Source organism: Mytilus californianus, unplaced genomic scaffold (assembly GCF_021869535.1).
Source record: "Mytilus californianus isolate M0D057914Y unplaced genomic scaffold, xbMytCali1.0.p SCAF_4, whole genome shotgun sequence".
Lineage (NCBI taxonomy): Eukaryota > Metazoa > Mollusca > Bivalvia > Mytilida > Mytilidae > Mytilus > Mytilus californianus.
Genome location: NW_026262690.1, coordinates 52,352,649 through 52,496,827, shown reverse-complemented (window position 1 = coordinate 52,496,827; position 144,179 = coordinate 52,352,649). Strand labels below are relative to the sequence as shown.

The 144,179-nt window shown below is 33.3% G+C and overlaps 5 protein-coding genes and 3 long non-coding RNA genes across 8 annotated transcripts; 4 read left to right on the top strand and 4 right to left on the bottom strand.

The window, feature by feature from the left end:
• Window positions 1–5,321: 5,321 nt before the first annotated feature.
• On the bottom strand, window positions 5,322–8,455 carry LOC127738230 (zinc finger protein ZIC 4-like). Its single transcript, XM_052249405.1, has 2 exons — window positions 7,356–8,455; window positions 5,322–6,118 (listed from the first exon to the last, which is right to left on the bottom strand). The coding sequence occupies exons 1-2, from the start codon at window positions 8,218–8,220 to the stop codon at window positions 5,592–5,594; spliced, it is 1,392 nt and encodes a 463-aa protein (XP_052105365.1). The 5' UTR covers window positions 8,221–8,455; the 3' UTR covers window positions 5,322–5,591.
• Window positions 8,456–55,579: 47,124 nt separating this feature from the next.
• On the bottom strand, window positions 55,580–59,264 carry LOC127738232 (LITAF domain-containing protein-like). The gene is made up of 3 exons (XM_052249407.1): window positions 58,992–59,264; window positions 58,278–58,470; window positions 55,580–56,403 (listed from the first exon to the last, which is right to left on the bottom strand). The coding sequence occupies exons 1-3, from the start codon at window positions 59,083–59,085 to the stop codon at window positions 56,295–56,297; spliced, it is 396 nt and encodes a 131-aa protein (XP_052105367.1). The 5' UTR covers window positions 59,086–59,264; the 3' UTR covers window positions 55,580–56,294.
• An 8,768-nt stretch (window positions 59,265–68,032) lies between these two features.
• Window positions 68,033–81,400, top strand: LOC127738231 (LITAF domain-containing protein-like). Its single transcript, XM_052249406.1, has 3 exons — window positions 68,033–68,178; window positions 70,607–70,856; window positions 80,738–81,400. The coding sequence occupies exons 1-3, from the start codon at window positions 68,130–68,132 to the stop codon at window positions 80,844–80,846; spliced, it is 408 nt and encodes a 135-aa protein (XP_052105366.1). The 5' UTR covers window positions 68,033–68,129; the 3' UTR covers window positions 80,847–81,400.
• Window positions 81,401–85,627: 4,227 nt separating this feature from the next.
• On the top strand, window positions 85,628–90,238 carry LOC127738224 (LITAF domain-containing protein-like). Its single transcript, XM_052249401.1, has 3 exons — window positions 85,628–85,773; window positions 86,743–86,986; window positions 90,043–90,238. The coding sequence occupies exons 1-3, from the start codon at window positions 85,704–85,706 to the stop codon at window positions 90,152–90,154; spliced, it is 426 nt and encodes a 141-aa protein (XP_052105361.1). The 5' UTR covers window positions 85,628–85,703; the 3' UTR covers window positions 90,155–90,238.
• Window positions 90,239–93,177: 2,939 nt separating this feature from the next.
• Window positions 93,178–101,623, bottom strand: LOC127738225 (uncharacterized). The gene is made up of 3 exons (XR_007999964.1): window positions 101,495–101,623; window positions 96,831–97,110; window positions 93,178–93,318 (listed from the first exon to the last, which is right to left on the bottom strand). It is a non-coding gene; the product is annotated as an uncharacterized LOC127738225 (long non-coding RNA).
• Window positions 101,624–115,966: 14,343 nt separating this feature from the next.
• LOC127738226 (uncharacterized) lies at window positions 115,967–118,735 on the bottom strand. Its single transcript, XR_007999965.1, has 2 exons — window positions 118,597–118,735; window positions 115,967–116,395 (listed from the first exon to the last, which is right to left on the bottom strand). It is a non-coding gene; the product is annotated as an uncharacterized LOC127738226 (long non-coding RNA).
• Window positions 116,288–119,053, top strand: LOC127738227 (uncharacterized). The gene is made up of 2 exons (XR_007999966.1): window positions 116,288–116,378; window positions 117,829–119,053. It is a non-coding gene; the product is annotated as an uncharacterized LOC127738227 (long non-coding RNA).
• Window positions 119,054–123,137: 4,084 nt separating this feature from the next.
• On the top strand, window positions 123,138–125,176 carry LOC127738223 (uncharacterized). The gene has a single exon (XM_052249400.1). The coding sequence runs from the start codon at window positions 123,253–123,255 to the stop codon at window positions 124,924–124,926; it is 1,674 nt and encodes a 557-aa protein (XP_052105360.1). The 5' UTR covers window positions 123,138–123,252; the 3' UTR covers window positions 124,927–125,176.
• Window positions 125,177–144,179: the final 19,003 nt, after the last annotated feature.

Below are 144,179 nucleotides of genomic sequence, written 5' to 3'. Positions count from 1 at the left end.
GTTACGCGAAGGTAAATTCATACACTAAATATATATAAGAAATCACTAAAAACGTTCCCTTCCTGTCACATGTTGTTTTAATACCAGCTACTGAAGTGTTGAAAAGTAATACTTTGTATTTTCAATTGTTATTAAACCACATTTTACCGTGCTTGGGAAGAAAGGGAAAAATAGGAAGAAATCAAGAGAAATAACTTTAACACAGAAAGTCCAGACTTGTATTTGTTCAGAAATTTGATCTGTCAAATGTAAAATATTATCATAGTGTTCGGTGTATAATCTGTATATCTTTAATTGATCCCGACTATCCATATTTGCAAAACATTGACCTTATTATTGTATAAGCTGTTGTGTTATATATCATGTTTCCCGAAATTTTAGTTTAAAGTTTCAATGTCCGTACAGTATACGGAGAGGTGGGGGTATGTAAACTTGTGTCGTTGCTTTTGTCTTATTTGTGTATTGACTTTCTATTTTTGATTTCCTGTTACTTTGTATTTATGTAATAAGAATTCGCGGATAACAAAGCTGTTTTTGTGAAGATTATGTATATTTTAGCGTCATAACCTGTCAAAAGATAGCAACATGTACGAACTATGTAAATATCATGATTCTACTCTTGCGTAATGACATCATAATCCTATATCAAAACTTTCGTCACTTTGTGAAGTGGCATCACTGAAAATTTAGAGCCAGACAGATATAAATGTTGCATTTAACAATATTTCTTTCAATGTTGTGTGTGCCTTTTCGCCTGCCATGACTGTGGTGTTTATAAATCGAATGTTGAATGAGCATGTTTCGTTTTACTCACATTTCGTCAAAAGTACAAAGTGTTGTTTTCTGACTTTTACTAGTATGATTTTTAAAGTTATTTATTCTTTCAATTCTTGTCATCTTCTTATGTTCATTGAAATAAAATACAATAAAACCACACAACTGCACATTTTAACAAAATATTCTCGTTCAATAAAGTTGTTTACAAAATTTCAGTGAATGTAGTTGATTATGTCTTCTTAAAGCGACAAATAATTTAACCTCATTATAATCCTACCCGCTCCACGGGAATCCACACGGACCATTATCTCCTAACAATATAGGGCTGGACACAAAACTTTAAATATTGTTATGTAATAGATTTTTCAATGGAACTAAAGCAAACTCGCTATTATTGGCAGACCAATTATAACTACTGAAAGTCGAAAAACAGTTCATTTTAGGAACATTCCCATAACAATATAAAGAAAGGATTAAAAGATTTTCGCTGGGTCTCTATTTTGTTTGTGAAAAGACAGCCCAGCGGGTATGCGAGTCTGAATAAACTCTACAATTTTGGCTGAGTTTAAAGTTTTTTGTACGTCTCTCTAGGGGTCATTTTGAGATTGATAGTTAGTAACACTATCAAAAAACTATCTCAAGAAAGTTTTATCAGGTTTAATTGTATTTAATTTTGATGAAAATATCTCTTTATAACGAAGTTGTCACTTTTTATATTAATTCAAATTAATTCGTTATGCTTTATAGACTTACCACATGGAGTGCATATAGATATCATGTCACTTTTTGGAAATGAAATAAAGAGAATGTATTGATAATTTCTGATAGATGCAACAGGTGATATAAAAAAAGTCTAATATAAACCGAGTCAAGGGGAAATAACTGCCACTATAGAGACCGAATTAATTATTGGAGTTTTAATTAATAATATATTTATTTCTTTTACAGCAAAATGTTTTGGTTGATCCTTTTGATTATGTGTTTCTTTACTATTATGCTATAATTGTTCGATTTATTTTATAAGATCGACTAAACTCCAATTTCCGATCTAAATTAAATCAATAGTGAGCGAGGTATAAGCTTCATGATTGTCACCCATCATGCCAATAGTCCTTCCATATTACGACCGATCGGATCCAATGACCCGTGATGGGTGAGTGCCCTTGCGACAACTCCTTGAGATGCTCATACGCGGCCTGCTCCGGCCCTATCAAACAAACCCTCGTTTTCCAGTGATAGTCCAAATTTCTCACACTTCCTTCCGGTCGACCTTCCTTGCAAAGACTACCTATTGTACTGGTTGTTAATTTTTTTTTATTAACATTTAAAAAAGTTCGTCTAAAGTTCGTTAGTTCCTGGTATAAAAAGGTAGACAACTACAGTTAAAATATACCTGTCAATTCTTTATCTATGATAGCTAAATTTGTCGGAATTTCTATATATATTGAGTTAGCAATGGACAATGAGATATTGTCTCGGTAATATTTTTCTACGGGCTCATCCGTCTTTGTGACAATGATCATTGAATGGTTTGATTTATAGTTTATAAATTGAGAAATAATGGATAATACGGCACCTCCTACAATTTAATCATTTTTAATACCGTTTTGTTCCAATGTTTAACAAGTGTGAGAAGTAAAATGTCTCTGCATGACACATGGGGTATTGTTCATTGATATACCATTTTACCCATTTTTAAAAGTAGACATCAACGTATTATTATAATGTTAGTTTCGAATAATTGTTCAATGAGTAGTTATGTTGACAGAATGTCTAAAAAAATTAGAGGGGAGGTTTTTCAAAAATATGTCTATTTAGTTTTTGTGATGGATGTATTCAAAAATGTAAATTGATACATAAAAGGTAATATTGGAATTGAGCTCAAATCCTTAACTTTAACGGAAATTTGTTCGCAATGTCAATATTATACTCGGCTTCTCAAGATTTTTCAATACCTCAAGGATCTGTTTAAAAGTTTAAACACATACAAAATAAAAAGAGATATAATATATGTTTTAAAAGTACTTGTATTTTAAATTGTATAATAATTCTAAGTCAACATTTTCTTGATAAAAGTGTCAGCTAATTAAAGTAAATTTTCTATCGATTAAAACAGCTTTCATTGTATTGAAAGACTTTTAAAATGAAACAAAATTTTATGCATTATTCCGTTTTAGTCATCTTAAATACACACACTCTCAGAGATGATGACATCTTATAATGGTGTTTTGAGTATGCCATTCTTAAATTGGCTTTATGATAACTGTTTGACGACTTCTCCTAGGCACACTGATATATATTATACATCTTTTAGTGCAAAAACAGTTAGGACTACCTCCTTAAACGAAATAAGAGAATGTGGTGATTTTTTGTTTTAGTCATCAGGGTTACATTATTGGCTTTTTTGGTGTAAATTTTGGCTCTTAATTGTTTAATGTGAGCATACTGCTTCAGATATAGGTCACCGAACGGCCTACTACAATGAGTAAGACCAAAAACACATTTTTTTCTAGCATTTTTGACCGGAATTAAAATAGATTATACACGATCAACAATAAAGGTGTGTGAATTGAAGGTATGAATGGATATATATTATTTTTAACCCTTATAGCTTGCTGTGCGGTATGGGTTTTGCTCATTGTTGAATGCCGTACAATGATCTATATAGTTGCCAACTTCTATGTCAGTTGGTCTCTTGTAGAGTGTTGTCTCATTGGCAATCATATCACATCTTCTTATTTCTAGAATAATTAGGATACCGTTTATTTATATCTATGTCAATAAAGGTCAGGTAAGAACAGTCGAACAAAGAAGTGAATCGGACATCATTTAGATTCAAATGACCTCCAAAAGGTGTCAAACCAGGTGCGTCGACAGGATATAAGGCATATATTATTGTACCTACAAATCCAATACTATCAACGGTTTTATATTGGTAGTGCAGAGTACCATTGAAATTAACCAATGAGCTAGGAATAAACATAAGAATATGTGGTACGATTGCCAATGAAACAACTATCCACCAAAGTTCAAATGAAGTGGATGTAAGAAATTATAGGCAACCGTAAGGCCTTCAACAATGAGAAAAACCCATACCGTATAGTCGGCTATACAAGGCCCCGACATGAAAAATATGAAAGAATTCAATTGAGAAAACAGCCTAATTTATAACAAAACAATTTACAACAAAATCAAATATGACAGACATGAACAAACGACAACAACTCAACTACAGGCGCCTGACTTAGGACAGACACATATAGAATGCGACGGGGTTTTAGTGACTCATATACCAAATTAAATTTTCTCGAAGTCAGCACGGATGAACAATTATGGACCTATCTTCAGAGGTGTTATTTCACTTAATTGTTAGTTGATCGTTTTGTGTATGTATTGGTTGTCTCCCAGCAAACTGCAGTTGAACATCAATGGAAAGATTCGGGTGGTTGTAGAGAATATTTTCTTTGTACCTTCTATTGTATCAAATCTTTTTAACAGAACTCGAGTACCAATTGCATACAACAAAACTAGTATACGTATACATGACACCAGTCTTTGGAAGGACCAGCAGTGGGTATACTGGAGAACAAAAGTGTGGAAAGCCACAGACACAAAGCTTTTGAGAGAATAAAAAACGAAAAAGAAAGACCTGAACAGAACCGACAAAACCGTCCATGGTCAACATTAAGAGTGAGACAAATAACATGGGACATACAGAATGCTACTCATAAAGGTATCTGTTTGCAGGAATGTGTTGCATTTGTCGTATTGAGGAATGGTGTATGCTTATCTTTGTGTTTATATTGTATAAATTCCTTTGCAGTTTGAATTTTGTTAAATCACAATATGATTGGTTTTTCGCCAAATCTATTAGGAATATTATACTCAAAATTTATCATTAAATCGGAGGAGAATAATTGTATACCTGATTATCCTATTATTTAGGATAAGTTCAATTTGAAAATGTGGGTAAATCATAACCAAGAAGGTATCGTGGTAGAAGTTATATACACTTAAAAAATACTATTTGCAATGTATTTGTAATAAATGCAATACAAATTATTTTTCTTAGAAAATGCCACCCAAGGGAAGCTATAACGGCATTTGATAAAAAAGGGGTCATTTATGTACATTGAACGTCTTAATAGTTTTATCCCAAATACTTATGTGCTTATGATAATCACCTGCTATTACGGGCTTAGGTTGCGGGTCATAAAGGGAAAAAAACACCCAAAAAAATCAGCAGAATATACTGAAAATTCAATCGATTTTTTTGGCATTTGACTAATTAAATGTACAATATTTCAAAACATCAAGAGAACCAGAATATAACACTTGTATTCTTGGCCCTTGTTAGCATGAATTTGAAATGAATAAGTTAGAAATAATCGAACTTTACAAACCATACCAAACATTATTGAAAAAAGTTGTAAATGTTACCATGAATTTGGAAGAAAAACCAAAATATTTTTTTTCAATTCAAATATAAGATCAAGAACAATTATGAATCTTAGACAACTCATATAAACATAAATAATATAATATAAACATTTATAAATTATTTTATTTTCTTCATACGTCAAATTATTGCACAAAATTGAGGTATATTAACCGTCATATACATCTTTAGCGTTCATTATATTATTTACACGGTGCCGTATTAGCACTAATGTTTTTAAAGTAAACACACTAATGAGATTCAATCGGAAATATCGTAAATATCACATTAACAATCTTCAATAACATTATTAACAAAACAGTCATACACATGTATGTTCAAATAAAAATGCACTATATCATTTGATATCGGTTGATCAAGAGAACTGAAGCAGCGGCTGTTGATGCATGGCAAGACTACAAAAACTGTTCATAGGCAAATGTTCACTAGATTGAGACACGTTGGTGTTCTGACATACGTACCATTCGTTTAATTGCGACAAACTAGATTGCGGAAGTGTGGGCGTTGGATGAACCGGAAGTGCTGGACTAGTAGCAGAAGACATAGGTTGCTGGTCGTGGTGTTGACTTTCGGAATCACTGCTGCAAGGTGATGATGATAATGGCTGCATAGACTTTAGGGAATTTGGACTATGGGTAGAGTCACTGTTTTCACTATTTTCATCGTTAGTAGAGAATTCGTTGTCGGGAATAGGTGAAATATTACCGTGAATCTTCATGTGTTTTCTTAGTGAGCTAGGATGGGTGTATGTCTTCTCACAACCTCGAACGCGACAGCAGTATGGTTTATCGCTAGTGTGAACATGCGAGTGCTTCTTTCTATCCGAACTATTAGCAAATCTTCTGTCACATCCTGGAAACTCGCATGGAAATGGTTTCTCGCCTGAAAAAATAAATTAGGAGCAAATGAAGATTTCATTTTACTTTTGGAAACAAAGTCCTTATATGCATGCGTCCATTTTAGCTATATTGTTTATATGGTTATCAGATGTACACTCAGGTGTTAAGTAGATTTTACATTCTTAACACGATATGAAATATTAACATGGCAAATGACGGAATACCCGGGTACAAGTTTAAACATTTGTAAAAAGCTGTCACTAAAATTGGATGAAAAACTAGTACCGTCTGTGGTTAAGATTCATTTATTTTTATTTTTTGTACAGCAACAATATATTGCACTAGTGCAAGTAAAGCTTCAACTCAGTGACGTAGTCGGTGACAAAAATGTGTTTTGAACAGTTTTTCAAGCTTTGCTATTCAAAAGTTGTTATTACATTAGTGAATATTATTCTTCGCAGAAAATATGTTACACTCGCAAGCTAGTGCGAAATATAAATATACTCATTACAGTATTCACAAATCTTCATCCTATAACCCGATATTATTATTATCAAAACTATTTCATTTTTTTATTTTATAAAGTTTTAGAGTCGCTGTCACATTGACGTATAACCAATATTTTTTTGTTTATTCCCAACTAGTCGACGAAATCTTTTTGACTTGTTCTCTGATAAGAATGTGCTTTACCAGATTATTTACATAAGATTTTCTTTGAAGACTGTTCGTGTGTCCTGTAGACGGTAATAAATGTCCAACAAAACTATTTCCCATATAAATTACTGAGGGAACTAAGCATCTTAACAGAGTTTTAAAAACTAAATGACTTTTGCAACTTGTTGATACAGTTAAGAATTTCTGTTTTGCTAATTATGATATTTAGTTCCTGGTATCGGTGACTTTTATTACAGGAAAAATGTATAAATTGTTGAACCAGCGTGAGAAAAAAATTAATGATTTTTTCACTATTTTTCCAGCTAAAAAACTTTCTAAAAATTCATAACAAAGAGACGGTCAAATATTAAAATTTATATTATCCTTAATAATGTCTTAATTTAAATCATCCGTTTAACACCTATGAAAAATAAAATGTTAAATGTAAAAAATGCAGTTAGTTATGTTCATTTTTCTTTAGCCCGGTTTATTTAATTGTAAATATATTTTTCCAGTTTAAAAAATATATTTTGAAATTTTCCAATTGTGAATTGCAAAATTATAAATAAAAAAAAAAATAGATATTCCATTAAATAAAAATATATAAAAAATCAAATGAAACCTACCTGTATGTGTTCTCTTGTGGATTTTTAAGTTTTCAGATCTGGCGAAGACTTTGCCACAGCCTGGAAATGGACATGGAAATGGCTTTTCACCAGTATGGACTCGGATGTGGTTTACCAACTTGTACTTTGCCTTAAATGGTTTTCCTTCTCTAGCACATTCATGCCAGTAACAAGCATGGTCACTCTGCTCTGGACCTCCAACATGGTCAACAGTTATATGCGTTACAATCTCGTGCATGGTGTTGAACACCTTGTTGCATGGCTTCTTGGGCTCCTGTTGATCACTTTCGATCCATAAACATGTGTGTTCCTGTTTAATCTGGGGTCTCATATAACGAAAGAAAGCACCGGGACTGTGAGACGCAATGTTCATTGGATTCATAGCGTTCATATGCCCCATACCAAAGTGTTGCGAATGTCCAAATGGCTCAGGTCTCGCTAGCTGATTAAATTGATCGGCTCTAGAATAAATGTCTGATGCAAATCTCATCTGGTCATTGTAATGTCCTGAATAATGTGATGGCTCATGATAGCTAGGAAACAAAACTCGATTTGTGCTGTCTGGATATGCGAAGCCGCCGCTGGACGGATATATTGCAGAATGTGTTGTACTGGTATCAGGAAAACTTAAGTCTGGACGACGGAACAGCAAGTCTCTTGATGTGTAATTACTGGCAACATGATGTGACATTGGTACACCATATCCATTCGGTGGTGAGCTGTACGGTGAATTGGCTTGGCTGTGGATACTGCTTTCGATCACTGGATCTGACGGACTCAGCTTTAAGGCGCCGGGTGGTAGGTGTGGATTGTGCGAGGTATCCACGTACGGGCTGATCATTTCGTTGCTTCCTCGGTTAATCATACGGAGATTAAAATCCTTTCGATTTCACAAATCGCAGTGGAGGTTATATTGTTGACTAATAAAGTCCTCAAAAGTTTATGTTTCGCTTCTTCTCACACTGTTGATTGCAGAAAAGCAGCTGCGCTGTGAATCTCTCCGAGAAGTTTTCGAGATAAAAACTCAGTCGGATCCCAATAGCAGGCCTGGAATTCTTAATTGTAAAAAAATAACAGTTAAATGTAAGATACTCCTATGATCGTTTTCAAACTTAGTCATATGATGATGGTTTCATGTGGATAACAGTGGTATTTATTGATCCTTATTCAGATTAAGTTGTGAAAAAGGCGGGGCTTAATTATTGAGTTATTTGATTGGACAAAAAGTAAATACGCTATGTTTAATCAAACTCCTCCCACTTTTTGACACTTTATTGCTGATTATTATTAACATCTGTTTTTCATCACGTCAAAATTCATGAAAAAAATTAACAACAAAAAATAATGAATTTATGCAAAAACTTCATTTCAATTTCAGCCTTATACTATTTTCTGATATTTTTTTTCTAATAATTCTAAATTTTGCATTTTTTATAATAAAATTTATCGTAAATGTTTTTTTTATTATTACATTTAAAATTAATTTTATGCCTAATGTGTTTTTTAAAACATTATTTGTAACTAAGGTAAAAAAATATATACCGCTGTTGTCTGTATAGTTGCAACCACCATCGTTCATATCTGTTGTTATCGTGTGATAATTATGTATATTGCGTTGTTAGCTCTGGTTGTTACGCATGCATATGATTTTTGTGTCTTTTAAAAAAGTGTCTCTTGATAAAGTATTATTTTATCTTATGATTGGTAATTTTTCTTTATTTATTTTCCTCATTATTTTATTTAATTTACAATATTTTGTAAAAGATCTTTATAAATGTGTTTGGATATAATTTAAAATTATTCATATTTTTTTCTTTGCGATACATATGAAATTCACTCTCTGGTGCTACAAATTAAATGAATACATCCTCAAAATCACTAATTAAGTAAAAACTGGTTGCAATAGACTCATTTTTCCTTAGAATAAGACATTTCCTATATATAGACATATTAACACTAGAGTCTTCTTCCAAGCAATATGCTTCTATAATGAATTGATGTATGTATGTCGTGACGCAGTCGTAAACAGACAAAACATTACAAAGTTGAAAGGACAAAAACACAAAACTGTTTAGTTTGCAATATATAAGAGAAAATTCTTGAAATTTTTTTTTATACGATACATTTATTTCACAGTTTAGGACTTAGTTTAGGATATTTTTCTTCAGATGCATCAGATTTTAATCATACAAAGAACTTTTATTTTAACACCATGAACCCAGTCAACTTTCAGTTTCCTTATAAAACAAATATTTTATCATATAGTTTGATAATAAATTGGACTAAAAGAGTGTTAAATATATTACAGATCATGAAAAACACATTTTTTTTTTAAATTGTTTGTTTATCAAAGATAAAATTTATATCTCAAAATTAAATTGGACATTTTGTCCAAAGACCCCCTAAATATGATTCAGTTACAAGTAAAAAAAAATCCTTAGGGTGCATGATGAGCTTAATTGCAAAGAGACATTATCAAGGAGTCTGCATGAAATACTAAGAAGAGTTTGCATCAAAGACATCAATGAATTAATTTGTATCAGAGACATATAATATTATATGTCTCTGTTTGTATATAATAGACTATACATCGCTTTACTTTCGATAGAATGTAGTTTTGGTTTAAATAATTATTCTTTTCATTTTTGCCCAAATCTTTATTTCAAAGTGTCAGTTGTGACCGATCTTAAATCATGCATATGTAGGTTACATGTTAAATAAAACCAACATACATATAATTTTGATACAAATTTAACATGCATATAAGGATGTGTGAAAATGCCATTTTTAAAACTGACTGATTTTTTTTTTGTAAAATGGAATTAGTGTGTAATAAATTCAGGTGAAATTGGCCCTACCACTAATAATAAGTACATGTAAAATTTTCATATTTACTCTCTATATTTCAATTTTAGAGACTGATCCAAAATACTTGTGCAATAGTTTTCAACTTTGGTCAATTCCAGCTGGTTTTGAAAACAACATTATTGTAATATGTGTTCATCATAGGCATTTGCTAAACTTTTCATTAGTTGATTTATTTTCCTTAACTGGCTAATGGCAATAAAAGTTCAATCTATAAAGGAGAAAAACATATCCATTCATCTGGTTATATGGTAGCTTTCATTAAAATATTGACACATTTTTAAAAAATGCTTATATTTTGGTCTGGGAAAACAAGATTTATCTACTAGTTGAAATTGGCTTGTACTTGCTGTCAGTAACTGCCCGTAGTCTTAGGTCGGTTCGTGGTGGTTTTTTTTTCTTTTTGTAAGTGTATTTTGTATGATTCGTGTCGATGTGAAGAATCATGATTTTTTAACTATTGTTATGTTGTGCTATTACACCACTGTCCCAGGTTAAGGGAGGGTTGAGGGCTCACGAAATGTTTATCTGGTATGGAGGATTATTGTCTCCTTGGCGATCATACCTCCTTATTTTTATATTGTATATATATTAATATGATTTTCTCTTCGCACTTGCTTAACATTTCGCCATGCCTTTTACAGCTTTCTATAGGTTTTGTCCATTTATGGAAGACTGTTTAAATTAATGTCCTCTTTATAGTTGTTTACATCGTCGTCCTTTTGTTTCTTGAGGATAGGTGTCTCGCTGGCAATCATACGGAATTTCCTTATTTCTTTATCGTTTGGTTTAACACAGTTTTTGTTGTTTTGTTGTTTTGTTTTGTGTTTTTATTTTGTTTTCTTGAACAGTGTACATAATTTCGGATCGTTTAATGATGTTTTCACGTAGAATTTGCTTGTTTCTTGCAAAATTTATTAAGAAATTGCATTAGTCATGCACATGATTTAAAGAAGTTCATATTTTTCATATTTGTTAAAGAACTGAAAAGTTTGTATTCCTTTTATTACATTCCCATGTCAAATATTGTAACATAAAGATATACAGGAAGTGATTTTAGGGTGTGAGTCTGTGCTTCGTAAAACTATACCCCTAATCAGTGTCATTCCAACTACACAACATGTTCGTGTGCCAAAACTCTATCCTGTCTAAATATTATTTTGATCATAATCAGATTTTCATGACAATAATCATCAACAAATATTAACTTTGCATTAAACCTAACTGTTGTTTTATCAATTCGAGTGTTAAGAGAAAGATTAATAACTGCGATAATCCACGAAAATCTTGTCTTTATCCTTCTTACCATTCCCACTTCGTTAATGTTTTACTGTGTCATAACGGTTTAAGCACATCTTGCTGTCATTTTTTCGCGTGAAAAGTAAAAGCGGATTAAACAAGGATTGTCGGACCGTTATGAACTGATATCTTTCACATTGAATACCGATCAGCTCGTTAGTGTATCTGTCAGATCTGTGATCAAATCTTATCTGTCAAGTTACATAGATTAGTGTTATAAAAACAACCAATATTAATGACCAATCATAGAAATAAACAAACAATCTATTCATGAATATAACACCTAAAAATTTAAGTCCTCGTGATCTTCATGTATCTGTATTTAATACATAAATAAATGCCAAACTTTTCTGGAAATATTTTTTTTATAAATAAAAAGATGAAAAAAAAACAACAACAAACTTTTTTTTTCAAAAATAACTGTTTACTTTCCAAAGAAGCGAATGCAGTATTTTTCAAAATTAATTGCATGATTGTGCATTTTTCTAAGAAGCGAATGCAGTAATTTTTCAAACGTAATTGTACGTTTTCCTAAGAAGCGAAGGCATATATTTTAACACATACTCAAAAATGTTTACTTTTCATATTGAAAGCATGAATATTATTGTTCCTCATCAGACTGGGTGTAACTTATTGCTTATTATTTAATGTCTTTATATCCCATTATATGTATTGTTCTACAATGAGTACATTAAAAGACCACAATTCAAAGACATAAATGAAATGATAAAGAGATGAGGTGCACAAATATATGTTTATTTCTGTTGGTTCCGTTTTTGTTAACGTGTTATTGTTGTTTAAACATATTATTGTTTGCAAAACTGTACCATTTTCTTTTCTGAGTAATTGCCAATCTTACCACATCATCCTATGTTCATATCAATTAACGTGTGCTGGCTGCATAAGAAATTAATGAAACATTGCAATGATATGAACTGTAAGTCAGGGGTGGAATATTTCTTTTCAGCATTACGAGTTCGTTTTTAATGGTACCGTAATATCACGAATAATTACGAAATCGAAATATATTATAGTAACAGTAATTTTATTCTTTATTGTGACAGTTAAGGAAAGTTCATTAACAATCAATAAAGGGTTAACAACAAAATGGATCCTAGAATGAACTATAGCAGTCTCTTTAGTTTTCTCCGCTATATCTGGGAATCAATCATGACCAGGCAAATCGTTACCTGTTGGTACTTTTTCAATTTATTTTAGCAAGTTTTCCAACAAAACTCATTTTTATGAATGAACATAGTCATTAATTTTTTTGAATTTAGAGTCGGATTTTGTCAAAATCTATTTAATTCATATTTTTTTTTATCTTCTGTTTATTTTTTCTTTGGACTTGATGAATGCCAAAAAGCTCTCTAATTAAACAGAAGTTATATGGATTCGAGCATACGCGTGCCTTTTGGAATACACGAGTCTTTGAAAGTTTTATTACCCATCCATCGATGTCGCGGGAAATTTAAAATCCGATTAAATTTTGACATATATACCAATGTTTTGCCACTGACACCGGATGTTGATTCAGTTGTAATTTACTTTTCTGATTATTAAAGAAATACATGGATGAAAAATGCTACTGAATTTGTATTCTTTATATAGACAAATTAACATATAAATCCGATAACAACTATATATCTTAAAGTGCTTGGTGTCAATATAGCATATAAAATGCGACGATACATATTTCATCGTAAGCCCCCGCGGTGAATGTGTATCGTATAGGAAAGTTTAAGGACATATGTTTCTTTATAGGTAGTAATATGTCTTTTTCTCATATTATTAAAGTAATAAAAATCTAAAATGCTAGAATGTGCTAACTGAACAAAGAACTAAAAATCGCTCACATCATTGGCTTTTTCTTTTTCCAAATTAACGGCTCCCAAAAATATTTATTTTTGTTATTTTTGTGTTTAACTTTTTGGACTTTCTTTTTTCTTTTTTAATTTTTATTCTACCATTCATTTATTAAAGCCGCAAGTCAAATCAAAGACTTAAAAAATGGTACTTCGCAAGATCTGGTTTGCGCTAACCCAGTTTTAATTAGCGTGGGGCGTTTGTCTTCCTGCGGACAGCGTTCCAGTGTACTAGCACTATAAAGTCCTCAATATAAGTAGGCTAGCACAAAGCAGTCAAAATTATACATACATCCTTTGGTTTTTTTATTTATTTTATTTTTCTTTTATTTATTTATCTTTTTTTTTTGTACATACAAAACCTTTTACTAATTATTTTTGCAAAATTCACATACACATACACATATTTAGGCCTATTTCGATTCATACAAAATATTTGGCAACTAAATTCACATACACAATTTGGCAAAACAAATTTATCTGCTGTTTACTTGGCTGCTGGTGTACCAGGACAACGTTGCTGCCGGTCACTGCCGTTTGATTTGCCTAGCTTTCCTCCTATTCCTACTTTTGGTGGCTCCGTTTTTTTTTTTTTTAAATTCTCATTTTTATGTTCTTTTATTTTATTTAAGTTCTACTTCATTCATTTACTCATCAAATTATTTATTTTTTAATTATTCTAAACTTCAATTTTTTTCTATATTTATCACTCAAATTATTCAATTACCCTATGGTAAAAACAAATTATTTAAATGCCCAAAAAGGCGCAAGCCAGGGCCGACCGTGCGAGGGCTGTATAGCCAGTCAAGGTCGTTAAAAACTCCCATCATCATCATCTTAAACGCAAATATAACTACATAAAAGCAGCGACTAATATATGTCTGAAAGGTATATAGTTAAAATAGATATAAGAAGATGTGGTATGAGTGCCAATGAGACAACTCTCCATCCAAGTCAAAATTTATAAAAGTAAACCATTATAGGTCACAGTACGGTCTTCAACACGGAGCCTTGGCTCACACCGAACAGTAAGCTATAAAGGGCCATATAAAGCTATAAAAAAGTATGACAACTGCAGGTCGACCTCTAGATATATATATTTTTTTATTTATTTTTGTGTGTTAATGATTAAGGTCTATAGGTATATATATATATATAGTATATCGCACATTTCTTTGTCTTCATTTTTTAAAGTAAATAACCGTCAGATTCTAAAAAGATGATTTCACTAGTATCGGGTATTGAATAAAACTATCCTAACCGTAAAGTATATCGTCAAAAGTCAGTCGACAGACTACATAACAATGCTTTACATTATTTGAAGTAATGGTGTTAATTACGTAAATCCGTCTTTAATTTATTGCAAGGGAGTTTTTATTCCTACTTGTAGAAGGACACATAATTGCTAATTAAAACACGCATGACTGTAGCAGCATGTAGTAGGGTTTATGACTAGCTTCTGAAGTCCCGACGATAGCGGTTTTTACCTGGGTGTTAATTAAAAATTCATAAAATTATTGCCTCTTGTAAACTGCCACACCGTTTCGGTCAAACCAACAATTAACACTTCTTTCCTACAATGTGTAAGTGTAATTTATGTAATCATGCATAATTATAATAAAAAATATATAACCTCTTGGAGTTAAGGCGTGACAAATATTAGAACAAGATGTGTTACATAAAAAAACTTTACAGTAGTGAAAGAATTATAAGCAGAGACACAGGTTAAAGCAAAAAACAAAACAAAAAACAAAAAAAAAACAAAAAAAAATAAAAACAACTAAATAGTTTTTTGTTCGTCCTCTCACGATGGTATCACCAGCCTAGTAACCAGGGGCCATGTCAATGAAAGTATCCTATAGGATATTTCCTAAGATATGTCTTAGGACATTATTTAGGATGGTCTTAGGACGTGTCTGAGACATGTCTTAGGAAACAAAGCTATATTAGGACAATCCTAACTATGATGGTCCGACGACCATCCTAACACATTTATTTAATTATTAAAAATATGTAGGGAATGAAATGAAATTTATTTTAATGTATTTCAGTATATATGTAAAGGGCGGGAGGAAGCATCTATTATGAAAAAATAACGCAAAAATAAAGTTTTAACGTAATACTAATAGATACACGATTAAATACTATTAAAAATGATAAATAAATTTCATACAACAATTAAACCAACTTATCACAAAACTTTGTTAGAGGCTATTATCGTGCTGCAATTTAAGCTATATAAACTAGTTTTTTCCAGTCGATTTCATTACATGTATTGAATCAGCCTTTAGTAAGAAAAGAAGGCCAATTTTTTTCTGAAACCGAAATTCAAATGTTTTCCAAATTGCAATTAAAGTTATACCACTTGGACCGGTGCAAACAATGTTGCTAATATTGATAGCATTTTTAAGCTTCAAAAACTGGCAGCAAGAATTATTTTAAATGAGCGTAATAATATGACTTCGTCAAACATATTTTTTGGATAGCTGCGAGGGATACATAATTTTAAGAAGACATGGGATAGTATATACACAAAGATAATTTTTCTCAAATACTGACTGAAGGCCATATTTGTTGATTTTATTTCGAGTTAGGACATCTTAACTTTTAGGACTATCTTAAGACCATCCTAAGACACCTATGTATATATCCTAACTTTAGGACCAAATTTAAGATATAGCTTAACTTATGAGACTTTCGTTAACCTGACTTAGGACTAAGACGTGTCCTAAGACCATCCTAAGACACGTCCTAGTCCTGAGACAGCTTCGTTGACACGGCCCCAGTACTTCGATACTAGGGTGGTGTTCTCGAAAGTATCCTAAGATTCGTCCTAAGTCATAGATAAGACCAATTTTAGGATGTACTTAGGATCATCTTAGGACACTCTTAAGTTGTGTCTCGAAGCTATCTCAGACGCATCTTATGTTAGGACGTCCTAAACATATGCTATGTGCGAAATGTTAAATAGTTAAAGTAATTGTTTGATAACACATTTATTAAAGACGAAACCAATCAATAAAATTGTTTACGAAATTTTAAAATTACATGTATTTAATTAAATGCATGATTTCAAATGTAATTATAAAATAATATCAAAAAGGATTGTGATTTAAACTGGAAAACAATTTGTTTTGAAATGAAAATATTGAATTCGTAGTGTCATCGTATCGTAAAACACGAAGTTCAAAGTTTAAAATCATGCACAAATTCTTTAAACGAGTTAATAACCGATGGTGCGTTTCATTTCATGTTCATCTTCACGTAAAAAAATGAGAAAAAAGCATGCACAAAGTTAGGATGAAGATATGATGATCTTAAGACACCTAATTAGGTGTCCTAAAGTTAGGACGAAAAATGTGATATATCCTAAGTTAAGAGAGCTTCGAGAACACGACTTAGGACAAAGACTTGTCAAAAGATGGTCTTAGGACACGTCTTAATCCTAAGATAGCTTCGAGAACACCACCCCTGGCATCATATGGATATTTCATTATCAAAATTTGCTGTTACAAAATTTGGAAAATGATTTGAAATTATAGAAAATATATCTCCCTCATGCAAAGCCCGGCTTTGACCCTACCTTTTGTCCTGTTCGCATATATGAATTATAAGCTCTTCATTTTTTAACAATTAAGTTTTGAATTTTCAAATATTTTGACCTCGAGCATCACTGAAGAGACATTTATTGGTGTATCTATATATATATAGTGCAGAAAAAATGGTACCGTAATGTTACATCTAACAATTCTCCGAATTTATAAACGAACCACAAACCCTGCTTTTATTTTATCTATTAAATCTTGATTTGACTAAAAAAAAACATGATATGCAATGCACTTTGTAATTCACATTTGATACAGAAATAACACCCGAAGAAAATCATATATATATATGAATCATATAAATAATTACTCTAAATATCAGCACAACAATGTTAAATTTGCATATTTGCGGAAGCAAATTTTTGTTTTTCCATTGATGGGATTCGAACTCATGCTAATGGGATATCGTGACAACACCGCCTGCACTGTGTCCAGCGCTCTAGACCACTCGGCCTCCTAGACTGAACTATAAAGCGTTCGGTGGCCTAGTGTTACCTTTCCTCGTCGGTAGAATCTTTAGTTGTAACACAGTACATTATATATTAGGCATGAAGATGGAATTGATTGCAGATTAGCTAAATTATATATATCTTGACATTTTATATATATATAGTTGATAAAATTCCTATACTTCCGCCCAAATCAAGAACCATAATCCAGTAGTTTCCCTTTCAGTTCTCCGACCAAAATCATCAAGCACATCGCTCGAAAAACAGGACATATAGACGCAAACAGGACAAAAAGTAGGACCAAAGATGTATATAATTTTGTTAAAGGTAATATTAAATACTTCAAAAACGTAAAAAAATACCGCACACAAGAACAGAGTATAACAATCATTAACGACAGATTCATCCGAATAAACCAGATATATATACTAAAAAAGTAGAACAACCCATTACACAAGGTCCAGAAAGCATGACCTGACACATGCACAAAATGTGATCGAACTAAATCTGTTTTACGTGAGCACAATCCTCCGCCTTTGCCTATATAGAGTCTAGACCATATGTTGTAAAATTAAAACACACAAAAAAGCTTGCACAGTGCTACCAATTACAACACAACCGCTTAGTCGTACAAAGAAATGAATAAAACGGTACATAATTTGAAAAGCAGGGTCAAAATATGCTCGCTACTATAGAAGCAAGCTAGGTTGCTACAGCTGCTGTTCCATAAAAAAAGGGATATAGTGAATTAGTTCATGACACACAATCTCTACACTCACTGCAAGTTTACGATGGTCTCTAGCACCGGTTTAGTGGATTTCTTTGCTATAAATGCCAAAAACGCTTTACACTTGTGCATTGAAGAACAAGGATATCTATATAAATTTTGAAAATAGAATGAATAAATCTATAAATCTATAAAGACAAAACTGAATAAAAATTATATAAATTCAGAACGTGCAACCAAACTTATTTTTATTTATATATCTTGGCAATGCTAATAAAGACTGCTTTACATTTGTCTTAGATAGGGCCGAGCTTAGTTTAGTCGTCGCACTAACTAGAGTAATGTTATACAGGTTGTGATTGTAAAATACTTTTTAACAGCAAGCTTCTTTTTAAATTGGGTATATTGCAAATATATATAAGTAACTCATTAAGTGTATACATTAATCGCCAGAACTGCATGAGCATGTATAGTGAAACGATTTTATAATTATATAATTATAAGGATGGTTCTTACCACAGTAACAGCTTATAAATAAAGGTGATAACGAAATTAGATGTTTCCTGAAGATTTCTGGTCCACATGCAGTAATTAACATGATTTATATCTGTATACATAATTTCTTTCTTTGACTAAACATGGAGGTATAATAGAAAACAACTGAATTAGATTATAACAAAAATGCATTCTTTATTCTAATGCACATGAGATCACTTGTAATTGAACTCTTGTCCACTTCGGCCCAGCACCTAAATATTACATAATCACAAGAAGTTTAATCTGGAGAAGACATTACTATGTTGTAAAACTTGTGTCTCATTCATTTGTCTAGTTTCTGAATAATAAAATATGTTTAAACTAATATGTTTAATGTTTTCCGAAATGATTATTCCCCATTTTGTATTTTGCATTGGTATTAATCTATCATTCGTCAGGATGATTTTTAAGACAAATTTAACGTTGTTTTATGTTTAGGAAAAGGTTTGGGTTATGACGCAACAAAGGGTCTGTTTACTAGCTTGACTTAGGCCGCACGTGCATTCTGTTAACTAATGGTAGTTAACCTTTCCCTTTTATCGAAAGATCAAAGATTAATACCCTACTTTTTAAAATTAGCAATAGACCACTGTCAATTTTTTATCATGTATATGTCACCAAAATCCCTGCGAAGATATGATCATCACTTGACATGAAAGTTCATTTCCAGACACATACAGAAATATAGAACACCCATTATTAGGTCGAACCAGATTTAACTAAACAGGCTTGGTGTATGTGGCCTAGTTTTCGAAGGTCTTTAGGGAATTATTGAACACTAACAAACATGCATGTGTAACTCCACCACCTTCTTCAAGTCAGTATTCCAAGAGCTTGTTTTTCAGTGGTTGTCGTTTGTTGTCGTCTGTCATATTTTTTTGCACGATTATTGTTTTGAGCACAAATCATGAATGCGCTTGGTTTTTTTATTTTGAATTGTTTCACATTTTTTCATGCCGTGGTTTTTAATAACTTTCTATACGGTATGGGTTTTTGCTCATTGTTCTGAATGAGTATAGTATCTGTAAAATAATGAAACATTTTATTGTGCGCTGAATCCGGAGTGTCAGTTACTTTCATTATCGAGTACAAAAAAAATCTAGTGCATCTTTTATACAAATATGGAGAAGTTAACTGTTTTATTACAAAAAAAAAATGTACGAGTGAATATGAGTAAAAGAATAAATCCTACATTTTATAGATGCCAAACTACAGACTCTTTTGGATGAAGTGGAAATGCATATATTTTTACATTTTATAAACTTTCCTAAGTTGCAACCACTATATATATTGCTAAAAGAGGGCTTAAGATACAAACGAAGCATCATCAAATATATTCTAAAGTTAGGACTATCACAAGACCATCAAAAGACACCTAAAATGGTGTCCAAAGGCAATTCCAAGGATATATGCTAATTTGCGACATGTTTGATAAACCTACATATATGTCATAAGACGGTCTCAGGACATTTCCTAGTCTTGAAGCTGCTTCGATAAACAGGCGACTAGTTTTCAAAAGCATCATTAGACATGTCCTATATATTTATATGAGATGCACGAGATTATATTTATAAATATCAACTCAATGTGTCTCGGGAGAGGGAATAAGAAAGTGAGATCTTGGAACGTTCTTTAACCCTATGATACTAAGTATACATCACTACAGATATATAGATAAATGAAACTTATGTTTTACAGATATGTATTTGACCCTGCCAGATTCTTTATATATCTGTTCCAAACAAGGAGACTGAAGTCCAGTGGTTTCCGTTACTTGCCGTTTGCCATAATTTATTTCGTTAAATGTTTTTTTGTTTTGATTTATAAAAACAGGCCGTCACTTTTCTCTTTTGAATTGGTTCACATTTTGTTATTAGTATCTCAGTGCCATTTATTATATATATTCATCCCAAATCTCTTTATTTTAATATACTGGCTATTATGTTGAATAAATTTAAATTCTAGCATACTAAAACAATTCAATTTAGAAATTAAAAAAAAGAAACCTATATGGACAATGACACGACATTATAATGAATACCAAATAATAAAGATTTAGATATCTGTTTGAAATTCAACTCCTGCTGATGGACACTCCTGACATAAATTTGAATACATTTCCATATATTAATATACTCTTAAGGAAATAGAACGTCTTGCTATGTTGGATCTTGATTGATTTTATCGAAGAAGATAATACAATTCATAAGGTCCGTTGATATTTTTATGCCATATTCTATATCTTTATTGTAAGATGAAAGAGCAAAATCAGCAGCAAACTGAATATTAATTTCTTCTTATCAACAGATTTACCGTATTACATGTCATAAGGAATAGAACTGGACTTGTGCATGAATTTCATTACTGAACTATTGAATTTAATAATGTATGGTCATTAACTTACATATTGATTCAAAACATGTTTCTTTCTAATTTTGTTTAAGTCGTTCTCCACTATAGAAGCTCCGTCACATTTTTTTAAGCTGGCCAGCTATATGTTTCAATCTATCTACCCTTTAGTCAACTTTTTCACATTTCGAATGATATGATATTAATTAAATAATAAAAAACCTCTCTGATTTAAATGTGTATAAACTCTGAAGTAAATAATCTAAGGCAGTGCATGATATCTCCCGATGTTCTCGTTACTCCTGTTAAATTCGTTAATAAATATATTGTATTCTGCATGCATTTGTTGTCTCTTTCAAATATTTTCAAGAAAAAACAGTAAAAAATCATAGTTTTACCTAGACAAACTTGGAGTCCAATGACTGAAAAAAATATTTCACGGACTATCTTTATGAATCTTTTTAATTGAGTCATTCCAAATATTTTTGTTGTTGTTAAAAAGTGCATGCACTGTATGTATGTTGCATAAAATGACCTTTTAAAAAAGGTATATATAAAGGACAATACCGAGATAGGTAAAGGAGTTTATGGCTATCAAGTTCGTTATAGATCGGGAGACATGCTACATGCATAGATCAATATCAGTATATGAACTGCATTCCTATTCTAAAATTATTATTCATACCTTCGTTGTTGATTTTCGCCATTTCGTACGAATATTTTCACTTTGTCATTTCACAGTTACGATTTTATTTTTGTGTTCGTCAAGTTGTGAAATGACATGATTTTTTAACAGATTATTACAGGGCAGATAAATGAAGTACAATATATAGTACATCATCCAATGACAGACAAAAAAAAAGCCTTTTCGATTTTAACAATTTTCTTATTTTTTTCAATCAGGAGTAATATTTCCTCTCAAAATCGATATTTTGTAACATTTGTAATTTCTCAGTGCCTTAAATGCCGACCGGCATGAAGAGGATAGGTGAGGTGAGGTGTAATTTCTCAAAACGAGTTCGGCTACTCATTTCAGATTCCTTTTTGTGCTGTAGATTCCAGTGTGTTTACATGTAATTGATTTTTTTAAGATTTCATGCAAGTAACAATAACTTGTTTGATCATTGACATAAAATAAATAAAAAGGTTAATAAAAGGAGTTTTCCAGTTGGATTTAGACCCGGTCATATTTGACAACTGTGTCTTCGTTGTTTTCTGGTTGTCTTTCCGAGTATTTCAAAACCCGTGACTGTCCCAAGTCAAATTCGTCACTGTTTGTCTAATGCCATACATGATTTGTTTTTTGGCGGTTATTTGAAGTTGATGACACATCTTTGCATGATATCTTCTGTTTGACTTTATTCACATCGTTTATAGACTCTGGGCGATTTAGAACTTGACACGTTGCATAGACGTCTCTTTCTATTACCGAGGACTAAATGTTCAAGATGTCATTTGGTTTACTTTTGTCGTTGGGTTGTTGTCTTGTTGCTGTATATCCTAAGTCTCCTTTTATCCACAATTAATGCTGAAATTCATGTCTTCGTTGTATAGTGATATCCAGACACGTTGGTATATTTTTAGTCAAGTATACCAATTAAAAAATCGCCTAACGATAAGCATACGAGACTTCTCTGTTGTGACATCTCTGAAAATAATACTACTAGTACTAATTTTGACAATCTATGCTAAATTGGAACAAGTTTCAATGTGAATTTTTAGGTATAAGTAAAGTTTTTAAGCATAGTGTCTAAGCACTTTTTAATTCGCGGTAGGGGACATTGACAACCAAAAGAGTGTGAAAATCATACAAATGTAATCTTTTTATTCCTTTTAATGTGTGATAAGATAGCTATCGCTTCTCCATAAATGTGTAACACGTGGAGCTACAGCTTAAAAAGTTGGAATTTTATGACAATCGAGAATAATTTTTCATACGTTATTTATCTAAAGTCAATCTTCTGTGTAAACAAAGAACAAACTGGTATCCCGTCTCCGTGACTAAAACCTAGTGAAGAGTATTTGTTAAAATTCTTACGAATTAAAACTACCATCTTGGTTAAATAAACAACAGAGGAATTGCAAACATATTATGAGAGGTTCAATTGTTTTTTTTTCCCAGGCAGACTCATTACGCTTAATTATCTTATTTATTTGATTTTTTAAATATTTTTATTATTTTTATATTTTTTTTTAAACATTTGTCTTATTATTGAATTAAACTTGAGGTAGAGAGATCACCGTTACGGGTACTAACTAACAAGCTGACCATTGTTCTGAATTCAAATTAACGCAAAAAGCGAGATAACTCCGGTTTTCAACATAAAGTTTTTATCAAAATTTTCGAATCCTTTCGAAAATTCAGTTAGTTAGACTAGAGTATACCCATGGGTTAAGGAAAATACTTTGACATAGTAATGTTTACATTTATGGGACAAGTGCTGCCATCAAGGTATATGCAACATCATAGAAACAACCAAATATAATATCTCAGAAAGTATACTAATGGAAAAAACGAACTGTGCATGTTTAATAAGTGACAATATTTAAGGCCTCAGTTGTCAAAATCACATAACCAATCACTCAATATCTTATTTTTTAGTCTAATTCATTCTGATGGTGTAAAGAAAGCAATAGGGTCGCAAAAAAGCTCATAAATTGAATAAAGGACATGTTCACCATAGGCGTTGATACATGTCTGGCATCGGCGCCTCGTTGAATACCATTAAAAAATATGAAATACTTTATAAATTTTATGCGTCCTACGCGCTTTTCTGGATTTTCCGTCATTTGGAACACTCAAAGCCAAATATTTGAAAGACTATAATGTATAAGTACTGAAACACGTTAAGAGCTATATCATCAAAAGGGACATAAAAGTGTTGAAGAATGCCTGTGATAAATTGTTCCGAATGTATGTCAATACCTTGAGATGATGTAAGCGGCTTTCCAATTCACCTCAGACGTGCTCAATAAGTGACAGGCCAGACGAAACTACAAGCCATGGTAACACCTTTGCTGTGTGAGAAAGTAACGAACAACACGTGCAACGTGTGACATAGCATTGTCTTGTTGAAGAGTGATTACATCGCGATGACCGTGAGGGCATTCCGATGTATTGCTATCGCCTAGATTTCCATTACGTAACTTTCGTTTTGGGTTTGTAACCGATCTATAAACATGATAAATACGCGGACATTAAGGAGTGCAAAAGTAACATTCCTTATCGTTTGTTATAAATACATCTCTTCAAAGAATACTGATAAAAATATTTTTGTTTAGAACATAAATTAATAATATGAAAATGTTTTGTCGTTAGATATATATGTATAAGTAAAAAATCATTGATAATATCAGAAGTCCATTACTAGACTAGTAATGGACTTCTTATAATATCTATGCACACGTACCGAAAAATTGTGTTAACGCATGCGGAAGAATATCTCAAGAACGTTTTGCGGCAATCCCCGCAAGGACCGGTAACTCTGCATGGAATATTGGTTTTGCGGGAAAATATGAATGCCCACTCATATCCAATCTTTTAGAAAAATCGAATTTTTACAGAAGAGTGTCCACCATGCACTTGCACTGCACTTTTATTAGAATAGTAGAATAGAATGATGTACAAATGGATGAAAATTATATATACATGTAACTGTTCATGTATATATAATTTAATATATAACAACAAACCACTGATTTGTATCACTACAATATGATAGTTATTACGGTGAGGTTGAATTTCCTGTCATTTATTCATCATCGACGCACAAACTTGTCTCAGAAAAAAATATATCTCTGTACATTAACCTCAGTTTCAGGTATAGAGATGTGATTTTTTTCTGATACAAGTGCTTTTGACCATCCACAAGAACTTGCAGTCATCCGATGTTCAGTACTTCAGTACTTTGACTTAATCTTGTTGTTGTCAGATGAATGAGATGATATGTTTCTGTATGATTTCGTCTCTATACTGTTCCATTAAGAATATCATTCATACAAAGGATGTTCGACTGCGTGCAGTGATGATTCTGCACAACAATGTCTCCACCGAATGCCCGACCTCGGACAACACAAGCGTCCATGTAACGTTATTTTTCATGGCAGTCAAATCTTGAATGACGGCACTGATATCCAAGTGAAACCGAGATTCGTCTGTAAACATAATTCATTCTTAATCTCGGATGCTGTCTACAACACGCCAACCTCGCAGTACGATGTCGTGGAAGCAGTATTTAACGCCTTGCTGGACATCTCGGTCGTTCTGTGCACACTTAATCTGTTGTAAGCTGTTAGGAAACTAACTAATCGCCAATAAACAGGGATGCTTCTGACTTGAAGTTCTAAACATTTTTAAAAATGGGGAAGTCGAATATGTTTATTATTTCGACGTGACGTCACAAGTATGCACCTGTGTATTACCAGATCGTTGATATTATATCCATTCACATGTATGTTGTGTTTCGATGAAAACGAAAATGTCTTTCAACAAAGTTTTGGACCAACTTAGCTTGCAACATCCCTATTGCACCAAGGCATTCATTTTCTTTCGACCGGGGCATTTTACTGTCAATAATTAAATGGAAGCTAAAGTGCTTTCTAGATCTTTTAATGTTTAAAAAACCTTCAATAGTCCATTAAACGTAGGAGGTCCCTAAACAGAATAGACGAAATTGGGACGCTTGCAGACTGCATGGTGATCTCGTGCATGCATTTGACGTTGGAACGACTCGATTTCTTAAAAACCAAAACGACAACATTTGAAAACCAATTAAAGTCTAAGATGCTTGTTAGTTTTTTAAATAGAGCATAGTTTTTTCTCTTATTTTCTTCTCAATAATTAATGTGACTTGGATCAGGTGTTTGTTTTTCCACATGTACTACAGGTCGGCAGATAGGAGGGTTTCTTATCGTCGAGTTGTAAGTTGCGAGTTAAGAAAGTCGAGTTGCAAGCAGTTACGAAAGTCGAGTTGCGAGTTACGAATGTCGAGTTGCTTGTTACGAAGGTCGAGTTGCGAGTTACGAATGTCGAGTTGCGAGTTACGAAGGTCGAGTTTCGAGTTTCGAATGTCGAGTTGCGAGTTACGAATGTCGAGTTGCGAGTTACGAAAGTCGAGTTGCGAGTTACGAATGTCGAGTTGCGAGTTACGAATGACGAGTTGCGAGTTACGAATGTCGAGTTGCGAGTTACGAAAGTCGAGTTGCGAGTTACGAATGTCGAGTTGCGAGTTTCGAAGTCCGAGTTGCGAGTTACAAAATAATTATGTTTCTCTAATTTCTTAAGAATTATATATATAAACGGTCGTGTCGTCTGATTTTTGAAACAAAACATACATGTACCCGAACTTTGTTATACACTGCATGAGGAAGGGTCCCGGTATTTTTATTGCAGGATTTGAAAGAGTTATGTGATACTTATTTATAAGAGTCTATATGTTGCAAAGTCAGGCACGCTTAAATTTCTTTCATGAGAGCGACATTGTTCATTTTCTAAAATAAATCAGGATATACTGTTAGATATAAGACAAAATGTATACCGTACTGAACAAATCATGCATAAGAATAAATCATGTAGACCAATGAAATATACTTGCAAATTATCGACATCTCAAAGAATATGTCACTGTGTTAGCCCTAAAGTAAATACTTATCAAAGGTACCAGGCTTGCATTTTTCGGCGCCTGTCTCAAGTCAGGAGCCTCTGGCCTTTGTTAGTCTTGTATCATTTTTAATTTTAGTTTCTTGTGTATAATTTGGAGTTTAGTATGACGTCCATAATCACTGAACTAGTATACATATTTGTTTAGGGGCCAGCTGAAGGACGCCTCCGGGTGCGGGAGTTTCTCGTTGCATTGAAGACCCATTGCTGGCCTTCGGCTGTTGTCTGCTCTATGGTCGGGTTGTTGTCTCTTTGACACATTCCCCATTTCCATTCTCAATTTTATTATAATATTTTCTACGCAGGAGCGCGTTTCGTCTATACAAGACCCATCAGTGACATTTGAATAAAGGATATTCATTAGCATACCAAGTGCTAACCCTTCGTCTTTCGCTAAGGTTTAGGGTGATACAGGCACAATTGCACATTCAACTTAGGAAAATATCTCACGAATTAGTCAGAAATGTGATATGCTATGTACTTTATGTGATAAATTAAATAATTTTTTTGAACTTTATTAACTTTATGATTCAACCCCAAGCAGAGAGTGCACATATAAACCAAATAGTTAATAATCGAGTTGTTCAATGTATACATATATCTGCATACTACAATGCAAAAATAAGCATGTTACAGATGTCTTTCTATGGCATTATGGTAACTTCCTGGCATAGGAGATCATAATATGATTTTTTTTTTAATTTGGAAAGACGTTATTTTACAATAAGCTATACCGCTGTTACAAAAAATAAAGGAACAGTTTTAAGGAATGTTTTTGCGTGTGTTTTTACGGTATGAGCACGGAAGCCTTGTCTGTCACAAGTTTACTTTTTTAACTGCATGCAGCCTTGATACAAATGTTGTAGTTTCATATATCAGCTGGATATTGTACATGTTTCTAAACAAATGTGCTTCCTCTTCATTTTATCATCATGCATAGCCTGTTATGAGAGCACCTGAATTTTTTTTTACCCGGGTAAGTATGGCATCAAGTTGTACTTTCAGGCATCTGCCATCCATATTTTGGAGAGGCGTAGGGTTTGTTTTTTAGAATTGTTTGATTCTGAATTCCTTGAGAAAAAACATTTAATTGAAGACATATAAAATTGCATATAACATATACACAGCGATACATGGAAAATCATTATAAAAACTAGATACGGACAAGAAATAAAATATCCTATAGGCGATAATAATGGTGGGTTTTGCTAAGATTGGTTCATGGACACGATTATTTATAAAATTTTATACACACAATTCAAACTTTATGTAATCAATTTCCCATCTACTGCACAATGAGTTTCGTGTCAAAAAAAATTAAAAAGAGTTATATTTGTCAGCATGTTATTCCTAAATTAACTTGATTGATGTATGATTAACCCATTTTTTAGAAAGAAGTTGCATATTCCAAAACTGCGTCTTTTGTCTCTTTTACAAAAGTATCGTTGACAGCTACATCTATAGAATAAAGAAAAGAAACAGGGCATGTGTCAAAGAGACAAAAACCCAACAAAAATATACAAGTCAACCCAAGGCCATCAATGGGTCTTCAACACAGCGAGAAATCCCACACCCAGAGGCAGCCCCGAGCAGGCCCCGAAACACAATGTACACTAGATCAAGAAAATGGACGCCATTCTATGCTCCGAAACATATAGATGAACCAAAATTAAAAAAATATACAAGACCAACAAAGGTTCCTGACTTAGGACAGACGCAAAAATGCGGCAGGGTTAAACAGGTTTAATGAGCGCTCAACCTTCCCCCTTCACCTCTAGCCAATGTAGACATATATAACTTATACGTCCACAATTTTGAGTGTCACTGCCAAAGAATAAATTTTGGGGTCCCTAATAAATATTGCCTCAGCAGCTGCCCCAAAAGAGCCCACTCTTAACGAAATCTGCAAAAGGGGTCTTTAACATATATGTACCATAGTTTAGTTGCTATCTCCCTTTACGTTTAATATGACGGTGCTAGCTATGAAATTTAATAAGAATTAAACTACAAGCCATCTGCTGTATTTTAAAAGGCTATCTGTTTCTTCTTGCGTAGTGATTATGTAAGCAATCCATTCATTTTTTACACGAGACTCAGAAGAAGTCAAAACAACAAAAAGAATCAACAATACTGTATACAATTCTATAAGCAATCATCATTCAAAAATGTTAAAGAGGTACACCAAAAAAATAAAATAGTTTTCCCCATTTTCATGCTACTCGACTTTCGTAACTCGCAGCTCGACCTTCGTAACTCGCAACTCAACATTTGTAACTTGCAACTCGACATTAGTAACTCGCAACTCGCAACTCGCAACTCGACCTTCGTAACTCGCAACTCGACTTTCTTAACTCGCAACTCGACAACAAGTGAATCTGCCGTAGGCATACTCGACTTGATGCTAGTTTCCTAGGGATTCCCATTTCCGATTAGCTTTTTAACTTAATTGGTTCGTTATCTTCCATATACTTTCACTATAGATCTAGTTCTTAATAAAACAACACACTGATTTGACGTTCAAATTTCGACCGGGCGTGACTGCATGTTTGTACATACCGCAATCATAAACAGACAACCCTATTCAGTATATGGGCTTTACATCCGAATGAGACTAATCCGGTTGACCATTTTTAAATAACCCAATCATTCGGAAAAAAGATGCAGTCATTCCTTTTTAATTTTCTTAGATTTTTTGTTATGGTTTAACCCAATTTTTATGATACTAGTAACATAAACGGTACAAATTTGACTGCACCAGTTGCTCATTTCGACAATACATTCCTTATAACTATCCTGAACCAGTCTACCTATTCTTAGTATTACATTCGTTGATGATACAATTATTTTAAAGGGGTAGGCTAATAATATTTGGGCCCAAAATTGTTGTTAAATTTACTTATGTAAAATAAAATAAAAACAAATTTCACATAAAACAACAGTTCGTTACTGTATGTGTTTACCAAATGACCAAACTACTGTGGGCCGAAATCATTAAACTAGAAACACAACTTTAAAATAGAATGCATTTCATAATAGCGTGGACATTGACACATGGTAATTAAATGTTATAATAATAATAATAATAATATCTTTATTTAGAGAGAGTAACTCATTTGGATTGCACCAATTTTCAATAAGGCTCTCTTAATACAATAATAATTACATTAAAAATAAACAATACAAATTCAATAATAATGATAAATAAAGATGTAATACAATTTAGATACAATAAACAATTATGATATGGCATTACAGTACAAATATCATGGTAATGTTAAAAGTACATAGATTTGTAGTTATGTTTTTAATTCTAATCGGGTTGTTGTCTCTTTGACACATTCCCCATTTCCATTCTCAATTTTAATACTGTGTTTGATTTTTTAATTGAATTAGGAAGAGCATTCCATACTTTTGGTCCATTGAACGAGAAACTAGACTTATACAACTCTGTATTTGGTTTTGGAATTATAAAATTATCTGAATTTTTGTATTTTTGATTTGCAGATGCAGATAAAATAAGACTGGACATATATTCTGGAGCTAAGCCATGTTTTGCCTTATACATTAGTAATGATTTATGATAATATATTCTTTGTGTAATCGGCACAATGTTACATTCGTGAAATAATTCGCTTGAAGGTTTGGTATAATCATGTTCGTCTAAAATTATTCTTGCTGTCCTCTTTTGTAGTTTTAGTAAACTATCTAATAGAAAGTTATTACAGTTTCCCCATATTGAACAAGAATAATCTAAGTGAGGTAAAACGTAAGTGTATAGAACATTTGCCTAGCTTTGTGATTTAAATATTTCTTTATCCTTTTTAGTAAAGCTAAAGAAGAGTTACCCTTTTTATGATATAATCAATATGAGAAGACCAAGATAGAGATGCATCCATAGCCAGAAATTAGTGGTACTTTTGCTAATTAATATTCATAATATGTAAATGAGAATTGTACCACGTGATAATAGTTTGAACTTGACTGGCTTGATATCATTAAAATCTTTAAAACATGGATATTATAAGTTGCCCGTCACAGAGTCCTTGTTTATAATCACTCTGATATTTCCGTAAATTGTCAGGCGGTCAAAATCAAAACAATGAACGCGAATTTAGTAAATTTTTTGTGTTTTCGCGAGTTTATTCTTCTTGAAATAGGGGCATTTTAACTTTACGTAGGAACCTAGAGTTCAACGACTACACATACAAGGTTTGGACTTGCTTATTCTTTGGACATTCAAGTTTCAAGTTTCATCCCCGCTACCTGTTTTTGTAATGACCTTGTTAGCCAATTTTCAACACGAAGTTTGCAAATTTGACGTTTCAGCCATTTTAGCCTGTATTTTATACTGCAATGTTAAAAGCCTCTCGCTTCGATTTTTAAAATAGCTCAGGAACCTTGATTTTTGCAACGACAGTCATTATGTTTCGTTTAAATGGTGTATATTGTTGTGTATATTTATTTTCTGTCCACGCAACCTGTCTATCACTTTAATTAAAGTTAAAACAGACATTTTTTTTCAAAATTCCCTATCATTTCAATATAATTTCCGTGACCCGTATCCGATTTCTTTAGTATAATATTCAAATAAGCAAAGTGGCGTTGATTTCTGGATATGCAACAAAAATACCTAGAACCTTTTCACATGTACTTTCTTTAATTTGTTGTCCATTTATAGCAAGATTGATGTTTTTATTTGATGTAACTGAAAGCTTCTGTTTAGAGCCAATACATATAGCCTTCGTTTTAGATACATTTACAGCCATTTTATTGTCATCAAACCAGCGAAAAATATCTTGTAAAACCGTATTAAGTTTATGACTGATACAACTTTTGTTTTGTCCAATGACTGATATGGTGCTATCATAAGCAAATAAATCGGTGTTATGATTAGGATAAGACAAAGGAAGATCGTTTATAAAAATTAAAAACAACACAGGTCCTAAAACGGATCCTTGAGGTACAACCGTTTTTTGTTTTTGTACGTCTGAAAATGTATTTGCATCACTGGCTGTCGACAACAAAGACTTCGCGCAATTACAGTATGTCAGGGGCCTCTCAATGGGGATATATAGAGAATATCATATGGCTTTTTCAATATCACATCCGTATCAACCCGAGACACCAATATAATCCCAAGAGCTCTGCTCGAGGGATTATATTGGTTGAGGGTTGATACGGTGTGTGATATTTAAAAATCCATATCATATACACTTTATTAAACATATACTTCACGTAGATGTTTTTTTTATGTGACATGACGTCATACTGATAAGGAGGTTTTAAATGACGTCATAGAGATTATAGGTTTGACATGACGTCATACAGATTAGGGGGTTGATAAAGCCTTTGCAACAGTAACTGCAATCGATGCCATGACGTCATACAGATTAAAGGTGTGATAAAGCCTTTGCAACCGTGCTGATATCGATATCATCACGGGTGGATGATACAGCACGCTTGCCAATGATTGTATTACACATACAATTTATCTGTATTTACTTCTAAGTATATCATAAACATAATTACTATCTTTACACATGTCCATTCATAAAATAAAAGTTTTTGCATGAAAGTTTATAGGAATTTGTTTTGAATATATTCATATACTCACAACAAAAAGTTTCTTTTGACATAATGAGTATTTTCAGAGGTGATATCACCAAGTAATCGAGAAAAAAAACCGTTATGTTTTTTCTTGCACAAACGTTCTATTGCTCCTTAACAAAAATAAGAAAACATTTATTCGTACGAGTTGATGTAGAGAAACCTACGTTCAACTTTCATACTAGGATTGTTTTTGTTGGTAATAAGAACCCCTGACCGTCATTTTAGTCCTCTGGGCTGCCTTATTTTTTGCACGGAACAAATTTGAATTCCCATCGAAGACTCCAGCGACCAGATTTTCGTGAACATTTAAATATCATTCTAACAAAAAATAACTTGTGAAAACACCAAGAAGCATATGAATCCAGTCTTGTGTGTAAAATTTACGTTGATTGGAGTCAGAGTAGCTTTTGTGGAAACATTGGTATTTATTTTAGATTTTGTTATACCTGAACATGTATAACAAAAGTTACGGGATCTATATTCTTTTACTACAAATTAAGCAGGTAATTTCAATGAATTTGGTCATACTCAACTATTTTATTATTTGAGGACGCATATTTGAGACAATTCTGCATAAAAGTTTATTTGCAATTTTATTCATGCAGATTTCAAAAGCCTCTTGCATAGCCACCTCTCCCTTATTTTAACTGAATCAGGAATGGCCGCCCCATTACAATTTGAAATTGTTTGTACTCACTTCTTTTTCGGTTTCTGTGTTTCAATATTTATCAATGAATTCAATGATACGTTCACAATGATCTGCTTTGGAATAACAAATCATGTGCACAAGACTAAACTGGTGAACTGTAGCACGAGATAATGTACAGGTTATTATGTTTTTTTTTTTTATCTTTATACAGGCTATTATGTCAACATAACAGTAACAGTGTAGTAATAACCTTTAAACTGGGTGCACTCGTTTAATTATTCTAGTATAAAAGGTATTGTAAACATATTTAATTCGTGGATAGATACTGAAACACAAATTAAAAAAAAATAAGTACAATTCTAAATTAAATCGCTGTGATCCGTCCATTCGTTTTTTTTTAAATCAACAAAGCAGCTGCATTTAACAGGTTGAACACATTTCCTTATACGGACATGTATTATTTGACATCGTTATGCCCCCGTCAATTCATGTATTAGTGTTTGTTTACAAATAAAGCATATTTTTTTTTATTTTGGCGATTGACCAATCCACTGAGTCATGGACTACTTGTCTATAACTCACTTATTGCCAGAAAAGAATTTTTCTATTTTTTTTTCTCTCAATTCAATCCTGGTATCTATGATGAGTTTATTTACTTGGTGATATCACCTCTAAATATACTCATTCTTTTAAAAGAAACTTTTTGCTGTGAGTATATAAATATATTCAATAGAAATTCCTATAAACTTTCATGCAAAAGAAAATGTTTTATCAATGGACATTTGTAGAATAGTAATCATGTATATCCCAATTGAGAGGCCCCTGATATACTGTAATTGAGCGAAGTCTTTGTTGTCGACAGCCAATGACCGACACGATATCATTTAGATATCGGGTGTCCGTATCCTCGCTGTTATGAAATTCATTCTATAAATGTATTTAGTCGAGGATTATGCCAGACAATGAACAAAACATGAAAAAGAGACGTATATACTCTTTCCGAATGGGTTTAGACTGAATTCGTTGATACAAATCTGAATTCCTAAACTTAATGGGTCTATAGACACTCTAGCTTCATCTATTTTCAAAGACTCGAACGTTGCTAAGCACATGTCCTACCTCCATTACACATATGTTGGTCTCCGCACACAAAGCTCCGAAAAGTATGGTATATTATGTAATTGCATTTCATAAACTGCTGAATAACGGAATTAGGTATTGACAATTCACTGGGAAACCTAACATAACACTCCAACGACAATTACCAAAGAGGAAATCCTGAACAATATTTATATAAAATAAGGAGATGTGGTCTGATTGCCAAAGAGACAATTCTCCACAAAAGTTAAATTCAAATGCCTTACCTTAAAGTCAGCTATAAAAGGCCATTATATGACAAAATATGAAACAATTTAAACGTAAAAAAAAAACAACGGCCGGATTTATGACAAAACAATAAACGAAAAATAATTATGATAAACATCTACCAACAACAACCACTGATTTATAGGCTCCTGATTTGGGACGCCAAGGCATATTTAGAATTGAATGAAAACATTTGACTACTCTCACTCAATAATTCAAAGTCTGGTGACTATGTTGACTCTTCCATGGAACTAGACTAAAGGATACCTCAGATAAGTACTTCATATCTTGACTTACAACAGAGAGGATTTCAGCTTTCCATTTCTATATTATAGCAGATGATTCACACAGCTATAGAGTATATATCTCACAGTTAATATGATTTCTACAGAATGCATTTTCTATCATCATTTTAAAGAAAATTCGTGTTTACAAAATCAAGGTGATACTAGTATCGAATTTGTTCAATGCGAGTAAAAATCTACGATACGACTTTCCGGAGGTATAAGTAACAAACTGAAATTAGCAATCAGTAAACTTGTTAATCATATTGTAGCTATATGTACAACATATATTTGTTGTCCTATCAAAAGATCATTTAAAAATTCTAAATGTCGTAATATTGACTTAAAAAGTGTCTTTCATGCATGAAAAATTGAATACAATTAAATATGCTATTACCTTTTTATCCCTTTAAAACCTATTTGTCAGTAGAAGTATTTAAAGACGTATATATTACTAGAAACAATATGAATGATTCAAAATCGACCGAGGTTCCACCATCATTTACATACAATGATCTAAACACAGGCGCAGCACAAGGACCACCACCAGGTAAGGGCATTTGTTTTATCATCTATTTTGTTAATTGATATTTTTGATTTGTATTTATTCGTCAAAAAGGTCCTGTTGCCATTAAAATTTGATATAAACATTTGTAGAACATTTAACATCGTCATTGTCACGGCACTTCATACTGTATCTTGACTATAATCAGTACAGGGGAAAACATTACACATCATATGTAATTTATTTGTATAAATGTCCGATCTATCATGCGACAAAATGACCATGATAGGGTCAATTATTGATTTTGAATTTTAATCTATATACATAATCATAGGTTTGAACGTCGTTTTCAATTTAGACTTGTTTATATTTTTTCGTTTGGGCTTGTATTATATTTTCCTTCGGGTTTATATGATCCGTTCATCCTATTTCGACTCTTTAAAATTCAAGAGTCTATTCTAAATTGAGGTAAATTTTATGGCCTTCCAAATACTGTTTCGATCCCTAACATCACTGAAGAGACATTAATTGTCGAAATCCGGATATGGTGTACTAATTTTTGCACCTTTTGTTTGCGGTATACCATCTTTTCCGCAAGTTTATTGTTTTCTGTTTGGTATTTGATATTAATTTTTAAAGATCCATTTTGTTACATCTTGTGATCCGTTTATTTGGCAATCGCCAATGGCAGTCAGCAGGGTTTAAGAACATCAGTTGTTTGACCTGTTAGTCAAATGCGTTTTGTTAAAATATACTTTTTCACTTTTTTGGTCTTTTGGTAAATGTTGTTTGTGCTGTATTTAGACCCCTCTACCAAGAAATTTGTTTTGCATGCACTGGTATAAAAATTGCGGTTTTTATCCAATGCAATCATAGGTTTGAACGTTGTTTTCAATTTAGACTTTTACGTGTTCTACTTTTTGGTTTGTTCAGTTCACATTATTTACTATGTCAAATTTTATGGCAAACATAAACCATTTTTTAAAATATTTAATTAAATTCATGTGATGCCTTCTTTACAAAGGAAGAGGTATAATATTTGACCCCTAATATATAGAAAAAGAGATACGAGATAGGACCAACTTCACCTGTATTCATTTCACAATAGGGTCATTTACAAAAGTCTCTGAATCTTTAATAAAATCCACAATATCACATATTCGTGTACTTTGAGTTTCTGAACAGCATTATGCCGGTTTTCGCGAACAGTTGACAAAACAAATGACGTCTGAGGGAAGGAAAACATTTGATTTTTAGAAGGGGGGCTGCAGAAGAAATTTTAAATAAAAAGATGGAACCAAAATTTTGTGAAATAAAATTCTCAGATGACTCAAACCCTCCCTCGTCTTTTCCAAAGTGGTAGGTTGAATATACCAAAGCAGCTGATCCTGAATTAAGGCGGCAGTAGTTTACTAATGTTTAATTCTCGTAAACGATCATGAAGAATAATATCTCAAAGTGTTGATAAACAAAACCGAATAACAAAATAAACAAATTATATGACAAATAAAGTTTAGATAGATTGTTCCATACAGCACAAGATAATCTTCTGTTTTAATCTATACAAGCACAATAAGGGGTTTGCAGTCGGTATAAGTATCACCTCTCTTTTTTATGTTTCTTACGAGGCACAAACTGTTCCCAGGCAGAAATGGTTCTCAATGAATCAGTACACCATATCGAGAGGATCACGTGCAAGGACCAAAATAAAAAATAGTTTTCATAGAATGTTGGACTGTTCATTTTGGTTTTGGTTTTTATGTTTTCTTGAGTTATTGTCAGAGTCATAGTTTGTTTCCAAGGTCAGATCTGACTAGATATATTGTCAGAGTCATAGTTTGTTTCCAAGGTCAGATCTGACTAGATATATTGTCAGAGTCATAGTTTGTTTCCATGGTCAGATCTGACTAGATATATTGTCAGAGTCATAGTTTGTTTCCAAGGTCAGATCTGATTAGATATTTAAAAAGTTTTTTTACAGTCTAATCCAGTGGTTGTCGTCTGTTGCTGTATACTGTGGATTCATTTTTATTCGTGGTATACCAATTTTCGTGGGTTTCGTGGGTCACAGCGAACCACGAATTTAAGAATTCAACGAAGAATAATCCCGAGAAATGTGTATGGAGTCGGATGTTTATTTCCAGTTATGTTATGCAGTTCTAGTATAGTGTTGACTAACGATAAACATTGTAACATAACACGTGTTTTTCTTGAAAGAAGATACAAGTATTTTGATTAAATCAATAATAAATATATCGAATATCAGTGACAATTTACTATTTAAAATTGATTTAAACTGTTCATGGAAAATAAATGCAAGTTGTTAATTACCGTGTCATAGTTTGGTTTACTGGTGATTAAAAATCAATAGGATTAACGGTGCGGGTATATTGCCCGTAGGTAATATTATTTATGACAGGAACATTTATTTTCACACCTTTTACTTAAACTTATATATTATATCGTGATTAGGGAAATGAGCTTTCGATCATAGAGTTTTGAATGCCTTATAAAATTCCGACAAGAATTTATAAATTGTAAAACAAACAAATAATTAGTTGTCTCTGTCCATTATTGTAATAGAAGTTTTCAATGAACACTTTAACCTAGAATGACCAAGCGAGGATTTTGACAATTCAAAACCTTTTCAATGAATTCTTTCTTTTTTGTTTGTTTTATTATTGATCAAACCAAGGAGGGTATATGATCTCCTAAATTAAAAAGAAATCCACGAATTACGTATCGGATTTTATTTTTTTTTGTTATCAGCGATCCACGAATTTACGTATACCACGAAACGTCTTTTTTTCTCTATCCACGAAAATTGATACCCACGAAAATAAATGAATCCACAGTATCATATTTGTATTTCGTTCATTGTTTTTTTTTTTACATAAATCAGGCCGTTAGTTGTCTCGTTGGAATTGTTTTACATTTGTCATTTCGGTGCCTTTTATAGATGACTATTCGATATGGGTTTTGCTCATTGTCGAAGGCCGTACGGTGACCTATAGTTGTTAACTTCTATGTCATTTGGTCTCTGGTGGAGAGTTGTCTCATTGGCAATTATACCACATCTTCTTATTTTTATATTTATAGGAAATATTAATGAGCAGTTTTTTTTAATTTCGGTGCTAATTCGAAACGCTTAGTCCTTTAACACTACCAATTGCCCATAATGTTTTCCAAGTTGCAGATGATTAGAATTCATCTCTTCACACTGATCAACTAGTGGAAAGTTTATCCCATTGCTAGTAAATTAAGGTAGTTTGAAGCAAGTCCAGTGTTGAAAATATGCTTACCAATGTCCTGGAATGTAGTGTGGCTGATTACAAGGTGTTCAATCCACTTTACCTTCTTCAGACAACAGAAAGTCAATCACTAGAGTTGGATGGTAAGACTAGTTTGTATACACCGCACTTGCTTCAACTTGACAATTTGTCAATAGCAATGGGCTAAAGAGTAAATGGTCATTTACCACATAGCTTTTGGTACTATTGAATTTCAGCAACGGGCTTACCTAAAAAATAAGTTGCTTGCATCAAAATCTTACAATAAGAAATATTATAGCAAACTTCTTTTTGTTGCAAGTGATGCTGTTGCACATATCTAAACATTAATGACATGATCTCAAATTTAGGTACTTTTGGCAAGTGTTTTTACTATCTAATATTTCAGAATTTAAGGCACAAAGATAAATATGTAAGAGGAAATTAAAAACTACCGATTCTTATTTCTGAAAGATTAATGTCATCTGAATGTCTGAGGGACTAAATCTAAATGAGGTATAATACTTTTTTAGTACAAAAATAAGGCCTATCATGTTTTCTTTAATTGGGTACGGGGTGTTAAATTCCTAATTGTTTTCTTACATTCCTTGCAAGTCTTGATGTTGTTGCATGGATACTACTCTTGTTTCAGCATATAACACAGCCACCCAGTCAACAGTTATCATACAGAGTCAGCCAAATGTTTTATATCAGACCCTAATCTTCGGCGAGAGTCCAGTTCGAATGAAATGTACATCTTGTGGAACCGATATCTTGACCAATACTCACTATGATATTGGAACATTTGCCTGGGTTGTCTGCATTTTCCTAGTATTTGTTGGGTATGTAACTAAGATATTTTAGTTATTGTCTTAGCTTTAAATTTTTTTTTTTTCAATCTAATTCTATTTTTTCTAAAGCGATCCGTAGCAAAAGTGTTAATGTATCACTATACACACTCGTTATAAATAATTAGAGTGGTATGATTGTCAATGAGAAAACTACCAAACAGAGTTCAAATGAAGCAGAAAGTAGAGGTTACCTTACGACCATACGTATATTTAGCTAAAAAAAAGGCACCGAAATGACAAAATGTGAAATAATTCAAAGGAATAAAAAAAAAAAAAAAAACAAAAGCAACAGCCTGATTTATTTCATAAGACGTAAGTTTTTTACCGAATCATAATGATTCGTAATGACCAGACCAACTTATATGCCAAAACGAACAATAATAAACAGTTTTCCTTTGTATATGTCATAGCAAAGATTTGAATACCACAAGTGACGGCCAAATGTAGTAGGAAATTATTTTGTTATCCCTGCTTATTTATCAATATCCTCTGGGTAAAGACCAGGGGACATGTCAATGAAGGTATCCTAGGATATGTCAGAAGATATGTCTTAGGACATTATTTAGGATGGTCTTAGGGCGTCCTAACTACGATTGTCCTACGACCATCCTAACACATTTATTTAATTAATAAAAACATGTAGAGAATTAAATGAAATATATTTTAATGTATTTCAGTATATATGTAAAGGGCGGGAGGTTGCATCTTTTATGAAGAAAAACAATTTAACGCAAAATAAAGTTTTAACGCAATACTGATAGATACATTATCATATACTATCAAAAATGATAAATAAGTTTCATCAACAACTAAATTAAACTGACAAAAAACTTTGTTAGAGGCTATTATCGTGCTTCAATTTAAGCTATATACACTAGTTTTGTTCTGAGGTCCACTCAATGTTATTACATGTATTGTTGAATCAGTTTATGTAAGAAAAGTCCAAATTTTTCTGAAACCGAAATTTAAATGTTTTCCACATTTCAATCATTATTGTACCGTTTGGGAAGGTGCAAAACATGTTGTTAATATTGATAGAATTTTTAAGCTTAAAAAAAGGGCAGCAAGAATTATTGAAATGAGCGTAATAATATGACATCGTCAAACAGACTTTTTGGAGAGCTGCGATGGATGCCCATTTCAGATGATTTTGATGATGATATAGAATATAATTTAAGTTCTTAAAGTACTTCACCAAATGACTCCTGAATATCTAAATGTATTTAGATATGTGCATCAGGTTAGTTCTAGGATAACCAGACAAAAAGTACGTGTAATATGCTTATTGTTCCAAAAACTAAAACTAAATACTATAAACGCTCTTTGTTGATATCTTGAAATATTTATGGATCAAATTGGTCTACAAATTTAAAATAATGTAACCCAATTGAATCTTTAAAAAACATATATTGAAGACTAATAATATTAGTATAATAGTTTAATATTTGAATTAGTATTAGTATTTATATTATTGAATTTAGGTTATATTTGTTATTTTTATATTATTTTTCGACTTTAGACATCGTAACTTTTAGGACTATCATAAGACACCAATGTATGTAACCCAACTTTTGGACCCAATTTAGGACATATCTTATCTAAGGAGAATTTTGTTAATCTGACTTAAGACTAAGACGTGTCCGAAGATCACCCAAAGACACGTCCTAGTCCTACGACAGCTTCGTTGACACGACCCCTAAAGACAACGAACATAAGATGTTTGCACTTATCACAACCGGAATAAAGATTTAAACAAAACGACTGTAGACAAATGATAAATAAAGGTGCCATTCTAACGTGAGGATTTTTGTTACGTTTGTTCAAATCAATATTTAATTTGTTTCTGAACCCTTCTGAACGATGTACTGTTCTATAAGTATACATCAGTATAAGTCTTGTTAAATAAAATATTGTTTCAAAAAGTGCGGCGGAAGATACCAAAGTGATAGTCAAACTCAAAAGCCGAAAACGAACTGACAATGTCATAGCAAAAAAAAAAACAACGAAAAACCAAAAGACAAACAACAGTCTACAAAACACAACATAAAAATCTGATGACTGAGAAACACGAACCCCACTAAAAACTTTGGGTGATCGCAGAATTTCCGAAAGGGAAACCAGATCCTGCTCAACATGTGATACCCACCGTGTTGCTCATGTAAGTACAAACCCTGTGAAATATAGTTCGATAGGTCACCTTCGAGGAAAAGAGGATGGGATGGTGGTAACAATAATTGGAACATATAAGTCGTCATCTGTGAAACAGGTATTCCAATACCGTCAACCAACTCCTGATTGCGTCCGTAAAACTTTTCGAAGGAACGACATCTGAATAAAGGAACAAGTCGACAAAAAGAGGAGCACAGTTGGTTCCCATGGGAATGCCGATTAGTTGCTCCAAACGTAACAAATATGCTGTTAATCAAGAAATTAAGCATCATGATAATGTCAGTTTTAGATATTTGTTTGTTTAAATCCGAGAGGTGTTTCACAAAGTACAACTTGTCCCTTCCTAAAACATGATATTTGTATATATGTTGGCCCTTCTTATTTTATGAAACAAAGCAGTACTAAGCAGTAGCAATTTTTATTCAATTTGTCTTTTAGTTTGGAATGGGGATTTAAAAATGTAAAGGGTAGAAAAATCCAATGTTTCAATACTATTGATACTATTGCAAGAGGAAAGAGACTTAAGATTGTATATACTCTGACAGATCTTTGGCATTTTCTAGTATCCACATCTGATTCAAACCGCCCATAAAGTAGGTAGTTTCACAGTTACTTTGATTGCGGATAATTTTGATATTGATAATTTAGAAAAGGAAAATCAAATTCTTCATCTCTGTTTGAAATTCCAAAGGAAATATTGAACAGATCTATGATTATTCAGGATATCCTCTTTTGGAAGTGTGGTTGTGGAATATGATGAATTTCCAAGTGAGTTTGTCAATGCCTAATTTTGTTATCAAGCAGTTTATGTAACACACAAAACCGATGTTGTTTGGGGCTTTATCTGCGGGGACAACAACATATTTGTCGACTGAAACCATCAGTATTTTGAAGTTGTGTTTCCAGGTAATGGATATAGGCTTGCGATATTTCGGGCCTTTGGATAACATATTTCACAGAGATCTGTTATTGACAATGTTCAGGTCACCAGTTATAATGTTCTAACGTGTTACTTCTTTCTGTTGCAGTTTGTCGCTGTTCTGCTGCTTGATTCCGTTTTGCCTTAATTCTTGTAAAGATGTTGTACATACATGTCCTAATTGTCGAGTAACAGTAGGACGGTATAACAGGATACAGTGAACTTTCAGACATTCAGCCAATTTAAGCTTAGCCACTTCCACAGCTTAGGTCAAGACCACATTGAAACAACACAGAGCCGGCTTATGAAGTTGAATTTCAATGTTTTATTTATTTAAATTAACTATGATTTAGATATATTTGTTTGGCTTGTGCATTTAAATATAAATATATACTAGCACTGTCGTGTTGAATTTGATATTGACCATGTTTTTTTTTTTACTTGAATCCTAAACTGTTCAACGAACCCAAAGGTAATATCTCAGTCTGAGGGTCAATCAAAACAGTTGTTGCCCAAGCACAAAAACTATTTAGTTTACCTTTTGTTTCAAAAACCAACAACTGTCTGGTACATTATAAGCCAACCATATTTTAACAACGTGGAGGTCAACAGTTCGATAGAGGCACAACGGTCAACAATAACATTCTATTAATCAATAAGTTGCAAGACCGATTTAACGAATACTTTAATTTAGAAAATTATACTACCGTATGGTTATCAATGGTAATTATGGCAAACAAATTAAATTATATATTAAATGTTCATATCTTGACATACTTTTTAAATGCAATAGTAATTTTATACATACACAAAAAATGTATTCAAACCAAGGTAGAAAAGTATTATTTTGATTATGAAGTAAATTGTGATTTAACGATGAAACTACGTTATCTCTTTTTGACAAATATGTAGCAAGGGACATCACAAAGCTGAAAATGTTGATTGATTGATTGTTGGTTGATTAACGTCCAGTGTCAAATATTTCATGCATGTTTAGGACGAGAACAAATATTAATAATAAACACAATAGGTGGGTCCTGTAATAGAGTTCGTTCGGAATGAAGTCGAGGGAAATTTGGACTGCCACTGGAAAATTAGGGTAAATTGGAAAGGAACAGACCACCTACGGATCTCTCAAAGAAGCAGAAAGCGTGGCACTCTCTCTACGCGAAACATCGAATTTAACGTCCATATTCTGACCAGACGTGACTGCGTACTTTTATATCCCGCACAGCCAAACGGACATCCCACTTTGACAATGGTTTTTGCCGGTCGGAAGAAGATCAATGTAACAATATTTCTTTTCTCCAGTCAACACTTAAAACTTTTTTTAAAACGTATAAAACGTATATTAAAAGTTAAACTTTTTTAAAACGTATAAAACGTATATTAAAAGTTAAACATCTACGGTTAATTACATGGTATATCGTGAGTTTGGTAAGATACTCTTTGTAATATTAATATGCTTAATAAATATTGGTGTACAGTATTAACTCAGATAACTGTATTTTATATTCTTGCTACCAAGAAATGCTAGGATGGTCATTTTTTAAACCTAAAATACTGGGCATGTGCAATAAGAAACTCATTTTTTTGTTATTGTTGTCAAGGTTACACTAAAATGTTACTAATATTGATTTGTTTTTGGAAGAAATTGAAAATAAAATGAAAGTTAAGATTTGTGAGTGAATTGAATGACTTTTTTAAATGCGGTCCCAAAGTGTATATATGTTACAGTAAATAAGTAAAATTAGGAATTACATGTAATTCCTGTTGCACTTAGTTGATATTTGTAAGACTTGAAGTAATTCCCGAAACTGCCCAGTAGTTACCAGTAATTAATAATTTTGAAATGAATTTTTACACCTATTTACTAACTGTTCTTATATATCTTTATTCTAATAAACCTTTGTCAATACAATGGTATACATTAGTTACATGTAATAAATAGCACAGATATAAATTAAAAGAAAACATAATATGTACACTATTTACAAATCTAAATTGAATTTAGCCAGGAGAACACACACATTTATTAGTATGCCTTGTAAATGTACATAGGGTTTTTAAATATGATTTTTTTTGTCATATTCATAACTTCCCCTAAATCTAATGATATTTGGATAATCTAGTATATACATTTTATCAATTACCTTTTTTATCTTTCTATATCCATAAATTTACATTTCATTACATAATGAAATTCATCTCCAAGATTTTTTAAGTCGCATTGTTCTCATATTCTTTTATCTCTCTGAATTTATTTCCATCTACCACTTTCTATTGGTAATATATGGTTAGTTAGTCTAAGTTGACAGAGGGTGTAGATATCACGGGGTTCCAAAACATCTAAATACTTCTCGAATCCCAAAAATTAGATGGAGAAGTTTACAAAATTTAAAATGAACTTTTTCTAGTATTTTATTATTTCCAAATCCCCAAATCTAATTGACAACTTATTGATAAACCATGTTTCCTTCCTTTTTGATAACTTAATACATGGTTTGAAATGAGCTATTTTTAGGCAAATAAATTCCAAGATAATTAACCTCATTTGCAATTTCCAAGTCAGAGTTGCCAAAATTAAATATAACATAAACAGGTTGTCTACCACTACAAAAAAATCAGTTTTTGGGCTTGTCTATATTGACTTTCATTTTCCAAGCATTACACTATGATTTAAATTTTTCTAGAAGCAATTGAGGTTCTGAGGATGAATCAGCCATTGATTCAGTGTCGTCTGCGTAAAGTATTGCAAACAGTTTAACATAGACACCTAGCTCGTCTTCTAGGGCATCTGAGATAGTTTTTAAACCTATCAAATTCCCTTTATAAAAGAAATGTTCAAGATTCAAGTTCTCGTCTTGACGTAGTCCAATGTTGCTTGGAAAATAATCAGATTTCTCATCATTGTATGACAAGCATAATTTTATATCATCATACATGTTATGAATAATTTTATACATATAACCATTAAAATTAATTACTGACATCTTATTCCATAAAGCATCTCTCGTCACTGTATCAAATGTTTTTTTTTAAATCGACAAAAGCACAGAACATTTTTTTTTCATTTTTTAATTTCAAAATGTCAAAAACAAGAGTGGAGTGTAAAAATACAGTGATTCGTTAAGTAACCATTTCGAAACCCACACTGGTTTTCATTGAGTAGTAAAAATTCATCGGAGAACCTTGCAAGTCTATTACTTAAAATAGCTGTTGAAAAGTGAAAAATTACCCATACAGCTTACAATAGAAATGGGTCGATAGTTTTTTGGATCAAACTTATTGCCTTTGTGTTAATGAAATGACCTGATCGTTCCAATCACCCAAGATACTTGTATTTTATATTCCAGTTCTAAAAATTCAAGTTTAACAATGCAACATACACAAAACTAATATTCGGTTGTTTTGAATGGTCACGTTGGTTCAAAATTTTCCAATACTCTTTGGTGTTGGAGATCTAAGATTTTTTAATTTCCGAGTCACTTCTTTTCATATTTTTTATGGCCTTGCCCATGACCTTTTTTATATCTTTTCTCAGATTCTTTAACTTTATTTAATAATACAGACGAAGGCCTCGCTTAAATTTTTGACATTTTTACCTATTATGTCTGTTTTGCGCACACATAGTCAGCTGAAGATCAGTGAGTACTATTAGAGGTCGGTCAATTTAAAACGTATCCAATCGTATCAGGTGCGCTGACGTATACGTATCTGGGAACATACTAAAATAATATGTCGTACTATCCTTGAGTGAAATATCGTTGAATATGTGTAGGAGTTGCGCTTACGAGATACGTGGCACTATGTGTGTAACAAATATACATGTCCAAGTTCTGGAACATAACCGAATCGAGTGCACATTATTTTGAGCCACACAAAATGTAGAAGAAGTTTAAATCATTAAACTTAATATTTCCAAATGGTACGTTTCTAAATATAAGGTATCAAATGTAAGATTAAGAAATTAAGCAAACTCAACCCCTTACCGGAAACTGTAAAAACCATAAAACAGGCATGAAATAACAAAAAGGGGGAGACAAGTGTGACGTCAACGTATTTGATATGAGTGGATACGTTTTAAACTGACCGACCTTTAGTAAAAAGTGATCATTCTAAAATATACATTAATTTGATGTTAAACTGTCTTAAACATATTTGCTGAAAATAGTCGATGAGAAGGAACAAAATATTTACAGAGGAGTTGTTCAAATTGTACAATGAATAATGTGATAGAGTCTTAATGCTATAGTAGAAGATGAACTATATAATCAGGAGATTGAACATTTTGTTAGAAAATGAAACATCAAAAAAGACAAGAGATGATTACAATCTTCTCTCAAAGTAAGTAATAGTTTTCATGACATTTCTGTTGTATTTAAAATGATTTAACCTATACGAGCTATTAAACAGTCCTGTTAAAGGCTGAAGTAAGGGGGTCTAATAGGTGCATGTACACCCTTGCTTTGTCAATCCCTTTCCTGGACAAGTTTGGGATCTCAAATCCAGGCTTGGGACAGGGCCATGCAATATGAAGCGGGGTTAAACTAGGTTTGTCGTATCCATACCTTCTCCCATTTATTTTTGTGATTAATGATGTAAATAAATTCAGTCGTAGACACATCGTAAAAATCATAGCAGAAAGCATCAAGCCTACACAGAAATGATAATGTCCGTCTGCGTTTGTCTGTCCGCAAATCAGGAGCAGGTTATCGTAAGGATAAGTGTTCTTGGCTTCTTATGCGACACTCTCAATATGTCAATAGCTACTAAACATCTAATTAACAGTCATTTTTGTGGCCCTTTATAGCTTGCTGTTCGGTGTGAGCCAAGGCTCTGTGTTGAAGGCGTACTTTGACCTATAATGGTTTACTTTTACAAATTGTGAATTGGATGGAGAGTTGTCTCATTGGCACTCATACCACATCTTATATCTATATACATGTATTTTAATCCTGAACAGATATTCATATTTACTACAGAAAAGGTGGGGTAACTGCAATATGACCTGTAAAATACAATTTTGTTGCAGGTATGAAGTGCTTAAGTTGAAAAACTTACAAAAAAGAGAAATAAAGAAGATTATCCTATTCTGTACTTTGTCTCTCTTGAAAACATTTGATGTGATCAGGAAGTCCAACAGTGCATTCAACCACGCTGGGAGGGATAAGATGCAGAAGTAACTGAACAAGAAATATGCAAATGTGACTCTTAACGCCATCAATTTGTACAAGTCTATGTGTGAAGAATGTCAGCTTCAACGCTAAAATCCGTCAAAGGGAGTCATAATACAACCTATTTTGTCTAAGGAATTCAACACACGAGGGCAAGTTGATCTGATTGATGTACAAAGTATGCCTGATAGGGATTTTAATTGTATTATAAATCATCAAGACCATTTAACCAAATTTGGCATTCTCGAATCAAAAGCAGTTGCTGAAGTTGGCTATAAACTTCTAACAAATGTATTTCTCATATTAGGAGCGCCTCACATTCTGCAGTGCGACAATGAAAGAGAATTTACAGCAAAGATAATACTCGAACTGAAGCAGTTTTGGCCTGAATTGGTACAGCACATTGAAAACCACTTCATCCTCAATCCCAAAGGCAGCGTGGAGAGGTCCAACGGTGACGTCCATGACATGCTAGTGAGTTGGGTGAAAGACAACGAAACTACAAAATGGGCAACTGAAATTGAATTTGTGAAGTTTCAGAAAAATCGCCGTAATCACTCTGGAATCAGACGTTCACCCTACGAGGCAATGTTTAGTTGTCCACCAAAGGTCGGCCCAGTAACTCTGCTGCAGGACGAGGATCCGAATTTGGAGATAACCAATAGACATCATGGATCAGTTTCTCAAAGTAGTAACGATGATTTGGTTGCTCTGCTTTCTCAATTTCTAACACCAGTTAACCAAAACAGTGCTATAAGCGTGACGAATAGTTCATTACCTGACATTCATCCAGCCTGTGAAACACCGGATAGTCAACCAACCTCTGAAATATCTTATAGGCAACCAACCTCGGAAACACAGGATAGTCAACAGACATCTGATGTAGAATCCTCATTACTTGACATCTTGATACCACAATCTCAAAGTGTCTCCGTAGAAGATCACACTCCGAATGAGGTGCATAGCTTACAATATGAACGCGAATGCAAAAAATGTTCTGTATATTTCCAGACGGATTCAACATTACAGGCCTGTTTTGCCATTTGTATCCGTTCAGAATGCATTCAACGGAACGTCATGCAAGTGGATCAAACTTATAGAAGCAAGCCCAAATCATGGTTGCCCGAGGCAACCAAATTTTGCGAGCTTTCAAGTCGGTGATAACATTACTGTTCCCATTCCTAGTGTCAATAGAGAACGTTGGGATCCAAAAAATCTTTTGTGTCTAGTTTTGGAACATGATCAGACAAAGACCAGTTCCAACTCTGCTCAAAGGATGGAATTTTAAATGGATCTTTCTCTAGTAATCAGTTCACTTTCTCAGAAATCCATTCATTGGCATTGCAAGATGCAAATACCCAGGTCGAGTTAAGTGTTAGGGAAGCAGCGTCCCTACAGTCAGTCGGAGATGGGCAGAGTTTCGCGAAGTGTGCATGCAAAACAGTTTGTGTACAAAAAGACATGCAAATGTGTCGAGTCTAACGTTTTGTGTAACTCAAGATGTCACATAGTTTGTCATGTCATGATAAGTAATTTGCATTCATTGTATGTTATTTGGTGACAATATGCATTTATTCTATGTTAATTGGTGACAGTATGCATTTATTCTGTGTTAATTGGTGACAATATGCATGTTTAGTTGAGATAATTTGTGAATTAAACATTATCGTAGCATGGATTTATATCATTGTCTTGCATGCTGCAAATGATTTTCAGCGAGTTTCAAAACTATAAAACAGCCATTTTCCAGTTTCAATACACAAACTGTAAATAAAGAGCATGCCGTCTTGAAGAAGGACCTTTGATTCCTTAATCCTAAAGTAAGCCCTACCATCATTCCCTTTACTTTCTTATTTGGTTTCTTGAATTATGTATAAAATTTTGAAACAAAATATAAAAAAATATGTAAAAATTACATAAAAAAATCAGTGATTACCTGTAATTACTAAAACAATCAGTAAATACATGTAATTACTAAATTGATTAGTAATTACAGGTATTTACTGAATTGTTTAGTAATTACATGTAACTCCTAATTTCACATATTTACTGAAACATATACACAATCCAGATACACAAAAGTGTTATGTTCTATCAGGAATACATGTCGTATTGCACTCAGTGCCAAACGTTATTCTATTTAATATAACGTCAATTCTTTGTGTTTTCGAAGGTGGCTGTGTTACAAGGTTAAAAGGAAAAACAAAAGTTGAATTAGACAACTATTGACCACGCAAGACCCAGTTAAACCAAAAGAAAGCAAACAATTAATCATTACGAAAACACGAAAAGATGACAGGACATACTAAAATCAAAAGTCTTGATTAACTAAAAAACCGAGAATAGTATCAATTGTGCGAAATGATCAGAATTGAATTTTTCCAGAGAAAAATACAAGTTTTAAAAAATTTCTTCGAACGTTTTCTGACGATTACATAAATGAATTTGACTTTGTCCTAATAAATGATAGTCCACAAGTTTGCATCGAACGCGACTAAAACACTTTTACTTTAACTTGATGGTATTGTATCAATATTTTTAAAGGTAGAGTAGGTTAGATGTAATACTATAATAACCTGCAAGTTCAAATCAATGTTAAAACATATCTATGAGACAAGTTTGAAATCTGTCATTTCATATAGCAGTGATATTTAACCTTTTAAGAAGATTCTTTCCTTGCCAAAAGGAGGCCCATAATGAGTTAAAGGTTACGTGTTATAGTGTTCTTTTATTTGTCTTTGTATATTATTTCCTTTACTGTTTAGTCCATTTTTAGTAATATCCCTTTGGCGTGGCTCGGTACTTATACATCCCGTCATTGTGATATTGTGCTATGGTAAATTTTTGTATTCTTGTCTTTCATTTTTGCTTATGTGCTATATCTATATGCCATTTGTTTTTCTTATTTGTTTGTTTTTATAGTGATTAAGATTATAACACAATGTTGACTGCTGTACCCCTATTTTTGACAATTTTCCCTATAATATCTTTTTGTTTTGCTCACACATTGTTGTCAATATAATGGAATTTTATGCGAGTGTCATACAATTGAGAGGTTTAGCTAGCTATAAAACCAGGTTTAATCCACCATTTTCTACATAAGGAAATGCCTGTACCAAGTCAGGAATATGACAGTTGTTTTCCATTCGTTTGATGTGTTTGAGCTTTTGATTTTGCCATTTGATAAGACACTTTCTCTTTAGAATTTTCCTTGGAGTTCGGTATTTTTGTTATTTTACTTTTTACAATACTGACAATGAACATCAGTCAATGAACACGAAAGAAGATCAAGAAAAATAATGATATAATATATTCAAAGAAGATGTGGTATGATTGCCAATGAGACAACTCTCGACAAGAGATCAAAATGACACAGAAATTAACAAATATAGGTCACCGTACGTTCTTCAACAATGAGCAAAGCCCATACCGCACAGTCAGCTATAAAAGGCCCCGATACTTGTTTGCAACAATCGACCTTGGTCAGAAGGTTCTTGATACAAACAGGAAAATATTTTGCTTGGCTTCTGGTGAAAATTAGACTCAGAAAAGTGTATTCAAAGAAAAAGGTAATGCAATAGAATTCCCACATTTACATCTTAGTAGACAATTTGGATTTTCAATGGATCGTCAACTGAAACTTACTCCAACAAAATACTTTAATGCCAGACTCTTGTCTGCCGATCCAAGATTTGCTGCAGATAGCCAATATATTTTTGCTCAATATGTCACTGAGATAACAACAGTAACACCTAATATGTCCATTGCCTTATACAAGGGCTATAACAAACAACTGCAGATGGGAAAAGCCGGAATCGCTCCAAGTTATCAAATTTGGACTGCTTGAAGCAGATATTAAAATGTGATCTTTTCCTTTAACCATTCCGTGGGACTCCTCCATAATGGGAACTGACAATGAAAGACTTGTGAACTTTCTATTTCTATGCAGCAACATTCCAGCAGCGCCTGCATACGGAGTATATATCTGCCAGTTGATACGATATTCCAGGGCTTGTATTTCCTATCATGATTTCTTTGATAGGGGGTTGCTGCTCACAAGGAAGATATTAAACCAAGAGTTCCAAGTGGTGAAGTTGAAATCATCCCTTCGTAAATTCTACGGACGCAATCACGAGCTGGTTGACCGTAATGGAATATCCGTTTCACAGATGAAAGCGGATACCCGGTATGTTCCAATTGTCGTAACTACAATCCAGTCCCCCTTTCCCCCCGAATGTGACCTACCGAATAATACTTATTACCGGGTTTGTAATAGCTTGAGCAACACGACGGGTGCCACATGTAGAGTAGGATCTGTTTACCCTTCCAGATTGAAGGTGTTCCACGACTAGATAAGGACAGTGATGATGACATTTGCAGATTTGTAGATCAACATATCACTACTGAGTTGTCAAACAAAGAAGACAACACTGAACTATATGAAATAGTTACATTTGTACAGACATACAGCCGAAATCATTCAAATTCTGTAAAAAGCACTCAACATCCTGTAGGTTTAACTTTTCCAATCCTCCAATACGAAAAACTTTCATTGCAAGACTTGATGCCCAGAAAGATCACACTTCCAAGGGGAAGGCACCTTCATCATTTGAAGAAATAGAAAAACCCTGTAAGACTATACGTATAAGATAAGCTAAACATGTTCTAAGGACATTTAGACAATCATCGCAATTTATGATTCCTTACCATATTTGACATTGGTTAGCATACTTAAACTGGCAAACACGACATATCCAGACTATAAACAATGTTTGAAAAGTGTCACAACCAAGAATGTTATACACCACAAGAGAAATCTTTCAAATCTATGGGTCAACAATTTCAACAGTATTTTATTATGTGCTTGGAATGCCAACATTGATATACAATATATGACAGATGTTTAATCCTGTGTGTGTTGTGTATATTTTATCGTATATCAACAAGACTGAAGGTGAAATAAGTGAACTGCCACAAAGAGCTTAGAAAGAAGCAATAGAAGGCAACAAAGATGCTTCAGGAACAATGTAAAAAATAGGCCAGGTGTATATGAACATCAAAAAGTTATCTGCTAAGGAAGAAGTGTACAGAGTTGGCACTTTAAGTTGAAGAACTGCTCTCGAAATATTGTATTCATACTCACAGGTAGTAAACCCATGATTTCTTTGATAGAGGGTTGCCGCTCACAAGGAAGCTATTAAACCAAGAGTTCCAAGTGGTGAAATTGAAATCATCCCTTCGTAAATTCTACGGACGCAATCACGAGTTGGTTGACCGTAATGGAATATCCGTTTTACAGATGATAGCGGATACCCGGTATGTTCCAATTGTCGTAACTACAATCCAGTCCCCCCCTTTCCCCCCCGAATGTGACCTACCGAATAAGACTTATTACCGGGTTTGCACTAGCATGAGCAACACGACAGGTGCCACATGTAGAGCAAGATCTGTTTACCCTTCCGGATTGTAGGTGTTCCACGACTAGATAAGGACAGTGATGATGACATTTGCAGATTTGTAGATCAACATATCACTACTGAGTTATCAAACAAAGAAGCCAACACTGAACTATATGAAATAGTTACATCAGTACAGACATACAGCCGAAATCATTCAAAATCCTGTAAAAAGCATTTAACATCCTGTAGGTTTATTTTTTCCAATCCTCCAATACGAAAAACTTTCATTGCAAGACTTGATGCCCAGAAAGATCACACTTCCAAGGGGAAGGCACCTTCATCATTTGAAGAAATAGAAAAACCCTGTAAGACTATACGTATAAGATAAGCTAAACATGTTCTAAGGACATTTAGACAATCATCACAGTTTATGATTCCTTACCATATTTGACATTGGATAGCATACTTAAACTGGCAAACACAACATATCCAGACTATAAACAATGTTTGAAAAGTGTCACAACCAAGAATGTTATACACCACAAGAGAAATCTTTCAAATCTATGGGTCAACAATTTCAACAGTATTTTAATATGTGCTTGGAATGCCAACATTGATATACAATATGTGACAGATGTTTACTCCTGTGTGTGTTGTGTATATTTTATCGTATATCAACAAGACTGAAGGTGAAATAAGTGAACTGCCACAAAGAGCTTAGAAAGAAGCAATAGAAGGCAACAAAGATGCTTCAGGAACAATGAACAAAATAGGCCAGGTGTATATGAACATCAAAAAGATTTCTGCTCAGGAAGTAGTGTACAGAGTTTGCACTTTAAGTTGAAGAACTGCTCTCGGAATATTGTATTCATACCCACAGGTAGTAAACCCATGAAAATGACATTGCCTATCAACGTAATCAGATCTAGGCGTGACGACGATGAGAATATTTGGATGACTACAATTTTCAAAAAGTATTTTGATTTTCCAAATGATGAAGACTTCAATGATATGTGTTCGGCTGATTTCTTTTCTTTACAAAACATTCATCCCATTTAACAAAAAATCTACAGAAAAATCAACAGTCTTTAAACTACAAAATCACCAAGGATATGTGAAACAAAAAAGTAAAGGAAATGAAAATGTCAACAGGTATTTAAGGTTCAATATGAAAAAGCAAAGGAAGAGTTTTAATGGTCTTTACTTCAGTTGTACTTGCCACACTGAAACATGAAGATTTTGATGGTTCAATGGATGTAGATATTATCTCTGCAATTAGGAAAAAGTATGAGCATGACCCTGATGAATTAGAAAGTGCTTTGGAAGACCTGCATGAGGGTAATATTCAGCAGGATGCTTGAGCACATACTCCAGATGCAATGTCTGTCTTTCTTCAGCGCTCACTGGAACAGCGGTATTACAGATTGAAGGAACCACAATCCACTCAGCTTTTGTTATCAACAAAGATATCAAGTTGCCATAAAAACCTTTAGGAGAGAATCTACTAAATATCCTTCGCTCAAAATATGAGTCCTTGTGTGCATTCTGGTGATAGATAAAAATCTATGGTTGACCATAAGCAACTAACATAATTATATTAGTGGCAGATTATCCCAAATAAAACAAACAAAGAGGTATAGCTGCTCTTGCAGTCGATGGCATCTGCCAGCTTTCTCCTGTCCGAGCATCGCCACTTTATATAGATATTAACACTCTTTTTCTTGACCTCTGGAATCCTAGCTGTCTTCAAAACTGCAATACCAACAGAAATCATGCGTCAAAAGAATGATCAGGACTTTGCAGTATTGCTCAACAGAATGAGAACACATCTGTAAAGACAGCCTTTTCTTAAGGAAGATTTATCCATTTTGTCATCTGTATAAGTTTCTGAAGTTCTAAAAGCATCGATGAAAGCCTTACACATATTTCCGACAAACAAAGAGGTACATACACACAACGAAGAGATGGTCGAAGTTGTTTGTTCCCAGACTGTGATATTAGTAGCCAAAGATTTTACTATTTTTTGGTGATGACGTACCCTTTTAGACTTGATTATTATATATCAGGAGCTCTTCTATGCGTCCGTCTTTTTTCCAAACCTCGTTTTCATGATGTCTGTCTTAAAAGCCCACGGATATGTTCATTTGTCCAAATAACACTATCGTCCATTCTTCGTTTATGACACAATCATCGAATATGACCTTTCACCGGATACGACAGGTTTCATAAGTAGGACAGAAACTCATTATTCATCTGGTTCATACCAGTTGACGAACGTTTTCTTGGTGAGGTTCGTGTTGATCACTCTTTATTTTTCTGTGTAGTGTGTTGTAGACTGCTTTTGACTTTGTAACGTTTTCTTTTGGCATCCATCCGTCTTCGACTTACGTTTTTGATTGCCTTCCTTATGTCTTTCAACTGTTTTAAAAGATTTCTTTGTATGATTTCATAATTATATTTAGTGTGATGTCACTGTGTCTAGGCTTAATGTTTTTTTTTTATCTAATTGTGACAAGTTCAGGGCTTCTAAATCAGAGCATTAGCAAAAATGTATAAAAAACTATGATTGATACTAAGAATTAAACGTTGATAATCACTTGACATTTGTGATCTCGAATGCCCTTTCTGGATTCTTAATCATAAAATATCTTACCTATAAACAACAAAGTAGCAATGATGCATATTTTTTTATTGAAACTTCATTAACAACATTTTATTACAATTTGAACAATAAAACACTAAGAAGAATATGAATAATTATGGTCCCTAAATTGTGACGAATATTAACCACCATTTGGTGCAGTGGTTATGATTATGATAAGAACTACAATGGTGGTTAAATTTTCTTCACACCTGATATTTATTGTCAAAAGGTCCAAGTTTAGGGACAATAGACATATTTTGGCAAAATCAGTAAACTCCTTAACCTTCTAGCGCAAATTTTTAAATTATCTATAAGCATGACAATAATTTTGGTGGTAAAATTACTAAACAGCTTTACAGTTGATTTTTGTACAAATACTTTTGTTTGGAGGGTTAAATGCTTATAGTGACCCTCCAGGTTCTTCTTCAATTAATTTAAAACATGCGTATTATACAATGCTTTGATTGACTTGTATATTAGAACCAATTAGAATTAATATTATTATGAGACATACTACAAAATATTTCTTGGGGATATTAGTTAAGCAAGACACTCTGTTTAGCAATCTCGATTGATAAGAAAACAAAATAAAAGTAAAATATATGCAAGTAAAATAAATTAAATGTCACAGAAACAGTAAAATATAATTAAAAACGCAAATCCTCTCGGAACTGCATTTATTATGCCATTCTTCTTCAAAGAATTATTATTGTGACTATCTGCAGACTAAGCTTTCTTGTAAATCAAGCTCTGCTGAACCGTCCAACTGTGTGTCTACAACTAGGACAAGTATGTACTACATCCTTGCATGCATTCATACAAAACGGTATCAAACAGCAAAATAACCATAATCTACAATTGATAAATTGGAATAAATATCCTTTTGTTCAATGTATACGTCAGAGCAGATACACTTTGGTAAATTAATAAAATAAAAAGTTCTGTTATGTTGCAAAATGCGTTGAGCAAGCATTCAGGGAGGTGGTCTTCTTTGATAAGTTAAATTACATATCTGTAAAGACAACAGTTCTTACTTCATACATTACCCCCAAGGGTTGACTTGGATCAAGAAATATGGTAAACTCTCTTCCAGTGAGGCCTATCGTTTAGAGTAGTGTACGTTTGCCTGTGTGGGATGAATTAATACACAGCCACGTTCGATCGGAAGGAAAGCGTTTAATAAAAAAAGAGGCCGAAAATGCCAAGTGGACATTCAAAACTTATGATGATTCGAAGGGAAGGAAATAAGATTCCTGTCGTAGGGAGAGTTATATACTCTCTGCACATTAAAGAAAACTATAAATAACTCTTTAAGCGGTCATAAGTAACCTGTTGCATTGCAAAATTCTTGCCCCTTTTCCAACTTGCTCTCCTTTTGTTTTTGCAATCAAAATTTCCCGCCTTTCATTCTGGTCCACCTTCTTTGCCAAATCTACCTGTTGGATTTTTTGTTAATTTGTTTTCGCTGGAATATGTATGAAATATTTGCTACTGTGCGTTAAAGAAACAATCTATTGGCGATGCTTAAATTTTATCGGCCTGTAAAGTAACACCATAATTTTATTTTATTTAAAGTATCACCATGGAAGTTTTTAGTACTGTTAACTCACATGTACCTGAAGTGTTTATGGAAGAATTTTGTCATTCAGATTTCATAATAGTTGGTTTACTCGTTATAATTGTTTTGCATTTTGTCAATTCATGGCCTTCTGTACGGTATGCGTTTTTCTCATTATTGAAAGACGTATGATGATCTATAGTTGCTTAAGTCTAAGGTGGCTAGTTGTCTCATTGGCAATCATACCTTGACACCTTCTTATTCTATATTGTCACGTTAGAATTTCATAGATTTAGATTTAGATTTTTCATTGAATTGAATGTTTATAAGCAAATTGTTTGGCTTATCTAATATGTTTGTTGTCACATAGTTAGATTTGCCTCAAAGTTTTCTGTTAACCCTGAAATATTCATAGAAAGTATATGTAAACGTTGGAAGTGTGTAGACCAGCAAATCCTAATGGTTTCGTCTTCTAACTTCATTTCTTCAAAATTTTGACAGAAATGTGAATTGCTAATGGATCTACCATTTCAAAATGATGATGATTTCAAGTGCTTTTGATAATTTTAGCAACTTCCATATGTAGGATAATTGATACAAAGGAAGTAATGTAGGGATGTTCTATCTGGGGAATTATTACCTTAGTTGTATTTGGCAAAACCTTTCAGAATTTTGGGTCCTCAATGCTTTTCAACTTTGTAATTTTATCCGGCCTTTTAACTTTTTATTCTATTATCACTGATAAGTCTTTTGTTGACGAAACTCGCGTTTGGCGTACAAAATTATAAGCCTGCTATCTTTGATGATTTTTTATGAAATGTGTAATATGTGAAACGTTTATTAGATTGATTGGTTATTGCTTATTTTACGTCCATTGACAAATATTTCATGCATATTCAGGACGAAAACAAATTTACAATTAATACAATAGGTTATATAGGTTCTGCAAAGTAGGTAGTTGCTACTTGTTCAAACTCTTGGTATTGGTCTTTTTATTAAACCATTGGACAACGGAAATATCTTCCCTCAATTTATGTATTTATTTAATTGTAATAAAATTATTTCATTTGTATAACTCATCATACCTAACAAATAAAAGAACTAATTTAATGAGAAAATAGCATAGGTGATAATTTTTATGAGACTGTATAAATACATTTAAACGTACCCAACAAATGCAATAACTAAACATGCAACCCATGTAAAAGTACCAGTTTCATAATGTGTAGATGTAAGAATCTCAGCTCGACACGATGGACATGTTGTCCGAACAGGTGTTTCAAGGAATGTTTGGCATTTCATCATACCAGGCTGATTGACCACCACAAAGTTTTGTGAGTAATGTGAAGTTTGTGAATATCCTAAAATATACAAAAAGCGACTTAAAATCAATAGAATGTTCATTCTTCGTCTCCCTTATATTTTTATTACTTATGTTCCCATATATGCATGTATGACATCTATCATTATTATAAAATCAGATAGTAACTTCACAAAAGTCAATGTATTCCGATAATTCTGGCAGATTTAGAGTTAGAAAGCTTTCAAAGAGTAATGAATTTGCTTATAAATGATGGATGTAATGAAACAAAAAATGAATAAACAGAAATTAAATACACAAAAAAGAAACCAATATTAAACCCCTGATAAAAAATCCGAACCGATATAAAATATATGTATAGATAACATACAGGAAGCTTATCTCACATTTACTTGGAATTAACGGTTCAGTTCTTCGAAATAAAAATGTCTTCAAAAGGAAGAATTTGATTCTTACGCTTATTTTGAAAAATATCTCATATTTAAATAGGGGTTCAAATAAAAATTTCATCGATAAACTTTTGGATTTCAATAGCTATAAAGATATTCAGAATAAACAGACCTGGTGGGGCTTCATTTGGTCCTGGTGGTGCTGGAAATACTGGTAATGGTCCGCTTCCTTTCTCGGTATATGTTGGTGGTGGTCCTGTAGACATTTTCCTTTTCGAAAAAAGACTTTTATCTATGAATGGCGGCTATATCTGTGGTCACAAGTATTTCCCAATTGTATTACTTTATATTGATTTTACTACCTGAATTACATGTATTATACAGGTATATTTTTTTAACCTAGTTCGTCAACCTTATTTATTTATACGTCATTGGATCAACAAAGGTTTAATTTCACATGGCTATTTTAGAAAATCGATTAATTCTTTAAGTGGCAAATATAACATGTATAATTAGGAAGACCTATTTAAAAATATGGAATGGTATAATTTAACAGGTGACTGGAACGGTTTATTTATCTATAGTATAAAAACAGTTTAAAGTTAGTGTGCTTCTTTATATTATCGTTGTTATGATATTTCACACGAATTGTGTCCCCGGCCGAACTCCAGGGCTTTCATCCGATTAACAAAAACATGATCGTGAAAGAATTAGTAACGGTGGCCAAGTATTGCGATCCGACCGTGAAAGATCTGGTATCGGTTTGAAAATCCAATTAAATCCAATTCAATTTAAAAATATGTGAAAAAAACAAAAAAGCCGCATCCCAGATCACAATCCTTTTCACAATCATCAACAAGCGGTACCCGATCTTTCACCACCAGAAATATCTATTTTATATAAATATTCCAATTTTTGCAAATTTTGTTATTTAGCTACTACAATATAATTCTATTAGTCAGCATTTGAAACTGTAATAATTATATAGAACGAAAATGTTCAGATAATAGTTATTAAGTCCTTCAAACTATGAAACAACGCTGTATTTTGTTTTACATTTTTATTATCAATTGAAATGTTGATGAACAATCAGCCTTTTATATAGTTTTATTAAAAACGGTAAACTTTTAAACTATGATTTTTCGATATTGATCATATTGTAAACCATTTTGACATACAGTCTTATTTTTTCAGATATGTGTCCTTATAAATGAATGAATTAGATTATACACTGACCTTGCATGTGTCTTCTCGATAAGATTACATTAACGGTCCGATACTAGATCTCACATGATCTTATTGTATTACTGTACCACCGCTACTTTTTCTTTCAACCTATTTTTTCTCGATATACCGAATGACAGTAGTGGAATTTGAATATTTCACAGAACTCAACTATTGGCACCTTTTATTATTTTTATTGGGACATTAAAGCGCAGTCAATCTTTTACTTTCGTCATCAAAATAAATAGTAGACTGCTCTAGAGATACTGCAGTTCTGCTTATTCAACAGCCCAACCAGTCACTCTTTTCCAATTTTTATTTTAAATGAGTTTTTTGCTAACTGTAATAAATAGGCAGATCATACCAAAAAGAAGAATCAAAACTCCTAAGTCAAAGAGAAACCTACACAATCATGGCAAAAAACCAAAAATGACGTAAAGACAAACTAAATCTTCAACCCCCCCCCCCCAAAAAAAAATAAAAATAAATAGACTGCATACCATTTCGGAGCAACCGAATTCAATATTGCTTTTTAGTGAGATTCAAATGGGGCATTCTTTCTTTTTTGTGGTGTTTTGAACAGTTGATTGTTTCCCGTGTTGGTCATTGGTTTACCTGTCCTTTTTTGACTTACGATTGACCCTTGGAATATTCTTACCTTTTTTCACGTAAACAAGCAATACTTTGTTTACGGGTCTGTAGAAAAGGGACATTCAAAACTCAGAAGTCGGTTACCTATTGCAAGGTAAAACTTCTGCCTCTATATAGCGACCTCTTTTTCCTGTGACGGTACACATTCTCCGCTCTTAATCTCGATCTATCTATACTTTACAGTACCTACCTAATTGGTTACTTGTTATATTTTATTTCAACCTTTTCCAATTGTCGTCACCACATTCCCGTCCTATTTTCCTTGATTGTGACATCCCGAATGAGACCTTAACACCGAATTTGTACTTGCCATGAACAATACGATTGCTGCCACACGTGAAGAAGGGCCTGCTTACCCTTCCGGAGCCCCTGAGATTATCTCGTTTTTGGTAGCAGTATCTACTCCATTAGTGACAACTGTCGTATGTCTCATGACAAGTACAAATCAAATGATGGGTCTCATATAATGATGGTTGCAAACAAGGAAAGAAAGACGGGATTGCGACAAAGAGCAGCGTGACACTCTCCCAACAAAAATCATCGGATTGTATGTCCGCAATTCGACCTGACATGGCTACTTATTTGTACAGCCAAAGGGACGCCTATATAGGTCTTACTGTCGGATGAAAGGAGTTGAAGTGACCATATTTCTATACCCATCTTCCCTTTGTGTTCTTTATTGTATGAACATTTTTTTTCTTATGTTTTCGTTTGAAAATAATAGAAACTATTGACTATCTACGTTGGTATAAAATAGGGAAACCAATGAGACAACGATTCACTAAAGATCAAATGACATAGATGCTAGCAACTCAACTTAAGGTCTTTAACAATGAGCAAAGCAAAACCCATACCGCAAAAGCTATAAAAGACCCCACCATGACCAAATGTTAAACAATTCATCCGTGAAAACCAACGGCCTGATTTATGTACAAAACAACAAACGAAAAGCAAATATGATATACAGAAACAAAAGACAACACTGAATTACAGGCTCTTGACTCGGGACAGGCTCATATAGAATGTGGCGGTGTTGAACATATTTGCGGACACCCAGCCCTTCTCTAACCTGGGAGAGTGGTGTAACAACACAAGATAAGAACAAACTATAAAATCAGTTGATAAGGGCTTAACTCATCTGATCGATAAAAAATCACAACTAACAAGAGCACTAAAAGCTGAGAATAATTGCTGTTACTGAAAGCTAGTTCAAAGCCAATTACAACTAATTAAAAATCATGTATCCAAGACCCTTTACACAATGTCATTTGCCATAAATGATAAGGTTATCATCTCATTCAGCTCTTGTGGACTTGCCATTTACTGTTTAGAATTAATGACGCTTTATTATTTATTCGAAAAAACTGATATTTTTAGGTTTCCGGGTGTTCATTAACTTGACATACCAATATGAATGTTTTATGCTGTAAATACACACTGAGCTTTAGTTTTAGAAGATTTACTATTGCTCATTCGATATAATAGTGTATGTACTCCATTTTGTTGAATATTTTATGTTTCTAACATTACACAGAACATCATTCGTCTAATACGGACTATTTATTTCCAAAACACAGTGTACATTGTAATTAAAATATGAATGTCAAAACATTTTAAATTGTTTATATTTTCATTTGTGGTAATATTCGTTTTATACCATATAATATTTTGATGGCTTATTTAGCATCCAAATTGTAAGACTTATATACTTTCATTAACATAGAAGATTTGTAAGAGAGGCAACAAGGGGGGGGGGTGGTGATCTCAGGTGCTCCGTACAGGTAAGAGGATCCTGCTCCACTGACAATGCCATGGCAAAAAACGAAAAAGACCAACAACAGTACTAGTATACAAAACACAACATAGAAAACTAAAGACTGAGCAACACGAACACCACTAAAAACCGGGGGTGATCTCAGGTGCTCCGGACGGGTAAAAATAACCTGCTCCACATTTGGCACCCGTCGATTTGTGTCTGATAAATAATCCGTAATCTCGGTTTCCAATCCGTGATCTTGGAATGATAATCCGTTACCAGATTTGTAAAAGAGAGGCGAAAGATACCAAAGATACAAAACACAACATAGAAAACTAAAAACTGAGCAACACGAATCCCACCAAAAACCGGGGGTGATCTCAGGTGCTCCGGACGGGTAAGAAGATCCTGCTCCACATTTGGCACCCGTCGATTTGCTCATGCAAGTTCAAAACCCGTTGATAAGTCTTATTCGGTGGGTGACATTCCGGGCAAAGAGGACGGGATTGTGCTAACGACAATTTGAACATATCCGTCGTCATCTGTGAAACGGTCAACCAACTCGTAATGGCGTCCATTAAATTTTCGAAGGGATGATTTCAACAATACTACTTGGAACTCAATAGTTTAATAGCTTCCTTGTGAGCAGCAACCTTCTACCAAGGAAATGATGATAGGAAATACAAGCCCCGGTATATCGTATCAACTGGGAGATATATACTCCATATGTAAGCGCTCCTGGAAAATTGCTACATAGAAATGGAAAGTTCATAATTAGGAAGCAGAAATCACATCTTTTATCGTCAAGTTTTGATCTTAAGCGACACCAATTGTCATTTTCTAGATGTGTGTCAAGATATGAGGCAGACTTAACTGTATCTCTTGTATACTTTATTTCTAGTTCGATGGGATAGATGCGTTCAACATAGTCACCATTAGAGGACATCATCTATATACCGAAAAGTGAAGTTAAATGATAATGCTAGCTTTTTTCATTCTTCCTAAGGAGCTCCTGTATGAAGTCAGCCTTATATGAATAAAGAAACAAGTCGGCAAGAAGAGGAACACAGTTGATTTCCATGGGAATGCCGATTTTTTTGTTGAACAACACTTCCTCCGAACGTAACAAAAATGTTGTCAATCAAAAAAATTAAGCATCTTGATAATATCAGTTTCAGAGAATTTATGTTTGAATCGGAGTGATTTTTTACAAAATATTACAATTTATCCCTCCCTAAGACAAAATACTTGTATCTAAGTTGGTCATTCTTTTTTATGAAACATAGCAGGACCAATTCTTTCAATTTGTCTTTTAGGTTGGAATGGGGAATACTTGTGTAAAGTGTAGAAAAGTCAAGTGTTTTAAAACTATTGCAAGACGAAAGAGTCTTGCTTGTACTCTTACAGATCTTTGGAACATTTTAGTATACAAATCTGATTCACGCCGTCTCTAGAATAGGTAGTCTCACAAAAACTTTGAAACCCGGCTTTGATTGCAGATAAAATTGATGTTAATAATTTAGAAAGAAGTTTCGTGGAGCACTTGGAAGACCCAGCAATATAACGTTGTTTGTAAGGACACTTATGTAATTAAGGTATCATATACAGTGAAGGAAGATCCTGTTCTTCGTCTTTGGTTGAAATTCAAAAGGTTCATATATAACAGACCACTGATTACTAGTATCCAGAATTCCTCCTTGGTAAATGTCGTAGGGGTATAGGTAGAGTTTCCAAGTTCATTGTGAATACCTGTTTCATTTATCAAGCAGTTTGTGTAATATGATTTACACACAAAAACGTTGTTGTTTTCCGACTTCATTTGCGGGACAACATATTTGTCATGGAGATAGGACAGGTGCTTTGCAACATATCAGATATCAGAAATCAAACAATCAGAGCAACAAGCAATTCAATTACAGGCTACGTGTTAAGTGCATTGACAAGTAAGCATTCCCTGATGTCTATGATGTATCACCTATCATGCAATTACAAAGTAACATCTAGCAGGAAGTTTCTTCAGATCAGGAGCAAACATAACCGGCAACAATGGCAGGTGGACACAAGTGGACATTTCTACTGCACATTTCTCTAGTAAGATAGACAGTGTAGCGATCAACCAAATCGGGATGGCGATTTTGTGAAATTATCATTTCCTTCGTTCGTCTTTGAATAGAAAAATAAGAAGATGTGGTATGATTGCCAATGAGACAACTATCCACCCGAGACCAAATGACATAGAAGTTAACAACTACAGGTCACCGTATGGCCATCAACAATGTGCAAAACCCATATCGCATAGTCAGCTATAAAAGGCCCCGAAATGACAAATATAAAACAATTCAAACGAGAAAACTGACGGCCTGATTTATATACAAAACAATGAACAAAAAATAAAAATGATATACAGCAACAAGTCGTTGAACTACAGGCTCCTGACTAGGGATAGGCACATACAGAATGTGGCGGTGCTAATCATGTTTGGCGGGCGCCCAACCCTCCCCTAACCTAGGACAGTGGTGCAACAACACAACACAAGAACAAACTGTACAAAACAATAAACGAATAACAAATATAATATACAGGAACAAAAAAACAACCACTGAATTACAGGTTCCAGACTTGGGACAGGCACATACAGAATGTGACTCGGTTAAACATGTTTGCTGGTGCCCAACCCTCACCCTAAGCTGGGACAGTGGTGTAACAGCACAACATATGAACAAACTACAATAATCAGTTGGAAAGGGCTTAACTCATCAAGATCGATACAAAGGAGAAAAACAAGTAACAAAAACACAGACCGGACGTGGCAGGGTATTTATACATCCCCACAACACAAAATACACAAGTACAGATCTGAGAGTATTCGCAGTTACGTAGTCACGTAGTGTTGTCATTTTAGCGGAATTTTTAACATTGTCGTATTAGCGGGAAGTTTAATAAAAAAAAACATGTATCCGATTAAGACTAAAGTATCAACCAGTACAATCCAACACCCTATGGATCTAGTGTAAAAAGAAGTCATTAACAGTCAGAGAAAAACATGACCTTGTGCTGGTGAACTTTAGTATTGAGTCAAAATTGTATTTCGGTTCGTAAAAATCGACACAATGAGAACTTATCATGGCATCACGTATCAGCTGAGGTACGTAAGTACCATAGGCCGGAGGATGTGCCATGTTTCACTCAAGAAATTGGAAGATGACAATAAAGAGGTTTTTCTGTAAGCTTTGTAAGGATATAAAAAAAACGAACCGTACCATAGGAAATCGTGCTCTACTACACTTTGAAATCGGTTGCTGTATTATTGTGTAAAATGATTATGGCGAGATCAAATCAGTAATATATTCAATTTACCCCTGAAAACTTGACGAATGCCAAACAGATATGCAGCTATTTCAACCAAGTTGTTGATGATAGGAACAAAATTTAATGTCCCAAAGTATACCAATAATTTAATAAATCAATCACATTGATTTTTATATGGTAATAATACGAAAATAATTTGTCAGTAGTTAAGTTTTATTTACATTATATGTAATTTCACGTTCTACACTTTGATCGCGCATTCTTTTGCGTTTGCTTATCAACTATTTGAATTAAAAAATAAAAATAAAACATTTCTTTTGTGTCACAGCTCATTTTTGCCCCAATTAATTGAACACATTGAATGCAACAATGTAAATAAATAAATTGTTTGCGGAAACTGCTTACAATCCATCTCGCGGGATTAACAAGTACGCAACAACGTCCAGTCAGAATAGGAACGTTAAATCCAATTCCTCGTGTAGAGAGTGTACTACGCTCTCTGCACGTTATAAACCCTTGCAACAACTCTTTGAGGGGTCCGTAGGTTGCCTGTTGCAAGGCAATATTTCTGTCCCTATTCGATATACCATTATCTTCCAGTGGCAGTCACCATTTCCCCGACCTTCATCCCGGACGGCCTCTATATATATTACAGGACCTACCTATTGTATGTTTTTGTTAATTTGTTCTCCTTCTGAACATGCATAAAATATTTGATACTGGACGTTAAGCAACCAACAATCAATCATCTCGCACAGCAAATTGGTTTCTGAAGATTTAATCACGAAAAAATCAGCTACCTTTCCTACATTCTTGGGAGTATGTACCTGCTAACAAAACAACTGTTTGGATTTAGAAAAATGTCAATTTGCGATACGATTACTTCTTTCACATTTACATTTAAATAGGCTGTGCCAATACATTGATCTAAATAGATCACAGAACTATATACAAGTTTTTTTATTGAATACGTCCTATTTAAATTTAAAAGTTAGGTTCATAGGTAAAGCAGTTAAAATATGTATCGATATTTTATCACGGGACGATTGGCGGATTGCCTATATCTGTCGTCACAAAAATACAGTATGGCTAACATGGAACCCACAATTCCACGACATGTATTGTCCGTTTGACTTTTATCTATTTGCAGAAAAAAATTTGGTATATGATTAAAAAAGTTACACATTGGGTCTTTATATTAATTATTATTTTTTTGAAGTATTAAATACTTAATGGAGTACGTATAGATAGTCTTACAGCCTTCCAAGGCGTCATTTTCAATCCTTGGTTATGGTAATAATTAACATATGCACAGTAATGTTCCGGCCATCATGTGGGGTAACAATACATCGTTTAAAGTTAAAATAACAATGTTGAAATTTCGATGCGGATCCAGGAGTTTGAGTTCACCAACAAGGCAACGTTAGGAGTAGGATTTGTAAATAGTGTATGCATTTACCATATATGTAGCCCCCCTTCCAACTATTTGATGGAACTTGTACGAAAAAAAAATGCGTTTAATGATAAGCCTCGCATTTCGACATCTTACGTTGCATGTCTCGTGGTGGCGTGCTCGCCTTTGGGCGCAAGGTCGTGAGTTCAATCTGACCGGGCTAAACCTAAGACAAAAACTAGTGTAATTGCTATTTGAAGATGCAACCACGGCATTTGGGAATAAAAGCAAAGACATTTGAAAGTGTACATTCATTAAACAAGTATTTACCATTTGAAAATTATAACCAATGCATGGTTTATTTATAGATTTTTCAGATGCTTTGAACATGATTATGAAATTCTGTTAATCCTATCAAACTTTTTGAAATGCTATTTTTTTTTCAGTTCTATTCAAGTTTTGTATTCTCGACCAGAACCATGTGGAATTTAACAATGCTTAACATCAACCGCACAAGGTGTTTTCATTCATTTAGAAAATATTTTTAAATGAAATAAAATCCACTATGCATTTAAATCGAAATAATATGTTATTTGAAATGAAAACTTGGTAAAAAAAATATTGCCATGAACATATATTTTCTTGTTTTTTCATATAAATTTATATTCATTCATTTGCTGATCACTCTATTATAGCACATTTATAATCATGAACATAGCATGTCGGATGAACAGGAGTGTACCATACTTCTTCCAATTCCTGCTCAAAAGGGGAACATATTGATAAAGAGTGGCGAAAAATACCAAAGGGACTTTCAAAGTTATAGATATGTAAAGTGGAGCTAATCAGCCACCTGTGCACTATTATGCACGATCGATTACCTGTAAACAGTACCAACCTGTAAAGGTAGTATTTCGAAATATTGACATTTCTAAAGCATTGAATTCCTAATCAATTTCCTTGTTTATTCGTGAAAGATGACGGAAAAAGGTGCACCACCACCGCAGTATAACCCACCACCACCGGGTAAGTAATATTTAATCTTTTTTTAAGACCACCATTATCTCTACAATTGAATTTAACCTCTGGGTCAGTATTAATAGGCTTTAACTAAAGTGGTCATTTAAAATTTTCACCAATGAATGAATTAAAAATGGGACTCAATGTTTATTTTATTTGAAATTTGAAATCAACGGACATAGACTTTATTAATCAAAATAAAGCTCACTGTTTGGAGAATAAACTGTTGGCAATTAGTAATAGATATTTTAATCAGTTTATTTTGAAAAATTAAATCAATCAATACTAAACAAAAAATATTTCTTTTCGTTTCATATATAAAAAAAAAAATCTATTTTTTTTTGCTACAATTATTGACCAACATTCCGCACCCGTTTCTTTACAGTAGAATTTAGTGGAAAATTACTGTGTACCTAAATATTGAAGAAATAAATAGAAATTCAATGTCTATAAATATACACATGTCATCTGGTAGAGTAGTGTTACAATAGGTGTTCTTCCTGGTTTGATCAATATATTAAAGGTATTGTCATGGAGACAACAAAACACTATAATTGCATTAGATGTAGGTATATATAGACAGAGACCTACTAAATAATTATATCCGAAATAGGTCAGTACACAGGTAAGAGAATTATGTGTACACCTGAGATATGCTGATATTGGATTTTTTTAAATGTTTACAAACTACACATGAACTATTCACTATTGAAATTCAAAAAAGGTATCCTTTCAACCAGCCCATGTTACAGACACAAATGTCTTTAACGGACAATAGGGGGTTATTCGTGTTTCAATCATAATGAACATAATTTGTTCTTGGTGTATCTGACGAGCAGGTTTTTATGTTATCGAGTTATTAAATCTATCCTCTTTCCAGGTTAAACTGTTAAACTTTGTTTTACAAAGATCTCAAAATGAGGTTATTTTGTCGCTTTTTACAGTTTTGCATTAAATGGTAGAAATTTGAAACGCTAAACTAATACGTAAGACACCATATAAAAATAAGAATTCTTAAATAGCGCAACTTTTGAAACGAGCGAGAACAAATTAACAATAAATACAAAAGGTAGATCTTGTAAAAGAATGTGATTAGGGAATTTTGGACTGCCAGTGAAAAATGAGGGTAAATTGGATAGGGACAGAAATTTTGACTTGCAACGGCCCACCTACGTACCTCCTAAAGAGTTGTTGCAAGGGTTCTTACCGTGCAGAGAGTGGCACTCTCTCTACACGAAGCATCGGATTTAACATCCCCATTCTGACCGGACGTGACTATGTGCTTGTACATCCCGCACAGCTAAAGGGACGCCCCACTTTGACTAGGATTTTACTGACGGTCGGAAGTAGACCTAAGTGACCATATTTCTACTCCCCAGTCACCCTTGGGGGTCAAATAGTTTATCTTACGATCGAACTATCAGGCGGACGAACATTTTCATCTTTACATAACAGATGAGAGAAAAGTTATTTCGAAGAATTGTTGACAGAAATTTGCAGATTTGGCAAAGGAAAATTACTGTCATATATTATGCTGAAAGCCATTCATTCATTATCTACGTAGTAATAGTATCTGGTCAAAATTTAAAGAATGAAATGCAATGTAATGCTAGATCTTTTTTTCAACAGTAAAATATAATTATGAAGATCGATATCATTTCTAATAGGTAAAAGTCTGAACTAACGCTAAAGCAAGAAATAAGATAATTATAATTTGGTAATCAATCATTCAGCAACCATTCAGTTTATAAAACCCGAGAATTAAGTAACCTAAGGTCTTCCTTTGAAAAAAATGTGTGTTTGTCAGTTGCATCCGATTTTCAAAGTAAACAAAGGGATTGTTTTTAAGTAATTTGGTGGTGTAAAGAGGGAGATGATTTTCTGACATTTTACGTCAAAGCGTTCCTTTGTCATGTTTTTCAACCAGTATATATTTTGTCTTGAAAGCACTATGATGTGAACAAATGAACAAAACAGTATTTTAGTTAGAAATATTGAGCCACAGGCTAAAATGATTCGGCTCCTTTGTACAGAATGTTTCTAGTTCCTAAAAACAGCCTCCAAGTACTTAATATATGGAGAATTAATTCATTTTTACTACATATTTCACCCGAGTATTGTATTTTTGCACAGCCTTTCTTTTTAAGAAAAGATCTGTATGTTTGCCTTATTTCACGGTTCAAATCTAAACTAGCAAGTATTTAAAATTTACTGATAAAAAATGATTTATGATTTGGTACTTGAGACTTACAACAGGTTCTATAATGTACTGACTTTAAGTCACATCCGTTACCCCCAATGAAGTTGAACATTTCGTAGCACACATTTTAATGGCAACATACATTGTTTATTGTGTTTTAATCTCTGGAGTTTCAACTATAAAATGTAACAAAAAAATAACTTCTGATGTCACGATCGGTTAATTTTTTTACAGCATACCCTGGTCAATATAACCAGCAGCCAGGCGGTTACCCTGCGCAACCACAGCCACAGTATGGGTATGGCGGACAACAATCCAGTGCTACTGTTGTTGTTACTGGCCAGCCAACAGTTTTGGTACAACAGTTCAGAGAGGCACCTGTTCGTACCCAATGTCCAAGCTGCAGAGCAGACATCTTGACCGCAACTCACTATGAAACGGGAACCATGACTTGGGTTGTTGCTGGAGTATTGTGTTTTGTCGGGTAGATACTGTTTTCTTTTGATTTTATGCAACCTTGTAACAACGAATTTTGGTTGAAACACTAGTTTTTATACGAAAATATTCTGACAACATTTCATCGTTTTAAAAATGTGTCAAATAATTTACAACGAAAATGTTAATATATAGTGAATAGTGCTTCATCCAAAATTCACAGTGTGTAATGCTTAAAGTTAATTATATTGCGATTTCCCGTAGTATTTGCTTCACGTACACAATCAGAATCACTGCACTGTTCATGAAGAGTATCAACAAACCAAAATTAGAGATTTTGAAATAATTTTACATTAATCCATTAAATCAAAATTCAAACATTGCAAGACTCTGACACTGAAGACAATTTTGGTCAATTATTGAAAATTTTGCATCGAAAGACATCTGAACCCATTGAATTGACTTGTATCTAAAAGTCTAAACATATTTTTACTACCTTTAAAGCTTCATTTTTGGTTAAAATGTCTCTGCAAAACAAACTCTATCAAAATTAAAGTTTTGTTCTTTTTTTTTTTTTTTATCTTTAAGTTACAATTTACTAACATTTTAAATCAATATCTATCTTTTTTACAAAAAGTTCCTCAATTACCAAGCAAATTATATCACATGTGATACTAATAGATTCATTTCACATCTGTATCTACAAAATTGACATTGGTCAACACAGATAATATCTAGAGATTCATCTCAATGATATTTTTATACTGTCATTTGTAAATGCATTTTTAATTTTTGAAAGTCTTTTTTTCATAAGTTGGAAAGCTTTAAAAAAGGACTATCGTTTTTTTTCTCGATTACGCAGTGCAAATGATCAAAAGAGTTAAAACGAGCAATCTCGTTTGAATTGTTTGACATTTGTCATGTCGACGGTATGTGTTTTTTCTCATTGTTGAAGGTTGTACGGTGGCCTAAAGTTGCTAACTACCACTTCATTTTAACTCTGGTGGATAGTTATCTCATTAGCAATCATATCACATCTCCTCATTTTTATAACATTTAACTTAGTCTTAGTACTAATGACGCCTTTACCAAATCATTTGCACTGTAACAAAAATCGCAACTTCTTCCCAAGTCTCGTTTCAAATGATTTTCGTTTTCGTGGAATGATCGGAATCTTATCAAAACAATCATGGTATATGCTGAAGCTCACACAAGATCATATGGCTAAATATAGTAGTGAAGCGACACAGAATTACAGATATAAAGACTAAACATGTTGTATGTAAGTAATTAATGATATTTACAATATTCTAGTTTTCAATGATTTACTCTTGCATCATTTTATTTTAAGATATCAGAAGATAGGAACATGTTTTTTATCTTGATTTCACAGTTGTTACTTATGAAAGATTTTTTTTACTAATTTGGTTTGAACATTTACTACACTGTTAGCCGTGGACAGTTTAAACTGTACAATTCTATTCAGGCTATTAAGGTTATCCGGACAAATTATTCTCGTCATTCATAATGTATTCCTTAAAACATGTGCAAATCACTATTTTCTTTATGTTAATCACATATTCCCAACATTACATCACTCTAAGTGCTGTTTACAGCCAAGTAAGGTAATCTGACGTGGCAGACATATTTAATAACATGAAATATTTGGCATATATCTACATCTTATTTTGGAAAACGCTTTGTAAACCAAAGTTTTCCATTGGCAACATATTTATCCTTAAAACATTACGACACTGGGATTAAAGCATCATGCACAATAACATTTTATGTGCTTTATTTCCATTAAATCATTATGACATGTATCAACATTTTGAATTCACATTTGTCTATTGTTGAAGACAGTATGTTGACTTCTAGTTAGTATTTTTTTAGCTCACCTGGCCCAAAGGGCCAAGTGAGCTTTTCTCATCACTTGGCGTCCGTCGTCCGTCGTCCGTCGCTTACTTTTACAAAAATCTTCTCCTCTGAAACTACTAAATCGAAGTTAACCAAACTTGGCCACAATCATCATTGGGGTATCTCGTTTAAAAAATGTGTCCGACGACCCAGCCCGCCAACCAAGATGGCCGCCATGGCTAAAATAGAACATAGGGTAAAATGTAGATTTTGGCTAATATCTCTGAAACCAAAGCATTTAGAGCAAATCTGACATGGAGTAAAATTGTTCATCAGGTCAAGATCTATCTGCCCTGAAATTTTCAGACAAACCAGACAACCCGTTGTTGGTTGCTGCCCCTGAATTGGTAATTTTCAGAAAATTTAGCAGTTTTTGGTTATTATCTTCAATATTATTATAGATAGAGATAAACTGTAAACAGCAATAATGTACAGCAAAGATAGAGATAAACTGTAAACAGCAATAATGTACAGCAAAGATAGAGATAAACTGTAAACAGCAATAATGTACAGCAAAGTAAGATCTAAAAATAAGTCAACATGACCAAAATGGTCAATTGACCCCTTAAGGAGTTATTGCCCTTGATAGTCAATTTTTAACAATTTTTCGTAAATTTTTGTAATCTTTTACAAAAATCTTCTCCCCTGAAACTACTGGGCCAAATAGAATCAAACTTGGCCACAATCATCATTGAGGTATCTAGTTTAAAAAAAGTGTTCGATGATCCCGCCCGCCGACCAAGATGGCCGACATTGATAAAAATAGAACATAAGGGTAAAATGTAGATTTTGTCTAATATCTCTGAAACCAAAGCATTTAGAGTAAATCTGACATCGGGTAAAATTGTTCATCAGGTCAAGTTCTATCTGCCCTAATTTTTTCAGACGAATCAGACAACCCGTTGTTTGGTTGATGCCCCTGAATTGGTAATTTTAAGGAAATTTTGCAGTTTTTGGTAATTATCTTGAATATTATTATAGATAAAGATAAACTGTAAACAGCAGTAATGTTTAGCAAAGTAAGATCTACAAATAAGTCAACATGACCAAAATTGTCAATTGACCCCTTAAGGATTTATTGCCCTTTATAGTCAATTTTTAAAAAAAATTCATAAATTTTTGTAATCTTTTACAAAAATCTTCTCCTCTGAAACTACTGGGCCAAATAAAATCAAACTTGGCCACAATCATCATTAGGGTATTTTGTTTTAAAAAATGTGTCCGATGACCCCGCCTGCCAACAAAGATGGCCGACGTGGCTAAAATTAGGGGTAAAATGCAAGTTAGTCTTTTCTTCTGATAACCGTTATAAATAGAGGAAATCTGAAACGGGTAAAATTGTTCAGGATGTTGAGCTCTACCAATTCTCTATATAAGTCAAAATTGTCAGACGATTTCCTGTAGGAGTTATTGCCCTTTAATGACAAATTTTACCACTTTTTTCGATTTTTGCCTATTATCTTGAAAACTATAATAGATAGAGAGAAACTTTAAATTGCAAAAATGATCTGAAGGACAAGGTCTACAAATAAATCTTATAGTTGAAATCGTCAGTTGACTCCTTATTAGAGTTATTGCCCTTTGATGACCATTTGTACAATTTATTTTGCGTTTTTTGTCAAATATCTTAAAACTTATAATAGATAGAAAGAAACTTAAATTTACAAAAATGATCAGCAAGACAAGATCTACAATTAAGACAAATGGAGGAAATTGTCCGACGACTCCTTGTTGGAATTATTGCCCTTTAATGACGATTTTTTCCATTTTTTTTGCGTTTTGCCTTATATGATAAAAATTATAATAGATTAAATAATCAAAAATGATAAGCAAGACAAGACCTGCTAAAAAGTCAAATTTTGCTGATATAATTAGTAGACTGTTACTCTTTATATGAGTTATTGCCCTTAAATTAGGATTTTTTTACCCTCTTTTGTGTTTGGAGCAAAAGCTAAATAAGATAGAGAGAAACTAAAGAAACTTCAATGATCAGCAATACAAGATAAAAAAAAAAAGAAAAAGATATTTTTGTCATTAATTCTTTTCTCGTCTTCAATGTTGGAGAGTGTCCTTTGTTGAATATGCATATAGACCAAGGTGAGCGACACAGGCTCTTTAGAGCCTCTAGTTCCCATTACGTCATATTGACGTATACCTCTGGCTCTCATAACCTTACATATTTATATATGTACATTATTCAATTTACGATTTTTGAAAGGTAAAATAATAAAATATGTTTTACAGGTTATGGCTTGGATGTTGCTTAATTCCATTCTGTTTTTAACGCATGCAAGGACGTGATCCATACTTGTCCAAGTTGTCAAACACAAGATTGGACGTTTTAATAGGATGAGATGAGAATCGTCACGGATTTGGATGGTTTCGATTTGAAAAGACATTCATATTTGACCAGAGACCCAGATTTTAGAAACATAAACCTTGACTAATTTGAATATAGCAATACATTTTATTGTAATAGTCTCTGACATATCTTATGATCTCGTCAGATTTCTGAGTATTATACATTTGTGCTGATCTCGTCATGTTTCAAATTCTTACTCATCTGTACAAAAATTGTCATGCATCCATGTCTTGCACATTTGTACTAGCCTCGTAATTCTTCACACGTTTGTACTAACCTCGTCATATGCTTCCAAGTCTTACATATTTGTACCAAACTCGTCATACTTTCAAGTCTTACACATTTGTACTAAACTCGTCATACTTTCAAGTCTTACACATTTGTACTAAACTCGTCATACTTTCAAGTCTTACACATTTGTACTAAACTCGTCATACTTTCAAGTCTTACATATTTGTACTAAACTCGTCATACTTTCAAGTCTTACACATTTGTACTAAACTCGTCATACTTTCAAGTCTTACACATTTGTACTAAACTCGTCATACTTTCAAGTCTTACACATTTGTACTAAACTCGTCATGCTTTCAAGTCTGACACATTTGTACTAAACTTGTCATGCTTTCAAGTCTTACACATTTGTGTTAACCTCGTCATGTTCCAAGTCTAATAGATTCGTACTAACCCCTTCACACGTTTTAGGTTTACTAAATCTCTACTAAACTCGATATGCTACTGGTATATGACTTTATTTAAAGCTTCTATCAAAAAGCGATTCAAGATAAATATGTTATGTTAATCCGAATGGGTATCTGTGTATGTTCTTTTTTGTAAAGAGAAACTTCATATCATATAATACGACATGTCCTTCTATGTCTTGGTAAATATTGGAATCATGTTTACTAGTTGTTTTAATTTTAAAGTTGTCGTGTTACGGAACACAAGGATCATTATTATTAAGTTTATACCACATTATTATTTGAAATGTTACTTTACAAACTGTCATCACAATGATGTCAATCTCAGTTTAGTCCGCTTTTTTGAGTGTTTGTTCAAACAGCTTTTGTGAGAATAATACTGCCATTTCAAAAAGCTCAAATTACGGATTCTAACCAAGTATGCAAGAAAAACGGATGTAATTTGAATAAAAGGGGGTGCTTTCTTGGGACAGACGAAAAAGGACAGCATCTACAGGTCAACAAACGGCCTTTTTTTAATGCAAATTCAATTAATTTTATAACGTATAACATGTCAAGCTCTACATCGCGCGAAGTCGAGAGAAGCTGTGAATAAATGTAACAAACATTACCAAAGTAGCCGTCATCACTAAATTCTCAAGACATGAACCCAAAAGATATAATTATAAAAAAATAACCTCTTACGAAATGAGGAATACTTACAGAGTTAAAACCAAAGTTTTTTGACTGCTCAATCCCCCTTTCTTTATCATGTGATTGCCATTGAGACAAATATCCCAGCACCAAAGGCATGCTGACGAGAAACTGAATACCTACTTTTCCAGTGATAGTAAAATGTATATAATATAATGTTTATATTCGTTATATCTTTCATCCACTTTTCCACAATTTTAATATACTGTTTAACTTATTGACATCCTAAAAAAAATCGTGCAGTTGGGAGTTATATACAACAATTAATTAATCAATCAATCTTGGTTTACACTTTGAAGATTATTGTGTGCATGATGTAGCTAACACGTACATTTTAAAATAAATAATCACCTAAAACATACAGGTTGACAATGCTTATATTGTTGGAAGAACAATCACAAGATACTATTATGACCACTAAGGTTGTGTTGTCAAAGAAGTAGAAAACTCATAACATGCAATTTAATTTATTTATTTTCAGAATATGGTTTCTTCTTTGTTGTCTTGGTCTAATTCCTTTCTGTATCAAAAGTATAAAGGATGTCGTCCACACGTGTCCAAATTGTCGCACCACTATCGGTCGTCACAATAGAGGATGAAATTTCGACATTAACCTTAGCACTACAACTTTGTAGAAATGTTTAGTTCTTTCTTTGTATCCAATGCAATATAATGTCTTATATTAATTTGTATAAATGTTTTATATATCTCCTCTGTATACATAGACGGCGGAATGAATGTTATTTAAGTACCACATATTTAACTTTAAATTCACAAGCATATGCTACCTGTTAATTTGCTATTGTATACATCTGGACGATCGTTTTAAAACAATTTACAATTCAAACATATTTTGCCCCAGCTCCCTTACTTGAAGCCTTCTTTCGCCGCCTATGTTTGTATATTGTTGTTTTACAATTTTTTACATTTCTAAGCATCTTCTTCTATATTATATATATATATATATATATATATATATTTTATTTTAAATGTTTGCTTTTATTTGTTGCTCATCTAGCGATTCGAAACCATTCGAATAATAAAATGATAAAATAACAAGCTATATAAAAACTTATGTTTTTTTCTCATGACTTAGTTTTGTTCGGTTAGCATTCCATTTTTTACCAAACTGTTTTGTAATATGATTTTATATTTTATGAAAGAAATTTCATGTATGTTTTGGAAACGAAATATATCGGTATTTCCAAAGTTTAGTTATTTTATTGGATAAGAATAGGAATGAAATAAACTTTCCGTAAAAAATAAGAACATGTCTAATATTCTATAACCTATACTGAATGAATTTCCGGCCCAATGACGTTGAAGTCAGTATCTATTGTGACCACGATGTGCGGCTAACACTGTTCTGCATATTCTTAACAAGGATCGAATCAAATAACCTGTGCCATTAATGTAGCAACACTTGACTGACCAATGATTGAGGTGCGGATGGCATTGGCGACGCGTCGATCAAGTTCGTTCCAAAAAATGTTCTATGAGGTTCAAATCCGTCGACTTGAGGATCGCAAAACGCATAAATGTTGTTCGGAGAGATGAAATACATGATTACCCTTGCTGTCTGTGGTAGGGTATTGTCCTGCTGAAATATCTCCCTCTGTCGGTCAATAATACTGAGCGTGTGTGGCCGCAAAGTATCAATCTCTTTAAAGTTGAGCCGTCAAATTTCGTTGGACACGCACTGTGTTTGTTCTGCAGTTGTAGGATATTGCTGTCCACATCATTACGCTTCCACAGCAAAATATGGCAACTTCCTGAGCACAGACAAGTGGAATCGCTAATTTCAAACCTTGAAACACCACTGTACTTAATATTGCGCTCTTTGCCCATTCTGATTATGAACTCATTCCCAAGTTGCAAACAACGCTCTTAAGTGTTCTAATATCAATAACACTTTATGAAGGTACAAGAAATCTGTTTGACCTTTTTAAAAATCTTAAATTTATTTTACAAATTGGATATTGTGTTCTTTCGAAAGTTCAAGGTTTCCGAAATAAACTGTTTTAAAACAGTTTATCGTGCAACTATTTTGTAAGTAAATGCATGCAACCGTTGAAACAAAAATATAATGGTGGATGTTACATTAGATAATGATTCAACAGCCTTCCAGTTATAAGATTGAGAAGGTTCTGTGTCAACATTTTGTACCCGTGTAGAAAACTGCATTTTTAAAACTCTCTCGCTAATACATTGAAAAAATTTTCAATACTCAAATCATAACTTCGGCTTCACGAATTTACACGACTATTCTTAGTTCGGTGTTTTTTTTTACGATTTCCTGAGGTTCATCGAAATTAAATTATGGAATGGGTAATCCAAAATATAATTTGATATTTATGTCCTTGAAATATATATAGTTGGCATCGATTGCCCTGTATAATTACAAAACATCTCATTAAATGAAATAAGGGGAACATTGCAATAACAACACGTTTTAGTACCCGTGTGTGTCCTGCTCTATTCAGAGAACACTGCTCTCTTTAGATCTTTAACTTACCTAGATTTACTAAATCTGCAAATAAATACCATAGTGTGCAAATAAATGAAACAAGAAAAGCAACTAATTATTCTAATTCACCATGTGCACTAGTTGTTATTTATGTCATTTACATACACAATACTATTTTACACCACCATTACAATATACTCCTGAAGGTGAAAATTGAAGGAACACAAGTTTTCCTTTAAATACTTTACAAATAACATTAAAACCCTGTGGAACGTTTAGCTCGAAATCGACCTTTTGATTTAAATACACTGATTAATCCCTCCTCATGATACGTACTGTTAGTCTTTCAAAATTTTAATAATTAGAATTTTCACATATCAGTAGTAGTGCTCGAACTAAAATACTCTAGAAATTATTGGCAGCTGACCAGAAACTACAAGAAAGAATAAAAAGGGGCTTCAATTATCTTGTATTTCATTCTGATTTATTATAATTTTTCATACGCAAATACATACCCTTCATTTGAACTTTGGTGGATATTTGTCTCATTGGCAATCATTACAACATCTCCTTATGTTTATATCTCTAAGAATTTGGTTTTTAACATAAAAATGTAGTTGTAATCTATTGTTTCGCACATAGTTTGATCGATGTTATATAAAATGCATGGAAATGTTTGGCTTCATGTAGTATTTAATCCAATATAAATAAGAAGATGTGGTATGATTGTCAATTAGACAACTCCCCATCCAAGTCACAATGTATAAAAAGTTAACAATTATAGGTCAAAGTACGACCTTCAATACGGAGCCTTTGCTCACACCGAACAGCAAGCTATAAAGGGCCCCAACATGACTAGTGTAAAACAATTCAAACAGGACCCCATATGAATGAAAATGTGGAAAACGGGAAACGGAAAGAAAACCTGTCTGCATATCTTCCAGTTTGAAAGTTTAAATCGTTCTTGTCTTGGTTTGGTTTTCTCTTTTTGTTGTTGTTGTTGTCTAACTGACTTTTGAATATAGTTGTTTCTTCTATCCCCCAAAAACATTTGTTTTATATATAAGTATATAATCTATTCTGTATTGAAATGCTGTAACTATTTTATATTATAGGGAAAACATTAGCCCTCAAAACACACATTACCAGCACTCGTACAAGAATGACTACACTTTATAAATTTTGCGCGTTTGAAGCGCATTTCTACCCTTCACCAAGAACGCTAAAAGACTAAAATTTTTAATCCAAGGACGTATAAATACGTAGAAGCAATAAGTAATCGGATTTGTTTTTTATATATTAAATACGATTTTTTTTATAATATCTCGTGGGTTATTGAACCATGTAAGTTTCACCCCGTGTATTTGAAGCGACGACAGGAGCAATGTCAAAACTCAATAAAAAAATATTAGGGACATATAGGCATCATTTCACGAATATCATGTTAATTCCTGTAACAGTATTTTAACGTGATTAAAAACGCGTGATGTTACCCACCATTTTCTCCGGAAATGCCTGTACCAAGTCAGGAATATGACTGTAGTGTTTACCGTTCGTTCTGTTGATTGATATAGTTTAACGTTTGATTTTGTCAGGTTTTATAATTCACTTTCATTGACTTCACCCTTTTTGAATTTACCTTGGATTTAGGTATTTTTGTTTATACTTTTTTAACCGATAGGTTCGTGCAATTTCTATACTTATTTCAAATACGACAATTGACCTTATCTAATAAATTCTTATGCGTGTTTACTTTGTTAAGCATCATATTACTTGTGTTTATCTCTTTTCAGGTTGTGGCTAGGTTGCTGTTTGATCCCTTTCTGTATTGATGGTTGCAAAGATGTCGTTCACACCTGTCCATCATGTCGCCACAGCATTGGACGCTTCAACCGAATGTAGTTAAGAGCCCAACAAAGCCATTGTGCCTAGCTCTTTTCTACAAACATGACACTGTTTCAAAATGCCATGTGATCAAAATCGTAGAACATCTCTTTCTCCCTTATTTATAATTTTCAGAGTGTAATGTATGTTATGTCTTGTAAAAAAAAAGATATTCAAACTAATTGTGGTGTCAGATTTCTGGTCATCTAATTTATGTTGTAAAATGACTTATGACACACCTTAAATGAGGTGTAGATAATTGCAGACAATACTACTGCATTACATATTACAATTATAATAATATATGATATTTAGTGTCGATAAAAATCTTCTGTGATTGCATAATGATATTTTTTTTTTCGTTTTTTTGGTTGTTTTTGTTTAGATATGTAGATATATAGATATAATTGTGATATTCCTATTTACCTTTTCATTTAGTACTTCTAATCGTAAAATCAAAAATATTATTTCTTTTTACGGAAAAAAAGTTTCATAATCATTGATTTTATATTTTAATTCAGATTGTTTTGTATCGTTTTAATTTAGTAATAAATTGTGCCATATGCAGTTCATATTTATTGCTTTAATATGCTTTATTCTGCTGTCAGCTGAGGGGCTTTATCATGGAGGCCAAAATAAACCAGGCTTAAAATTGGTATGACAGACGAGCATTTTGTGTACATAACAACTCATCAGTGACTCTCGATTAAAATAAAATGCAAGATAGCCAAATCAGGTACGAAGTTAAAGAGCACTAAGAACCCACAATTCCAAAAGGTTATAAAAATACTGCTAAGATAATCTATGTCTGGTGGTAGAACATCCTCAGTGTTTCGAAAATTAAACAGTTTGTAAACAGTAAATTTTTTAAATTGAAAAAAGTAAAATAACAAAAATACCGAACTCCAAGGGAAATTAAAAACGGAAAGTCCTTTATAAAATGGCAAAAATCAAAAGCTCAAACACATCTAACGAATGGAAAACAACTGTCATATTCCTGACCTGGTACAGACATATCCCTTTGTAGAAAATGGTGGATTTTAAACCTGGTTTTATATCGAGCTAAACCTCTCTCTTGTATGACAGTCGCATAGAATTCCATTATATTGACAACAATGTGTGAGCAAAACAAGCAGACATAATAGGTAAAAACGTCAAAAATGGGGATACAGCAGTCAACATTGTAATATAATTGTAATCATTATAAAACAAATAACTGTTTCAACAAAGAAACACAAAATCGCATATAGACAAAGTACATAAGAAAAAATGAAAGACAAGAACTCAAAATTGACCATAGCACAATAACACAATGGCGGGGTGTATAAGTACCGATCCACGTCATAAGTATATAATCAAATATGGATAAATAGTTAAGGTTAAAAAATATAATGGGTAACTTTAACACGTAATTAAGATGATAAACAACGTCAATACCTAGAATCTATACTTCAAGACCAGCATGTATTATTTGTGAAGTTGATACGGAATATTTATCAACAAGGTCTTGGTACCTTCCAATGAACTTTTTTAGAAACAGAACAAGACGTTCTTTGACATAACCTTGGCTCATCAACTTTCTGCTCAGACACTGGTGACGTTTGAAAGGGTACATTTGCAGTTCTGATGTTTTTAACATTTTACCAGATGCAGTTAAGATATCGCTAGTCTATTTTAAATTCTTGATGAAAGGGAATTTCGAGAAAACAAAGAGGTAACAAGAAATAATCATTGCGGAATTGATGGGCAGATAATGACATGGTAAAAAAAAGTCGGAGATTACCTTGACGTCCAGTGATCCTTACTGTTGTATGAGGCTTCTGAAAGGGGCGTCAGATTAACGAGCGCCTCGTGTTTGAAGAAAGCAACAATCTCTGCACATGAAAAAAAAAACCTTTACAATAACTTATTACAACGGGTGCTTTGAAGTTTTATATTGAATTATAATGCACGTGGTTTAGCTTTCCATGCAATTTTGTAACTGAAATGCAGATACTTCTGCTTTGAATATGAAGATGGTCATTTTTAACTTGTATTCGTCCTGGTTGAAATTGAGAGCAGAAACGAAAATGAAAGCACCACTTTATAAATTTCACGCGTTCGAAGCGTTTTCTTAATGTACTTTCAACAGAAACTCTGAAAGCCGAATATTTGAAAACCAAGGATTTATAAGAACCGAAAAGCTGAAGAGCTATATGACCAAAAAGGACCTTAAAAATAGCCAAATCCATCTTAGGTCAACTTTGCCTAAGGGAGTTGAAAACTTAGTATCTTTATAATTCATAAATTTATAAGTCTCTGCACATGAAAAAAATTAAGTAGAGCACACTATAATTGTAGAATTACTCTAAGATAATTCAATCACTGTTTTATCGTTAACTTTGTTCTATCTCCTTTTTTGAGGGGTCTTACAAGTTTTGAATATAAAATGTTATAATTCATGAACAAATGATCAATTACTAGTGTGATTTTATCATTTGACGTGGTTGTCATGTTTATAATATTGCTAGCACCGGGGCTATTTTACTGGCTAAGGGAATACTAGTATTTGTTAATTCACACTTACTTAGTATACGTTTTTAATCATCTGGTATCCTGCTTCTGTTGCAAGTGAAAGGTTATGTGCAAATAACTATTTACGTCATAGTCCAATATGGGGTCCTCATCGCGGTCCGCGTTAAAATCATGTCGATTTCATTCAAAAACAAATTCAACGGTTGGGATCTAAAAGAAATTCTAATATGACGACCTATTATCGTCAACCAGTATAATCACAATATATCTACCTTTAGCGCAAACGCAGTAATACACATAAACGGCTGTTCCGCGTTACGACCAACTTATTTATACTGCCAGATATTCTCAATTTTCGACATCAAAATCCCCAGTTTACGAAGGCCAAGCTTCAGATACAATATATTTATCTCTAGTCTTCAGCAAAATAACCAATTCAGTCCATTTCAATTTATTTTTCATGGTAAAATTTCATAAAACGAAAATTCCGCGAAATGATATTATTGTCTTGACATGGCAACGAAACAAGGTGACATCACAAACATGTTTCCGTAAACAAAAAATCAAATGTAAATACCAGGCGTTTTAAAGCTTCTTGTACGCCTCAGAACGAATAAAATTACATTGGAAGAAAATTTATAAGTGAAAAATGCGATTAAAAAAAAAATCATTGAATTATATATTATTACTAATATTATCAAAATTGGGTAAAACGGAACAGACAAAACAGTATCGTATGTATAGGGCTTTCACGGTTAACAAAATTACCGAATTTGTCCTATTAGAATCGAAATAATTCATGGCAGCCGTAGATTTGTTTTCATTTAACCATGGGTTGGGCATTTATATTCGATTATTTTACCCTGAGCGTTAGCGAGGGGTAAAATACGAATATAAATGACAAACCATGAATTATTTCTTAAACAATAAGTTTAAGTTTAATGTTAAATTGCAGGATAAAAACAATGTTTCTGAAGCTTGTACAATAACATTTCATATTTTCCTACATTGTACGAATAGTGTATATATAACGAGGAACCCCGTTTGTTCTTCTCATCGAAATAACCGGACAAACAGTTAAAGCAGACACCAAGGGGTGACTGGAAAATGGTCATCGCTTGACCCACTCATGCGGTGCTGAAGACGGGAGTCCATTTGGATGTGTGGGATGCAAAAATACGCAGCTACATCTAATCGGAATTGGAATTTTCAATTGGCTGTCTCGTATAGGGGGTTGCCATGATCTCAGTACGTTAACAAACCCTTACAATGATTCATTTAGACTCATTTCATTTATGACTTTTGACGTGACTTAGTATTCATGCATCCGCCATCGGGTTTTTGACTTTTTAACTTTGGGCTTTCCTGGTGCGATTCGGGCACACAAAGGATTTTTTTTCTGTTTTGTTTACCCTTGTATTTATATATACTTAATTTTTACTTAATCGAGAAAGTGTATACTATATACGGTATGTACTTTCAACGACAAAAACTTTTTTGTTGACGTCATTGTCAAATTTACTATCTACTACACTTACTTGTTGGCGTCTTTGTTAGATTAATTTGTATATGAAAATAAGGAGATGAGGTATGATTGCCAATGAGACAACTATCCACCAAAGTTCAAATAAAGTATGTTTGTTTGAATTTTTTAGTTAGTTGTGTTGTATGTCGGTATTTTTTTCACAGATTTGGCTGCTGGATCCCAATAATTGTCACATTAACCTATTATATCTGTTTTTGGTTGCTCAACCAATTTTGTCGATATAACGAATCTATAAACAACTGTCATACAAGTGGGATGTTTAGCTAGCTATAAAACCAGATTTAACCCACCATTTTCTTCGGAAAATGCCTGTACCATGTCAGGAATATGGCAGTTGTTTTTCACTTGTTCCGTTGATTGAAAGTGTTTATGTTAGTTTTTTGGACTTCACTATTTTGAATTTGCCTTGGAGTTCGGTACATGGACTTTCTCCATCCGACAGTAAAACCAATATAAGCAAGCGTCAAATTGGCTATAAAGGATGCATTACGTCAAATTAGACTTAATTTCTTCCCTTGTTCAACATACCCTTTTTTGTAATTTTGTACGTCAGACGCGCGTTTCGTCTACAAAACAACAAAAAAAAACCAACCAATCATTCACTTTTTATGACAAACCATTTAGTTGATTCATTAAATTGTTTTTAAATTTATTTAAAGGCTCTCTATTCAAAATAGAAAACAGATGATATCAAAACTATAAATAGACAATCAAAAAGTCACATGAATGTTATCTGATACTTATGATCACATATCATTATTTGTCAATAAAGGCAATTTTGGTTGTACAGAGGTTTTAAACAATTTTGTGAAATAATGTCGAAGGAACAAACTCCACTCTCACAGAATGGACAGTCCCCTACGATGTATAATGAGCCACCTCCAGGTAATAATAGCTAATCACATTTTGTTTTTAGATGAAGAACTTGCATACGTATGTCTAGTGAATATTTCTCTGTCAGAAACTACAGGAGACGCTATTCATATGTTGAATACCATTTGATTTTCGAGATGATTATTTTGGCTGGTTAGAACTGATTTTTTTCATACCCAAGACAGGATTCGATCTTCCTCCATTTGATTTAAAACTTAAAATTAGCTTCATTTTGAGATCTAGTCTTAATATTTAGATATCAGGCAAGTCTTTTCCCAAAAAGAAATTTTGCTACACGATATCTTTAATAAAGATGTTTTAATAGAATATGTGTAAAATTATTTTTGAATAAGGCCTTGGCCAATAACTTATTTTACTGAAAACCATGTTTAAAGTGGCCTTTTTATGTCAAATACTTCAATTGCAACATGTTTATTACATGCATTTTGAGTTAAATGTGATCGTTTTATTTGCTTTTGAGTCAATAATTCAACTTCATTTGAATACGTATCCATGCTACCTTTGATTAAACATTTGTTTGAAGGTAGCGGCAGGAAGATCGATTTTTACCATTTTTCTCACAAATATCACAACATCGTGGTTGAAAATGAAATGTCGGATAATGAATACAAGATAGTGGTTTTTGACAATGTCTTTCTTTCTTTTAAATTTTTCTGCATTGTACCGTCAGTTCTCCATTTTCAGTGAAACTCCGAATTCCCGGTCACTAAACCGAATCTAAATTGATTATTGCATTGCTCTGCTTTACATATTATTATGATGCCGTTTTTGCTAAAGGCTGATTGTCAGAATTTCAGATGTAACATTCTATCTGTGTTTAATTATTTGTAATATAAGAAAATGTAATTTTCTTTGATTTCAAAATTAAATTGCAATCAGGCTTATTTAAATAATGTATGCTATTTAGTACATATATTCTTTCAGTTCTGACAATAATTATGTAGCAACCTTTTTTGACAGCTTACCCAGGAAATTACAACCAACCTGGTGGATATCCTGCACAGCGAGAATCCACTGGGTATGGAACACAACAATCTAATCCGACCGTTGTTGTCACTGGGCAGCCGACAGTTCTTATACAACAATTCAGAGAGGCACCTGTTCGTACCCATTGTCAAAGCTGTGGAGCAGACATCCTAACGTCAACTCACTATGAAACGGGAACAATGACATGGGTTGTTGCTGGTGTGATGTGTATTATAGGGTATGTTATATTCGGGACAATATTAGTAGTTAATCTATTGTCATTCATTTAAAATTAAGTGTAATCATTGTGGCCAAAAAAGTATTGCTTGCACGTATTGTTGCCTAAAACTCTTGGACGTCAAACAGAGGTCTGACTGGTGGTTGTAATGTTACATCAACAGCTTAGTTCTTATTGAAGTCTTGAAAATTAATAGATCAGGTAAGAGATTGGCTTTGATATCACACACTTAAAAAAAAATCTAACTTGATACGTTCTACGGATAATTTTCATCCTTCTTTAAGGTGTCCAGCCCACAATAGCCCCAAGTCGTAGATTAAACAGATCATTGTTCATATAATAAAAATAGAGAAGTTACTGATGCGAATGAAACAATAGTTTTCATCTGAGGATTTTTCAGCATTGGAATTGCGTATACAATCTGCAGTATATGACCTGAATTGAAAACTTTCTGACATACGGGAATTTGAATTACGATATTTTTACAAGGAATGACGAGTAGTTCAAAAGTTTCTTTTAAAAGAGAGATTTCAGTTCAGTACAATTTGAACATTTAAGGAGTCGGGAATGATTCACTTTTTCTTGTTATCATGCATGCTATTGGTTGGATGCGAACAACCATACAAATACCACTTCACAAGATAAAACATTTCTGCTGGTTTGAAGGGAGTTGATACGTATTCTAATTGCTACAGGAAAGCATGTTTACACGACATTAAGACATTATAATGAAAACGAATTCGTATAGACACTTTAGATGTGTGTGATTATCAACAAGTAACACATTATCTTGTGTGCAAGAATCAAAATTACCCTAGCTTCAACTGGAACAGTTGTTCCAAAATGTACAAGAAATGCAAAAATAAGAACACATAAACTTATAAAGAGAGGCGGAGGATACCAAAGTGATAAACGTATGCTTGCAAAAAGGAACTAAAAAACAAATACATGTATGTATAAACAAAAATACCGAACTCCAAGTTAAATAAAAAAAAAAGGGGGGAAGTCCATAAACCTGACAAAATCGAACGCTCAAATGTATCAACCTACGAAAGTACCTAGCTATTGTAGAACTTGTCTGTATATTGATAGAAACCGATAGATTGGTTCTTTCGATCTCTCATTCTGTTGACGATGAAACACATTTGATGCTGATTTGTGACCATTATGATCAATTGAGGACAAATCTGTTCACTTACATTTTAAAAGCAGCAACTGGTGCACATATTTATACGCTATCAACATCAGCAAAAGTGAAAATTGTATTCACGTTTACTCATGTTACTATTATAAAGTATTCTCAAACTATATTATTTAATGTTTTTGTCATGGACAATCTACATATTTAAGCTTATAAGTTTAATTTATGATGTTTTAAAGTTTAAAATTCTCATTACCCAACTGAGTATTTATGTTGACGGTCCGGCACCAAAGACGTATTTGACTGAAAAAAAATTTAAATTGATATGTATTATACAGGTTGTACTATTTTTTAAGCTATTGATTCATTAATTCCTATATAAATCATAACAATTTGGTTGATTTTTATCAGACTAATGTCAAAAATAAACGTCCCTATATTTATTATTGTGAAGTATTTCCATTCAGTAGAGTTTATAGTTTTGTGATGATCTTAACCGATCAAGATGTCTTCTAATGATAAAGACTCGTCAAATATACCAGGCTTATAATTTGGTACGCCCAAATAGGGTTCAATTCTTTCGTTCAATTAAATGAAAATGATGATATATGGCAACATATATTAAGATCCAAACAATATAAAATAAAATTGAGAATGGAAATGGGGCATGTGTCAAAGAGACAACAACCCGACCAAAGAGCAGAAATCAACCCAATGCCACCAATAGGTCTTCAAAACAGCAAGAAAATCCCTCCCGCTGAGGCGGGCTTCAGCTGGCCCCTTAACAAAATGTGTTCTAGTTCAGTGAAAATGGACGTCGCACTAAACTCCGAAACATATAAATGTACTAAAATAAAAATAAAAAACATACAAGACTATCAAAGGCCAGAGGCTCCTGACTTGGGACAGGCGCATAAATGCGGCGGGGTTAAACATGTTTTAGGAGATCTCAACCCTCCCCCTATACCATCAGACAATGTTGAATAAACAAACACACAGCAATACGCACAGTAAAGGTAAGAAAACTCAGTTTAAAAGAATTCCAATTCCGATGTCAGAATAGGCAACTAAAGAAACTAAGCAAAATGACAATGATACATAAATTAACAAAGGACTACTAGCGGTTACTGACATGCCAGCTCCAGACCTCAATTAAACTGATTGAAAGAGTATGTCTTCATCATATGAAAATCAAGCACAATCACTCCCGTTAGGTGTTTAGTATCATACCATCACAAAATATACGAGAAGAACATAACCCGTATCATAACACGCATTTTCCCTGTCATAGAGTGGGTCATTGATTGAAGCATATTTTAAATAATAAATACAGAAATAAGACATAAATGTGGAAAAAATCGTTTTTGAAACTGATTGTAGTGTCACTTGTTTGTCAATTAAAAAAATAAATACGCGCTTTTGTGGATTTACCTTTGTCAGGTATGCTCAAACCTTAACATTTGAAAGCTAGACATGCGTAAATACGTTAAAACTTTAGGAACTATATGATAAAAAGGAGGACCTAAACATAATAGCCAAATTCTTCTAAGATAATTCGACTGAGGGAATCCTTCCGAAAAAAAAACAAGAGATATCACTCCAGGTTTTAATAGGGGTTCATATTGTTGATAGCTTTAATTCATGTTGGCATGTTCATAAATTTATTGTTGGTACTTACTATTTTAAACTTTTCTCTGTTGATGTATTTCATTCAGTTTTTCTACACCCCCGTTAATTCAGAGAACAGTAAAGTCGAAAACCAATATCTGTTTTGTCTTACTTATATGTTTGAATTGGATCACGAGATGTATGTTTAACCTTCATAAACAAGAACTTAGAAATGCTTATTACGTTTTATTTCATATATTTAATTATTGCTTTAAATCAGGTTATTATGTTTACTCTGTTATTCCAGGTTATGGATTGGGTGTTGTTTAATCCCTTTCATCCTGGATGCCTGCAAAGACGTAATCCATACTTGTCCTAGCTGTCATAAAATGGTTGGCCGCTACAACAGGATGAACTGAGATGCGGAATGATTTAATGTTTCAACTATAATGATAGGACTAACACATAGAAAAATATTTAAAAATAAAATACTGGACATTCAGCCTTTACTACTTACACTAGTAAATATCTTTTATAAGTAATGGTTTTCTGCAGGTAGATGTTAAAACTACTTGTTTTCTTGCATCATATTCTTTCTTATTCTTTTTTCTAGAAATTCTTTTTTTCCAAATTACATTTAACATTGAGTTGAATAAACGAAGGTTGGTCTCTCTCTCCTTATAATGTATTTAGTAAATCTTATATTACAAGTTGTACATTTAAAATATTTATGTGTACTAATTCAACTATCAAATTTATATGACAGTATTTCCGTCCAAAAACATGGAATGGAGTTGTGACCACTGGTTATATATTGCTATAGATGAGAAGGTAGTTGCCAAACCAACGCATACACATTTACAACTAAAACATCCTACACAACCAGCTTCGCTCCATTATTATGAGTGATTATCGGTTTGCCTTACAACATGCAATCGTGAAAACACCGTTGATTTTGAAGCTTGATGTACATTTTTGAAGCACCAAATTAATAAAGAGTTATTTTTCATTTTGTAGCTTTGGGTCGATACCGCTGCTGGTGATTCTTAGTCCCTAAGGATATCATCAGATCAGTAGTCAGTGCTTCAGTACTGGCATCATTTATTAAATCATGTTTCTAAAATTCTCCATTTATAAATTAAGAAAATATTAGGAAAGTAAGGTTCCAGCCTCATCAGGCAAAGTTGAAAATTCATAAATCCTGAGGCGCAGCCGAAGGGTCTAGCCATTTTCAAAACCGATGTAAAGTTCCGTACACCTCTGATTGCACCAAGATAACGAATTTATTTATTATGAAGCGTTCCTTTACTAATTTTAAGACCGGGGAATAAGATTGAAAAATTCTTATTAAGAACTTCCACTGCATATTTTGTCAACATCGATGTTGCTGCGCATTTTCAAATATTACTCTGTTTTATTTTTGGGTATTTCGGACATTTTTTTAATTTTGCCAAAATTTTTTTTTTTTTTATTTTGGCAAAATTTTATCAAGGGTGAACTGGGGTGTGGTGTTATTTACACCAAGGTAATTAACCAATCAGATTGCTTGATAAGAAATAAAATGATTCTTCACTCAGGCTTGCTTCATATGAAGTCAAATGATTTATCAACTGATGTCAATTCAACAATTGTTTTATTATATGACATTTTTTATCCATCTCCAATTTTTAGTGTTTGCTCAAAATATGTAAATGCTCCTTGTTTTATACTAAATATAGTATCTGTTTTTGGTAGTTGCAAGCTTTTATAAGTTGAAATATTCAATAAAATTTACTTTTAATAAAAGTACAGAGTTCCAATGTCCCCCGCGTTGCACATATCTTATCTATCCAAGGTACAAGGGCAATAACTAAATAAAACACTTTTTTTGTAGCGCTACCAAGGCCATTTTCCATAAATTTAATATTTCCAAGGGGCATAACTCTTTTTTAAAAAGTCGATCGGCCACCATTTTAAAACTTGTCCGAGATATTGCTGATATTTACCTATAGTATAAGTTTTATAAAACATCTGGCAAGAATTGTACCCGTGAGAGCGCTAACGAGGCCATTTTCCATAAATTTGATATTTCCAAGGGGCATTACTCTTTCAAAAAACAGTCGATCGGCCACCATTATAGAATTTGTCCGAGATATTGCTGATATTAACCTATAGAATAAGTTTTATAAAAATCTGACAAGAATTGTACCGTTGAGAGCGTTAACGAGGCCATTTTCCATAAATTTAATATTTCCAAGGGGCATAACTCTTTTAAAAAAAGTCGATCGGCCACCATTATAGAACTTGTCCGAGATATTGCTGATATTAACCTATAGTATAAGTTTTATAAAAATCTGGCAAGAATTGTACCTATGAGAGCGCTAACAAGACCGGACGGAAGCACTATACACGTTCGTAATAAGAGACTTTTCATAATAATGTCAAAACACAGTTCTGTTATAAATTAACGAGATCATAAAACCTAAGAGAAAGCACTGTACACTGGAGTAAAACCAAAAGTTTGTTCTGACACAAGACATGTAAGCAACGGCTCGGATGTACTTCACGTTTTCACTACTTAGACAAAATTGACTTGAGTTGGATTTGACTATTGTTTTAAGGTACTATTACGTCTTATAGCACGTTTGCAAGTACTTTTACTTCCTAGGCTCTCATTTTTTTTGGGGGGGTGGGGGGTTGAACTTTCTTGATGAATGTATAGAATCTAGAAAAATGCTTCCGACGCTCAAAATTAATAACTGGTTATTTACTTTTTCTAGCTCTGGGTCGATACCGTTGCTAGGGGGCTGCTAGTCCACGGTGGTATCGTCAGCTCAGTTGTCAGTGCTACGGTACAGACATGATTTATAAGATATCCTTCGAAATTCTCCGTTGATAACTTTTAAACATATTATGAAACTAAGATCCCAAACTCTCTAAGGCAAAGCAGTCCTTACATGTATTACCCTTTTTAGGCACTTTTTGTCAAATGGCTCCTCATGAATTCAAGAAGTACTTATATTTCGATGGCTTTCAATATTTTGTGTTTGAGCGTTCCTGATGAAGGTAAATCAAGAAAAGGTCTTCGGACGCACCAAATTAAAAAATTTTTTTTTTCATTTTTCAATAAAAACTGACAAATAAAACTCATCAAAAATTTAATTCTTATAAATCAATAAATGGTTGAGTTACTTCTACACTGCTTTAAAAGAGAATTTCTTTTAATCTTTTAACCATCCCACGGTACCATAGTTACCCATAGTGAATGGTAATTTGAAAGGAAATCCATTGCGTTCCATCTTCCTGAAATAATTTACGATATTTCCTAGTCCGATATTCCTTCATAAGGTAACAAAGAACAAATAACAACAAAGTATATGTTGAAACGATGCATGTAATGCAAATATTTTTTGAAACTGTTGACGTTTTAGTCCACACCTTAGATAGAGAAAAGTACAAATGAACTAAACATTATAATCTTCTATGATTTGTTGGATCACTACGATGGTATTTAGCTATTTTATGATGGCAATGTGGACAATAATGCGTCACATCTCTACACCTCTGCATGCAAAAAGGGAGAAAACAGCATCCCAGGACGCATCTACAATTATATAAATTTAATTTGGTAGTATACGAGCAAAAAATCTAATACTTTAACTGTTCCTAATACGAGATCAAAATTTCTTTTTGTCAATAAAAAGAACTGAAATAACAAGAAATCTTAATATACATGACCAAAAAAACAATTACTAACAGTTAGCTAATAGTGCGAGACAATTCTAAATCCAATTTTAATGTTAAAAAAACATAATTTTCATAACACTTTCCACACAATCTAATCAAACCGAACTTTTTTTATTAAATTAAATTGTTCATTGAAAAAAAAAAGTTTACAAATGTATTCGCTGCAACTGGTATATAAAGTCTTCTGTAATGAAAGGAGTAAATAGATGCCATATATACTTTTTGGAACTTTGATTGAAGCTGTAAATGCTCTCATTGGCTACATATATGCACATTTCGACAATAACGTTTATCAACAGGTCGTAGGTGTTCCTATGATTATCTAATTATACTGCGGAAATTTACCCAAGGTAACTCACTTTAAATGAATCAAATTTAAACAACCATAATTGTCCTTTTCTATATTTTTTTGTGTATTTATACTTTCTGAAAATCCAAACACACGCCCCCACCCACCCACCCACCCACCCACCCACCCACCCTCACAAGCTAAGCAACACCCGGTACAAGACGAGATAATTTTATATATGTATTTACTCAACATACTCAAAGGAGTTTGAGTATATACATATTAAAAAACAATCTTGTCTTATACCTGTGCTAAGCAAGGGTCATGCTACATTTGTATGGGAAGAGAGAAGTCCGGGTTGGCCACTATACAAGAAGCTGTATTTCTTAACCTCTTTTACTCTTCTTTACACTGAATGTCAATATCCTTATTAAATTTTAGTAGAATTAAACTAACTGAGCTTGTATATTAATTGATAACTTCTAAAATTTGACCAAAGTGACAGGAAGAGATATAGTCAGATATCAAAAATCCAAAGATACAGTACAAGACCCAGTGAACCGAAACCCGAACAAGCAGACATACTCAACACACAACATCGGTACAAAGTACACATACAAAAACCACAACAATGAAAACCGAGAGTAATAACAGGTTTGTCGGAAGGGTAAGTATATCCTGCTCCGCATGCGGCATCCGTTATATTGCTCAGTGATCAAAGCGGGTAACGAGTCAAAAAATTGTGCAGAATATATCCTTGTTTCAAATAAAGAAATACTTGGCATGAGTAAAGTTTTATCCTGTCCAGTACTATAGACAAAATTTCACATAACATTTCATTGCATATAAGAAAATAACCATCACTGGAAGTTAACCAATCAAATTTTCACCCCTTTTTTTCCTGTGTACAAGCTTAAGAAACCATGTAAGCTCAAGTTTCCAGAATATTCTATAGAAACACCAAATAAAAAAATAATGGCGCTTTGAAACACCCAAGATATATGTTTATGACTCAGAATTTTTTTACTGCAATGAAATGTAGGATTAATTTCCTACAACTGTCAAATTCAAGGGAAATTTTTTTTCGACCCTTTTTCGTATGCAACCGGATGTGACGGTACTATGATTTGGTGGTATTACACCTTCCGTACTCCTAACAACAAAATTATTATATTTAAATTTACCTGTGTATGTTGTTTTATTTAACGCCATTTTGTCCCAGGTTAGAGTTGTCTTTTGGACACTATTCCTACATCTTTTTTTATCAATATTGTATTTAAATTGTGTCATAGATCAAACTTATTCGTTCAGCGTATGTTTACTTGTTTTTGTTTATCATATGTCTTTTTGATCGAGTTACGCCATTTCAATTGATACTTTATAGTGTGTCTTTTTATGTTGTAATGTTATACTACTGTCTCAGGTTAGGGTGAATGTTAGCGCCGGATAAAACGTTTTTAAAACCCGCTGCATATTTATGCACCTGTCCTAAGTCAGGAGCCTTTTGTTCAGTGGTTGTCGTTTTTTAGTGTGGTTCATAAGTTTTTTCGTTTCTCGTTTTTTATATAGATTTGACCGTTGGCTTTCCTGTTTGGATTGTTTTACACTTGTCATTTTGGGGCCCTTTATTATAGCTTTCTGTTCGGTGTGAGCCAAGGCTCCGTGTTGAAGGCCGTACTTTGACCTATAATTGTTAACTTTTTATACATTGCGACTTGGATGGAGAGTTGTCTAATTGGCACTCATACCACATCTTCTTATTTATAGCCTGTTTGAAATACATCACATCTGTTTTTATTCATGTTTACAAAGCATGATTGCATAGATTGATAAAGTCTGAAAACTTGCATTATGCTATAATTTTTCAAATAATAAAAGCGTGACATCAAACATTAAAATGTTTTTTTTTCTGTTCCAACAACAATTTTTTTTTTTGGTAATTCCTGTTTCTCTTTTTAAGTATTATTGATTTACAATTTTTACTGTGATTTTTTTTTCTATAATTATACATTAAATAAGAAATTAAGAAACTAAGGTTCCACCTTCCCCAGGCAAAGTTGACCTTAGATGAATTATGGCTTACTTTGTAGGTCCCTTTTTGTTACAGAACCCTTCAAGTGTTTCAAATTTAAAATTGAGCGTTGATGATGAAGGTTAATCCAGAAAGCCATTCGGATGCACGAAATTTATAAAGTGTTATTTTTATTTAAACGATTTTCAAAAATACTTTGGTATAAATTTAACCTTCATCACTATTTCTAACAACGATTTATTTCACCTATGTGTCATTTTCAAATTGAAAGTTAAATTTAAATGATTGGTTCATCAAATGATCCCGGAAGTGGCTTTTCTCGGCACGGCAAACCGATAAATCTCTTATTCTTAGATGCATGATTTTTTTTATTGGTTATTATTGGCTCTGAACTAGCTGTCAGTAACTGCGAGTACTCTCAAGTCTGTACTTAGTGCCTTTTTGTTATGGGGATGCATAAGTACCCTGTCACGTCCACTCTGTGTTTTTGTGCTTTGTATCTATCTGAGTAGTTAAGCCCTTTTCAACTGATTTTTATAGTTTGTTCATATGTTGTACTGTTACACCACTGTCCGAGGTTAGGTGGAGGGTAGGGCGCCCGCTAACATGTTTAACCCCGCCACATTCTGTATGTGCCTGTCCCAAGTCAGGAGCCTGTAATTCAGTGGTTGTCGTTTGTTACTGTATATCATATTTGTTTTTCGTTCATTATTTTGTACATTAATCAGGCCTTCAGTTTTCTCGTTTGAATTGTTTTACATTTGTCATTCTGTGCCTTTTCTAGCTGACTATGCGGTTTAGGCTTTGCTCATTGATGAAGGTCGTACGGTGACCTATAGTTGTTAATTTCTGTGTCATTTGGTCTCTAGTGGAGATTTGTCTCATTGGCAATCATACCACATCTTCTTATTTTTACATTTACTCTTGATCGAAGTCGATATATAAAGGGAGGCAGCTGCGAACTACAAAATATACTGAAATGTAAACGAACAGAAATATGAAAAACATTAAATTTTATGAAACTACATCACTATTTAATGCCGCTTACCCCATTAAAAAGCAACAAATGCACCATGACCAGGTTGTCTCCCCTGGATGAAATTTTAACTCTGTCGTTATATGTCTATGGCAATGTGGGCAAGTCATTTGTTTTGGGTCGAAATTTACAAATCTTATTCTTAAAGGCACCGATTTTGTTTTTTCATCTATTTTTCTGTCACCGGCTGACACCTCTGTTGAATGTTTCCGCTTGCCATGGTCTGTCGAGAGTGGCTGGTGTGTTTGAACGTCAGAAACTTCAAATGTATTAGGTGGTGGGTGCGCTGAATCTGAAAAAAAGTATAGATCTGAGAAATCTTCCCGATTAAGTTATATGTAAACTCCTAAAGTGATTCCCAACAGTATGTATAAACTATTTCCAGATTCCCAACAATATGCATTTAATAGAACCGTATTTCCATTAATACAATTCTACTATTCGTACAATATCATTAGTATTTTGCCTCTATATTTTACAAATCTTCATAGATAGAGAAATAATTGTAAACTATGACTGTTTTATTTTATTAATTCAATATGTCAATGAGATAGTAACCAAAAGACACAAATAACCAGTAGATATCTATAGGGCAATATACAGTCGTCAAAAAAAGAAAGGTTTCCATAAAACATTTCAAAATCTAAAGCGTCAAAAGTCTATACAAATTGTAAATGAATTAATCAGAAACTAAAACAAATATCTCACATCAACACTGAATTCTCCATATAGCAAAAATGATCTGTATATAACAAAGACGACTACTGATGAAATACCTTACAGCCGACAGCGTATGCATATGTATACCATTAGCAGTTGAAACTAAATTGCCAATTTGACAACTATCCAAAAGAGACAAAATGACGTAGAGCTTTGCTACTATGGATCACCGTAATGCCTTCAACAATAAGCAAAACCCATACCGCAAAGCAAGCGATATAAAAGGCCCCTGCTTAACAAAATATAAAATAATTCTAATGAGAAACCCAACGGCCTGATTTACGTAAAAAAAAGAGAAGTGAATAACAAATATGATATACAGTCACTAACGACAATCACTGAATGTCAGACTCCTGACTTGGGAAATGCACTTACAGAATGTGGCAGGTTAAACATGTTTGCGAGCGCCCAACCCTCTCAAATACCTAGGACAGTAGTGTAACAGCAGAACATATTGAAAAGGGCTTGCAAAGTACTGAAATGAGAGTACTCGCAGTTACTGAAATCTAGTTCCAAGCCAATAACAACTAATATCAAATGTATCTAATACAAATTAAGTATCAATTAGTACATTTAGTAGAAAGACGTCATAAATAGTCTGAAAATATGACCGTATGCAATGCCAAAATATAAACATGTAGAACCGTACGCTTGAATAACTGCATAGCAATATATAAAAAAGAAGATGTGGTATGATTGCCAATGAGACAACTCTCCACAAGAGACCAAATGACACAGAAATTAACAACTATAGGTCACCGTACGGCCTTCAATAATGAGCAAAGCCCATACCGCACAGTCAGCTATAAAAGGCTCCGAAATGACAATGTAAAACAATTCAAACGAGAAAACTAACGGCCTAATTTATGTACAAAAAATGAACGAAAAACAAATATGTAACACATAAACAAACGACAACCACTGAATTACAGGATCCTGACTTGGGACAGGCACATACATACAGAATGTGGGGGGGTTAAACATGTTAGCGGGATCCCAACCCTCCCCCTAACCTGGGACAGTGGTGTAACAGTACAACATAAGAACGAACTATAAAAATCAGTTGAAAGAGGCTTAACTCATCAGATGGATAAAAATACAAATACTACAAATACAAGTGGACGTGGCCGGGTACTTGTACATCCAAACAACAAAAAGACACTAAGTACAGATCTGAGAGTACTCGCAGTTACTGACAGCTAGTTCAAAGCCAATAACAACTAATAATAAAAAAAATCATGCATCTAAGACTAAATTATCAATCCGTACACATCCAACATCCAATGGATTTAGTGTAAAGACGTCATAAACAGTCAGAGAAAAACATGACATTGTGCAATGCCAAGATACAGGTATCGACAGATTGTAGATCTATGAATGTGTATATGTATATAACAATAATATTTAGTTTGCTTTTAATTTACTGATAACAAAATCAATATTAGTACCAATAAAAACAATATTTAATGATCTAATTACAGTGTTGAATTGGTAGCCTTTTAGAATAAGTTTATTTAAAGGATCTATAAGTTTACCAGGATCGTTTCTAAATTTCCAGGCACGGTAAACACTATTGCCGTAAAAATAAGGATGTGCAATCCCGTTTGAAATAAGTTTTCTACAGGTACAACCAAACTTCAAAACCAAATCTTTATATCTATGGAAGAATTTAGTAAAGGTTTTAAGTAATTTGTGGTAACGAAATCCCTGGCTTAATAATTTACCAGTAATACATAGATTACGTTCGTTAAAATAAAAAAACGTCACAACAGACACGGGCATAGCGAACGAGTTGTGAAATATAAACACCGTAAGATGGTGCAAAAGGAACATCACCATCCAAAAAGGGAAAAATAACAATAGGGAACGAAAAATCGTCCCTTTTGTCGTAAATTTTAGTGTGGAGTTTCCCATATGTTTTAATTTATTCATAAAGATTAAACCTTTTCAGAATAAATTTATTTAAAGCTTACAAGGATCGTATCTAAATTTTCGAGTTGTAAAAACAGCATTAACGTTACATTAGGATGTGATATCCTGTCAGTTATACAGTTTTTCTTTAGTTTTAGAAATGGTCATATTAGTAACTCTTTTTTAATTCCTAGATTATTTTCAAAATGTGATATTCGAATAAACACTTGTGGCGGTTATAAACTAGTTTTTTTTTATATTTTAACCTCCCTTCAAATCTGCACCGGTGGACAAAAAGATACTTGAAATAACATACAACCAAAGTAAGAGGAGAGCACTTAAAATTATGGAAATGATAATAACACTTCATTGATTTCGTGCATGAGACGCGCTTTTCTTGGTGTGCCTTCATCTGGAACATTCAAACTATAAAGAAAATGAAAGCCAATGAGAAAACGTGAGGAGCTATATGATAAAAAAAATGGCCAAATTCGTTAAGGTCAATTTTGCCTGAGGATGTTGGTATCTATAGTTTCCTAAAAGTTCTAAATTCATCAACGGATACTTTAAGAAATATTAGTTATATACTGAGCTGATCACTTTTAAAACTTTTAACATCCTTGGATTTCAAATATTTGACTTTAAGTGTTGATGAAGTTACATCCAAAAAAGCATTTAGGACGCATAATAAAGTGTGATTTTAATTTCTTTTAATTAAGAACTGAATGCTACATTTTGGAATTTTATTTGGGTGCAAAAGAGTTGACAGAAGAACATTGTGTATGAAGCACGATAAACACGTTCTTATGCAATAGAATTCACTATAGAATTTCAATGCTGAGACAAACTTTAGAAACGTTTTGATATTGATCCAAACTATAAATTAACAAATATATGTCTGTCGCAGAGAAATTGTATTATTAAGGACCAGAAATGTCTGATATAGTAAGAAAAGGAAACTTTGGATTGTTTACAGAGCGTATATCTGCAAGTATTAAATCTTTCAAGTGGTGTTTCATTGGGTTTTTAGCATCGGAAGTTTTGATATAACCTTCAGTGAAAATAAATGATCAACCCTTCCCATTTTTAATCTATATCAATAGATTACATGCATAAACGTACACCAAAGAACATAAAACCGAAACAAAGCAGAAATAGCACTCAACTCTAACATAATGGTATACAAAAAGATTAAAAAAAATACAAAATAAATAATAAATTATAACGTATTAAGGGATATCTACAGTTACAAAAAGCAAACTCACAGTACTAAACTTGTTTTTATAATACATGATAGTGTGAAATTCACCGAACAAAGTATACAGAAAAACCAAAAGAAGCAATTTGGTATTGCTTCAAAAGTGAAAATTAACAGTTGATGTTTCATCCAAGAGATTTAAATCGAAAAGGGCAGTGTACATATAAAACTTTCATGGCTTACATCCAAGTAAACAGCAATTATATAAATATTTATTGAAACGGCAATACATGGCATTGTTAGAGTTTTAATTGTTCGCGGTTATTCACTGTTAAATCATATGGCAATGAACTTTGAATGGTAGAAGATACAATATTAAATGCGTAATTCTAATACCTTATGCGTTATGAATTTATTTTAATTAGTAATGTTTTTTAGGTTAAAATATTTTAATATATAAATTTGCAATTCACATTTAAATAAATTTAAAGTACTGATTGCAATGAGCTCCACATCCACTTCATTTGAACGTTGGTGGATAGTTGTCTCATTGGCAATCATACCTCATCTCCATATTTTTGTATCGTCAGTAATGAAGGTCAAACAATTTGAATTAGTGTGTGGAACTTTTGAATATTCAATAAAAAGCACATTTTTCTCAATTTGTTAAGAAGAAACGACTAGAACTCGAATTAAAGAATATCTGAAGCAACAACTCAACTTATATCGTCAAAAAAATTGGTACCCACAAAATAAGATGAATCTGAAACTGTTCCTTCGCATTCTTCATATTTTCATTGTTCAATCACATATACAAAATAAGATTCACATGTAAACATCAACTTACCAGGTTGGAGCATATTTATCACTTTTTAAATAGTAATATTTTATAAATGCATATGTGTGTAACCTTCTTATGTGTTTATAAATATATCGCAACCAACTTCACCGTAATGGGCATTTAAACGTACATGCTATTACATGAAAGATTTGCGATGTAAAAATATATAGATCGATTTAATAAAATCGAACATATAGATAATTTTACAATGTCATCGATTTTTTCACATCATCATGATAACTACAAAGTGTTATTGACTTACAAACCTATAGTTTAGATTCGTTGTAGAATGTTGCTATCTCAAACATTCTATAGAAATCAAAACGTTTTCTTCCTCAACTATATTTGTTTCTTTACTTTACAAGTCTCAACTGAAATAAATGAATTGGAAAGATAATGATTAATAAGTCCTTACAATAAGATTAAAAAATGTATATCATAAAGATTAATAGATTGTGGTTTTCTTAACGTCCAGTGCAGTGGCATAGCCACTGGAAAAAGAATTGTAAGCAGGGGGTCTGGAAGAAGCTGAACGATTAAAGTAAAATTCTCTTATTTAAAAAAAAAATTATAAAATTATTTGTAAGCACAATCATGCTTACAATGCTACACTGGTGCTACGCCACTGCAGTGTCAAATATTGCATGGATATCCGGTACAAGAAAAAAATAAAGGTGTATTCTGCAAAGTATGTCAACCGGGAAAAGGGTGGGAGATTAAGAGTGCCTCTTGAATCAGGTTGGATTTCCCATGCAACTAGTCGGTGTCATCCTGGTTTGCCCACTTTTAATAGCAGGTTTATAAAAACATAGGGTGTTTTGTTGTTTTACCAATTATAGTTTATTTCTGAATTATAGTAATATTTTTTACCTTTATTTTACCTGTAAAATTTTACAAAAGATACTTAATTCTGCTATTAAATCAAGGCGAAAAAGTGCCAAAAATCTTTATATTTTTTTTAGCAGGAAAATGTATTGAATTTGTCAAATAAATAAAAAAAATATAGACAAAAATGTATACAAAAAAGTTTATTATTTTGACAATTTATCAACAAATTGTTTTAATTGTTGGTACATTCTGAAAAAAAAATGTAAAAAGTAAAATAATGAAACTTAAGATTAAAATAAGTGTCATTTAAATTTCGTTTTATTTATTCACTTTATTTATTTTTTTTAAATTTTAATAAATACAGTGTTCTGAAATTTAATATAAAAATATATCCAATTAATTCTAACAAATAAAATATAAATGCAACTGTTCAGTAGCCAAGCTTTACCTATTACTCCTGCAAGACATCACAGCCCACTCTACCACCAGAGATCACTCAACAGACCCGTCCTACCCAAGACAACTATCGACATCGACCTGCAGGATGAATGATGAACTACAAGAAAACAGTTCCTTTTACCGTCGGACATCTACCCAACCATGCTGATCTTCTCAACAACAAACAACTTGACACACCTTGCTGCTGCCAACACGATCTTCTGCAACGGCACATTCTACTCATGTCCAACTCTCTTCCATCAGCTGTACACAGTTCATGCAATGGTAGATGGTTCTATGTTCCCACTAGTGTATGCTCCACAACCAGGAAAAGACGAGGTTATCTATTCACGCTTCTTCAGCCACATACGTTACATCGCTCAACTACATCAGTTACAACTTCAACAAGAAACAGTATTTATTGATTACGAGACAGCAACCAACAATACAGCACGGACAGTGTTTTCAGGTGTAACCGTGCAAGGCTGCTTCTTCCACTTTACCCAGTGTATTAGGCGAAAGGCACAGAAATGTGGACTACAGTCATACTATAAAGAAAATGAAGACATCACTCGACTTATACGACGAGCCGCAGTATTACCTCTTGTTCCACCCCACCTTGTTGAGGATGTTAGGCTTACAACTTTAAAAGACATTGGTGAAGCTGACAACATAACCGCTACAACATCATTTACAGATTACGTGACAGAGTTTTTAGTTAAAGGATACCGCTTTCTATGGAACCACTACTACACAGAAGGACCCCGAAGTATAGCACAACACAATTAAGAAGAGACTCCAACATGCCCACCCTAAACATGTACGAGATCATTGAGTTACTGAAGAAGACCCAGGCACTAACAGAATGTACCATTATCCAGTATGCAGCAGGAGGGGCCCATCCACCAAAAAGACGATGATACAGAGTAATAGACACCAGACTCCAACTTCTGAAAGACAGATACCAACAAGGACTCATCAACGTGATAGACTACTCTGACGCAGCATCTCATTTTCTCCATTTGAACTAAATGGCTTAGTGAAAGATTGTAATTTGTGACTTTAAGAATATAATTTTTTGTGACTTTTGAAATATATATAAAAGATTGTAAAAACATAGTGCTTTATTTATTTCCTTATGCAATGTATCTATATATTTGAGTCATATATTATATAAATTAAGTTTCCAATAAAAGAAAACTTGTATTGGTGTATTTATATCATGAACATCATTCAGAAACTAATGAGTTATTAAGACACTTTTATAAATGAATGTCATTGTTTTGTCACTAGTTGTACATGTGTGTTAAATGAATAGATTGAATTGATATTAAATTATTGAGAGAAAAAATATTTGATTTATTTATTATTTATCTATACAAATGAAAATGGAACTACACAATGAAAAATACCTGAATATATAGAAAACACTGATAAACTATATTCCTAAGTTGGAACAGACTATACAATTGTATGCTCATTAAACCTTTTGTCTTTTTTGTTTTCTTTACTAATAGCTAATTGGTATAATTAAATTTTGGCAAACCAGGAGTAAACCAACTAGTCACCTTATGACCCATCAAAAATGTAAGGGTTTTGTAATGTTCTTTGGGTCGTATGATGGCGATATTTATGAATGCCAAAAACATGACAACGTGTTCAAATGCATTCTTATACATAACACTAACTATTGTAATATAGGGTTTACAAAATTATTCCAGACTGCCAAAAAAGGGGAAGGTTATTTTTAGAACGAATGCATGGTAAACTTTATTACGCAATTAAAAAAATTGAAAAAATATATTTTCGTATGGTCTTTTTCGTATTTGCAAAATATAGGACAGTAAAAAGCTACACGTATTTGGACCTAGCTTAATACAATTTGCATTTACTTTATGAAATAGGAATCTTTAAATTCAATATCTTAATAATAATTAATTGTTGAATAAATTTATTTACTGGAAAGCTAGAATTCAAATTAGTTGGTCCAACGTTCTACTGTCCTACTAACGTTGTCTAGTTTGTTCCCCCTTTCCTGTTCAAAATACTGGATAATACCATTTTTAACACATTGCCGAAAAAAGAATTTATCTTTATACCTTTTCTTCATTTGTATTAACATTTATGATACCAAATATTTTGTTCTGTGTTCAGATTCACAAATAATTACTTCGTTGCTATATATATGAAAAAAATGTTCAAATACTCGAACCATAGCCACTAATATTATGAATATAAACAAAAAAACTTCAGACATTCGTTCACGAAAAAAGCGAAATACCCGAACTACAACCACAAGGTTGAAGACACAGAGTAAATACATTCGTTCAAGAACCAGCAGCAAATTGACAAAGACAAAGACATAAAAACTCAAAAGACAAATAAGTGATGCTTCCAGGTTCCGAAAACGGGAGTCGCATGAACTTTTCAGTAATCCAGTAAAATTGGGAAAGCGATTGGAAAATTTCCGTAAAATGGACTAAAAATTGAAAAATAATAGGGTTCTTTTTGTTAATTTATTTCTTCTTTTGATTTTTAATTTATTCGATCATTTCCAATTTCTGTTTTTGCTACTAATAAACTGTACCAGTTTCCCCTTTACATAAAGCATATACAAATAGAAAAGTCTTTAAGTTATTCAGATATACCTTTAGAAATATACTTGAATAGAGACAATTGAGTAGTCTAATGTGCCTGAATATCCAAAGCAAACTGACCATACGAGTCTTCTGATTGAACGATTCAAATGATGTACCATGCGAAAAATAGGAAGAAATTTTTTTCATTATCCCGAGCTCTTTTCACAAACAAATCTTATCCATTGAATAAACGGTAGGTTATTCTAAAATGTTCCCAACGTGGGAGTTTTTTTCTTTGTAAGTTTTTTTGTTTTGTGAAATAACCCCATACACTTGAAGTTTTTTTGTCTAATAAAAATCGACATGTTTTACATTTAATATATTTTTCTATAATTTAATGATATCAGCTCTGCACATTTATTGTTTTTTTTAAATGAAACTGTTGGGTGTGATGATAAAAAGAATATTTAAAACAAATTCCTTTTAAATTTTGTTGAAAGAAAGTTTAATTTTATGTATCGAAATGTGGAACAAGTAATTATTTTAATCCCCACTGGAAGGCCTCTGACAGACTGAGTGAGAGTAAAATCATTGTTATCGATAGCCGATGACAAACAAGTTAAAGGTAAATGATTCAGTATTATTAACAACATAAGTATTACGATTGTCCACACTGTAATGGGATTACCTCTAATTAGAACCAGAAGTAAAATCAAACTACGTACAGTACTAATAGAATAATTTTACATCACCCTTCTTAACAACAGAAATAACAAGCACGAGTTATACAATTGACAAATTCAAGTCAATGTTCCCATATAAAGTTATTGTCGTAAAACATTCAACAATTGTCCTTTCATAATAAAACTCATAATATCAGCATAAAAGACTCGATAGGTGTGTATACACAATATATAAAAAAAGAAGCACATTCAAGAAGTTACATTGATTCCATGATGTTGGGCTTAACTGTACGTCCAGATCTTGTAGTGTATAATCCATCAGAAGGATTGTGTTGGATTTTGTGGTTTCTGTATCGCTCGTAATTTGGAAAGCGTTATTTATGTTTCGAAAAGGTTCATCTAATTCAGAGGTAGTTTGGCTGTACTGTGGTTCGGAATGGATAGGGGTACAAGTGTGCCATTTTCAACAGCAGTAAAGGGTACGTCCTCTCTTGTTTTGATCAAATGGCGCCTATTGCGTCTATAAATTCCACTATTTTGGTTTTCTTGAATGTAAGACTTGCTAACAGCAGGTTTTCAAAGTCCGTTGCTGCCCCTATTTCTGACAGAATCTCCTGCATTTAAAGGTTTTTATAGTTTTGAGCTTCTGTTGTAGTACCTTTTCTGATAATAGATATAAGAAGATGTGGTATGAGTGCCAATGAGACAACTCTCCATCCAAGTAAAAATAAGTTTGTTTTGAATCAAGTTTTCTATGAACTTCGTTATAAAGGTGGATGCTAGGTATGAGTCCCTCAAGAGTGAAAGGTAGAACCGATCTGAGTTTTCTACCCATCAGTAACTGTGAGGGGGTATAGCCGATATACAAGGGAGTTTATTGCACATATTGTTTATCATTTGCAACGTTTTCTCCGCCAATCTATTAGATTTGGGTGGGAGTAATGTGGACTCTATGTAACGTGTTTGAAATCCATTTTTTTTTTCGCAAACTCACTAAATATTGAAATGAATACTGAGGACCATTGTCAGAATTAACTGTCTCCGGGATGCCTAGTCTATAAAATGTATCTTTCAGTTAATTAATGACTGGTTTACCTGCAGTACCGTTAAATGTAAGGACGTCTAAATAGAGATTATAATAATCAACGATCACAATGTAAGCAGCATCATTCCAATAAAACAGACCAGTAGCTACAACTTGCTACGGATATAGTGGAATTTTGTGAGGTTCTACTGGTTCTTTAGCATTAGAATGTCTACGTTCTAAACAAACGGAACACTTTAACACCATGTCTGAGATATCTGATGTCATTGTAGGCCAAAACAGAACATCGCGAGCTCTGCGAATACATTTTTCGACTCCCATATGACCACTGTGAATTTTTTTTCTACCGTAAGGGCTCCCAAACTAGTGGAAATTACAATTTTATTACCCTTAAGATTATACTTTTATTCACAGAAAGTTCATCTCTATGGTTCCAAAATTCTAAAATTGGAGTGGGACATTCACTACGAGATTGTGGCCAACCTTTAAGACGGGTGAATTAACTCAAGGTGAAGGCTGACAACTTTACAAATTATGTCGGCGTTCACCATGCGATCTAATTCAGACTTTAAACGACCACGTAGCGCAACAGGTATGCGTCGCGGGTGATGTATGACGGGGACGCCTTTGGATCGATGCGTATTGTAGCTTTTCCATGAAACAAGACCGACATCTTTGAAAACTTCAGAATAATTCTTCAACAATGACGACTTAGTCATTGGTTCTAGCTTACATGGCTCGGAGTCAGAAGTACATATAGTACTATAAACTAACTTTATCAACTCATAATCTTAGCAAGACTTCATATCTAATATTGGTTGGGAATTAGTATCTACTAGTATACAGTCAAATTGTAATTAACTATTGACAGACCCATGTTCACAAGGTAGACAACAGATGCCAGGCGAGGGCGGGTCATTACCATTATAAGCAGCCAAGGTAAGAGGGACTTTTTGAGTGGACCATTGAATTTGAAATTATCAAGTATACGTTTAGGCAAAAAATCACTTGAGAACCTGTATCAAGCTTAAACTTAATTGGCTTAAACAAACATTAATTGTAGCAAACGTTTGATTTCTCTTGACATTATGCCTATTATTAATAAAATTATCCTTATCATTAATACAATTCATAAAAACTCTGAGTCACTATCATCATCTGTGTCTAGTTCATCACTTTCTGTTTAAATCGACATACTTGCACAAAATGATTGCACTTTTGCCAAATGTTATAGCTTGATGTCTTGATTGACATATTAGTTACGTTATGATGACGTGTTTTTTTTTTTCAACAAACAATCGGCATTCCCATGGGAACCAACTGTGCTCCTCTTGTCGACTTGTTCTTTTATTCATATGAGGCTGACTCCATACATGAGCTTCGTAGGAAGAATAAAAAGAAGTTGGCATTTTTTTTAACTTCACTTTCCGCTATATAGATGATGTCCTGTTACTAAATAATTCAAAGTTTGGTGAATATGTTGAACGCATCTATCCCATCGAACTTGAAATAAAGGAAACAACAGATACAGTTAATTCTGCTTCATATCTTGACTTACATCTATAAATAGACAATGAGGGTCGGTTGAGATGAAAGCTTTACGATAAAAGAGATGGTTTCAGCTTCCCAATTGTGAACTTTCCATGTCTATGTAGTAACATTCCAGCAGCGCCTGCATATGGCATATATATCTCCCTGTTGATACGATATACCAGGGCTTTCTTTTCCTATCGTGGTTTTCTTAATAGAGGATAGCTGCTCACAAGGAAGCTATTAAACCAAGAGTTCCAAATGGTGAACTTAAAATCATCCCTTCAAAAAATTTTACGGACGCCATCACGAGTTGTTTGACCGTTGTGGAATATCTGTTTCACAGATGACGACGGATATGTTCCAATTGTCGTAACCACAATCACGTCCGCCTTTTCCCCGAATGTGACTACCGAATTAGACTTATCATCGGGTTTGTATTTACATGAGCAACACGACTGGTGTCACATGTGGAGCAGGATCTGCTTACCCTTCGGGAGCACCTGAGATCACCCCGGTTTTTGGTGGGGTTCGTCTTTCTCAGTCTTTAGTTTTCTATGTTGTTTTTGCATTCTGTTGTTTGTCTTTTGGTCTTTTTCTTGTTTTGCCATGATGTTGTCAGTTTATTTTCGACTTATGAACTTTAATGTCCTCTTGGTATGTATCGCTTCTCTTTCAGCACTTCTGTTTTCACCTCATGTTCAAATTTGAACGATTCAAAATTTTTCATCTTCTTCAGTTGTACCTGACTGTATTCAAATGCGTTTTCTACATAAGAAAATGTCTGTACCAAGTCGGGAATATGACAGTTGTTTTCCATTCGTTTGATGTGTTTGAGCTTTTGATTTTGCCATTTGATAAGGGATTTTCCGTTTTGAATTTTCCTTGGAGTTCGGTGTTTTTGTTATTTTACTTCACTTTAGGCGAATTTGTCCCGAAAATACGACTGTCCCTTGTCATCTCGTCTATGTCCTTAAAATTACAGTCTTTAGCAATGAGCTTGAATCGAGTGATAAACTGCTTTACAGAGTCACTACCTTGAGTTTACACCTTGCAAGTAAAGAGTTCTGCTAGGGTTGAACGTTAGCAAGAAATTTGTCAAAATGGAAAGAATGTTTCTTATATTGTCTGCACTTAATTGCCATGTGTTATATATGTCTCGTCCTTTTTCACTAACCCACAATAGAAGATATGTAATCTTTACGTTCTCGTCTTTTCAGCGAGTGGTCCGTTAAGAATATTTTCCAAGTGTTGTTTGAGATTTTTCCAAGTATCAACTAGATTTTTTGCATTCCAATTCATCTGAGGTTGTTGCACTCCGTTGAGATCCATTTCCCGTATTTATCTGACAACCTTTTATTTTTCTTTGGGTCGTATAATGGCGATATTTATGAATGACAAAAACCAGAAGTAAATCAAAGTACATACAGTACTAAAGAATAATTTTACAGGTTTTGAAACGTGACGATAGTATGGAACTGTTCTAAAATAGACAGTCCTCAACACTAACGGATTTGGATTTTCAAATAGTGTGGTCTCGAGCATCACTGAAGAGAAATTTGTCAAAATGCACATCAGGTGCATTAAATTTGTACCGTTAATGTTGTATCTACCACTTGGTCGTAACATGTAATGTTATAAAATTTTGGAAATCATTTTGAATTAAGGAATGTCCCTCGTTCATGCATAACTCTGATTCGTTGTCCCGGTTTATCTATATTTTTGGTCCCTTTCGACTATATCAGCTCTTCAAAGTTTATACTAGGATTATAACTTTCTGTCAAAATGCGCTTCTGGTGCAGTAAATTGCTGCGGTTAATGATATTGTAAATCCAAGTGATTTAAAGTCAATGATTAATGGAATCTTTCGAAACAAAACAATTTTTTTTTTTCTAGAAATTAACATGAGCGACTCAAATTCTATGAAAACCACAGTAATTCAAGTTTTCCCGTTAACCTAGTATCAAACCTTCAACCCAAGCATGATTCGTTCAAATGAACATATCTCAGTTGATACTGCATACAATAGCTTGTATGGAAATATCACAGGCACTTTTCTCTGAAAAAAATAGGTTTTTTCTTTTTTCAGAGACAAGTGCCTGTGGGGAATATCACATGCAAATCGCTGATACTCTCCACTTACAAACTATCCTTAACAGGGCTTTTATAGTAAACATGTAAAATGTCTCACCTTACAAGAGATATGTTTTTTACTGATCAATGCGAGTTCCTAGTCTGAAATCTAATGCACAAAAGTTAGGAATCGACGGTGATGAATGCCTAGCAGGAGATCTTTACCTTGCGTAATTTTCTGTTGCGCTTGTAACACAGCTTGTCAGATCGCAAGCAACTTCAATGTATTTCTTTATAGGAACAATCAGAGCCAAATATATGGTTTCTAAAACATGTAGATATATAATAACCAAACGGCTTACAAAGTATATAGCATAACGCGTGTTGGCACCAACTTAACAATGTTTCCACTTCTCCCCTGAAACATTTTTTTACACGAAATTAAAAATCAAACATTAAAAAAAAAAAAAAAAACATGCCCCCCACCCCCTCCTCCTACCCACCACACACAATAAATGAATGGTCGGTGTCTTAGATCAATTAGCTGAAACCTTACAATTTGTATGAATTACCAAATTTATCAATATGTAATAAAATAAGAGAAGAAGAAGTTGTCTTTTTGACATTGTTTTATATCTCCCCCCTTTTTTATTTAACATTGTATTTATATTGTGTCATAGATCAATTTATTTGTTCAGTGTATGTTTGCTTGTTTTTGTTAATATGTCTTTTTGATTGAGTTAAGCCATTTCAATTGATATTTTATAGTGTGTCTTTCTATGTTGTAATGTTACACTACTATTTCAGGTTAGGGTGAAGGTTGGCGCCTGTTAAAACGTTTAAACCCGCTGCATTTGTTTGCACCTGTCCTTAGTCAGAAACCTGTTGTTCAGTGGTTGTCGTTTGTTGATGTGGTTCATAAGTGTTTCTCGTTTCTCGTTTTTTATAAATAGTAGACCGTTGGTTTTCCTGTTTGAATTGTTTTACACTAGTCATTTTGTATGGAACGCCACAGCTGTCTTATGTGGAACTCTGATATTACTTTATGTTGTTTTATTATTACTTCATGATATTTTGTCTTTACTTAATATGGTTTTGACATTACGTAATGATGTTTTGATATAACTCAATATGGAATAGTCATTACTTAATGATATTTCGATATTACACGATATGGTTTCGTATTGACTTGATATAGTTTTGTCATTACTCAATATGGTTTTGTCATTACTCGATGTGGTTTCACCATTATTTAATGTGGTTGTGTCATTAGTCAATGTGGTTTTAACATTACTTGATGTGAATGTGACTTAACGTTATGTAGTTGTTTCATTACATGATGTGGTTTTGTTATTTCGTAATGATGATTTGCCTATTCTTTATATGGTTTTAACATTACGTAATGATGTTTCAAAAATTTGACGATTTTACACTACATGATGTGTTTGTTTCATTATTTGATGTGGTCCTGTCATTCTTTGATGTGGTTATCCCATTACTTGATGAGGTAAAATCACGTGACCAATTCGGAAAAACCTGTTCTATTTTTAGATAGATTTCCATGTTGTATGTGCCTTGGATGAGTGTTGCCATCCATCGAATTAGAGTTCAAATTAAAGTTCGGGTTACTGTTTGAGTTAAACTTTGAGTTAGTCTTCGATTTAGAATTCAAGTCATTATTAGAATTAAAGTTTTAGTTAGCATTGAGTTTCGAGTTGGACTTCGAGTGTGAGTCATATTTGAAGGTAGAGTTCTAGTTACAACATTAAATTTGAGTCACTTTTTGAGGTAGAGTTTGAGTAAGATTCGAATTTAAGTCTCATTTAGATTAATTAAGATTTTGAGTTGAAATTCGAGCTATCTTATATGAGTTCGTAATTAAATTTTCTATCGCGGAACAAGGACTTTTGCTCGGGCTTCCGAAAAGAGGGCTCCGGGGTATGCGTACAAAAGATAAACAATGTTACAGTATACACAACGCAACATAGAAGTTGAAATAAAGTTAGATGTGGTGTGATTGACAATGAGACAACTATCCACCAGAGTTTAAATGCAGTGGATGTAAGATATCATATATAGGCAACCGTACAGCCTTCAACACACCGTATAGTCAGCTACAAAAGGCCACCTTGCACCATGTGAAAAAATTCAAACGAAAAAACAAACGGTCTTATTTATAAATAAACAATCTACAAAAAAATAAAATGACACACATTTATACAACGACAACAATTGAACTTCATGCTCCAGCGGCTCTTTTCACAAAAAATCTTAAGAGTAAAAATACTCGTAAGTCATACACATTTCAGTATAACTTACGATCAATTTTAATCGTAAGATTTTTTGTGAAAAGAGTCGCTGACTTAGGGCAGGTAAATGTACATAAAGAAAGTGCACGTGGCGTAACAGCACAACACGAGAAAAAAATGTAAACTAGACAAAGTGATGCCCCCGCACTCAACTCATTTAACCGCTTATACCCCAAAAATGACAAAAAAGTTCAATTATCTCATTAAAGAGCAAAAGATAATAAAAATAAAAAACCCTGACAACATGCACACCTTCAATATATGTACAAACAGCCAGCAGAGTGAAAACTTCCTAGCATTCAAAATGTAGGAGGAGTTATCTGGAAACGCTCTTCTTATGCAAGTAAATTTCCCAAAAGATTACAAAGTTCAACTCTCTCCCAAAAGAGCAAATATTAATAAACATTAAACCTGACCACATGCACACCTTCAATATATGTACAAACAGACAGTAAAGAGAAAACTTCCTAGGATTCAAACTGTAGGAGGAGTTATGCGGAATAACTATATACCCATAATGGGACGGACAGACGGACGGACGGACAGACAGACGGACGGACAGACGGACGGACGGACGGACGGACGGACGGACGGACGGACGAACGGACAGGGGTAAAACAATATGCCCCCAACTTTCAGTTGCGGTGGCATACAAAACAGTTTCATTTGGCTGATTCAATAGATCGGTATGACTGGGTAATATAAATCCATCGGGGTGATCTCGGACGCTCCAGAAAGGCACCCGTCGTGTTATTCGGGAAAGTACAAACCCAGTGATTTGGTTTTATTTGGTAGCTTGCATTCAAGGAAAAGATGAACTTTAATTTTAACTTTAACTCAATGGATAGCGATACCCATCCAAAGCACATTAAACAAACGATATATTGAAATCTGTTTAAAAATAGAACATATTGTTTCCGAATTGGTCACGTGGTTTTACCTCATCAAGTAATGGGATTACCACATCAAAGAATGACAGGACCACATCAAAGAATGACAGGACCACATCAAATAATGAAACAAACACATCATGTAGTGTAAAATCGTCAAATTTTGAAATATCATTGCGTAATGTTAAAACCATATAAAGAATAGGCAAATCATCATTACGAAATAACAAAACCACATCATGTAATGAAACAACTACATAACGTTAAGTCACATTCACATCAAGTAATGTTAAAACCACATTGACTAATGACACAACCACATTAAATAATGGTGAAACCACATCGAGTAATGACAAAACCATATTGAGTAATGACAAAACTATATCAAGTCAATACGAAACCATATCGTGTAATATCGAAATATCATTAAGTAATGACTATTCCATATTGAGTTATATCGAAACATCATTACGTAATGTCAAAACCATATTAAGGAAAGACAAAATATCATCAAGTAATAATAAAACAACGTACAGTAATATCAGAGTTCCACATAAGACAGCTGTGGCGTTCCATAATTTTGGGACCCTTTATAGCTTGCTGTTCGGTGTGAGCCAAGGCTCCGTGTTGAAGGCCGTACTTTGACCTATAATTGTTTACTTTTTTACACATTGTGACTTGGATGGAGAGTTGTCTCATTGCAACTCATACCACATCTTCTTATTTCTATAAACTACTATAGGTTAAATAAAGTATTAAGTCTAAGTTCGTGAGAAATTTTCACGCGACCATCATGCAAATGACTGCCAAAGTCCTTAATTGATACAGGCACTTCAAATGAAAGTAGTGAGTTGGAACAAGGTATGCGGCGCACCAAATCTTTTACATTATCAAAATTAAACGATGTGGTATGATTGTCAATGAGACAAGTATCCACCAGAGTCCAAATGACGTACAGCTTTCAACAATGTGCAAAACTCATACCGTATTTTCAGCTATAAAAGGCCTGACATAACAAGATTTAAACATGCATGTTATTAATAATGGTAGATGTGTTGAAACACTTCCTTATGGATGGGTTTTTACCTCGGGACTAACAATGTACACGATACGCTTAATAACTGACACGGATATAAAAAGAGTCAAAACTGTAAATGATAAATTTTGCATGATTGAGTTGAACCTTAGCATTGGTAAAAACTGTCAAGGTCAAAATTTGTGCAGTTAGTCACTGCAGGTCCTGGAGAACTTGCAACTAGATTCCTTCAGTAATTGTATTGACTCGGTGGAAATATATAAAAAAGAAAGTAATATTTTCCTCAAGAACGCTCAGCACTTGGAAAGCCAAAACCGACCAACTTCAAAGTTGATTTTGGGAATATTATGTATAACCTTATCTTGTCTACTGTATTGTCCATAACACTTTATATGTAAATAAAAGAGGTGAAGAGTACATGTCAGAGACAACAACACAACGACGAAAAAAGACAACAACATATCAACATACGGTTTTCAATGTGAATATAAAAAAAAGAAGATGTGGTATGATTGCCAATGAAACAACTCTCCACAAGAGATCAAATGACACAGAAATTAAATACAGTAAAAGAAATAGAACATTAATATAATGGAATATGTAGACAACTCTCTCACAAGCAAAAAACCCTAACTGTAAAAATATAAGGACATACACTACAGGCACGGGGACACATTCTATTGCATCCACACAGCACGAGTTATAAAAGTTTAACGACGAACGTGAAATTCAATTAAATGTAATGATGAGAACACTTATAAAAGGACAGTAGAATGAATTCTTATCTTTTTTTATCATTCGAAGGCATCTTGCTTTTTTTTTAATGCATACCTCTCCAATTTATCGATATAACAAGAAGGATATTGAAATTTTAAGCAAAATAGTCTAATCTTACGAAACAAAATAAAAAATCACTATCTTAATCAAAAACTTGGGTAATGAAGCGGAGAAAAACCCAGTTGTTTTTACTTATATACTAATATATTGTTGTTTCATTTTTAAATATTTGTATTTCAATTAGTAATTATAGGACAATGTTTATTAGAAGTGATTATAACATAAACCAGTTCATTATCGATCTATTTATTTCGGTTTGTTAATATTTAAGAAAATAATTTTAATTTAACTGTAACAAACTGAAATATCAACATTTTTCTGACATGGAAGTTGAACGCAAAGGTAAGAAAAAAGATAATTGTCAGAGAATTTCTAGGGAATCAAATATTCTCAAGTGTAAAGTGAATATGTATACGGAGTCCAAACATTTTAAACATACTATATTTCTATATTTTCAGACTTTGGTATATTTGTTCATCGAAGAGTGTCATTCACGGAAATTCCACCATGCGAAATAATTGTATTTTCGAAGTATTCAATACATACAAAATGTAGATTTTGCTGTTTACATATAATGACATCTTTAAAATATGAAGCAGGAAAATTCGCTTGGTTAATTGGTATTGCTTTCTTTCTATCAGGGTAAGTTTGACGGAAACCTATAAAAACAATGAGGTTTTTTTTATTTAAAGACAGGTTTCAGTTCAAGTTAAAAATTGTAATAGATAAACATTTACATTTCATTTCAAGTTATTTAAATTATATAAAATATGTCTTTAGAGTTTAAGAATTTGTTCACATCATTGTCTCTTTGTGAATCATACCACAGCAATCTCTAAATAGCCTTTGGTTTGCATGAAATGGACCTGTATATACATCCCTCGCAGCCAAACGGACGACCCTCTTGGGCATGAGTTGTGTGCCAGACGAAAGAGCTCTAGAGATTTGAATATTAATTTGATCCCAATTCAAGCGACGAAGCAAGCAAGAACTAATTATAGCTTTTTTTTAAAGTTCTATATCAAGTTTTGTAGTTCAATCATTCCACAACAGAAAGTGTCAATTTTCAACCCCAGAAAGCGAAGTTAGATGTAAATATATATCTGATGCCGTAGGAGGTGCTCTCTTAGCATGCAAATTGACTGAATGGTAATGATCTTATCTATCTTGGTGAGATAACAATTTTATAGATACCACTGAAGTCGCGTCATACAGACACTTTTGGAGAGTACCGCAATCACTACACATTAAAGAAGTCTTGTAACATTTCTTAAGGGGTCCTTATGTGGCCTTTTGCAAGGAAAGAAATTTGACCCTTACCAAATACCCTCATTTTCCAGTGGCAGTAGAAATTCCAATCGTTTTCCCCGGTCGACCACTGACTTAGCAGAGGTTACCTACTAGATTTATTGTGAATTTGTTATCATCCAACATGCATGGAATATTTGCCACTGGTGTTAAGAAAATAATCAATCAATAAAATCAATATATTCTGATGGAATTATGTAGGTGTTCATGTGGGGTTAATCTTTAGAGCTAGTGTATCTATGAAAGTAAGATGAAGTTTTCAAAATGATATATAAACAACAGAAAGGATAGTGTCAGAATAAGCCTGTATGTTAATAATACATAACAGAACCAATTCCCATCACATTTGTAAACATGCATGTTCTAGTCATGAATATTCATGAAATTGTTTCAATAGACGTTAGATACAGTTTCCATTCAATTTAACAGCAATGCTCTTAAAAGAATGATCGGTCTTAGAAAAGTAAATCATTGTAACGGACGTAAAACTTCATACTGGTATTGTTACACGTCTTTTATTAATGTCCTTAGTAGTAAACAAAACAGAAATTTTTTAATTGAAATCACATTGAAAATCTTTTAAATTCTTACGATTTTTTACAAAAAGAAAAGTTGTCTCTAGACGTTTTAGGCCGTGAAAGGCAACATAAAAAGCGTACCCGTAAACGTGTTACCTGGACTGTTGTCTTTTTTTACTTTTAAAGAAAAGAACGTTGTGAAAAAAATGTATTTGTAGATTGCAAGTATTGCAAGTATTTCATGGAGTTTCATTTCTTTCTTACAGTTGCTGGCTGGGTTGTTGTATTGCGCCATGTTTTATCAAAAGTTGTAAAGATGTTGTTCACGTATGTCCAGAATGTAGTCAAGTAATTGGAAGATATCAAAAGCTGTAACCTGACATGTTATTATGCATCAAGGGAAAATAGATGATACAGAAGTGTATATAAACATAACAATCGGCTAAACTATAGAATTAAAATATTTTTTATCAGTGTAAAACAAAGAAGATATTGCTGGTTTATTGTTTAATTTTTCTCGAAGAATATTTTATGGATATCTGTTTTTGCAATATTGTCGGATTTGAAAATATTGCAACTTATTAATTATGCGCAATAGTTATCATTTCACGCGGTATCAACGAGCATTTTTTCATGCAACAGCAATCCAACGATATAAATTCAATAATCTAGCTGTAGTGAGGGCTAATACAAATTCGATGAAAAAATCATTCACATATAGCTCCTCAATACTTTGGAATAAACTACCAAAATGACATAAAACTATGTGAAAATCTTGGTACTTTTAAAAGAAAATGTGTAGAAATTTTATGTAACAACTCTCTAAATCTATCATGTCTTAAATATTTAACAGTATTGCTTTGAACAACGATTCCCTTTGGTATATGTACAAAATGGGCACGTCACATCAAGTTATTCTGAATTTTTACTGTTTTGATGTTGTAGCACTTTGAAAATTTCGTAATACACAGGCCTACAGATGGGTCATAAACCTTAATATATAAAACATTTTTTACTACCTATTAAGAACTTACCCTTTTCCCTGCTATTGATTTTTTTCCCTGTAATATATTGACATGATTTGTACCGATATGAATTAAGAATTGACATTTTACAGATTTTTCAGTTCTGAAACAGTACTGGTAAAAAGGAAACAGTACGAAAATATCCAGCACGGAAGGAAAAAACCAGTACTGAAATGAAATAGCTCTGAATAAGATTTTTATTCTTCTAAAAAATAATATAATCTAGAAATTACAAAAATGTAATTATAGGTATCGGCAATGAAGGATTGGGCTAATTGGTGTAACATTTTGGCTAAAAATGTGATACGTTTGGGTCAATATCAAGTCAACTTTTGGGTTAAATTTTAACGTCGACATTTGGGCTAATCCTGCCATGTAAAGATAAATTAATTCATTTCAGTTTAGATATCTTTATTTTGATTTTATGTTAATATTCGATATGTAATAAATGACATTCTAATGATAACATATTCTAGTTTTATATATTAGTATTCCATTTGCCAGACAGTGTCTGATTCCTGCTCGCTACGGGGTTGTGGGCCAGTTACAAGAATTCTTTTTTGTGTTGATTGGATTGCATAGAACTCAACGATTACAACATAAAGATTAAAATCAAACTTCTGTCTCCTTTGAAACTACTTAGCAATCTGAATTAGACATTCAAATATGACCTTCAAAGGTAATGGTGGATTTTGAGGGGTTATAGTATAAAATTGAGAATGGAAATGGGGAATATGTCAAAGAGACAACAACCCGACCAAAGAGCAGATAACAGCCGAAGGCCACCAATGGGTCTTCAATGCAGCGAGAAAATCCCGCACCCAGAGGTGGGCCTCAGCTGGCCCCTAAATAAAAATGTGTACTAGTTCAGTGAAAATGGACGTCATACTAAACTCCAAAACATATAAAGGAACTAAAATTAAAAAACATACAAGACTAACAAAGGCCAGAGGCTCCTAACTTGGGACAGGCGCAAAAATGCGGCGGGGTTAAACATGTTTTGTGAGATCTCAACCCCCCCCCCCCTAAAGCCAGTGTAGAATAAAGAAACACACAGCAATACGCACAGTAAAACTCAGTTTAAAAGAAGTCCGAGTCCGATGTCAGAATAGGTAACAAAAGAAACTAAGCAAAATGACAATGATACATTAATTAACAAAGGACTACTAGCAGTTACTGACATGCCAGCTCCAGACCTCAATTAAACTGATTGAAAGATTATGTCTTCATCATATAAAAATCAAGCACAGTCCCTCCCGTTAGGGGTTTAGTATCATACCATCATTAAATTTATGAAAAGAACATAACCCGTATCATGCCAACAACTGGTTTTAGAATAAATGTGTTTATTTCCGATGAAAAGACCCTATGAGTGAATCAATATTAATACAAAAATATACCATCCTTAATGACCTGACAACAGTATCGTAACTATATTGTTTATTTTTTCACTAAAAGTAAAAGTTTATTAAGGTAGCAGGTACGTATAAATTATGGGCGATTTCGTCGACTTCGCAGATTTTTTTTCACAAGCAATAAGAGCATGTGGAGCTGCATATGAAAACTAAAAAATAATGTAAGTAACTTTATATACTTTCGAGATAAAGCAAATTGGATATCCTATATAAGTAGTAAAAATGTAAAGGCTGAACGTAAATATGCATACATCCTGTCGATACTGTTTACTTATTTTGGCATCGTTTCTCACTGTTTATGACATCCTTACACTAAATCCGTACTTATTGATAGATTAGTCCGAGAAAACATGATTAATATAGACTATTAGTTGTAATTGGCTTTGAACAAGCTTTCAATTGTTAAGGGACTTTCCGTTATGAATTTTCCTTAGAGTTATGTATTTTTGTTGTTTTACTTTTCAGTTACTGTGTGTACTCTTATACCGGTGCTTTGTGTCTACTGTTTTATGCGTGTTGGTGGTTTATTTGTGTTTCGAACCGATTTATTGAGTGAAGCCATCTGCAACTGATTTTTACAGTTTGTCTTTATGTTTTGCTGTAATACCACTGTCGCAGGTTAGGGGATGGGGAACACTCACAAACATGTTTAACCCCGTCAAATACGGTATGTGCCTACCTCAAGTCAGGAGCCTGTATTTCAGTAGTTGTCGTTGGTTCATGTCTGTCATATAGTTTTTTCGTTTGAATCATTTCACAATTTTTTCACATCGGGGATTTTTATAGCTGACTATATGGTATGTGTTTTTCTCGTTGTTGAAATCCCTACGGTGACCTATAATTGTTTGAACTCTGATAGATAGTTGTCTCATTGGCATTCATACTATACATCTCCTTATTTTTATATTCAATTTGGTAAAAATACTGAATAATTTTACTTTAAATTTCCTTTTATCAAAACCATCACCGGCTATGAATTTTCTTTAAAAAGCCATGCTATTGCAACTACAATTTCTGTTCTATCGAGATAAAATTCATAGGGGTCACCGAATTCGTTTTTGTTGTATAAACCATTCAAGACGTGTAGTATATATGTAATATTTGGAGAAAAGTAAAAAATTAAGGTTTCAATGCACACAGTTACGACGCCAAGCTTACTTTTGTCTTTTAATTTCGTTGCTTTTTTCACTCTGTGCAGAAAGTTCGTCTACTTATATAAAAAAAAAACAATTCGGTGACCCTCTCATAACTTTTACACAAGTAAAACTTAAATTTCAGAAGAAATAACATATTGTTTTTTAAAAAGAAATGGTAGGACAGGATTTCGAGAAATACTGCTAAATTTACAGTGAAAATTCTTAAGAAAAAAAATTGCTATATGATGTGTATTATATTAATTTGTACTTAAATTTTTCGGTAATTTAATTCGCTATATCAAGAAACTTTTGAAGTATTACAACTACATACATCATTTGTGCGATGTTCATGTGCAGCTCATCCTGCTCCCGTTGCATGTTAATTGTCACAAAAATCCATGATGTCGCCCATTTATGTACCTGTAACCTTAAAAAACTGCTACCAGTGGCAGATCCAGGGAGGCGTAAGGCGTAGGCCCCCTTTGGTCGCTTAATTAATTTAAAAATATCATGTTTTATCACAATAAATATAATTTTTAGTATAAATTCGTCCAATTTATTTCGCCTCGCTCCACTCGGCGGTATATATTCAATTATCGGGAATTACCCCCCCCCCCCTCTTTTTTTTCAAAAGTCCTGAACCCGGCCCTGGCTTACTGTCAAAGTTCAAAAGTGTTTCACCACTTGGAATTTTCTCTATTTTAATATTTCGGTGGAAAACTCTTTTTTTTTAAATGTCCAAAACATATTTCAAATCCGAGTTTTACTTTCAAATCCGAAACTGTATACATTTTTTTTTATGGTTATTAAGAAATATTTTTATTGCACGTCATAACTGGAAAAACAAATATTGAAATGTGTTCCCTATACATGATATATATCCATGTATGTTTTCATGTAGAAATTCTGATTGATCTTTAAACAGGGTTAAAAGTATATATATATATATATCTCAAAATTATTGCAAAAAACTGAAGATATTTTTGGATTTAATGGTAAAATGTCATTCCATTGGCCAAGAAACAACTTATTATATTAAAAACATTCAAAGAAAATTTATAAATAGCGGAATTTTCGAGAGATGAAACACTTTTGATCTCAATCAGATCACATTAAACCCTTTATATGGAACTACATTTGGAACGGGGACCCAATTATTTCCCCCATTACTTCAATGCAATTTTATCATAATTGAGGGGCAGATTTTTTATTCACTTAATTAGACCGCAAAATTTCAACGACTTTAAATTAACTTCCTGGTTAAAATCGAAAATAAAATCTGGACCATTTACTCAGATAATCATCCACCCTATACATTTCAGAATCACTTAAAATTTAACAGAATTTGAAAGTTTAATGAATACTCTTTGGATATACTACAAATTTAAGCATCTTTACATAATTTTCATCTCGGATTGATTAAGGGACTTAATTCGTGGGTACTGGACTGGTATCCAGTAACTGGGATCATATTCCATGTTCACCATATCTAAATCTCTAGTAATCTGAAACAAACAGTATGGGATGTATGTAGGAGGTCTTTTTTAAAGCTGCTTTATAACCATGACAACTGACAGTAATCTTTGAGAATGATATGACAATTCTTAAAATTACAAAAAAAAACATCGAACAAATATGAAAAATGGTAACAATTTCAGTAGCTACGCAACCGTTTACGAAACTTATTACACTAATACAATAAGAACTATCTGTTTGGAGCATTTTCCTTGTTGGCAGGATATTTGCAAACGCTTCTATCGATACTTTTAATTAATGATGCGGGATTTCATTGTTAAAAAAACGACACATCATTAAAATATCCAACACCTAACGGATATAGTCTTAGGCAAAACGTATAAATCCGTAAAAAACTGTTACTTCACCTGTGGAGTGTTTTGTTTTCTCTCATAGTTTCTTTGTAAATCCTCCAAAACTGTTGTTAAAATTTTCTGTTTAATAAAGAGTGAATTCTATTTTTAGTATCGACAATCGACGATAAGCTCTGATTCAAATACAGGTCATTGTCATTGAAATATATATACTTCCATGCATAACATGTTTACATTCGTCCTGGAGGTTATAGGTTTAATTGACCGGATATAACGCACAATATCATGAATATGGCGACGGAAGGTAAAAGTTACATTTATATACCAGAGACGGTGGATACATCATACATATCTATACCCGATAAACTTAGAGAATTAGCTGAGGAGTGTCCTGGCAGGGAAGCTGTAATATTTTGTTCAACAGACGATGACCGTTGTTCAATTACATACTCTCAACTGTACACAAAGGCAGAACTGTTCGCTAAAAGAATAATTGCACATGGATTTGAGAGAGGAAGTATAATTGCAGTAGCAAATATAAACACACCAGAATGGCTTATTTGTACTTTTGGGCTACAAATGGCAGGACTAGTGCCACTACATTTTGCCTTTGCCAGGGAAAGTCCAAACAACGTGGTAAATCTTTTGAATGGAGTCGGTAACTGTGTTGCAATCATCCTAGATTCGAGCGATATTGGGGTTTCTAAACAGTTTATAGAAACAATGGAAAGTAATGGCAAGGCTGTCAGCACAAAGATCCCAGCATTGAAATACGTCTTTCCAATGAATTCATTCATCGGTGAAGAATACCTAAGAGATGAACAAATTCCCAGTGGTTCTGACCTGCCATATATTACTGCCGATGATGTATGTGGTATCTTCCTTACTTCTGGTAGTAGTGGCATGGCTAAGGCGGTACCAATGACTCACAGGAGGATGATAGAAATGGGTGTACACTGGGGGAAACTTCTTGACGTTAAGCCTGGAGAAAAGTTCTACAACGATAAACCTTTCAGTTGGCAGGGCAGCTATCCTACAATATGGCTTGCCACAAAAGGATCTCGGGTTACAGCAACTGATATTTATGCAATGAAATCTATAGAGGAGATCAATGACTTTACTCTCCGTGTTTTGGAATCGGAATCTTGTGTCTCGGCTTTCCTTTTAACACCGTGTATATCGGACCTAATAAGCAGAAAGGAAACGAATGTCAATGTATTTCCCCTTCGTGCTATCTGTACTGCAGGACTTCCTGTGGATTCTTTTTGTGCAAATGTGATCGGGAAAACGGCTAACAAATTTGCAGTTGCTTACGGTTGTACAGAGATTGGATTTATGTGTAGCGCTGTAGTAAACTCGAACGAGTACGAAAATTATTACGTTGGACACCCATTACCTGGTACAGAAATTAAAATAGTTGATGAAAAGGAACATATTGTCCCAAAAGGCACAACTGGAGAAATCTACGCGCGGTTAAGATACCGATTTCTTGGCTATTTGAATGCCAAAGAAAAGGCTGAACAGTGCTGTGACAAGACTGGTTGGTACAAAACGGACGATGTAGGATATGTCAAACAAGACAATAGCGTAGTGGTAACGGGGCGGAAATCAGATACAATGGTTATAGGTGATGCTTTAGTATCACCGTCCTATATCGAAGGTATTTTGAAGACTCATGCATCTGTGGCGAACGTTTACATTTGTCCTGTTCATGATAGACAGACATTTCAGCATGGTTGTGCAGCAATCGTGTTAAAGAAAAACAAAACAGTTACAGGAGAGGAACTAGTACACTTTCTAACGAAAGAAAAGGGGAAATATTCGGAGAGTTTTCTTGCAACCTTACATGTCCCCAAGACATTTCTGTTCTTTGAATCATTTCCAACAACTCATAGTGGAAAGCTCGACAGAAAAGCTTTAAAAGATGAAATAATGAGACGGCTACAAAAGCCTGACTAACATTATTATATCTATACAGGATAGATTATGTGTTAAAATCTCTTTCTATATATATAGTTCATATGATGTTACAAAGATTCATAGTGAAAAAGTTTCTTGTTCTTAATATAGTAATTTAATTGTCAGTTCAAACTTTGTCGTCATCAGTTTGCAAAATTTTCGGCAATATTTCCCATTTACCTGTTATTTTGGTTTGTTTATACTAGAATCTATAAAAACAACTATTTAAATTAAATTATCTATTATGCTCTATGTTTTTTACTTTACGAAAACTGCCTCTGCTTTTTTCCTTGGTTAAATGAGGCGACATTCAAGGAATATTGACAAATTTTATAAGTACACAAACACTCAGCATTCGATATACTCTTTATACTTGAAGCGTGTTCTTGAAAAAGAAGCCTTGAATGTACGGAACTGTATTAGAGACAATCTGCAATTGAAACAGATAAGACAAAATTAAAACATACGATGAAAAACTGCATTGCACCATGTAATTTGCTGATTAATTTAAGACAAAGTGTAGTGGTAGAACATAATATTTGTACCACTTTGATAGGGGAAAAATACGTGTTTAATAAATATTTATGCCACTAATACAGCAATTTGGAACTTTCTCCCGGAAGACATCGTGATTCATTGTTGCTGCAGGAAGGTAAGGAGTCAAATACCGAATGTGTCAGTATTTTTTTTTTTAAAACCACCACTTTTACCAGAAGACATGCACATCAAGTTCAATATGATGGTACCCTATTCCTGGTAATTGAAATAGCATAACAGGTGTTTTTGTTGATGTTCTATATTTACCAAGAACTTTCCTATCCAGGAATAAGAATCTTGTTCCAGGGTTTTCAGTTAGGCTGTTTTTGGATGTATAAATGCACACGTCAGTCGCGTAAACACGATTAATCATTATAATCGGCTTATGTTGGAAGAGTGCCGTGCTCTCTGCATATTACAAAACCCTTGCAGTAACTATAATTTAAGGTTTGTGGACTATTGTAAGGCTTAATATCTGTCTCTACCAAACATACTCTCTTTCAAGTATCAGAAAAATGAAGCACACTTCATACTTGACCGCTCACTTTGTAGAATCTACTTATTTGACGTGTTGTTATTTGTTCTTATCGTTTCTATGCATTTCGGAAATATTTGCACAGTTTACATGTTTAATTTGTGTTTAGGTCAGTTTAAAGTAAACTACTCATTATAAGTCAATTGTATTTGTTATGCAGTTGTATTAGCATTGATATTTCTCATTTCCCAGAGGTTATTTGGCCCTGTTCCTTCAGTCATACTTCATTGACTGAATGTATTGCATAAATTACATGTTAAAGTATTGGCATTTTAAGTCCAACATATGCATTATACATGTTATATCAAAATTGCATAAAGGCGAGACACATCTCTGGTCAACAGTTTATTTTTTGAGATGCCAAAACTCTCCCTTCAAACTTAATATCTATCAGTGGAATAAAAATATATTCATAAACAATTAACAATAAGAATTTGAACGATATTACACGGATAATAAAAGCACAAGTACGAATTAAAAATGATAAATATTGAGTATCAAAGAATGCTGGTAGCTACGGATAGCAAGATCAAAGTACTAAACATGCTGAAAAAAATCGGTCTGCACTACACTGTTAAATTGGTGGATGGGCTTCGGAGTATATTTTATACAAAACATAAACCGCCAGGAAGACACAATGCAGAGAGTTATTTTTTTCAAACTTCTTTGCAGAAAAAAAAGAAATTGTGATTCAGCGAATTAATGTTCATCCAAAAAATAGTATACGCAATGATAACACTCTGACTAAGTCTTTTAGCAAAATGAAAAAAAAACAACAATTACTAAATTTGCTAGCTTGATAAATAATACTACCGTTATAAAGCTGGTTGTTAAATACTACTTGTGATTAAATTCCTGTAGTTGAAAGCATACTTTCACAATAAATCTCTGTTCTTGTGATTAGATTTAGTAAATTTTTTTTTCCAATTTATGCTCCATATATTGATCCTTGCTGTCTAGAGATCTACGTTTGACGTCAGTGCAAATACGTGCATATATATATCTAACCAACTAGAACATGTAAACTTCATACGAAGGAACCAAACACAGAACATCCCCATAAAGAAAGGGAAAATTGGCCCGTTTGTCACATGAATTGTGGTGTAAGGATTAACATGAAAAATTGTTCCATCAAGGTAAAAAAAAAAGAGACAATGTTACCTATAAACTTAAAAAGTGAGTTAAGGAGAATAAAGGATTACAGTTTACGAAGTCCAGCAATAAACTATGGTTCATAACAGTAATGGAACAAAGCTATTATCAAAAAGGACACCATTTTGCTTCAAAGTAAATGCATCATGAATGCAGCAACGCCATGATAATTGCAGAAAAAAAACACTGCGCAAAGTAGGAAGTATATAGAATTATAGTTTATAACACTAAATACGAGAAATAATTTATATGACTCAACGAAAGCATTCTGCACTTGCAAAGTTTGCAGCAGTATATAAGTTTTATTATATACTGTAACGATCAATCGAATTTTTTTAGACCATAGTGGTAAATTTATTGAGACACAGACACTGTAACGATCAACTCAATTCGTTTACACCACAGTGGTAAGTTTATTAAGAGACAGACACTGTAACGATCAACCCAGTTCGTTTAGACCATAGCGGTAAGTTTATTCAGACTCAGACACTGTAACGATCAACTCAATTCGTTTAGACCATGGCGGTAAGTTTATTGAGACACAGACACTGTTACGATCAACCGAATTCGTTTAGACCATAGTTTTAAGTTTATTGAGACCCAGATACTGTAACGATCAACACAATTCGTTTAGACTATAGTGGTAAGTTTATGGAGACACAGACACTGTAACGATCAACGAATTCGTTTACACCATAGTGGTAAGTTTATTGAGACACACACTCTCTAACGATCAACCCAGTTCGTTTACACCATAGTGATAAGGTTATTGAGACATAAACACTGTAACGATCAACCCAATTCGTTTAGGCCATAGTGGTAAGTTTATTGGGACACAGACACTGTAACAATCAACCCAGTTCGTTTACACCTCAGTGGTAAGTTTATTGAGACACAGACACTGTAAAGATCAACTCAATTCGTTTACACCATAGCGGTAAGTTTATTGAGAGACAGACAATGTAACGATGAACCCAGTTCGTTTAGACCACAGTGGTAGGTTTATTGAGACACAGACACTGTAACGATCAACCCAGTTCGTTTACACCATAGTGGTAAGTTTATTGAGACAAAAACACTGTAACGATCAACTCAATTCGTTTAGACCATGGCGGTAAGTTTATTGAGACACAGACACTGTTACGATCAACCGAATTCGTTTAGACCATAGTTTTTAAGTTTATTGAGACCCAGATACTGTAACGATCAACACAATTCGTTTAGACTATAGTGGTAAGTTTATGGAGACACAGACACTGTAACGATCAACGAATTCGTTTACACCATAGTGGTAAGTTTATTGAGACACACACTCTCTAACGATCAACCCAGTTCGTTTACACCATAGTGATAAGGTTATTGAGACATAAACACTGTAACGATCAACCCAATTCGTTTAGGCCATAGTGGTAAGTTTATTGAGACACAGACACTAAAACGACCAACCTAGTTCGTATAGACCATAGTGGTAAGTTTATTGAGACACAGACAATGTAAAGATCAACACAGTTCGTTTACACCATAGTGGTAAGTTTATTGAGACACAGACATGGTAACGATCAACCCAGTTCGTTTATACCATAGTGGTATGTTTATTGAGACACAGACATGGTAACGATCAACCCAGTTCGTTTACACAATAGTGGTAAGTTTATTGAGACACAGACATGTATGGTAACGATCAACCCTATTCATTTAGACCATAGTGGGAAGTTTATTCAGACACAGACACTGTTACGATCAACCGAATTCGTTTAGACCATAGTTATAAGTTTATTGAGGCACAAACACTGTTACGATCAACCCAGTTCGTTTAGACCATAGTGGTAAGTCTATTGAGACACATACACTGTAACGATCAACCCAGTTCGTCTAGACCATAGTGTGTTTGTTGAGACACATACACACTAATAATCAACTTTATTCGTTTAGGTCACTATGGTCATAGCCCTTATGAAGACTTGAGTCGTTCATCCTTATTATCCTTTTGTACACCTCTATTTCCGAGTAAGTATTATATGTGGTACGTAAACGCAATCGGCAAGATTTGTTTTACATTAAGTCAAGAATTTAATTCAATCAATAAAAAAAAACACCTAGTAGTTGTACTAGCGTACCTTGCAACAGAGAGATTCTAACTTGTACGTTTGTAAATTATCTAGTCTTTCTAGTTAAAATGACAAGCCTTTCTTGTTAAAATGACTAGTCTTTCTTGTGAAAAATGATAGTCTTTCTTATTGAAAATACTAGTTTGTTTTGTTAAAATGACTAGTCTTTCTATTTAAAATAACTAGACATAAGAAGATGTGGTATGAGTGCCAATGAGACAACTCTCCATCCAAGTCACAATTTATAAAAGTAAACCATTATAGGTCAAAGTACAGTCTTCAACACGGAGCCTTAGCCCACATCGCACAGCTAGCTATAAAGGGCTCCAAAAATTACTAGTGTAAAACCATTCAAACGGGAAAACCAACGGTCTAATCTATATAAAAAACGAGAAACGAGAAACACTTATGAACCACATCAACAAACGACAACTAATGAACATCATATTCCTGACTAAGGACAGGTGCAAACAATTGCAGCGGGTTTAAACGTTTTAATGGTACCAAACCTTCACCCTTATCTGAAACAATAGTGTAACATCACAACATAGAAAGACACACTATAAAATATCAATTGAAATGGCTTAACTCAATCAAAAGACATATTAACACAAGTGAACATACACTGAACGAATAAATTTGATCTATGATACAATGTAAATACAAAATCAATAAAAAAGGGATGAATAATTAAAGTAACAGTATTATACCGCTGTGAAATGTTAAACAATTTCATAAAAACAACAATAACCGTAAACAAAAATCCGCCATTTACAATAATATTATACACAGGTAAATGAAGATAATTTTGTTGTTAGGTATACAGTTTGAAAGGAGAAAGGAAATATTTTTACAAAATAAATAATTTTGATGTTCATAGTTCGAAGAAGTGAAAATTTATAGTAATACCAAACACTTATCAAAGCTGGTATATAGACCAGATATAACCCTGAATAAGTAAACATTGAATAACAAAAAAGCATTACAAATAGTATCAACAGGTCAAATTAACAAGATTAAAGGTTCGATGAGTTAACTAGTCTTTATAGTTGAAATGACTAGTCTTTCTAGTTAAAATGACTAGTCTTTCTTGTTAAAATGACTAGTCTTTCTAGTTTAAAATACTAGTTTTTCTAGTTGAAATTTCTAGTTTACTATTCTTTCTAGTAATTCCTTCTACCGTGTAAGCTAGTAATCCCACGGAAATTTTCTTAATTACCTAATAAATCCTGCTAGTGGGTATTCCTTTGAGCATTGGCAATTGGAAATCTTATAACATAGTATAGATATATTATAAATCCGGTCTATTTTTTATCTTAATTTTTGAATATTTTTTTCCAAGAAAAGGATCTTGATATCAATCTTAGGCCACGATTCATAACATGTCATTTTGATAAATTCTTCGTCAGACGATGAATTTTGTATCTTTCGCGTACTTCTGTCAGATTTGCGTAATGGAGTTGGAACTTCAGTTTCTTTATAATTTCCTAATTTATCAACGGAATATTAAAATTGTGTGTAATAAATCATGTCAATACCGAAGTATTGGCTACTGAACTGTTGAAACATCGGGGGCTAACAGTTCACTAGCAGTGGTATCGACCAAGTGCCAGTAAATGAAAATGAAATTTAATAAATGTCGAGCATCCGAAGCGCTTTTTGGATTTACCTTCATAAGAAATGCTCAAACCTAAACATTTGAAAGCCAGGGCTGTATAAAAAAACCCGTAGAAACGTTAGAAGCTACATATGACAAAAAGAGACATAAAAAGCAAAGTCCAATTCATCTCAAGTCAGCTTTACGTAATGTACTTGGAACCGAAGTTTCTTCATAATTTCTTAATCTTTAAACGGGGAATATTAAAATGGTATTTTATGAATCATGCCAGTACCGAAGCACTGACTATTGAGCTGACGAGACCCTCGGGGGCTAACAGTTCACTAGCAGTGTTATTAATAAATGAAAAATACACTTTATAAATTATGTGCGTCTGAAGCGCTTTTCTGACCCTACTGTGAAATATATATAAATTCGTAGAAACGTAAGGATCTATACGAGACCAAAAGGGACATGATAAAAATAGCCCAATTCATCTAAGGTTAACTTTGCGTGAGGGAGTTGGAACCTCAGTTTCTTAATAATGTCTAATTTATCAACGGGGGATTTAAAATTGTATGTTATAAAAAAAACATGTCATAACCGAAGCACTGACTACTGAGCTGATACTACCCTCGGGAACTAACAGTCCCCTTTCCTTATATTTTTCAAATAATTCGGTTAAAATTCCCTCTGAATATGTTAAATGCTTACAGGCCGCGCACAAATACTGATAATTTACAAATTTGTTTTAATAAGGAATCTTTTTTTCTAGTGCTAAATAACTGTTGTGGCTCTCTACCTTATAGATATTTTCCGATAGTTTAATGTAATAGCGATCACGCTTTGACCATGTTTTCCTAAGTATATGCCGTCTTGTATTTTCTTGTTCAAGTTAGCAATCGTCATGTACAGTTTTTGTTTTTATTTTACGTTAACAATAAATGCTATTTACCTTTTATGTTTGACTATACTGTATTGGTTTTGCCCATTGTAGAAGGTCGTACAGTTTCCACATCTTTTGTTCTATAGCTATGCAAAAGTGGAGAGGTGTGTGCAACTAAAACTGGTCTGTAATAATTCAGGATATCTGGACCAGGGAAATTATGTGTCGTCTTTTATTTCCTTGGTCAAGCAAACCACTTGGCCTAATGTTACCAAACTTTATCTGAATTTTCCTTACGGAACTTGGTTTGGAATTTATATGTGCGGGGGTCTGATCCATCAATAAATATGGTCGGTGTTGCTGAAAATAGAACATGTATGCAAAGCTGAAGTTTTTTTTTTAATAAATTGTGTCCAAAAAAAACCTAAAGCAGGAAGAACAAAACTGCCAACATACATAAGAATGATAAACATGTCTATCTATCTTAAAATGTTTCAGAAACTTCAACAATTTTTAACGGGGTTGCCCCAGGAATGTCCATTTAAGAAAATTTCGGCAGAATTCGAAAATTATAATAGATAAAGGAAAAACTTTAAATAGAAAAAATGGCTTGCAAAATAAAAATCTTGAAATGACGCTTTACCGAAATCGTCAATTGGTTCCTTATAGGAGTTATTGGCTTTGAATGACGACTTTTACCATTTTTTGTGTTTTTCAGAATTTAAAGTCGATAGACAGAAAATGCAAATAGCAAAAATGATCAGCATAATAAATTCTACAGATAGGACAAGAAGGACGAACTCGTCAGTAGACTCATTAATGGAGTTTTAGATTTTGAATGACGGTTTTACCCACTTTTGTGCTTTTTTGTGGAATCTTTAGTAGAGATAAAGTGTAAATTGCAAAGTGACCAGGAAAAATAAGATCTACAATTGTGTCAACATTGCCAAATCGTCAGTCGTCTCATAGGAGTTATGCTTTTAAGAGTTACTGCCCTTGAATGACGGTGTTTGTCCATTTATTTTTTAGCTCACCTCATCACTTGGCGTCCGTCGTCCGTCGTCGTCGTCCGTTAACTTTTACAAAAATATTCTCCACTGAAACTACTTGGCCAAATTTTAACCAAACTTGGCCTAAATCATCCTTAGGGTATTTAGTTTAAAAAATGTATCCGATGACTCCCGCCCATCAACCAAGACGGCCGCCATGGCTAAAAATAGAACATGGGGGTAAAATGCAGTTTTTTGGCTTATATCTCTGAAACTAAAGCATTGAAAGCAAATCTGAGAAGGAGTAAAAATGTTCATCAGGTCAAGATCTATCTGCCCTGAAATTTTCAGACGTATCAGACAACCCGTTGTTGGGTTGCTGCCCCTGAATTGGTAATTTTAAGGAAATTTTGCAGTTTTTGGTTATCATCTTGAATATTATAATAGATAGAGATAAGCTGTAAACAGCAAAATTGTTCAGCAAAGTAAGATCTACAAATAAGTCAACATTATCAAAATGTCAATAGACCCCATAAAGAGTAATTGCCCTTTAAAAGAGGGCGAAAGATACCAGACGGACATTCAAACTAATAAATCGAAAACAAACTGACAACGCCATGGCCAAAAAAGAAAAAGACAAACAGACAAACAATAGTACACAAAACACAACATAGAAAACTAAACAACACGAACCCCACCAAAAACTGGGGGTGATCTCAGGTGCTCCGGAAGGGTAAGCAGATCCTGCTCCACATGTGGCACCCTTCGTATTGATCATGTTAGTACAAACCCGGTAAATAGCCCAATTCGGTAGGTCACATTCGTGAAAAGGGAACGGGATTGTAGTTACGACATTAGGAACATATCCGCTATCATCTGTGAAACGGATATTTCATAACGGTCAACCAACTCCTGATGGCGTCCGTAAAATTTACGAAGGGATGATTTCAACTTCACAATTGGGAACTCTTGGTTTCATAGCTTCCTTGTGAGCAGCAACCCTCTATCAAGGAAATCATGATAGGAAATACATGCCCGGGAATATCGTATCAATTTGGAGATATATCCTCTCGGTGCAAGCGCTGCGGGAATGTTGCTACATAGAAATGGAAAGTCCACAATTGGGAAGCTACAATCATCTCTTTTGTCGTAAGGTTTTGTTTTCAACCGACCCTCATTGTCAATTTCTAGATGTAAGTCAAGATATGAGGCAGACTTAACTGTATCTGTTGTATCCTATGTCTCTAGTTCGATGGGATAGATGCGTTCAACATAGTCACCAAATTTTGAATTATTTAGTGAGAGAACACCATCTATATAGCGGAAAGTAAAGTTAAAAGATACTGCTAACTTCTTTTCTTTCTTCCTAAGAAGTTCCTGTATGAAGTCAGCCTCATAAGAATAAAGGAACAAGTCGGCAAGAAGAGGGGCACAGTTGGTTCCCATGGGAATGCCGATAGTTTGTTGAAAAACACGTCCTCCAAACGTAACAAATATGTTGTCAATCAAGAAATCAAGCATCTTGATAATGTTAGTTTCAGAGATTTTTTTGTTTGAATCAGAGTGATTTTGTACAAAGTAGGATTAATCCCTCCCTAAGACAAGATACTTGTATCTACGTTGGCCATTCTTATTTATGAAACAAAGCAATACCAACTCTTTAAAGTCAATTTTTCACAATTTTTCGTAAATTTTTGTAATCTTTTACAAAAAATCTTCTCCTCTGAAACTACTGGGCCAAACAAAAACAAACTTGGCCTAAATCATCCTAAGGGTATCTTGTTTAAAAAAATGTATCCAACGACCCCGCCCATCAACCAAGATGGCCGTCATGGCTAAAAATAGAACATAGGGGTAAAATGCAGTTTTTGGCTTATATCTCTGAAACAAAAGCATTTAGAGCAAATCTGACAACGGGGAAAAAATGTTTATCAGGTCAAGATCTATCTGCCCTGAAATTTTCAGACGCATCAGACAACCCGTTGTTGGGTTGCTGCCCCTGAATTGGTAATTTTAAGGAATTTTGCAGTTTTTGGTTACTAGTATTATCTTGAATATTATAATAGATAGAGATAGACTGCAAACAGCAAAATTGTTCAGCAAAATAAGATCTATAAATAAGTCAACATGACCAAAATTGTCAATTGACCCCATAAAGAGTAATTGCCCTTTAAAGTCAACTTTTCACAATTTTTCGTAAATTTTTGTAATCTTTTACAAAAATCTTCTCCTTGGAAACTACTGGGCCAAATTTAACAAAACTTGGCCTAAATCATCCTTAGGGTATTTAGTTTAAAAAATGTATCCGATGACTCCCGCCCATCAACCAAGACGGCCGCCATTGCTAAAAATAGAACATGGGGTAAAATGCAGTTTTTGGTTTATATCTTTGAAACTAAAGCATTGAGAGCAAATCTGAGACGGAGTAAAAATGTTTATCAGGTCAAGATCTATCAGCCCTGAAATTTTCAAACGCATCAGACAACCCGTTGTTGGGTCGCTGCCCCTGAATTGGTAATTTTAAGGATATTTTGCAGTTGTTGGTTATTATCTTGAATATTATAATAGATAGAGATAAACTGTTTAAAGCAAAATTGTTAATCAAAGTAAGATCTACAAATAAGTCAACATGACCAAAATTGTCAATTGACCCCATAAGGGGTTATTGCCCTTTAAAGTCAATTTTCACAATTTTTCGTTAAATTTTGTAATCTTTTACAAAAATCTTTTCCTCTGAAAATACTGAGACAAATTTAACCAAACTTGGCCACAATCATCCTCATGTATATAGTTTAAAAATGTGTCCGATGACCCCGCCTGCCAACCAACATGGCCGACATGGCTAAAAATAGAACATAGAGGTGAAATGCAAGTTTTGACTATTATTTTGAAAACCGTTATGAATAGAGAAAATCTGACAAGGGCAAACATGTTCAGAATATTGAGCTCTACCAACTGTCTATTTACGAAAAAATTGTCAGACAACTTCTTATAGGAGTTATTGCCCTTAAATGACAAATTTTACCATTTTTTTCATTTTTGCCTATTATCTTGAAAACTGTTATAGATACAGAGAAAAATTAAATTGCAAAAATGATCAGCAAGACAAGTTCTACAAATAAGTTACACATTGTCGAAATTGTCAGCCTACTCTTTATGAGAGTTATTGCCCTTTGGTGACGATTTTTACAATATTTTGCGTTTTTGCCTTATTTCTTACAAATTATAATAAATAGAAACTTAAATAGGCAAAAATGATCAGCAAGACAAGATCTACATTTGAGACAATATAGAGGAAATCGTCCGATCTACTAACAAGTTATATTTTGCTGATAAAGGTAGTAGGCTGTCACTCTTTATAGGAGTGATTGCCTAGCCCCTTAGATAAGAATTTTTTTTTATCCTCTTTTGTGTTTTGAGCAAAAACTAAAGAAGATAGAGAGAAACCCAACAAACTAAATGATCAGCAATACAAGATCAACAAAACAGAGATTTTTCTTATGAATTCTATTCTTGTCTTCAATGTTTGAGAGTGTCCTTTGTTGAATATGCACATAGACCAAGGTGAGCGACACAGGCTCTTTAGAGCCTCTAGTTTTTATTATACATTTGAAAACTATAATCGATAGAGAGAAACTTTGAACGGCAAAAATGATCAGCTAGAAAATATCTACACCTGGCCAAAATCATCAGTCCACTCCTAATTGGAGTTAATGCCTGTGAATGAAGATGTTAACACATTTTTGCGTTTTTGACGGAAACTGTAGTAGAAAGAAAGAAACTGTTAATAGCAAAAAAAGATGTACAATTTTTTTGCTGTTAATTTTTGTAATTTACAATTTCTCTCTATCTACTATAGTAGGGACCGCCCGAAATCGTCAGTTGACTCGTTATACCAGTTATTGTTCTTCGATTATGATTTGTTTTAACCAATTTTAATGTTTGTACCAATAATCTTGTAAACTATAATATATAAGACTCAATTTTGAATAGCAAAATTAGTCAGCAACACAAGATAAGTCAATTTGAATGAAATTTTCAATCGGCTCCTTATAGGAGCTGTTGGTCTAATATCACAATTCTAACCATTTTGTTTTCATTTTTGCTGATTATCTTTAAAACGTTAAAAGTTAAAAGGGAAAACAGAAACTTGGTCCTGCAAAAAATGTACAAGAAGACAAGATTTTAGACCATACAGTTTCCATACAACACAAACATCAGTGTTGCATTGTATCAATTTTATGGAGAATGCTAGATTAGCAGGACAAGCCCATATGAGCCTCTTGTTATGTTTTGTTATAAGATATGACAAAAGACAACCACTGACGACATTCCTGACTGATCAGAGACCTCAATCCTCCCTCATTGTGATCTCGAACTGTGGATTTATAAAAGTTTAACATAAAGAACTATTAAAATAAAAGAACATACAGCAAAAATCAGTACAGCAAAAAACATTAAAATATTTTTTTCATTTAGAAGATTAATGATAGCATATGTACTGAGATCAAGCAATCAGTATATAACATATATGTCACATGATTATATACAATCAGGTCGTCCTTATTCTAATATTGGTGACAGTACGTCATATATAATTCCATACAGCAACGCCATAAACAGTATAAGAATATTTTTGGCATTGCACAAGTCATGTCTTCTTTAACTGTTCATGACGTTAAAATACTAAATCCCTGGGATGTATTTTAGTTGATTTTAGTCTCTGATGCATGATTTTTTATTATTAATTGTTTTGGCTTTTAACTAGCTGTCAGTAACTGCGAGTACTCTCAAATCGTACTTTCTTTTAATTTGACTTGTTGATACTATTTGTAATGCTTTTTTGTTATTTAATGTTAACATGGATCTTGTCTATATACCAGCTTTGATTATTTGGTATTTAATTACTACAAATTTTCACTTCTTCGAACTATGAATATCAAAATTATTTCATTTTTCCTTAGATGCTGTTCTTGGACCTGTACAGAAAGTTTTATCTAGCAATAATTGTATATTTTTATTGTTGATATTCACCCCATATGTACCAAGTGTTAGATTAGTTTTATTGATATTAAAGAAATTTCTTGGTATTCCTAAACGGAAGATTTTATACACACAGAAGAAGAAGTATACTTAACAACAAAATTATTTTCATTTACCTGTGTATAATATGACACAAGTATCTTCAAAAGTGATGATTTTCTATAAATTGTTTGAAATTTCACAGTGATATCATACTTTTAACTTTGTTTAAACCTGTTTATTTACTTTTGACATTAATTATTTATCCCTTGTAATTTTTTATTAACAGTGTATTTGCATTCAGGTGTCACAGGTCAAATTTATTCGTTCATTGTGTGTTAATTTACGTTTTTTTATTGAGTTACGCCTTCCAATTGATATTTTATAGTGTGTTTTTCTATGTTGTGATGTTATACTATTGTTTCAGAAAAGGGAGAAGGTTTGGTACCATTAAAACGTTTAATCCCGCTGCAAATGTTTGCACCTGTCCTAAGTCAGGAATCTGATTACAGTAGTTGTCGTCTGTTTATGTATAGTTCACACGTGTTTCTCGTTTCTCGTTTTTATATAGATTAGACCGTTGGTTCTTCCGTTTGAATGGTTTTACACTAGTAATTTTATGGTGCCCTTTATAGCTTGCTGTTCGGTGTGAGCCAATGCTCCGTGTTGAAGGCCGTACCTTGACCTATAATGGTTTACTTTTATAAATTGTAACTTGGATGGAGAGTTGTCTCATTGGCACTCATACCACATCTTCCTATATCTATGATTTTATGCAATGCCAAGATGAAATATTTAGTCTTGCTTTAATCTTTAAATTAACGAATTTTGTATTAATCTCAAAGATATCAGGCACGGTAATTAGGGAATGACAGCAAATTGTAAGCTTGTTTTCTTTATAATCGATATGACTGTTAAAAGCTGGATGCGAAATACACTGAACTTTTTTATATTGACTTCATCCCGGTGGAATCATACTTCCAGTATAAAACTTTATCTATGATAAATCTTATAAACGTTTTGACTAATTTATAAAGTATATCCCGGCGATAAAGCTTATAAATGATGAAAATATAACGTTCATTGTATCCGAGGCGTCACTGCAACCAAGTTCATATCTAACAAACTGAGAACGGATCACCACTCATATCAGAGAAAAGAAAATTAACAACAATAAAGAAAAAGTCGTCCTGTTCGTATTAATTTTTGTATAAAGATTACACTACGGAATACTTATATCAAAGTCTAAAAATGAACAATGGTCACTATTAATCTTTGATTAAAGATGTACCTACATAATGTCACTGCATTTTTGATTTGACTAAAAGACGGTCAATTATACATACATTTCTGGCTTTAAGGCCTGGGAAATGGGGGCATACTATATACTGAGTAGTAAGGATGAGCCGCTGGAATAGATCACTATAATTTAATCTTCATAATATTTGATAAGGGTGAGAAATTTATATCAAACATATAAGGTTGTTGGTTATATCATAAGTATCTTAAACTACTAAATAAGATCTAACTATTTTTTTAAGATGCGATTAAAATCACAGACTTTGGCACAGTCGTAAATACATCAGATATTTGTCAATCGATTTTACTATGGTATAGCTATGCTATGGTATAGCTATATGTCTATTGTTTGTAAAAACCGTAAATGATAGGATATGGGTTTTTTTAATATTCGAGATATATGTAAAGGATGGGTTACTTGATATTTCAGCTGCTCACCCCTACGACAAAAACTGAATGCTTAGGTAGATCGGTTGTCTTCCACTATTTTAGATCCTAAAATAGCAGAAAACAATCGGTCTAAATCTTTAATGAAATGTGCAAATTTTGAGAGAGAAATGCAATTCATTTGCAAGTCTATTTGTCTTAATGAAAACAAAATCCGTGTTTTATCTTATCATAACTGCTTTTACAAATGTAAAATTATTTTTGTTAGATCAAGGATTTGTATAGTAATATACAAATCCTTGGTTAGATTCAATGTTTCTTCAACACTTAATCAAAGTAGACCGGGTATATTTATTTTTTATTTCAGTTTAGGTAATGACATAAACAGTCTGTAATATTGATTAAATTTATTTGGGGGATGACTCAAATAATCTTATTTTATAAGAGAATGTACAGTAAATTTACCAATTTTGTTTTGAAGCAAGAAAAGGGGTTCCGTGATTCCAATTTTTGTTTCTTAAAGCACATTAAAACAGCTATCTCATCTCATGTTTTATTTTTATTTTGTATCGTTAAGTGTTCGCCCAGGTAAACCATAAGAAATATTTCCATGGGAAACTATAAGATTTCTGATGCAAGTTATCGGAAATACTTACGCGTAAATAATACCATCGTTCTTTCTGTTTCCCTGGGATACTTTTCATCAATACCAGTTGAATATGTATAGTTTCCCAGGAAAATATTTAATATGAGGGGCGTGTTTTATTGGTCTCTTCTGCACATCTCCAGAATGTCTTCTGGTGAAGAGTCCAAAAAAATGAATCTGGACCTCTTCTGGAGATATTCTACGGAAGATCAATAAAACAAAAATTCAATTTGCCGTCGAGTATAGCAGATTTGTGTTATGTTGGATGACATAAATTAAGTTTACGATGATTTTATAGAAAAGATACGTCCGGTAGACATGACTGTAAAAGTGTGCTCTGTTCGTGACATTTTTCTTTGTTCTTTCCTCTAACTCAATTTTGATAGACAAATCTAGCTTAAACCCCCACTATTTGATTTTTAAGAATAATCTTAAACTGCATGTACAAATTCGTCAATGTTTGTCTCGAATATGATCAAAAAGGACATCTTGTCTATCCAATTTTTTTTAAAGTAACCAAACTGGATTATTTTTGTATAAAGCAAAGATATCGGAAAGTTCTCGAAATGATTTTTCTCTGGTGGTCCTTGAAGAAAATCTTCTGGTCCTAACTATTATTTCTATTGCAAAATTTCGATGGTCAAAACCTTCGGACCACCACTTTTCAAAAATTTTCATTGTATATGTATCAATATGCAAGTATATACAATGTATACCAGACATTTCTCAGACTGGTTTTTTTTCTTTTTTTTTTAAGAAATCCGTTGGTTGTGTACTGATTGATACTTCAGTCTGGGAGAACAAGATTTATTTCAGTACTAGTTGTTATTAGCTTTGAACAAACTTCCAGTAATTGCAAATACTCTTATTTCGGTGCTTTGTGTCTATTGTCTATATGTAAGTTTTTTTGTGTGTCTCGTACCGATCTTTTGAGTTAATCTAATTGCAATTGATTTGTGCAGGTTGTTCTTATATTGTACTGTTACACCAATGTCCCAGCTTTCGGGAAGGGTTGAGCGCTCACAAACATGTTCTTGTACTGTTACACCACTGTCCCACGTTAGGGGGCGGCTTGGGCCGGATCCCGCTAACACGTTTAACCCCGCCACATTCTGTATGTCATGTGCCTGTCCCAAGTCAGGAGCCTGTCATTTAGTGGTTGTCGTTTGTTGCTGTGTTACGTATTTGTTTTTCGTTCATTTTTTGAACATTAATTAGACCGTTAGTTTTCTCGTTTGAATTGTTTTACATTTGTGATTTCGGGGCCTTTTATAGCTGACTATGCGGTATGGGCTTTGCTTATTGTTGAAGGCCGTACGGTGACTTATAGCTGTTAATTGCTGTGTCATTTGGTCTCTTGTGGAGGGTTGTCTCATTGGCAATCTTCGTTTTTATATCAACCCTGCCATATTCTTTGTGTGCCTGTCCCAAGTCAGGAGCCTGTAGTTTAGTGGTTGTCGTTGGTTTATGCCTCGACTCATATTTGATATTTTGTAAATTATTTTGTTATGTATAATTAGGCCGTTAGTTTTTTCGTTTGAATTGTTTCTCACACTTTTCACGTCGGGCCTTTTATAGACGACTTTTAATACAGTATCGGGTTTTGTCATTGTTGAAGGCCTTAATTATGGTTGCCTATAATTGCTTACATCCACTTCATATTTGAACTCCGGTGGATAGTTGCCTCATTAGCAATCATACATCTCTTCGTTTTTATATTATATACCTGACTTTTAAACTCGTGTTTTTCTGAACCGAGTCCTGAACATGCATGACATATTTTTCACTTGGCGTTAAAAATTAGCAACAAACAACCAATCAATTTAAACTTGTGTTAAATAAGAAGAAAAACCATTTGATATTTATTCATTTATTGGGGTGGGGGACAGGAGGATTTCATATATGAATATGGTTGCCTGGTAAGAGCTGAAAATAGGCATAATTAGCGACAGATTAAAAAAGTTAATAATGCTCTCTTCCCTTCCCCATCCTTCATCTATAAATTTAAACTGACCACCACGGAATAGCCCAACTTAGTGTTGACATTAGCGTTAAACACCAATCAATCAAAATCCCTTCCCTAGAATAGCAAAAAGTCGTCTCTTAACTGTTATTGTCCGTGTAGTTCTTATATTTATCCAGCTTATCGTCCTACATGGATGTCCTACTAAGACTGTCATACCATAAAAACGTTTATAACACAGCTCACATTCTAATATATCTGGGGCGTGTTTTTTTGTTCTTCGGTAGTGAGCCAGTAGATGTCCATTTCTGTTTTTTTGCATTGGGAAGATCTTCTGGCTCTCTTCTACCTCTTCCTTTTAAATAGGTGGTTTAGACGGCAGAGGCACATAATAAACATGGCGTCGCTAAGTCTAAATGACTTTAATAAATTTATGAATGCAACTATATTAGAATGTGAGCTTTGTGATAAACGTTTTTATGGTATGGCAGCTTAAGTAGGACATCCCTGTAGGGACGATAAGCTGGATAAATATAAGAACTACACGGATAATAACAGTAAGGGGACGATTATTTGATATTCTGGGGAGGGGAGGGGGCAGGACGATTTTTGCGGATTTATTATTCATTTTAATCTGTCGCTAATCATGTCTATTTTTCAGCTCTTACCAGGACCCTATATATTCATATGTAAAATGTAAAATCCCATACCGTATAGTCGGCTATAATTTAAGTCCCCGACATGAAAAATGATAAACAATTCAATCGAAAAATCTAACGGCCTAATTATATATAACAAAACAATTTACAAAAAATCAAATATGAGTCAACAGATATGAACCAACGACAACCACTGAACTACAGACTCCTGACTTGGGACAGGCACATAAAGAATATGGCAGGGTTAAACATGTTTGTGAGCGCTCAATCCTCCGCTAAACTGGGATTGTGGTGTATCAGTACAACACAAGAACAAACTGTAAAAATCCGTTGCAATTAGATTTACTCAAAAGATCGGTACAAGACTCAAAAAAACAACTAACATTAAGACAATAGACACAAAGCACCGAAATAAGAGTATTTGTAGCTAATGAAAGTTTGTTCAAAGCTAATTACAACTAACACTGAAATAAATATCCCAGATTAAAGTATCAATCAGTACACAAGCAACGGATTTAGTCATAAACAGTCTGAGAAACACCATGACCTTGCATGTATACCTTGCATATGGTCATTTTTATAAATTTCCTGTTTACAAAAGTATGAGTTTTTCGAAATACTAAGTATTTTCTTATCCCAGGCATAGATTACCTTAGCCGTATTTGGGACAACTTTTTGGAATTTTGGGTCCTCAATGCTCTTCAACTTTGTACTTGTTTGGCTTTATAACTATTTTGATCTGAGCGTCACTGATGAGTCTTACGTAGACGAAACCGCGGCGCGTCTGGCGTATTAAATTATAAGCCTGGTACCTTTGATAACTATTGTATACATGTACGTGCATATACAATTAAGGTTTTCGAAAAGTGGTGGTCCGAAGGTTTTGCCCATCGAAATTTTGCAATAGAAATAATAGTTAGGACCAGCAGAATTTCTTCAAGGACCACCAGGGAAAATAATTTTGAGAACTCTGCGATGTTCTTTTCGATCATATGCCAGACAAACATTGACAAATTCTTGTACAGTTTAAGATTATTCCTGAAAGTCAAATGGTCGGGGCTTTAAGCCGGATTTGTTTAGCAAAATTGAGTTAGGACAGCATAAAGAAAAAAATGTCACGAACACAGCGATTTCTTCCAACCAATTTTCTTTGTTTTTACACGTATTGTATAATTGAATCAATGCCAAAAACAGAGCACACCAATTACAGTCATGTCTATCGTATCGGAACTAACGTATCTTAATTTTTCTAATGAATCATCGTAAACTTCATTTATGTAATCCAACATAAAAAAAAAATCAGCTATTTTCGACGGCAAATTGAATTTTTGTTTTATTGCTTCTTCTACAGAATATCTCCAGAAGAGGTCCAGATTTATTTTTTTGTACTCTTCACCAGAAGACATTCTGGAGATGTACAGAAGAGACCAATGAAACATGCCCCTGCATTCATAAATTTATTAATGTCATTTA

Bases quoted from the DNA above. Each gene is read 5' to 3' on its own strand.
- LOC127738230 (XM_052249405.1), bottom strand. From the start codon at position 8,220: ATGATTAACCGAGGAAGCAACGAAATGATCAGCCCGTACGTGGATACC. The intron at 6,119-7,355 runs GTAGGTTTCATT...TTATTTTTTCAG, and splicing joins CCACAAGAGAACACATACAG to GCGAGAAACCATTTCCATGC.
- LOC127738223 (XM_052249400.1), top strand. From the start codon at position 123,253: ATGAATATGGCGACGGAAGGTAAAAGTTACATTTATATACCAGAGACG.
- LOC127738232 (XM_052249407.1), bottom strand. From the start codon at position 59,085: ATGTCTACAGGACCACCACCAACATATACCGAGAAAGGAAGCGGACCA. The intron at 58,471-58,991 runs GTCTGTTTATTC...TGTATATTTTAG, and splicing joins ACCAAATGAAGCCCCACCAG to GATATTCACAAACTTCACAT. The intron at 56,404-58,277 runs GTACGTTTAAAT...TATCAATTGTAG, and splicing joins TTAGTTATTGCATTTGTTGG to ATTATGGTTATTTTGCTGTT.
- LOC127738231 (XM_052249406.1), top strand. From the start codon at position 68,130: ATGACGGAAAAAGGTGCACCACCACCGCAGTATAACCCACCACCACCG. The intron at 68,179-70,606 runs GTAAGTAATATT...ATTTTTTTACAG, and splicing joins GTATAACCCACCACCACCGG to CATACCCTGGTCAATATAAC. The intron at 70,857-80,737 runs GTAGATACTGTT...ATCTCTTTTCAG, and splicing joins GGAGTATTGTGTTTTGTCGG to GTTGTGGCTAGGTTGCTGTT.
- LOC127738224 (XM_052249401.1), top strand. From the start codon at position 85,704: ATGTCGAAGGAACAAACTCCACTCTCACAGAATGGACAGTCCCCTACG. The intron at 85,774-86,742 runs GTAATAATAGCT...CTTTTTTGACAG, and splicing joins GTATAATGAGCCACCTCCAG to CTTACCCAGGAAATTACAAC. The intron at 86,987-90,042 runs GTATGTTATATT...CTGTTATTCCAG, and splicing joins GGTGTGATGTGTATTATAGG to GTTATGGATTGGGTGTTGTT.